Source organism: Rhinoraja longicauda, chromosome 10 (assembly GCF_053455715.1).
Source record: "Rhinoraja longicauda isolate Sanriku21f chromosome 10, sRhiLon1.1, whole genome shotgun sequence".
NCBI lineage: Eukaryota > Metazoa > Chordata > Chondrichthyes > Rajiformes > Arhynchobatidae > Rhinoraja > Rhinoraja longicauda.
Window position 1 is genome coordinate 37,886,351 of NC_135962.1, and position 144,179 is coordinate 38,030,529.

The 144,179-nt window shown below is 43.6% G+C and overlaps 1 protein-coding gene across 3 annotated transcripts; it reads left to right on the top strand.

Annotated features, from left to right (window-relative positions):
• The first annotated feature begins 9,391 nt into the window (after positions 1 to 9,391).
• On the top strand, positions 9,392 to 96,594 carry txndc16 (thioredoxin domain containing 16). Of its 3 annotated transcripts, XM_078406689.1 has the most exons (21): positions 9,392 to 9,441; positions 17,784 to 17,870; positions 18,325 to 18,570; positions 21,446 to 21,528; positions 22,811 to 22,884; positions 24,372 to 24,446; positions 27,999 to 28,120; positions 33,273 to 33,363; positions 35,761 to 35,917; positions 36,166 to 36,332; positions 37,196 to 37,256; positions 39,031 to 39,160; positions 42,120 to 42,266; positions 47,252 to 47,311; positions 55,113 to 55,281; positions 62,021 to 62,157; positions 63,997 to 64,081; positions 75,751 to 75,886; positions 78,269 to 78,432; positions 85,147 to 85,337; positions 91,237 to 96,594. In XM_078406689.1, the coding sequence occupies exons 3-21, from the start codon at positions 18,414 to 18,416 to the stop codon at positions 91,521 to 91,523; spliced, it is 2,493 nt and encodes an 830-aa protein (XP_078262815.1). In that variant the 5' UTR covers positions 9,392 to 9,441; positions 17,784 to 17,870; positions 18,325 to 18,413; the 3' UTR covers positions 91,524 to 96,594. The 3 variants fall into 3 exon arrangements, with proteins under 3 accessions (XP_078262815.1, XP_078262816.1, XP_078262817.1); XM_078406690.1 differs by lacking the exons at positions 75,751 to 75,886; positions 78,269 to 78,432; XM_078406691.1 differs by lacking the exons at positions 9,392 to 9,441; positions 17,784 to 17,870; positions 18,325 to 18,570; ... (1 more) ...; positions 22,811 to 22,884; positions 24,372 to 24,446 and adding an exon at positions 27,583 to 27,654.
• The last annotated feature ends 47,585 nt before the right edge of the window (positions 96,595 to 144,179 follow it).

The window sequence follows — 144,179 nt, forward strand, 5'->3', positions numbered from 1 at the left end:
TAATCTGCCTTCTTATTCTTACTACCAAAGTGGATAACCTCACACTTATCCACATTAAACTGTATCTGCCATGCATCCACCCACTCACACAACCTCATAGCATCTTCCTCACAGCTCACACTACCACCCAGTATCATCTGCAAATTTGCTAATGGTACTTTTAATCCCTTCATACCGCAGGGGTGTAAGCTACCCAAGCGAAATATAAGGTGCTGTTCATCCAATTTGCGCTGGGCCTCACTCTGACAATGGAGGAGGCCCAGGACAGGTCGTATTGGGTAGGAAAAAAAACTGCAGATGCTGGTTTAAATCGAAGGCAGACACAAAATGCTGGAGTAACTCAGCGGGTCAGGCAGCATCTCGGGCGAGAATGGGTGATGTTTTGGGTCGAGACCCTTCTTCAGTCTGAAGAAGGGTCTCGACCCGAAAAGTCACCCATTCCTTTCTTCCGAGATGCTGCCTGACCAGCTGAATAACTCCAGCATTTTGTGTCTAAGGTCAGATTGGGAATGGGAGGGGGAGTTGAAGTGCTGAGTAACCGGGAGTTCAGGTAGGTTAAAACGAACTGAGCGGAGGTGTTCAACGAAATAATCGCCAAACCTGCGCTTGATCTCGCCGATGTAGAGAAGTTGACTGCTGGAACAGCAGATACAGTAGATGACGTTGGAGGAGGTGCAAGTGAACCTCTGCCTCACCTGAAAAGGTAAAGGGACAGGTGTTGCATCTCCTGCGGTTGCAGGGGAAAGTACCTGGGCAGGGGGTGGTTTTAATATAATATAATATAATATAATTAATTTAATTTGTCATATGTAGGTTGGCACAGGGTCAATGGTACAATAAAATGTATTTGACAAGACAACGGGTCACCTCAGCAGTAATATTCCAAGGATAAATAAGATTAAAAAATGACATTAGTAAGGTAAAAAGACAATATTAAAATAGTTAAAAAGACAATATTAAAAAATAATCAACATATATGATTTGAAATGTGTTTATGAGTTCAGAAGCCTGATGGCCTGATGGTAGAAACTGTTCTTAAGTCTGGTGGTACGCGCAGCCATACTCCTGTATCGTCTGCCTGACGGTAACAAGGAGAACAGCCTGCGTGCTGGGTGGCTGTGGTCCTTGGTGATGCTGCGTGCCTTCCGCAGGCACCACCGGGAGAAAATGTCCTGAATGGCCGGGAGACAGTTGCCAGTGATGTGCTGTGCCGTCTTCACCACTCTCTGTAGTGATTTGTGGCTGTGGGCAGAACAGTTCCCGTACCAGACTGTAATGCAGCCTGTCAGCAGGCTCTCGATGGTGCATCTGTAGAAGTTTGTGAAGATGCTGGTGTTCATGCCAAACTTCCTCAGTCTTCTCAGGAAAAAGAGCCGCTGGTGGGCCTTCTTTGTTATTGTGTCCGTGTGCAGTGTCCAGGAAAGGTCATCAGTGATGTGCACACCGAGGAACTTAAAGCTGCTGACCCTTTCAACCTCAGCATCACCGATGTAGATGGGGAGGTGTCCACTCCCCCGCTGTCTCCTGTAGTCCACGATCATCTCTTTAGTTTTACTGACATTGAGAGAGAGGTTATTTTCCTGGCACCAGCTGTTTAGTGCCTTTACCTCCTCTCTGTAGGCTGTCTCATTGTTGTCTGTGATGAGGCCCAAGATGATCGTGTCGTCAGCAAACTTTAGGATGCTGTTTGAGCTGTGCTTAGCAGTACAGTCGTGTGTGAACAGGAAGTAGAGGAGAAGACTGAGCACACAGCCCTGTGGTGTGCCTGTGTTGAGGATCAGTGAGGAAGAGGTGTGGCTGCCAATTCTCACCACCTGGGGCCTGCCCGTCAGGAAATCTAATATCCATCCGTAGATGGAGATCTCCAGTCCAAGAACAAGGAGCTTGGGGACGAGTTTTGAGGGAATAATAGTGTTGAATGGCGAGCTGTAGTCAATAAAGAGCATTCTCACATATGTATTTCCTTTGTCCAGGTGGGTGAGCGCAGTATGTATTGCCATGGCGATGGCATCGTCCGTGGCCCTGTTTGGCCTATATGCAAATTGAAGAGTGTCCAAGGTGTCAGGAAGAGAGGAGCAGATGTGAGTTTTGACTAGTCGCTCGAAGCACTTCATGATGACTGATGTCAGTGCGACAGGATGGTCGTCATTGATACAGGAGGTTACTGGTTTCTTTGGAACAGGAATGATGATGGATGCTTTGAAGGAGGTGGGAACAACAGACTCACTCAGAGAGAGGTTGAAGATGTTGGTGAACACCTCTGCCAGTTGATCAGCACACGCTTGGGTGGGAAGGGACGAGTTAACCAGGGAGTTGCGGAAGGAACGGTCTCTGCGGAAAGCAGAAAGGGGTGGTGATTGGAAGATATGGCCAAAAACCCCGACTGTCTTTTCAAGTGAGGCAGACGTTCATTTGCACCTCTTCCAACCTCATCTACTATATTCGCTGTTCCAGGTGTCAACTTCTGGACATCAGCGAGACCAAGTGCTGGCTCAGCGATCATTTAGCTGAACACCTCCTCTCAGTCGGCCTTAACCTACCTGATCTCCCGGTTGCTCGGCACTTTCTTTCTGTTTCTGTTTTCTACTGCACAACCGCCAACAGCTGGGGTATCTCGTGCAGGTTTCGCTCGCGTGGGTACTGGTTGGAAAAAGGTTATTTAGATTTTTATGTCGGCAAGTTTGGTGAAATGATCCATGTCCAAGTTGTCGAGCTGTGATTGGAAGAGTGACGAGGTTGGTGCACATCTGGTGGTGTCGGGAAGGATGTTCCACTCTGGGATAGTCCATGGATATACTTTAACTCCCCCTCCCACAAGGACACAAACAGTCTTTCCAGGTGATACAGAGGTTCACCTGCACCTCCTCCAACCTCATCTATTGCATTCGCTGCTCCAGATGTCAACTTATTTACATCGGCGAAACCAAACGCAGGCTCGGCGATCGCTTTGCTCAACACCTGCGCTTAGTCTGCATTAACCAATCTGAACTCCCGGTGGCTGAGCACTTCAACTCCCCCTCCCATTCCCAGTCTGACCTTTCTGTCATGGGCCTCCTCCAGTGCCATAGTGAGTCCCACCGGAAATTGGAGGAACAGCACCTCATATTTCGCCTGGGCAGCTTGCAGCCCAGTGGTATGAACATTGACTTCTCCAACTTTAGATAGATCCTCTGTCCCTCTCTTCCCCTCCCCCTTCCCAGATCTCCCTCTATCTTCCTGTCTCCACCTTTTCCCGCCACAGGGGCCACAGTTTAAGAATAAGGGGGTATGCCATTTAGAACAGAGATGAGGAAAAACTTTTTTAGTCAGAGTTGTGAATCTGTGGAATTCTCTGCCTCAGAGGGCAGTGGAGACCAATTCTCTGAATACATTCAAGAGAGAGCTAGATAGAGCTCTTAAGGATAGGGGAGTCAGGGGGTATGGGGAGAAGGCAGGAACGGGGTACTGATTGAGAATGATCAGCCATGATCACATTGAATGGCGGTGCTGGCTCGAAGGGCCGAATGGCCTTCTCCTGCACCTATTGCCTATTGTCCCCTGACATCAGTCTGAAGAAGGGTCTCGACCTGAAACGTCGCCCATTCCTTTTCTCCTGAGATGCTGCCTGACCTGCTGGGTTACTCCAGCATTTTGTGAATAAATACCTTCGATTTGTACCAGTATCTGCAGTTATTTTCTTACATTACCCTATCTGACCTTTCTGTCCTGTACCTCCAACATTGTCAGAGTGAGGCCCAGCGCAAATTGGAGGAACAGTACCTTATGGCGAGTCCGAAACTTGTAGTTGTAGATGTAGTTTATTGCAACCGCAATACACGAATACAGAATCAAAACAACAAGTCGCAGGACAACCAATATAAACTTACTGTCTTCCTTGAAGACTTAGACGAACTAACTAAATCGGGCGCCAAACGCACCCATGACATCGCTGGCCAATCAGCGATGTCCTTCCCTGGACCAATCCCCATGGTCGCGTTCCCACGTGACCTCGCTGGCCAATCCGAGGGTTCGACGACCTAGACCATTCTCCATGGTCGCTACATGACCCCCCCCCAGAACCCGAGGTGCGGAACCTAGCTGGGAGCCTGATTTCGCGACCACAACGAGTACGGAGAGGGACAGCCTGAACCACAGGAGCCGGAGGTTCCGGACTTGGTGGAACAGCCGGAACGAGAGGTTCTGGAGGAACTACCGGCACGGGGGGCTCTGGAGGAACTGCCGAAACGGGAGGTCCTGAAGGAACTGTCGGAACGGGGGTTTCTGGACTGGGCGGAACTAACGGAGGTCGGCCTCTCCGAGGGGTTTGACCGACCAAAACTGGTTGATCCGGGTCCAAATGGGCAGGTTTAAGCTGGGACACCGAGACCAGTTCGCTCTTGCCGCCCATGTCTAAGGTGAAAGTAGCCGTTCCCTTACGTAACACCCGGAACGGCCCTTGATAGACCCTCTGCAATGGGGCGCGATGGGCATCCTTACGCAGAAAAACAAACTCACAGTCTTTCAGGGCAGCCGGTTCATGTACCATGGAACACCCATGGCGTGAAGTCGGCACTGGAGCCAGGGAGCCCACCCGTTCCCGGAGAGATGCTAACGCTGATGGGACCGAAGGGAGCAGGGCTGAAGGGTCCGAAAAAAGGTCTCCGGGTACTCGAAGTGTCGAGCCATATACTAGCTCTGCAGACGACGCACCGAGATCTGGCTTAGGAGCAGTCCGGATGCCCAAAAGAACCCAAGGGAGTTGGTCCACCCAGTCCGGGCCTTCAAGCCTTGCACTGAGGGACGCCTTAAGTTGGCGGTGGAACCTTTCTACGAGTCCATTTGCCTGGGGGTGATATGCAGTTGTGGGTTGTAACTTGGACCCGTACAGTTCTGCCAGCGCGGCCCAGAGGGACGAAGTGAACTGTGGCCCTCTGTCAGTGGTAATAACTGCCGGGACCCCAAAACGAGCTACCCAATGGAGGGCCAAAGTCCTAGCACAAGACGCTGACGAGATATCAAACAATGGGAAAGCCTCTGGCCACCGGGTGAACCGATCCACCACCGTGAGGAGGTGGGTGTAGCCCCGGGAGGAAGGCAAAGGTCCGACCAAATCCACGTGGATGTGAAAAAAACGAAAGGCCGGGACCTCGAAATCCTGTACTGGGGGCTGGACGTGGCGCTGGACTTTAGCGGTCTGACAGGGCACGCAGGAACGTGCCCACCCCGCTACCTGTTTTCTCAGGCCATGCCAGACAAACCTCGCTGCTACCAAGGCAGAGGTGGAGCGGATGGACGGGTGCGCCAACCCATGAATGGCATCGAAAACTCGGCGCTGAAGGGAAGGCGGCACTACCGGCCTGGGACGAGGAAGAGAAATATCGCACCAGACTTTCGTGCCCTCCGACCCACAAGCCACCTGGGCCAACTTTAATCCCGAAGTGGTGGACCGGTAAGCCGAAACGGTATCCGCCAGAAGCTGCGCCTCCGCGAGCTCCTGGGGATCCACCTCGCAGTCCACCGCCGAAATAGGGGGAAAAGCAGGTCTAGACAGGGCGTCAGCAACGGCATTAAGCTTACCCGCGATATGACGGACATCTGTTGTAAATTCGGAGATAGCAGTCAGGTGCCGCTGCTGGCGGGCCGACCATGGGTCAGACAATTTCAAAAACGCAAATGTTAATGGCTTGTGGTCCGTAAATGCCACAAATGGGCGGCCCTCGAGGAAATACCTAAAATGACGGACAGCTAAATAGAGAGCTAGAAGCTCTCGGTCAAATGCACTATATTTCAGCTCGGCCGAATTTAGTTGCCGGCTGAAAAAGGCTAAAGGCTGCCAATGGCCACCAACCTGCTGCTCCAGAACCCCACCCACCGCCACGTCAGAGGCGTCAACCGTCAGGGCCGTGGGGGCGGAGGGGCTCGGATGGACCAACATGGTGGCGTCTGCCAGGGCTGCCTTAGCTGCCGTAAAAGCCGACTCTGCGGCCGGGGACCACAACAACTCTACCGGGTTCCCTGCAAGGCATTGGAAAAGCGGGCGCAGGACTCGCGCCGCTGCCGGAACGAATCTATGGTAGAAATTAACCATACCGACGAACTCCTGCAGCCCTTTTACAGTGGTGGGCCTGGGAAAGGCCCGAATGGCTTCCACCTTCTCGGGTAAAGGGGCGGCACCGGCAGGAGTAATTCTGTGCCCTAGAAAATCAAGGGCAGGCAGGCCGAATTGACATTTGGAGGGTTGGATAATGAGCCCGTGGTCTTGGAGCCGCTGGAACACGGTCCTCAAATGGGCCTGGTGTTCCAGCACGGAGGGGCTGGCTACCAGGATGTCGTCTAGATAGATAAACAAAAAGGGTAAACCCCGGCCCACGCGGTCCATCAGTCGCTGGAAAGCCTGTGCCGCGTTCTTTAAACCGAAAGGCATACGCAACCATTCAAACAACCCGAACGGAGTTATAGTTGCAGTTTTTTGTATGTCCTCCGGTCGCACCGGAATCTGATGATATCCTCGCACCAAATCGATTTTGGAAAACACTACCGCACCTTCCAGCCCAGATGAAAAGTCCTGTAGGTGCGGTATGGGGTAGCGATCAGCCGTGGTGACAGCATTGAGACGCCGATAATCGCCACATGGCCTCCACCCCCCAGATGCCTTGGAGACCATGTGTAACGGCGAGGCCCACGGGCTGTCAGACTGACGGACAATTCCCATTTCCTCCATCTTCCTGAACTCCTCCTTTGCCACCACCAGTTTGTCTGGCGGTAGTCTCCTGGCCCGAGCGAAAACGGGAGGGCCTTCGGTGCGGATGTGATGGACCACACCGTGTTTAGCCGAAGGTGCGTCGAAACGTTGAACGAGCAGCTCTGGGAACTCGGCCAGAATCGCAGCATACGAGTCGGGGGCCGCGACGACGGCCTGGACAGTAGGGCTGAGCGAGGAGGCGATTGTCGGAGCGACGTGCTCGTCTTCGGCGGAAGGTCGGAGGTCGTTACCGCGGACATCAGGAACCAGTGAAAAAGCCCAGAGAAAATCTGCGCCCAGGATCGCTTGTTTGACGTCGGCTATGATGAATGGCCATTCGTACGTGCGGAGGCCTAAACCCAGGGACATCTTCCGTGTACCGAAAGTGCGAATTGGGCTGCCGTTCACCGCGATGAGGGTGGGACCTGTCTTACCCGATCTGGTTTCGAGGTCGGTCGGCGGCACTATGCTGACGATGGCTCCCGTGTCTACCAAAAATTCTGTGTCCGTGAATCGATCATGGACATAGAGGCGCCGGTTCTGGCCAATCGTAACTGCCCCTATGTACGATCGGCCGAGGCATTTCCCGCGAAGGTACAAGGCAAACGGCAGTTGCGGGATTCGTTACCCCATCGTAGGTGATAATAGCACCAGCCGCGCTTGTGCGGATCTTTTTGGCGGGCTTTCGGAGAATTGGCGGGAGACGTGGCGCCATCTTGCCGTCGCTGTGGCGTGGTCACCGATGTCGAGACTTTGTTGATGGAATCCCCTGCCTTGTTTTTTCCCGCTATGAGCGCGTCCGCTTTCGCTGCATATGCTTCGGGGTCCTTAAAAGAACAATCCGTAAGCAGCAATCGGACATCCTCGGGGAGTTTTTCGCGGAATGCCTGCTCAAACATCGGGCAATCCGTATGCTCACCGGCTAGCACCATCATTTCGGCCATGAGGACGGAAGGCAGTTTGTCTCCAAGCTCCGGTAGGTGCAGAAGTTTTGCCGCACCACCATGCTTTTTTAACCCGAAGGTCTGCAGTAATACCTTCTTCATGGTTTCATACTTGTCTTCCGCAGGTGAATTTATTATGAACCGCATCACGCGCTTGGTTGTGTCCGGCGATAGCGCGCTGACGAGGTAGAAGTACTTCGTGGAATCATCCGACACCTTCTTTATATGGAATTGGGCCTTGGCGTGGATAAACCAAGCTTGCGGTGCGTACGTCCAAAATAACGGAAGATGAACGTCCGCCGCGCTTGACTCCGGTGTGCCCTGCTCAGTCATCGTCAACGAGGCGTCGGGTTTTTCTCAGTCGGTGATCGTCCAGATCACGTTCGGGGTCACCAATATGGCGAGTCCGAAACTTGTAGTTGTAGATGTAGTTTATTGCAACCGCAATACACGAATACAGAATCAAAACAACAAGTCGCAGGACAACCAATATAAACTTACTGTCTTCCTTGAAGACTTAGACGAACTAACTAAATCGGGTGCCAAACGCACCCATGACATCGCTGGCCAATCAGCGATGTCCTTCCCTGGACCAATCCCCATGGTCGCGTTCCCACGTGACCTCGCTGGCCAATCCGAGGGTTCGACGACCTAGACCATTCTCCATGGTCGCTACAACCTCATATTTCGCTTGGGTAGCTTACACCCCAGCGGTATGAACATGACTTCTCTAACTTCATGTAGCCCTTGTTTACCATCTCTCCATCCCCTCCCCCTTCCCTGTGCTCCCACCAGTTTCTGACTACATTCTATCTCTGTCCCACCCACTCCCCTGACATCAGTCTGAAGAAGGGTCTCGACCGGAAAGTCACCCATTCTTTCTCTCCAGAGGGGCTGCGTATCCCACTGAGTTACTCCAGCATTTTGTGTCTACCTTTGGTTGAATACAGCATCTGCAGTTATTTCCTAAACAACCTGCCATCCCGCACCCTACAGAATATTGGCCTCTGATTGGTGAATCCTGCAGTCAATCAGCTGTCAGTCCCGCCCTCTGTACGTTGGAGCGTCTGATTGACGCATCGGGCAGCCAATCCCAATGGCAAGGCGGACTGTTGCAACCAAAGATAATAGAGCAACGAAGTCTGAAGAAGGGTCTCGACCCGAAACGTCACCCATTCCTTCCCTCCAGATCCGCTGAGTTACTCCAGCACTTCGTGATACCTTAGAGCAACAAAGTGATCGTCGCCCCGCGCCCTACCCACACTGGCCTGTGATTGGTGGAATCAGCGGTCAATCATCTATGCACCCGCCCCTAGCAGCACTGGGCTGTGATAGGTGCAACTCCCGGTCAATCATCTATGAACCCGCCCCACTCGCACTGGTCTGTGATTGGTGGAACCGGCGGTTAATCATCTATGCACCCGCCCCCTAGCAGCACTGGGTTGTGATTGGTGCAACCATCGGTCAAACATCTTTGCACCCGCCCTCTGCCCGCACTGGCCTTTGATTGATGAGGCCCGCGGTCAATCATCTATTCACCCGCCCCCGACCAGCTCTGGACTGTGATTGGTGATTCCCGCGGTCAATCTGATACGAGGGCGGGGCTTTGTGATTGTCGTTCTGGTCACACAGGTCCAATGATGGAAGGATTGACAGCGGGAGAAGCCAATCGACGATTAAGGATGCCGACAGGGGACGTCAGACCTACCAATGAGTGGGCAGCAGAGGCGGGCGTTCGGCGGGTTCGGGAGCTGCTAGGCGCTGCCATGGTCTCAGGTAGGGCAGCGCAGACTGTGCCTTCCCGCACAGTCCCCGGGCCGTTTGCGTGCTGAATGAGCTTTGTCATGTTGCATTTATTCACAAAATGTTGGAGTAACTCAGCAGGTCAGGCAGCATCTCAGGAGAGAAGGAATGGGCGACGTTTCGGGTCGAGACCCATGTTGCATGTGGGGTTGGAATGTAAGAGGCATTTTGTGCTATGGGGATGGAAATATAACAAATCTGTAGTTGTTTGTCGCATGCACCGATAACTGAACAAATGAAACCCTTACTTGCAGCAACTTAACGGCCCTTTAAACACAAATGCACAGAAATATACAATCAACAAAAAAAATCAATAAGTTAGTAACTCCTAATACCAATGTAAAAGCATCTCGAACAACCCGTCCATCGAACCTGTGTAGGAAGGAACTACAGATGCTGGTTTAAACCGAAGATGGGCACAAAACGCTGGAGTAACTCAGCGGGACAGGCAGCATCTCTGTAGAGAAGGAATGGGTGACTGAAGTTTCCGGTCGAGACCCTTCTTCAGACTCAGTGCCCTCCATAATGTTCGGGACAAACACCCACCATTTATTTATTTGCCTCTGTATTCCACAATTTGAAATTTGTAATAGAAAAAAAATCACGTGTGGTTAAAGTGTACATTGTCAGATTTTATTAAAGGGTATTTTTATACATTTTAATTTCACCATGTAGAAATTACAGCTGTGTTTATACATAGTCCTGTGGCGGCTCCCGAGGGTCGGGCCATACCACTCACGACCCCTCGGCACGGGAATGGGTTGAGCCAAGGAGGCGGACTTCGGCCGGGAGTATAAAGGTCAAGGACCGCATGACTCTCATCCCCTTTTTGGAGTTCCAGAGATACAGTAAACACGCCTTCGTTAACCTTGCCTACTTGTCGTTATTTTGGCCTACTTGGCCCACTACATTGGTGACCCCGACGTGATCTGAACACGCAGCCTTCTGGGCATTTCAGGGCACCATAATGTTTGGGACACATGGCTTCACAGGTGTTTGTAATTGCTCAGGTGTGTTTGCTCAGGTGTGTTTGCCTCCTTAATGCAGGTACAAGAGAGCTTTCAGCACCTAGTCTTTTCTTCAGTCTTTCCATCACCTTTGGAAACTTTTATTACTGTTTACCAACATGAGGACCAAAGTTGTGCCAATGAATGTCAAAGAAGCCATTATGAGACTGAGAAACAGGAATAAAACTGTTAAGAAACATCAGTCTAACCTTAGGCTCACCAAAATCAACTGTTTGGAACATCATTAAGAAGGAAGAGAGCACTGGTGAGCTTACTAATCACAAAGGGACTGGCAGGCCAAGGAAGACCTCCGCAGCTGATAGAAGAATTCTCTCGAAAATAAAGAAAATTCCCCAAACACCTGTCTGAGTGATCAGAAACACTCTTCAGGAGTCAGGTGTGAATTTGTCCATGACCACTGTACGCAGAAGACTTCATGAACAGAAATACAGAGGTTACACTGCAAGATGCAAACCGCTGGTTAGTTACACAAATAGGATGGCCAGGTTACAGTTTGCTAAGAAGTACTTCCACAGTTCTGGAAAATGGTCTTGTGAACAGTTGAGACGATGATTAACTAATATGAGAGTGATGGCAAGAGCAAGGTATGGAGGAGAGAACGAACTGCCCAAGATCCAAAGCATACCATCTCATCTGTGAAACACGTTGGTGGGGGTGTTATTAATTGGCCGGTGTTTCATTCTACAGTAATACAATGATCCCAAATATACTGCTAAAGCAACAAAGGAGTTTTTTAAAGACAAAAAAATGGTCAATTCTTGAGTTGCCAAGTCAATCACCCAATCTGAACCCAATTGAGCATGCCTTTTATATGCTGAAGAGAAAACTGAAGGGAACTAGCCCCCCCAAAAAGCATAAGCTGAAGATGGCTGCAATACAGGCCCGGCAGAGCACCACCAGAGAAGACACCCAGCAACTGGTGATGTCCATGAATCACAGACGTCAAGCAGTCATTGCATGCAAAGGATATGTAACAAAATACTAAACATGACTACTTTCATTTGCATGACATTGCTGTGTCCCAAACATTATGGTGCCCTGAAATGGGGGGATTATGTATAAACACTGCTGTAATTTCTGCATGATGAAACCAAAATGGATAAAAAAAATGGCCTTTATTAAAATCTGAATGTGCACTTTAACCACATGTGATTTTTTTCTATTACAAATCTCAAATTTGTGGAGTACAGTGGCAAATAAATAAATGATGGGTCTTTGACCCAAACATTATGGAGGGCACTGTATGTACTGCCTGTCAATGGAACTGGTGCACTGCAAGACTGAGCTATTTGCTGCAGTCTGTATCTCCCACTTTGCTCTTCCTATTGTAATTGTGTTATTATAGCTGTGTTACCAACTACATAAAGTTCTGTGTGGACAACTTTGTCCCTGAGGAGACTGCACTGTTTCCCCAACAACAAGCCCTGGGTCATTAGTGACATAAAGGCCCTTCTCAACCAGAAGAAGAGGGCCTTCAGGAATGGTGACAGGGAGGATGCGAAACAGGTGCAGAAAGACCTGTAGGCGAGACTAAGACAGGACAAGGACGACTGCAGGAAGAAGCTGGAGCTGAAACTTCAGCAGACCAACATGAGGGATGTGTGGAGCGGTATGGAGCATTGCAGGCTACAAGGAGTCCAGTGGCCTGGGGAGGGGAAGCAATCAGGACTGGCCCAACGTGCTAAACCCAATTTGATGGTAGGGCCTCTGCCCACCCTCCCCCCTGCTCCCCGACCGGCCCTTCAATCCCCCTGGTCCACTTCCTCTGCCCTTTCTTTGTTGCACCTGACCATCAAGGCTGAGCAGGTGAGGAAGGAGCTGAGCAGACTGCCCAGGCAAAGCCAGGGGTCCAGATGGTGTCAGCCCTAGGGTACCCAAGGCATGTGCCAGCCAGTTGTGTGGAGTGCTACAGTATATCTTTAACCTGAGCTTGAGCCTGGAGAGGGTTCCTGTGATGTGGAAGACATCCTGCCTGGTTCCTGTATTAAAGAGGATGTGCCCCAGCTCCTCCAATGACTACAGACTGGTGGCGCTGACTTCACACATCATGAAGTCCCTGGAGAGGCTTGTGCTCACTCACCTACGACCCCTGGTTAAACCCTCTGTTGTTCGCTTACCAAACAAACTGAGGATTGAGGATGCCATCTTCCACCCGCTCCATCGTTCCTATGCTCACCTGGATAATTCGGGAAGCATTGTGAGAGTCATATTTTTATACTTCTCCAGTGCTTTCAACACCTTTTGGCCTGCACTGCCAGGTAGCAAACTGACAAAGATGCGGATGGATGCTCCATTAATGTCCTGGATCACCAACTACCTGACTGGACGACTACAATATGTCAGGCTGCAGAATGGTAGTGAGCAACACTGTTCACCATCTACACCTCGGACTTCAGATATAACTCAGTCTCCTACCACCTGCAGAAGTTTTCAGATGACTGCAATTGTGGGCCGCATCATTGAAGGGAGGGAAGCTGAATCCAGAGGTATAGTCAATGACTTTGTTGAGTGGTGTGGGCTGAATTGCCTGAAGCTCAACACTGACAAGACTAAGGAGTTAATGGTGGACTTTAGGAGGAGTGGAACACACCTGTCCCCTTTCTCCATCAATGGTGTGGATGTGCAGTTTACCAGAGAGTACAAATATCTTGGAGTGTCCCTGGACAGTAAACTGGACTGGTCCAGGAATACTGAGGCCCTGTACAAGAAGGGACAGAGCCGGCTGTACTTTTTGAGAAGACCCTGCTCCTTCAAAGTTTGCAGTAAGATGCTGCAGATGTTCTGCCAATCGGTGGTAGCCAATGCCATCTTCTTCACTGCCCTGTGCTGGGGCAGCAGGGCGAAGGCCACGGACGCCAATAGGATCAACAAACTCTTCTGGAAGGCTGGCTCTGGCCTGGGGACGGAGTTGGATTCATGGGAGGTGGTCTTGGAGGGGAGGATGCTCTTCAAACTGCAGAGCATCCTGGACAATACAGCTCACCCCCTCCATGACACACTGGTCAACCTGAGGAATACCTTCAGCAACAGACTGGATCCACCAAGATGCAGGATAGAATGCCACAAGAGATCCTTCGTCCCTGTGGTTATGAAACTGTACAACTCCTCTCCCTTCTGACATGGGGTAGACTGAGACTGACTCCCCCCACCCCCCCCCCCCCCCCTCCAATCTTTGTGCATCTCCAATCCTTTCCACTTGTCACGTTAATTTCATTTTAAATTTCATGTTTCATGTATTTTGTGTTTTTTTTACTGTTGGCAGATCAATTTCCCACCTGGGATAAATAAAGTTCTATCGTATAGTATTGAGTTTGACTTGATTGTATTGATGTATAGTATTATCTGATTGGATAGCATGCAATGCAAAGCTTTTCACTGTACCTCGGTGCACATGAGAATAATAAACCTAAACCTAGGTCCTTAGTGCAACCAAAGATAGTTCATAGCTGAGATTGATGTTGCGTAGTGTTCAAGAGCCTAATATTTGATGTGAAGAAGCTGTTCTTGAACCCGGAGGTCACGGTTTTCAGGCTCCTATACCTTCCCGATGCTGGTTGCTAGATCAGAGCATGGGTGGTGTGTCTTTGATGATTTTAGTTGCCCTTTTGAGGCAGAGCCTCCAATTGATCCCTTCGATGGTGGCGAGGTCAGTACCTGTGATGGACTGGGCAGTGTGTACTACCTCTGTAATCTCCTTCATTCCTGGGTGTTCGAGTTGCTGAACCAGACTGTGATGCAGCCAGCCCGTTTGCTCTTTACCATGCATCTGTAGAAATTCAAGAGAGTATTAATCAACATACTGAATCTCCTCAATCTTCCAAGCAAGTCGAGGCATTGATGAAATAAAATCAGAAATCCCCCAAAAAACAGCTGGAATCTCCGGAGAGAGAAACTTAACTAATGTTTTAGGTCAATCACCAACCAGCAGAAGGTCATCGACCTGGAATGCTAATGTTGGTCCTCTTCACTGATGCTACTTGACATGCTGAGTATTCTCAGCAATTATATGCGAACAGCAGTTGTTTGATCAAAACAGCACAAAAGGAATCAATTGAGCTCATCTAGTTATGAATGGCCATACAAGGTCAAAAGGGACTAGGTTGGATGGGGCATCTTGGTCAGCATAGATGAGGGGCCAAATGGCCTGTTTCCATGCTTTATGATTCTATAAATCTAAGTCTGTGCTGCCTCCCAGCAGTGCAGTTTCATCAGTACCATCTCGACAATCTCCCTCCTACTGTTCCCCCTTGTTAAATCGTACTCTAAACTATTAAATACCTATCCACGTTTTTGAAGGCACTGTCTTTGCTTCCAACACTCTTACAGACAGCATATTCCAAATCACAATTGCACAAATATCTTTACATCCTTGTTATATCATTTGCCATAATCTTATGTGTGTGTCCCACTGAACTATCTGCTAATGGGAAAAAAATTCAACCTAAATAATAGACAATAGACAATAGGTGCAGGAGTAGGCCATTCAGCCCTTCGAACCAGCACCGCCATTCAATGCGATCATGGCTGATCACTCTCAATCAGTACCCCGTTCCTGCCTTCTCCCCATATCCCCTCACTCCGCTATCCTTAAGAGCTCTATCCAGCTCTCTCTTGAAAGCATCCAACGAACTGGCCTCCACTGCCTTCTGAGGCAGAGAATTCCACACCTTCACCACTCTCTGACTGAAAAAGTTCTTCCTCATCTCCGTTCTAAATGGCCTACCCCTTATTCTTAAACTGTGGCCCCTTGTTCTGGACTCCCCCAACATTGGGAACATGTTTCCTGCCTCTAATGTGTCCAATCCCCTAATTATCTTATATGTTTCAATAAGATCCCCCCTCATCCTTCTAAATTCCAGTGTATACAAGCCCAATCGCTCCAGCCTTTCAACATACGACAGTCCCGCCATTCCGGGAATTAACCTAGTGAACCTACGCTGCACGCCCTCCATAGCAAGAATATCCTTCCTCAAATTTCGAGACCAAAACTGCACACGGTACTCCAGGTGCGGTCTCACCAGGGCCCGGTACAACTGTAGAAGGACCTCTTTGCTCCTATACTCAACTCCTCTTGTTACGAAGGCCAACATTCCATTGGCTTTCTTCACTGCCTGCTGTACCTGCATGCTTCCTTTCATTGACTGATGCACTAGGACACCCAGATCTCGTTGAACTCCCCCTCCTCCTAACTTGACACCATTCAGATAATAATCTGCCTTTCTATTCTTACTTCCAAAGTGAATAACCTCACACTTATCTACATTAAACTGCATCTGCCATGTATCCGCCCACTCACACAACCTGTCCAAGTCACCCTGCAGCCTTATGGCATCTTCCTCACAATTCACACTACCCCCCAGCTTAGTATCATCTGCAAATTTGCTAATGGTACTTTTAATCCCTTCGTCTAAGTCATTAATGTATATCGTAAATAGCTGGGGTCCCAGCACCGAACCTTGCGGTACCCCACTGGTCACTGCCTGCCATTCCGAAAGGGACCCATTTATCCCCACTCTTTGCTTTCTGTCTGTCAACCAATTTTCTATCCATGTCAGTACCCTACCCCCAATACCATGTGCCCTAATTTTGCCCACTAATCTCCTATGTGGGACCTTGTCGAAGGCTTTCTGAAAGTCGAGGTACACCACATCCACTGACTCTCCCCTGTCAATTTTCCTAGTTACATCCTCAAAAAATTCCAGTAGATTTGTCGAGCATGATTTCCCCTTCGTAAATCCATGCTGACTCGGAATGATCCCGTTACTGCTATCCAAATGCTCAGCAATTTCGTCTTTTATAATTGACTCCAGCATCTTCCCCACCACTGATGTCAGACTAACTGGTCTTTTAGCATCTATAAAATTTCCTCTCAGCTTTCTTTTTATCCAAGGAGAACAGACCCCGCTATTCGAACATAAGCTTGTGCTAAACTCCCTTGACTTTGAAACCAATCTAGTATTGTTTACTTCAGAAAATGCTGGAATAATTATTACTCTGAAGTGTTGATGGAGAGAGAGAGAGAGAAAAGTCAACATTTAAGGTAAATTCAAGATGAAAACAAAAACAGATTTTATACAAGTAGGGGCATGGAAAATTAGGGAGGAAAGACACAACAAAGGGAAACAGGTTTAAATGAATTTTGGTGCAAGTTAAAATGGAGTAGTAATGGGACAAGTAAAACAGAAGTTGTTATGAGGAAAGTGCAAATGGCATGAGCAGAATTATCACCAATAGATAATATCTGAAAAATTGAGGGCACTAGTAATTTGAAATGATTGAACCAGTGGAAAGGTTATCAGCTTTAAACATTAACACATTTTCTTTCTCTCCAGATGGTCACTGAGCAACTGAGCATTTTCATCATTTCTATTTTATTCCAACCGTGTGTTAGGTCTGGAGGCTATAAAGTTCCGATTTGAGAAATGGAGTGCTGTATCTTAAGCTAATGTCGATCTTAAATGGAAAGGTACAGTAAGTCAGGGAAGCTGGGGATGTCAAAGCAGGATAATGTGGAAAACTAAATTAACAGCTCATCGGCCATCTAAGAAGAGAAGAGACAAGTTCTTCTGAATTTCCTTTGTCTGGCCACATCATGAGCAGATCTCCTGACCTGGGCCCTGTGATTGAACTCGTGTCCAAGGATAGAGTTTTCGATGCAAATCCGTGTTTGCTTTGTCTCTTGAGTTGGTTATACTAAATTAAACACTCTGTAACCTTAAGCATTCCGTCTTATCCCTTTGCATGCTCAGTTGCTCAATGCAGTAGGTTTTTTAAATTCTCCCTTTATCTTTTTTACGATCCTTCTTTAAATCTGTTAGATATTTTAATTTTTGTTTAGCTGTTTTATCACAAAGAAAATTATCTTCAGTTTATCAAATCTTGATGGAAGCTGAGCTCAGCTCAGCTCTGTTGATTGCCAGCTACACACAGTGGCACAGCTGGCAGAGATGCTGCCTCACAGCCCCACAGACCTGGGTTTGATCCTGACCTCCGGGTGTTGTCTGTGTGTAGTTTGCATGTTCTCCATGTGACCGTGTGGGTTTCCTTCGGGAGCTCCGGTTTCCTTCCATAATATCACAGCTGAAAAGGTTGGTAGATTAATTGCAAATTGCCCCTGGTATGTTGAGAGTGGATGTGAAAATGGGATAACGTAGAACTAGTGTGAATGGGTAATCGATAGTTGGCACGGACTTGGTGGGCTAAAGAGCAGGTTTCCATGCTGTATCTTTCAATGATTATAATTCTGAAGTGCACAAATCAAAATGTTCATATTTTCTTCTGTTACAGACTTCAAGTCTTTTTCATTTCTCCTAACGGTGACAACATGGATATTGGACAAGGAATAGGAGGTCTATGAGGAAGCAGAAAAGCCCAGTGAGTTGGTGGATTCACTTGTGCATTTTGATACTTATTGACCTTTTCTTTAGCTTGGCTTTTCCGTAGAAAGGGGTCTGCCTGCAAAAATTCTAGTAAAAGTTAAAGACTTTAAAAATACTGTTCATTATATAAATGTTGATTTTAATTTCCGTCTGAAAACATTATGATCAGCATACCTGTGCCAGGTTTGAAATAGAAGGTTGATGTTCTAAATAAAATCTTTCAATGCACTTGTTCATGTATGTATTCCATTAAATGGGTTACTTACAGATGGTTCTTAATTTGTCATATTTTACAATAGGTAAACTCTTTTTCCGCCGAACAAATGTGTCCCGATGTTACACCTCATACATTGTGTAGCACTAAATTTAAAGATATGTGGTAGTCATCTTCATGATCAGTTATACATGGTTTGTGGAATAGGTCTTACTATTAATATCTTTTTTTCCAGATTGAAATGAAGAATAAGATGGTTGAGGATTTCATTTGTATTTTTTAAACAATTCCAGAAATCATTGTTGCCTTTAACTATCTACTAAAATGGCTCAATGGCATTACCATCTTTACTTAATTTTGTTGTGCACTGGTCAGTTCAGTGTTATTGATGGTACAAAGCTACTTCCCAGTGCAAATCAGCAACACTTTGCAAATATTCTGCAGTCTGGAAAACCTTCTTTGATATACTTCAAAAGAATAAGTAAGTATTAGCTTGAAAGGATTAAATACATCAAACAGAGTTCTGCATTAAAATAAAATCCTCATGTTATTTCTGTTTATCATATATATATATTCAATATATTGGCCTGTTAGAACATAGCACAATACAGCACAGGAACTGACCCTTCGACCCTTAATTTTCACAACAAACAAGATGTCAAGTTAAATTAAATCTTCTGCCTGCATATGATCCATATCCCCGCATATCCATGTGCCTGTACAAAGTATTCCACGTGTGTCTTCACCAACACACTGTACAAATGTAACAAATCTTCCCTTTTTATAAACTATGACCCTCTTGCAATAAAGGCCATTTGTCCTCAAAGGGAAACAGGTTTAAATGGATGTTGGTGCAAGTTAAAATGGAGTAGTAATGGAACAAGTAAAACAGAAGTTGTAATGGGGAAAGTGCAAATGGCAAGAGCAGAATCATCACCAAATCGTTAACTATTTCATCATATCTGCTTGCTAACTTTCTGTGATTCATGCACAAGAGGGCCATTTTGCATCTAAGTTGCAATGTTGAGTGCTTGATACGAGTCATTGAGTCATACAGCATCAGGCATGTGAATTTTCCGCGGATTTCCGCGTTTTTAAAATCCATTTTCCGCGCTTTTTGCATGGTTTCCGCTTTTTTCACTGCCAAATAAACAGAGAAATCGGATTGAAAAAAATAAAGAAAAAAAATAAACGATGTATAGACTTGTAAAGAACACTAGGGTTCCGCTAGTCGCTAGGGGTTCCGTGAGAAATCCCCCCGCGTGCCCTGGAAGTCAACCCGAAAATGTGGAACATAGGCTGGGCAAGAAAGCCAATCTCGACCTCATCGGGACTTCCACGGCCGATCGGTGGGTTGAATTTGCAACCTGTGGCCGGGGCTCTGGAACTCCAGCCCAGCTGGAGCCAGCAAATCTATCCCCTTAGCTGTTTTCCTTGGCCTGCAGGATAAACCAGCAAAGCTCTGGAACCAAGAGTGCCAGTGGTGGTACTGTAATGAGTAAATATTAAATTTAAGTGCAAGATTATATAACTAAATTAATTAAGACAGGGTTAAAATATAAAACACAGCAGAAAAGCAAATTACCACCTTTTTGAGTTGATTATCAATTAATGTGCGAATTTACTTCAAAATGTTATTAGTGTACAGTCATATATTCGCATTATTTTGTAATGTCTGTTTTTACTTTGAAATGCTGTAAAAGAGGCTTGAAACGGGTAATTTTGTGTGTAAATATCCCAAAATGTTCCCATTTTTTTACCTCCGTTCTACGCCTCACGCAAGCGGTCGGCTCTTTTCTTTTTTTTACCTCACTCACATGCCTGCAGCATGGAAACATTCACCTGTGTTTGGCCCATTATCTTTCTAAATCTTTCTATCCGTGTACCTATTGAAGTGCCTCTAAAAGCTTTAGAATACTGGCCTCAATTACCTCCATTGGCAGCTTCTTCCATATACCCACCACCCTGTGAGTGAAAAAGAAATGCCCCTCAGGTTCCTATTAAATCTTGCCATTCTCACCGTGAACCTGTGCTCTCCGGATTTGATTTTCCTACCCTGAGTAAAAAGACGATGCTTTCACCCTATCTATTCCCATTAAGATTATACACACCTCTATAAGATCACCTCTCAGCCTCCTCCACACCAAGGAATAAAGTCCAGCCTGCCCAACCTCTCTTTAGCTCAGGCCCTCTAGGATTCAAGGACACTCAAATGTTAAATAGCAGAGAACTGATCACTTAACCTTGAAGAGCACAGCTCCAAAAATAACTAAAATTATTATAATTGGTTTTAAATTGAATTTCAACTCCTGGGGAAAATTGTGCACAAATGTTTCGATCTTTGACTGGTCTGTGGTATTCACGTGAAAAGAATCAATGTAGATTCCATATTTTAGTTTCCTTTCAGAAATTGTCTAATTCTTCAAATTAGTTTGAATTTCATTTTAATGATAATTGAATGCTGTACACTAGAACGCTGAACGCTGTACACTTGAAATCTATATCTTCAAATATAGCGTAGGTTTACTAGGTTAATTTCCGGAATGGCGGGACTGTCATATGTTGAAAGACTGGAGCGACTAGGCTTGTATACACTGGAATTTAGAAGGATGAGAGGAGATCTTATCGAAACGCATAAGATTATTAAGGGGTTGGACACGTTAGAGGCAGGAAACATGTTCCCAATGTTGGGGGAGTCCAGAACAAGGGGCCACAGTTTAAGAATAAGGGGTAGGCCATTTAGAACTGAGATGAGGAAAAACTTTTTCAGTCAGAGAGTTGTGAATCTGTGGAATTCTCTGCCTCAGAAGGCAGTGGAGGCCAATTCTCTGAATGCATTCAAGAGAGAGCTAGATAGAGCTCTTAAGGATAGCGGAGCCAGGGGGTATGGGGAGAAGGCAGGAACGGGGTACTGATTGAGAATGATCAGCCATGATCACATTGAATGGCGGTGCCTCCATTCCTCCTTTCCATCTTTATTCAATTATAATAATTAGATTGTTGTACAAGTCATGTATATGTATATGGGCCAAGCGCAGGCAACCAAGACTAGCTTATGTGCGGCATCTTGTTCAGCATGGACGAGTTGCACGGAAAGGCCTGTTTCCGTGCTGTATAGTTGGCAGATATATATATATATATATATATATAAAGTAAAGAGTCTGAAAAAGGGCCCTGACCCAAAACATCATGTATCGATGCTCTCCAGACCTGGCCTGCTGAGTTACTCCAACATTTTGTGTCTTTCTTCACCTGTACATAATGTAGGCTGGCATTTCAGTGCAGTACCACTTGCTATTTATTATGGAAGAAATATTGTTTAAAGCACTAACACATCATTTTCTTCCGTGTTTCAGCAAACCCATCAGTCAGCCTTTTCCTTCAACAGTTAGAACTGTCATCAGAATCACTTGAAGAGTATGGCATTACAGTGGCTCAGGTGAATTAAAATGACTTGGTTAAAACAATTTATTTTAAGTCCAATTTATTATTAAGAATAGGAGGCTACATTTATAAGTATGGGTGCGATGTGCGTCTAGAAAATGTATTCTTGATTTTAATGAGAAAAACCTGTTTGGCTATTAAACTCAATTACAATATAAAACAAAGTGAATGTAAATTTAACTGTCCAGCTAGTACAGTGATGACCATATTGTAATAACAATAGTTGTTTTGCAAAGTGGGTAGGATACTGCTTCAATTTTTTTACATTGTCTACTACTGAGGTCAGCCTTGGCTATCTCAATATTTGGAGGAATAAACATAAGTGCTGGAGGAGCTCAGCAGCATCCATGGAGGGAATAAACAGATGACATTTCCTTCTAAAGGACTGCTACATGACCTGCTGTGTTCATCTGGCACTTTGTGTTTTGCTCAAGATTCGAGCGTCTAAATTTGTGCCTTGATATTTGAAGTTATTGGTTAGTGGTGTCAGTAGAAAGGGAAAAAAATCATGGTGTTATTACAGGTGTTATAGAGTCATACAGCTTGGAAACGGGCCTGTCAACCCAATTTATCTATGATGCCCCATCTAAGCTGGTCCCATTTGCCTGCTTTAGGCCCATATTCCTCTAAACCTTTCCTATCCATGTATTTGTCCAAGGGTCTTTTAAATGCTGTTATAGTACCTGCAACAACTACCTCCTCTGGCAGCTCGTTCTATATACCCATCGCCCTCTGAGTGAACAAGTTGCCCCTTGGGTTCCCATTCATTCTTTCCCCTCTCAGTTTAAACCTTTGCCCTGATGTTCTAAATTTCCCTAATCTGGGAAAAGGACTCTGTGCATTCACTCTGTCAATTCCCCAAATGATTTTATACACCTCCATAAGGTCACCGCTTGGCCTTCTGCGATCCAAGGAATAAAGTGCGAGCCTGCCTAACCTCTCCCTATAGCTCGGTCCCTCGAGTCCTGGTGGCATTCTCATGAATCTTCTCCACACTCTTTCCAGCTTATCGACTTTGCTAATAATGACTCATGACAGGGACTGCAGCCATTTAAGAATTAAGTTCTCTACCTCCCCAAGCACAACCATGAGAGATACAAAATAATATAAAAGAAGCCAGTATCGGAGCATTTGTACTTAGAGGAATGGAGGAGAAGATTGGTGGAACGTTTTGGTGGAAAAAAGAATGTTAAGTGCTAGAAAGCTAGGTTTGTTGCATGATAAGCAATTTTATCCATTTACATTATCGTGTTAAAATATTATGGAACTATTTGTAGGTCGACTGCACCACAGAAAACGTGCCAAAATATTGTGAAAATAACCATGTACTGAAGGAAGCCTACCTTTTCCGGTAAATTAACATATATTTGTAATACCGTTGTGGAATGTTTAAAACAATTTCAATTTGAGGTGAATCTTCTCAATTCCGAAAGGTGTGGTCGCTCAGCCAATATTTTTATGCTGTTAGATTTTCAACCCAACTCTGCTTCTTGATTCCCTTACCCTGGGTAAAATACGGTGCATTAATTCTTTCTGTTCCCCTCATGATCTCATACACCTCTATAAAATCCCCCTCCCTCTCTCTCCCCTCCCCCCTCCAATCCTACTATACTCAAAGGAACACCTCCTCTATAAGATCATCCATAGACATGAACCGATCAATTTCTGTTTTAAAAATACCCAATGACTTGGCTTCCATCGCCATCTGTGGCAATTAATTCCACAGTTTTACCACCCATGGACTAAATAAATTTATCCTCATCTCCATTTTAAAGGTATGTCTTTTTATTCTGAGGCTGTGGCCTAGACTCACCTACTACTGGAAACATCCTCTCCATAGCCACTCTATCTAGGCCTTTCATTATTCAATGGGATCCCCTCTTAGCCTTCTGAACTCCAGTGAGTAGAGGCTCAGAGCTATTAAACACTCCTCATACGTTAATCCAATTATCTTTGGGAACTGCTCGTAAACCTCCTCTGGACCCTCTCAAACCTCAGCATATCCTTCCTCAGATATGGGGCCAAAACTGCTCACAATATTCCAAATGTGGCGTGACCAGCGACTTATAAAGCTTCAGCCCTCAACCTCCTGTGCTAGTATTGGGCAATGTTCAAGAGCCTGATGCTGCTGTGTAGAAGTTGTTTTTGAACCTGCTGGTTGTGGTTTTTAGGTTCTTGTACCTTCTTCCCAAAGGTACTCACAAAATGAATGCATGGCCCGGGTGCTGCGGGTCTTTGACGATATTGACCGCCTTTTTGAGGCAGCACCTCCTGCAGATTCCTTCAGTTGTTGGGAGGTCAGTACCGGTCATGGATCGGGCAGTGTCTTCCACTTCCTTCAGCCTCCTACATTACTGGTTGTTCAACTTACAGATCCAGGTCTTGCACCAATGTCTTGCAGTATTGTAGAAAATATTGAGTGATAAATGGGAATGATAGTGAAAAACAAAACCAGAAAGAGAAACCAAGGTTGTAATGAAACAAAGGATGAGTTTGTTGGTGGCAAAAACAATGTTTAGCAACTTTTTTTACCAATATTTTCAGTTTGAAAGTATGAACGCAGTTTGCAGTCTGAATTTGTGGAACATAGTGGTAATTCAAAGGCTATAAGGAGTCTAATTAGGGATAAGGTGTTTTTTTTCTCCAATTTTCTACTGTGCTTCACATGCAACTAGAATTAAGTTCTAAAATTGGTTACGTTCAGTTTGTTGAAAATATTTCACTGATATCTTTCAACTGTCACTGATGGAGTATATTTCAACTTGTGGCCAATACTGGAAAGCTGTATGTAATGAAAATTGTTAACTGATGCTTAAAATTATGTTTTATTTTTACTAGGGGTAATATAATGCTTAGGAGCTTTGCAGTTGATGTGTTATTTGATGTGGATGCAATTGTTGCAAACGTTCTATTGTAAGTATGTCAAATATTTTTTTCTATATTGAACTTGGTTATAGTGAAATGAACAAAAGCAAATAGTTACAAAATTTAAATAAAACGTCTATGTTTTTTAATAGAAAATTAATGTCCAATGTTACTTCATCAAACGTCTACATGCAAGATTATTTTATAACCTTAAAAACAGTACAGAGAACAGTGCAGCACATAAACAGGCCCTTCGGCACACAATGTCCATGCCAAACATGATGCCAAATCAAACTAATCTTCTCTGCCCGCACGTGATCCATATCTCACCATTTCCTGCATATCCATATGCATATCCGACAGCCTCAAATAACGCTATTGTATTTACCTCCACCGCCAACGCTGGCAGCGCATTCCAGCGACTCTGTAAAAGAAAACACGCCTCGTGCATCTCCTTTACATGTTTGTTCCTCTCACCTTAAAGCTATTTCCTTTGATCCTTGACATTTCCACCCTGGGAAAAAAGGTTCCGACTGCCTTTCCTATCTGTGCCTCTCATAAATTTATATACTTCCTTCCATCAGCTCTCCCTTCAGCCTCCAATATTCCAAGTCTATCCAACCTCTCCATTTCGCTAATACCCAGGCAGCATTCTTGTAGACCTCTTCTGCATCTTCTCAAAAGCCTCCACATGCTTTTTGTAATAGGAAACCAGAAAAGATTTAAAAACTATATTTATTACTTTGATTCAAAAACCTGATATCCACTAGCCTTACATCCAATTGTCATATTTCAGCACGTTTCTTTCCAGTATCTCAGTAAGGGAAAGGGTAGAATCTAGACCAACAATTTATTTGCTATGAAACTGCGTTATATCATGGACAACATTCGTGTTCTTATCACCCTCGAAATTTATTGTGTCCAATCACTTTCTCTTTTTTGATTGAAAGATGCAGCATGGAAACAGTCCCATTGAGTCCAGGCTAACCATTTATCGTCCGTTCACGCTGGTTCTATGTTATCCTACTTTTGCATCCCCCCCCCTACATATACCAGGGGCAATTTACAGAGGCCAATTAACCTACAAACCTGCATGTCCTTGGTACGTGGTAGGAACCAGACTACCCGGAGGAACCCACACGGTCACAGGGAGAACGTACAAACCACACACAGACAGCACCCAAGGTCGTGGTTGAACCCATGTTTTGGGCACCGTGAAGCAGCAGCTCTAGCATCTGTGTCACTGTGGCACCCTGAGAGCTTACCAATTACTGAATTGTTGAAAGTAATACAACATCTGGTTAACTGAGTGGAGAGAGTCAGTAGTAATTTCCCTTCCACTAGGAGTAGTTGCTCTAGGGAACATTATTATTTTGATCTTAGATTCATAGTGTGATACAGTGTGGAAACAAACCCTTCAGCCCAACTTGCCCACACCAGCCAACATATCCCAGCTACACGAGTCCCGCCTGCCCTTGTTTGGTCCATGTCCCTCCAAACCTGTCCTATCCATGAACCAGTCTAACTATTTCTTAAATGTTGGGATCATCCCTGCCTCAACTATCTCCTCTGGCACCTTGTTCCATGCACCTACCTCCCTTTGTGTGAAAAGGTTACCCCTCAGCTTCCTATTAAATCTTTTCCCCTTCACCTTAAATCTATGTCCTCTGGTCCTCGATTCACCTACTCAGGGCAAGTGACTCTGTGCATCTACCCGATTTATTCCTCTCATGATTTTATACACCTCCATAAGATCACCCTTCATCTTCATCACGGCTTACTGTTCACTCACCTTCACTTCTTGTGGTTCACTGATATCCTCTAACGCTGCAGCATCCATTCTTGCTATAGATGGATATCCAGGGAATGGATATGGATCACATGGAGGCAGAGGAGATTAACTTGGTGTCGTGTTCTGCATGGACATAGTGGGCAGAATGACCTGTTCCTGTTCAGTTTAATTTCTCCATCTCCATCTCACATACCAAATCTATAATAAAGAATATATGAAAAAAATCTAACAAATTATTCAAAACTAATTAATAATGACAAACCGCACAAGACAAGTCCAATGTAAGCCATTCATTAGGTTTACCCGAGGGCATGAGTGATGAATATCCATTTTCTGACAAGATAGTACCATTTATTTACAATGTTTGCAGCAATACTGTACAAAATCTATTGCATCAACCAGCCATTGCGATATAAATGGAAGTTAGTTAATGTACTATTCCATTAAATCACATGAAGCAGTAAAAAAATTATTGTACCTCGTGAGTTTGTTTTCAATGCTCATCTTTGCTTAAAACTGCAGTTTAAAGGCCACATAATGCATCAGGCCAAATCCAATTCACCTTCAAAGTAATACAAGATTGATTTATTGAGTGTGAAAAGGATACCAATGTAAAATGTCATATATTCATTCCTCCCGATGCTGGCTGACCCTCTGAATTCAAGCACTTTGTGTTTTTCAAGATTTCAGAATCTTGTGTCTCTGTGATTTCTTGTTCTCAGCTGGTCCATGTTTCTATGGCTTGTTTTTGTATTTGTATCCATTCTTTGGCAATGGATGTAAGACGCATTTAATCATTTTTATAGTTCTTTAACTCTGTCACACTGTTCCACCCCTGCCTGTGTTTTTATTGTTATATGTTATTTCTAAGCAGTAATTTTCTCTCAGATTTCTCCAAAATTGATCATCATCTCCACTTTGTAAACATTATCATGTGGACAATGAAGGATATGATGTCGGGGATTGAAATTTCCATTTAACAGTAGAATCACTATTACAAAGGAATGAGTTCTCATCTACCCTAATGGCAGCCTGCTGGAGTATTTTACTGCTATCCCCTGAGTACTTCCCTCTTATTTGTTTGCAAGCTGCATCCTCCTAGGAACATTAATTTTTCTGTTAATCTGTTGCATATTGATGATGTGTACTTTGCTTGACAACGGGCTCGGCGGCATCCAATGTGGCTGATTAAAATATTTTACTAAGGCCAAAATAGTGTAGATAAATGCTTCTTCCAAATTAGAATGTGTTCTAATAATCTTTTTTCTGGATTATAGTTCAGTGAGTTCCAGCCACCCCTGCATAATACTGGCCTGACCTTTCCGTGTGCATGTAGTGAGTGCCAGTGTTTGGCTGTGCGGACATGGCAGTGAAGACTTTTCCTCCACATACTTGACAATTAAGACTGGGAAAGCTTTCCTAGTTTGTGCCTAATCAATTTAATCTCCTCTTTTATCCCCTTAAGTAAGTAACACAGCCCTGTCATGAAACTGAACCTGGCGCTTTGTAACTTTAATTTAAATGAATGCACTAATAGGCTGTAATATTTGAAACAATTTATTTGATTTACGCATTTCTAATTTACCAAAGCAGTTTATGTATCAGAAGTCCTGCAGGGTAATAAATAGTAGAGGGCTGAGAGTAACAATTGGGTAAAGTTCATGATATTGTTTGAGTTTTAAAGCCATAGTAATTTCTCTTCAGTTTCAATCGGAACAGAATCTAAGCTATTTCTTTCATTGAGTTCAAGCTTTTTATTTTATGGAGAGCTCCTTGGATGATTCCATACATGTACTGATTTGTTACAGTGTCTTGCTGTTCAATGAAATAAAGTATGTATCCTCATCGGTGGAGCTCCATGACATTGAAAATGAAATGAAAGGGCGAGGCGATGTCATAGTTACATTTGTACGAGCAATAGGCGTTCCAGGTACTGTTAAAATAATTTTGCATTGAATTTTAGTTAACTGGTTTCTTAGAACTTTGCAATATTCTGCTGCAACCTTGATCACCATTGTTAATATTGACCGTGACAGTTGTTTGTAATTTTTCATTATAAACCACATTTACTTTGGGAAAATTGTGCTGTTATCACACACCATTGATTCAGCTTCCCGGAGCTTCCTCTCCACACTGCCTCAGCATAGTCACTATATTTGTCACCAACAATGCTTTCTGCGACTGTGACCCATTTTCCATCTTATATTTCTCCATGATGTTCAATATAATCAGCACCTCCTCCATCATTTATTTGCAGCAGGAAAGCTGTATCTGGTTCTAACCTGTATATCCAGTAGAATCCGCCTAACAAAAGAATGAGTTGCCATCTACCCTAACGGCAGCCTGCTGGAGTATTTTACAGCTATCCCCTGCGTATTCTCCTCTTATTTGTTTGCATGCTGCATCCTAGGAACATTAATTTTTGACACTGCTTGTTCTTTGTTGCATATTGATGATGTGTACTTTGTTTGACCTTGCCACCACAATCTTCATATTGCAGCTGGATTTTATGAACTCATTATCTAACCCCATTTTCAATGCTTTGTTTCATTATAAATTGGACATTGATCGTGTTTGGGAATGCAATTAGCGTACTTACAGTTCCCTGCCTAACTTACAATTGTTAACAGAGTGCTCACCAAAAATAAGCTGCTCTGTTTGCCGATTCGTTCACTTTATCAGGTTGTCAAAACCTTAGTGATGCAATCGGGGCAGTGTAATTGCAGTTTGACCATTGCATTGTGACCTCTCCTTGTGAACCTTTCAATCAGCCATGTGTGGGAAGGAAGAGTTTGTGTACTGGTGGTATGATTCAGACTGATGAAGTATACTGACAGAAAGAGAAGTACTGGCAGTGTGAGTGTGAGAGGGGAAAGAGGGTGTTCTGGTAGAATGCTAGAGGCAGAGTATGGGAAAGTGAAGTTGAGTAAAGCGTGTGTATGTGATTGAGTCGTTTTATGTGACAGATTAAAGCAGTGAGTTTAGTTCATTATTATTATTGTCAAGTGCACCGAGGTACAGTGAAAAGCTTTGTGTTGCGTGCAATTAAGTCAGTGAGAGGAAGCATGTATTGATATAAAACGGGAGAAAAGAACATAAGTCGTTTGTGTGTGAAAGATATGATCATGGCACTCAAGAGGCTTTTAGTCAGGCATATGGAAATGTAAGGAATAGAGGGATATGGATTACATGCAGGCAGAGGAGATTAGTTTATCTTGGCATCATGTTCAAAACAGGCAGAGTGAACTGAAGTGCCTGTTCCTGTGCTGTACTGTCCAGTGGCCTATGAAAGAGGACATGTATGGGCAATGTGATATAGAAAATCACCATTGGTAGTGAGAACATAAGAACAGAAAATGGGAACAAATGATGGTCACTCAGCTCCTCAGGCCTACACAGCCATTCATTATGATCATGGTTGTCAGCCAGACATCTCATCTCCTCTTCAGAGCCAGTTCCCCAGAGCCCACAGTTCCCCGATCTTTCCAAAGTATTTGGTAAGTTTCAATGTGATCCCCCCTCATCCTTCTAAACTGCAGCGAGTACAGGTCCAGAGCCGTCATATACTCATCATACCCACTCATCCCCGGGATTATTCGCATAAACCTCCTCCCAAACGTCAGCACATCCCTCCTCAGATATGGGGCCCAAAACAGCACACAATAGTCCAAATGCAGTCTGACCAGCTTCTTATAAAGCCTCAGCATTATATCCCTGCTTTTATATTCTAGTTCTCGAAAAGAATGCTAACATTGCAATTGCCTTCCTTACTACCGATTCAACCTGCAAATTAACCTTTTGGGAATCCTGCACCAACATTTCTAAGTCCCTTTGCACCACCGATTTCTGAATCTTCTCCTACGCCTTTATTCCTACTACTAAAATGCATGACCAAGCAGTTTGCTATAGTGTATCTTGCTACCCATTTGGCCCATTTAGTTCATGCAGGTCCCCTTCAGTCTAATTTTCCCAATTTACTCCATGGAATAGATTCCTTCCATATGCCCATCAACTCCACCCCGGCCATGTACCCACACGGCATAATTAACCTACCGGTAGGTCTTTGCAATAAGGGAAAAGGCTGGAGCACCCACGCAATATGGCTTTGGGGAGTACAGGCAGACTACACACACACAACATGCAAAGTCTGGACTGAACCTGGATTATTGGAGTTAGGCAACAGTAAGTAATACAAGAGACTGCAGATGTTGGACTTTTGAGCAAAACACAAAATTCTGAATGAACTCAGCAGGTCAGGCAGTGTCCGTAGAGGGAACGGACAAATGATGTTTCTGGTCCAGATCCATCTCCAGATTGGTCACACTGAAAAAGAGTCCCTGCCTGAAATGTCATCTGTTCAACCTCTCCACAGATGCTGCCTGACCCACTGAGCTCCTCCAGCACTTTGTTTTTAGTACCAAACAAGGGTTGCTCAGCAATTTAGTGTTACCCATGAAAGCAACAGCTGTTTTATTACACAGCTGTGGAAGATGGATGAATACAGTGCATTTAAGCTGCTGGAATCTGGTGGTCCATACATCAATTTATGTGAATCAATATTATTACAGAAGTTTTAAGACCTTCTAATAAAAAGCAATTAAAATTTTAAATGAATATTTCTATATTATATCTGGTGCGTGAGAATCTTTTCATTACTATTAAATGACCATATGAGAAATGGGTAACACCTGAATTAATCATGAAAGCGAAATGCAAGAGATGAAATCTCAACTGTACAAAATGCATGTAACCTCGAGCTATCTCTGTCACATTTACATTTACTTATTCAACTGTCCTCCTCCTAACCTCGCCAACGTCAATCATTCATTAAGTGCAGTTACTTCCAATGAAATGTGAATGTTTCACTGAGGAACCATGATAGCCACCAGATGGTGCACTAATACGGATTGTCAAGGAGTCAAGGAAACAGACCCTTCACCCCAATGTCAATGCTGAGCAAGATGCCCCACCTAAGTTAGTCCCATTTGCCCCCATTTAGCCCATATCCCTCTAAACCCTTCCTATCCCTGTACCTGTCCAAATGTCTTTAAAATGTTGTTATTGTGTCTGCCTCAACTACTTCTTCCGACAGCTCATTCCATATACCCACCTCCATAAGAACAAGTGGCCCCTTCGACTCCTCTCTCATCTTTCCCCTCACATCTTAAACTTATGCCTTCTAGTTCTTGATGTCCCTACTCTTGGAAAAAGAATATGATTTACCTATGAGGGGAGATCTATTCCCCTCATGATTTTATGCACCTCTATAAGATCGCTCCTCAGCCTTCTGCATCAAAGGAAAAAAAGTCCTAGCTTGCCCAACCTCTCCCTCAGTTCAGCCCCTCAAGACCTAACAATATCCTTGTAAATCCTCTGCACTTTTCAGCTCAATTGCATCCTTTATGTGCAGGGTATCTCAAAATGGCTTCACCAATGTATTGTACAACTATAGCATAACGTCCCAATTCCTGTACTCAATTCCCTGACTGGTGAAGACCAACATGACAAAAGCTTTCTTCGCCACCCTATGCATATACAATGTTTATGTTCAGAGAACTATGCACTTGTACTCCTAGATTCCGTGTAAAATGGCAATGGGTAACCTGAATTTATTTTGATGCAAACCACCAAGTGGCGCTGTAATGCCTTCCTACAAATCACTTAATTTTTAAAATATTTATTCCATTTTATTAAATGGAAATTTTAGTACCTCCTGCACTGTCAAAGAAAATTAAGTTCCTATAGTGCACAATAATTTGATGGCCCATCTTTCGATTGAATTGTGTTCTTAGTGCATAATGTAAGGATTTCACTGGAAAGTTCTGGTCAACTCCAAATGAATGGCCATGGATATCTTCAACTGAGCACTGACCCTGTTAACTTCAGCCAGAAGATAATTAAATATATCTGGAAATTAAATTGCTTAATGCCATGTTTTTGTATGATGTGCCTTCCAATTAATAATGACTAATAAAAAGAAAATTAATGCCTGGAACTTGCAACTCAGGCTGCAAAGACCATGATACCAATTTTTAGTTTCTTTATAAATTTGCCAGCTAATGCATGGACAATTGTGAATATGTGGATATGTGCAGTGGCATCCCTTAAAATACAGTGCATGTCTAGCTGTGAATTCCATGATTCAGCTTGGAGTGGCACTTATACAGAGGAAGTCTTTCACAGCATCAGTGAGATTTAAAGGGGTCCTACCTAAGCATGAATATGTGGCACAGTGGCCCCACAGTGCCAGATACCCAGTTCAATCCTGACCTCGGGTACGGTCCCTTTAAAATGTGCAAGTTCTCCATGTGATTGCGTGAGTTTCCTCAGGTGCTCCAGTTTCCTCCCACATCCCAAAGACGTGTGGGTTTGGAGGTTAATTGGCCTCTGTAAATTGCCCCTGGTGTATAGGGAGTGGATACGAAAGTGGGAGAACATAGAACTAGAGTGAATGGGTGATCGTTGTGGACTAGGTGGGCCGGAGGGCGTGTTTCCATGTTGTATATTTCAGTCAATCATATCCCAGCCTGTCTGGGGTCGAGAAACCAGCTCAGCTGTTTCCTTTTTGTATTTTAATCTGGTTTCTCAACAGCCATACAGACAGTTCCGCTCCCCCCACACAAATTGACCTGCGACTGGTCATTTGACATTCCTATCTCTCCGGCCTGCCCCCAAAAAGCCATGTAACCCTCTGATGCACTGACCCAGTGCACAGAACACACCATAACCATCCCTGATAACCATCACTTATTGCTGGTGGCTTCTCTCCACAATCCTCCACCCATGTCCCTGGCCCTGGACTCAAATCATTTTATTTCCAGACTCTGCACTGGTGCAGTGCATAAAGAAAGGTCTTAGTAGTGCCTGATATCCTGAGCCTTACTGAATTTCCCGGAGACAGGTCTAGAGTGAAATTGGTTATGAATGTTAGGTGCTGACAACATCCAAAAATGGACATCAGCAGCTGTTACCTAGCCAAAATAATTCAGTATATCTTGCTTTTTCACAGACTATATTTGGTTGTTTCTTACTTTGCCTCACATTTGATGCCTCAATAGTAGTGTGTTTATGCTTCATCATAGAGCATAGAGCCATAATGGAAACTGCTTTTGTTTACGGTGCCAAGTATCAGTTCGTATTAACCACAGAACAAAGTGTTTTGGAGGACCTAGAGTAAGTATGGACTTAATTGGAAAAGTAATGAATATCAACTTATTATTCTGAATTTTACATTTCAATTTAGTGTGGATTAATTAAAATATTAACAGTTCTGTTAAGATATCGGCCAGAAAATCAATTTGTGGGCACAAAAATGTTGCATGGACATACAAAGAGCTTATTTGCTATTGGCAGTAAAACCGAAAAAAAACTATTATTAGTTAACTAGAGTCATAGAGCTGTACAGTATGAAAACTAGCGTATCGGCCCACTTTGTTCATGCTGTCTAAGTGGGCATACTGGGCTAGTCCTATTTGCTTGTAATTGGTCTGTGGACCTCTAAACCTTTCCTATCCATATATTTGTCGAAATCTCATTTAAAAGCCATAATTGTATCTGCAGCTGTAGCTTCCTCTGGGAACTCTTTCCAGATAAGGACTATCCTGTGAGTGAAAACATTGCCCCTGAAGTCTCTGTTAAATCTTTGTCCTCTCATGTTAAGCCTCTTTCCTCTAGTCCAACTGGAAGGAAAAAAATGGTGGACTGTTAAAAATGGTGACCTTTCTTGATCCGTGATCTCTTCCACTGAGAACGGCAAGGTGTGACTTTGATGGGCAGAAAGGATGGAATTTCTTCCCTAATATCACTGTTGCTGCACCATTACAGAATGACTGCAGTGATTCACGGAGGCTAATTGATATCTTGAGCGAAACAAAATGCTGGAGGAACTCAGCAGGCCAGACAGCATATGTGGAGGGAATGGACAGGTGACGTTTCAGGTCGGAACCCTTGATCCGGAGTAGGTGGGAGAAAGTTAGAAAGAAAATAAGTTGGGGTGGGACAAAGTCTGGCAAGTGATAGGTGGATACAAGTGATGGGGGTGATTGGCAGATGGGTGGAGTGGGAGACAAAGGCTATAGGGGAGGGTATCCCATTTTGAGAGAAGAGGAGTGAAATGTAAAGCCAGAGTGTGGGATATGGCTGGAAGGGGACAGAGGGTGGGGAGGGAAAAGAGGAGATGAAAGAAAATATGGACGTCGGGGATGGATGAGGACTGTATGGAGGGGTGGGAAGGAACAGGGTGACTGAGATGGTGGGAGAGATCTGTGCAAACTCAAGTGAGGGGAGGAGCCGGGTAAAGTGAAGGAGGTATGGGGGCGTGTTATTGAATTTGAATTCAATGTTCAAACCGTGGGCTTGTAAGCTACCCAAGTGGAATATGAATTGCTGTTCTTGCAGTTTGTATGCGACCCCCTCTGGCAATGGAAGAACCTCAGATAGAAATAAATATCTTCTTGGGTCTTTTGCAGAGAAATATGACATTGCAAGCTCTGTCTGTGTTCCAAGAACATTTATGCAAAGTGAATCAAATAAATAAACATTGTTTGTATTTTATGCATTACATAAATCTCCCATGGGAAATAGAGCAAATAATAAATGACATTAAGAACACTCTAGCTCAAAGTGACTTAGCTTTGTTGTTGATACATTGTGCATTTTTCTTTAAAATATGGATGTTTTCAGTTTCCAATGCCGATTCTCTATTTTGAAAGGATTTGGGACTGTTTACAGTAGAGTGATCCTTGTACTCCTCCTTGGCTAATGAAATGCTCTGCACTGCATTTTATGTTTCATAGTAGAATATCCTAATCCGAAGAGATTATATAAGTGCATCAAATGAGAGAGAGTAAATAGGGCCTCTCAGAAACAAAAGTGGTCATCTCTATGTGGGGCCTCACAAGATGGGCAAAGTCCTCAATGAGTATTTCTCCTGTTTTCACCATGTCGAAAGACATGAAGACTGGAGAACCTGGGACAGTTAATGGAGATGTTCTGAGGACAGTCCGTATTACCGTCGAGGTGGTGCTGGACGTCCCAAGGTGTATGACGGTAGATAAATCTCTCGGGCCGGATCAGATATATCCGAGGACACTATAGGGAGCCAGAGAAGAAATTGCAGGACCCTTGGGTGAGATATGTGAATCATCATTAGACATGGGAGAGGTTCCAGAAGACTGGAGGCTGGCTAATGTTGTGCTTTCTATTTAAGAAAGACTGCAAGGAAAATTATGGCCACTATAGACCGGTGTGCAAAACATCTGTGGTAATCAAGTTACTTGAGAGCATTGTGAAGGATAAGATGTATATGCATATAATTTTGTAAACTTCTATCAGGTCCCTCCACAACCGCCAATGCTCCAAGGAAAGTAAATAGTGTGTCGGGTACACTCCAGATTTACAGCTCTTTTGCCATTCTTGTTAACTTGCACAGTAATGGAAGGACATGAACCTGTGTTTATTCTTGTGTTTCTGTAAATTTCTATGTGTCTATGAATTGCTGAAAATACACATTTCTTATCATATTCGTATGCCTGAATTCTGATGATTCATTTATGATTTTTTTATATGCAGGTTGGAAGACTCAGATAGACTTTCAGCAAGACTTTGGTTCTGTCATTGCAAGATGGTCTTAGGCAGAACTCAGCCCTGCAAGAGGTCCTTGTTTGAACAGCCGCTAACTACAGTTAATATACATTCCTACCTGAAAGTGCTGGAGGCTCCGCTTGTGGTGAGCTATGTATTGAAACTTTACTCAATTACGGGGAATTCTGATAACTTTTAAACCTCGTATGGATACCTTTAAAACCAACAGTTTGTTTGATTAGCTTTACTAATTTTGATTGTCTGAAAGAAAACTAGGAAAGTGTAGTGCAGAATCCTGGATCAGAAGCACAAAGATTTCAATAAGAAACAGTCTTTGTACGTAATAAATGTATCCCACATATTTGAGAGTGCCGCCTGTCTCTAATTCTGCAGATGGAATTATCCGTGGGACCAGAAGAAGTTTCTACAGTTCATATGCAGTTAAAAATGCCAGTTGTATTCCTGTTTACACAAAGAGAGACATATGAACATGACCGGCAAACTGCGGAATCCGTAGCCTGGCAGCTACTCGGAAAAGCAGGAGTTGTTTTAGTACCAAGGTAAGTTTGCTTGAAAAAGCGTTACATTTAGAATAAAACAAATCATTGTACAAAAGGAAGTGGAAAGGATATCTGCATTCCTTTAAACCATTCAAAACGTTTATCCATATTTTGCACCTTAAATTTAGAAATCTGACTTATTCAATCCATGTTTTACCTTGAGCAAAATACAAATGCTAGAGGAACTCAGCAGGTCAGGCAGCATCTGTAGAAGCAGAGTTCAGGTGACGTTTCAGGTCGGGACCTTCTTCAGACTCAATGGTCAGACGTTTGTGGTTAGGATCAACAGACTGAAAAAGTGATTTATTCACAAAATGCTGGAGTAACTCAGCAGGTCAGGCAGCATCTCGGGAGAGAAGGAATGGGTGACGTTTCGGGTCGAGACCCTTCTTCAGACTGAAAAAGTGTCCCGATCTGAAACGTCATCTGTCAATTCTCCCCACAGATGCCGCCTGACATGCTGAGTTCCACCAGACTTTGTGCTTTGCTCAAGATTACAGCATTTACAGTTCCTTGTGTCTACATATTTGACCTTGGATGATTTGACCTCTGAAGTGCACTATTCTCAGTTCCAATGCATTTCACATCTTGAATGTTCAGAAGGATTGCTGCACCACTGGATGTGCCAAAGCTGTGGAAATGAATTCAGCCCTGTTTCCCTGCATCACTTTGATTTCTGTGGCACCATTTAAAAAATATATTATCTTAGTACAGTATTTAACAAAGGTTTAAAAAAAAATCTATACTCAATCCATCAGAATAAAGATTTTAAATGAAAGTGTTAAACTCTATTGATACTAATTTTATGTAAATAATTTTACTGTTCTTTTAAAAGTGATATTGTTTGTTTTTACCTCCAACAGGGCCCAGCTGCAGTCTAGTGTGGCCAACGATGTTACTGTGGGCTTCAGACCTGCTGGAGGAGTATGACACTTGTAGTAATCATTTCAAACTTGGTTGTTTGCAAGTTGCTTTGCACATTGTTCATGCATCACTTTCCACTTGTTTGCTAATCTTCATCATCTGCTACTGACCATCGACATGTTTCTCCCCTTTTCCAAAGCTATATTTTCAGTATATGTTTCCTTTGGCCTTGTTGCATTCTGTCTACGATACCTCTGATATCCAGAGGCTTTTTTTCAGAACCAGGTGGGTATTTGGCACATTGGTTTACAAAAAATGACATAAAGAGCTGGAGTAACTCAGCGGGTCAGGCAGCATCTCTGGAGAACATGGAGAGATGATGCTTCAGGTCACACCCTGCTTGTGGTGGGGGTTTGGTTGAGGGGAGCTGGAAGAGAACTGGGGGCTGGACAAAACCTGGCAAGTAATAGGTGGATACAGGTGAGGGGGGAGGGGGGGGGGGGGGGGGGGGGAGGTTGTTTGATCGGAAGATGGTTGGACAATAGCCAGAGATGAAAAGACAAAAAGTTTGAGACAAGGGTAGAATATGTGCAAATTGTTAAACCAGAGGAAGGAATATTGGTGGAAGAAGACAGGGGGAGAGTGAAGGGGAGAAATGGGCGCTTCAGATCTTGCTAATTTTTCTAATTAGTAACAAGAAATGCACTAAGCTAGTTTTATGAATATGTATAAGTCCCCACGCATTGCTCCTGCTGTTTGGGAGCCTCAGTCGGAAACAATTCATTAATGTTGCTTTGCAAAGAAATGCTGCTGGATCCTGACTTCTGGATGTGTTAAACAGCAAGCTGACATGTTTCTTACAACCCCTGCCGGTGTCTCACACAGAGATCAACTGCACTGTTTCAATCATTTCAGATCAATGGTACATTGTCTGATTTACATAACATGATATCCCTGCTCAATAAAAGTTATCAATCTCAATCTTGAAGCCAGTTTATCTGTGAGGCTGTGAAGTGAGGAGAGAGAGCAGCACCAAGAAGGTAACACACAGCTGGAGGGGCTGCTCAGAACCAGCAAAGGAAAAGAAGGCTGAAGAACTCGCTATCCTACCTGAACCAGGCGAACAGGCATTGTGTCAGCTCCCCCACTTCAGCAGGCAGGCAGTAATTGAGTACAGTAACCATAAGACATAGGAGTAGAATTAGGCCATTTAGCCTAGTCCACCATTCAATCATGGCTGATCTATTTTTCCCTCTCAACCCCATTCTCCGGCCTTCCCCCGGTAACCTTTGATGCCTTTCCTTATCAAGACCAGAAGTTAGATGGTGTATCTGCAATCTACGATTGACATAGTCTATCTGATTCATCCTTCTCTCATAGGGGAAACTTGCAGGCTAACCTTACCAGGGTCAGTTACAGTGTAAAAAAACCCCACAAAGTTTTGTCAGTGAGTCAGACAGCATCTCTGGAAGATATGGATTGATGACATTTCGGGTTGGTACTCTTTCTCGACTAGACCCGCTTGTTTGTTTTTTAGGTGGGTGTGTTAACAATCAGGTCTTCTTCAGTTACCAGCTTAGTTTTGACTTCAGAGTATGGTCTTGTGTGGGAGAAGCAGATTGCAAACGATTGATGGAATTATCTTTATAAAATTGCACTCTCATGGTCACAAAACAACAATTATGGATATAAAAAATTAAACCTCTTCAGTCATGTACTTACTTTTCATTTTCCTGACTAATGAAACTGTACAAAATGAATTCCCCCCAAAATTATTTATGAAAGGTAAAATCTAAATTGTTTTTAATATTTCTGTTTTTTGATTGTTATTCAGGATTCAACCATCAGCTATTTAGTTATAACATCTGTCGAAGAAATTATTGATCTCATCAAAAGTGAGGGAACAGAAGTACCAACCACACAGAACGACGATGAAGACGAAAGTGAAGAACTGGATTTCCGAGGTATTGTGCACTCAAATCGGTTCACAAATTAGTTAAATCCAATGACAAAATCATTCACGGTGGATGACAAATTATCATAATTTGTATTACAGTTTTAAAACATTCTTTAAACATTCAATTGGGCCGAAGGGCCTGTTTCCGTGCAGTATGACTCCATGGCTATCAGGGAGGCGGAATCAAAAACTGAAGTGCATAAGTTTAACGTGAGATGGGAAACGATTGAATAGGAATCTGAGGGACAAGTTTTCCACATGGGATGGTGGGTATATGGAATGAACTGCTAAAGAAGGTAGTTGAGGCAGGTACAACACCATTTAAAATATATTTAAATAGGTTAATGGATAGGAAAGGTTTAGAAGGGTATGGGCCAAACATGGGCAAATGGAACCAACTTAGATGGGGCACCTTGGTTGTCGGCATGGGTGAGGTCGGCTGAAGGGCCTGCTTCCATATTATATGACTCTATTTATAAAGGGGAGTAATTTCCTGCCTTTATGCATCACAAAAGGTGAAACATTTCCAGCTACCACTTCAGTGGCTGATTGTTAGTCAAATACTGCATTTAATTCTTTATTTCACATTATAATAAGATTGTGTATGTAGTTTTCTTTGGTACTGAATACTGTAAGTTTCTTATTTTCGCTTGAGTTAATAGTCTGAGAAACATCTCCTGGCCAGCTTGCAGCTTTCCGGAGAGTTTCATGTTGTTCAAACCAAGATTGGAAAAAATTGTGGAAATCATAGAGTTAGGGTTAAGATTGATAGTTGCCGAGACTAGATATGGACAAGTACCTTGTGGAACATAGTGGCTCCTAACTGGAAGAATGGATGTGCTATTCCATGTATGGCAATTGATCATAGTTGAACAATTTAGATTCTAATATTTGATACAATACAAAAGCATAGAATATCTCTTTTGGGAAAAAGAAAAATGTCTTGTATCATCATTAATTTAGTTAGCCAATACTCCAAAAGATTAATGTGCACCTATATTTATGAGAGGAACAGGTTTGATGGCCTGAGGCTGTTTTTAAAAATCTTTTCCTGATGTTTTATTCTGCATTTGAAGAGCAAAATCACGAAACATTAATAGACAATAGACAATAGGTGCAGGAGTAGGCCATTCGGCCCTTCGAGCCAGCACCACGATTCAATGTGTTCATGGCTGATCATTCTCAATCAGTACCCCGTTCCTGCCTTCTCCCCATACCCCCTGACTCCGCTATTCTTAAGAGCTCTAGTTCTTTCTTGAATGCATTCAGAGAATTGGCCTCCACTGCCTTCTGAGGCAGAGAATTCCACAGAATCACAACTCTCTGACTGAAAATATTCTTCCTCATCTCAGTTCTAAATGGCCTACCCCTTATTCTTAAACTGTGGCCCCTTGTTCTGGACTCCCCCAACATTGGGAACATGTTTCCTGCCTCTAACGTGTCCAACCCCTTAATAATCTTATGTTTCAATAAGATCCCCTCTCATCCTTCTAAATTCCAGTGTATACAAGCCTAGCCACTCCAATCTTTCAACATACGACAGACCCGCCATTCCGGGAATTAACCTAGTAAACCTACGCTGCACGCCCTCAATAGCAAGAAAATCCTTCCTCAAATTTGGAGACCAAGATTGCACACAGTACTCCAGGTGCGGTCTCACTAGGGCCCTATACAACTGCAGAAGGACCTCTTTGCTCCTATACTCAACTCCTCTTGTTATGAAGGCCAACATTCCATTGGCTTTCTTCACTGCCTGCTGTACGTGCATGCTTGCTTTCAATGACTGATGCACTAGGACACCAAGATCTCGTTGTACGTCCCCTTTTCCTAACTTGACACCATTCAGATAATAATCTGCCTTCTTATTCTTACCACCAAAGTGGATAACCTCACACTTATCCACATTAAACTGCATCTGCCATGCATCCGCTCACTTGCTTTAATTGCATCCACTTGCTTTTAATTGCAAAAGATGAAATATATAATGTCACTTAATTTAATCAAGCTGCATAAATTTCCAGTGATTAAACAAATCACAGTGGGATGGTGGAGGTTCCTCTTCATGAAGTAACTTTTGTGAACACAAGTTTGTACTGTTTTAAGTTGTAATATACCCATGATTTGTGATGATAATGGTGGAAAATTTATTGTGGGTGTTCTTGATATCAAGACTGACAGAGTCCTGGAGATGTACATCACAGAAACGGTTCCTTTGGCCCACCTTCTCCATGCCAACCAAGTTGACATGCTGCGCTAGTCCCATATGCCTGCATTAGGTCCATATCTCTCTAGACCCACACATGTATCTGTCCAGTTGTCTTTCAAAAGTCCTATTTGTATCCACTTCTATAGCTGCATCTGGCAGCTCTTTCCAGATATGGACTACTCTCCCAGTGAAAAAGTTATCCCTGAGGACCCTCTTAAATCTCTCCCCACTCACCTTAAGCCATTGCCTTCTAATTTTAGAATCCTCTTTCCTGGGAGAAATACTATTCACCTTATTCATAACCCTCGTGATCTTGTACAAAACCATACGGTCATTCCTCCAGCCTCTGAAACTCTAAAGAAAAAAGTCCCAGCATTACCAAGCTCTCCCTATAACTCAAGCCTGCAAGCCCTGGTAACATCCTGGTGAATATCTGCTGCACCATTTCCATCTAAGTTACGTCATCATATTCTTCTGGAATAATAATGTTTGGAGGGGGGTTAGGGGAAGGGGAAAGGAAATCATTTATGAATGTGTTTTACTGTAGGGTCAGCAAAGGGGACCAGTGTCACTGTTGTTTTTATAAATTGAGGACTCACGATGGACTGTGTATGACGGTTTTGCTGCTGGAGGCATCCAAGAATATTAAGTGGTGGCATTTAACAATGGATGTACGATGCTTCTGAGATATCATGGTGATGCATATTTAGGGAAAATGTTTGTCTCAACTGAATCTGATGATTATTTTTCCACTCGTCAGGAGTTCAGGATGATGAAGTAGCAGAAACCTTCCACCAAAACACATGGAGAGAACTTGACCTGGACTTAATTCCAGCACTAACAGACAAAAGTTTTCCTCAAAGTTTGCTGGCAACTTCCCATGTTGTGGTGCTCTTCTATACTGCTTGTAAGTAGTGGGAACTTTTATAGATATATGTTGGGAAACAGAATTCTAGTATGATGGGATGAATATTTCTCAGAAGGGGGTAGCAAGGATTGAATAAAGTCATTCAACTGGTAGATTAAGAAGGAAGGGGAGGAGCTGGGGCAGAGATAAAGAGAGGGAGAGAGAGCGATTGCTGGCTAAAAGGGAAGGGAAGGGAAGGAAAAGAGGTAGGTCTGAAAGCTTTAGTTGCGTTAGCAAATAGGTGAATATGTTTGAATTTTCTGTAAGTAAGCAATTTTCTTTCTCCACTGTCACTGGTTAAATCATTGCACATTTCCTGCTGTGACCTACACCACGGTTTTGCATGTCCCTTTGTTCTCTCCCCCTCTCCCCCTCTCCCCCTCTCCCCCTCTCCCCCTCTCTCCCCCTCTCCCCCTCTCCCCCTCATCCCCTCTCCCCCTCTCCCCCTCTCCCCCTCTCCCCCTCTCCCCCCTCTCCCCCTCTCCCCCTCTCCCTCTCCCTCTCTCCCTCCCTCCTCCTTATTAATCTATCAGTTTAATGGTTTCATTAACTGCAGACCACCGTTGCAATCTGGCTCCACCATATCATAAATATCTATCATAGCTCCAAATTTTTCTCAGTTCCCTGTGTCTCCATGATCAAGAATGAGTTTATGGTGTTGTGTCAAACACCTGACCTTGTTTATTCAAGCTTATTTGAAAATCTGGCTATTTTCAAGGAGTTTTGTTGTAGAAACATGCCTGTCACTCCCTATCTGAGTACAATTTTGTTTACTCTTTCCCTTCCTGTTCCTTTCTCTTACTTCTGGCTATGATCACATCCTAATTATTCCATCTTTAGCTGTACTAATCCATAGGAATCCACATTTCATAACATCTTAATCCCTTCCTGTCTCAGGCCACATTTTCCACTCTCCAGCCCATGGAGGGAACAGAAAATGCAGTTATTTAGGATCAATGATGCACGGATTGTAATATTATCCTTAGCTTAATTCCCAAAGATAAACAACATGTAAAACGCTGAACAGAATTTTATCTTTGAACAACTCTTTTACAAACTCATTGTTCATCTCTTAAATCTCATAGCTGAATCCAGTATCCAGAGGCTCTGCTAAACGGTCTGTTTAGAATAATGAACATTAGAAGACTGTTTGCTTGCTCGCCCCATTAGTCGCTAACTATTATCTAGTTTAGTTTAGTTTTGTTGTCACGTGTACCAAGGTACAGTGAAAAGGTTTTTGTTGCGTGCTAACCAGTCAGTGGAAAGACTACACATGATTGCAATCGAGCCGTCCACAGTATACAGAGCAAGGGAATAATGTTTAGTGCAAGGTAAAGTCCAATTAAAGATTATCCAAGGGTCTCCAATGAGGTAGATAGCAGCTCAGGACTGCTCTCTAGTTGGTGATAGGATGGTTCAGTTGCCTGTTAACAGGTGGGAAGAAACTGTGCCTGAATCTAGGGTGTGCGTTTTCACACTTCTGTACCTCTTGCCTGATGAGAGAGAGAAGAGGGAGTGGCTGGGGTGAGATTCATTCTTGATTATGCTGGTGGCCTTACCGAAACAGCGTGGTGTAAATCGAGTTAACGCATGGGAGGTTGGTTGGCTTGATGGCCTGGGCTACATCCACAATTCTTTGCAATTTCCTGTGGTCTTTGATGGAGTTGTCCCCAAACCATGCTGTGATCCATCCTGATAAAATGCCTTCTATGGTGCATGTGTAGAAGTTGGTGAAAGTTGTTGGGGTCATGCCGAACTTCCTCGGCCTTCCAAGGAAGTGACATTGGTGTGCTTTCTCGGCTATTGCTTTGATATGGCTAGTCCAGGACAAGTTGCTGGCGATATTTAATCCTAGGAACCTGTGCTAGTGATACTCCTAGGAATTTGTAGTTCTAGTGTCAATACTGGGTACCAATTAAAAGAGGAATAACATCATTCCTTCCTCCCCACAGTGATTTTCATCTCAGTCCAGAGCAGTGCGTCGGATTGTAGTGCTACATGTAATATAGCTGCACTCATATTTGCAGATCTCTACCTTTACCCCTTACAACCATGAGGAAAGCATCACAAATACATTTAAGTATCTCACGACAAGATACATTTTCCTCCTTGAGTATTTAAGACTGATATACATTAAACCACTGAACCAAGAGGCCACCTGTTTTGTATGAATATTGCCATTTGCACCGATCAGCCAAAACATTATAACCACTGACAGGTGGTGAATAACATTGATTATCTTGTTACAATGGCACCTGTCAAGCGGTGGGATATATTAGGCAGCAAGTGAACAGTCAGTTCTTGAAGTTGATGTGTTGGATGCAGGAGAAATAGGCAGGAGTAAAGACCTGAGCGACTTTGACAAGGGCCAAATTGTGATGGCCAGATGACTGGGTCAGAGCATCTCTGAAACGGCAAGGCTTGTGGGGTGCTCCCGGTCAGCAGTGAGTACCTACTGACAGTGGTCCGAGGAGGGACAAACCACAAACTGGCGACAGGGTGTTGGGCGCCCAAGGCTAATCGATGCGGGTGTGCAATGAAGGCTATCCCGTCTGGTCTGAACCGACTATGGGAAGACGACAAGCCAGTGGAGGGAGGGTGATGCTCTGGGCAATGTTCTGCTGGGAAACCATGCTTTCGGCCATGCATGTGGATGTCAATTTGACACGTGTCACCTACCTAACCATCCTTGCAGACCAGATACACCCCTACATGGCCATGGTATTCCCTGAAGGCAGTGGTCTCTTTCAGCAGGATAATGCGCCCTGCCACACTGCACACATTGTTCTGGAATGGTTTTAGGAACATGAAGAAGTGTTCACGGTGTAGCCCAGGCCTCCAAATTCTCCAGATCTCAATCCAATTGAGCATATGCGGGATGTGCTGGATCGACAAGTCCCATCCACTGCGGCTCCACCTCGCAACTTACAGGACTTGAAGGATCTGCTGCTAATGTTTTGGTGCCAGATACCACAGGACACCTTCAGGGGTCTTGTAGAGTCCATGCCTCGGCGGGTCGGCGCTGTTTTGGCGGCACACGGAGGACCAACAGCATGTTAGGCAGATGGTCATAATGTTTTGGCTGATTGGTGTATATACTCACGTACATCTGGTGGGGACCTGCTATTTATAGGATGTTACAATAAGGCCCAACATTGGAAACAGAAACCCAGTAAGGCGTGCAAAATTTGCAAACCATTGTGAAAGTACATTAAATACACCAGATGCATGCTAATGCCTCCACTGTGGTCCATTGAACCATGAATTGGGGAACTGTACAAGACTTTTATGGTCCATGAGTAAGCTATCCAAGCAAAGATTGAATTATTTTTCATTTCTGTACCCATTTTGGACTTGATTATCGTTTTTGCATCGGTTGACCCTGTTGGGTTAGTGTTAGCAAAATATAACTGCTGTGTAGGTTTAGCTTTATTATTGTCATGTGTACTGAGGTACATTGAAAAGCTTTGTATTACATGCTATCCAATTAAGTCAGAAGATACTATGCATGAATACAATCAAGCCAAACTCAAGTAAAATAGGTAGAATGAAGGTAATGATACAGAGTGCGGAATATAGTTCTCAGCATTCTAGCGCAACAGTTCCAGAAACAAAGTCCAATGTCCGCAATGGGATCGATGTGAATCGGATAATACCCTAGCTTATAGGAGGACCGTTCAAAAGCTTGATAACTGATGGTTGAAGCTGTTCCCCTTCTTCTTCTCAGTGTCAGGTGCTGCATTACAAATATTCACATGATTACTATGGTTATTAAGCTTGCAGTGGGGGCCAAGCTAATACACTCCAGCAACTGTTGCCTGACAGTACTTCAGTTCGCTATTGCCTGGGGTATGTAGGATCTGGTGAGAAACATACAAAGTGTTCGCGGTGTTGCCCCGGCCTCCAAATGTTTTGGTGCCAGATACCACAGGACACCTTCAGGGGTCTTGTAGAGTCCATGCCTCGGCGGGTCGGCGCTGTTTTGGCGGCACACGGAGGACCAGGGTTTCCCAGCAAAAAAGAAGAATCCCGATTTCCAACTTTTAAGGCAAGGCAGATTCGGAAGAATTTTCCATGAATTTGCCTTGCCTTAAAAGTTGGAAATCGGGATTCTTCTTTTTTTGTTTTTTAAATATTTTTTTTTGGGAGAGAACGCCCTGCAGGCACACAATTGCATTCTTTAAAACCAATTAAAAGTTTTGTCTGTAGACTGTTCGTCCACGAGATCTGACCAGATTCTAGTTTAAATTGAGCAGAGTTGTGGTCAATGTCAACTGTGACCTTTTGTGCCAGGCATCCTTTAACTTGCAATGCAATCAGTTCTCTTCTTGGCATAGTATTTTAGTAATAGATATTCCCAGAATAACAGGAATTTTTCTCAAGTGGGCCAAATTGCTAAAAGCTGGAATGATCTCAATGCCTCAAATTTTCTGGAGACACAAGGAACTGCAGCTGCTCGAATCTCGAGCAAAGTACAAAGTGCTGGAGTGACACAGTGGATCAGGCAGCAGCTGTGGAGGGACTGGATAGGTGACATTTCCGACTCGTCTGAAGGGTCCCAAACCGAAACATTGGCTATCCTTCCACAGATGCTTCCGGACCCACAGTTTGTGGTTTGCCTTAAAATCTCTGCTGCACTTCCACGTGATCTTGGTGCTGGAGGTGTGGAGTAATCTCTGCCTGCACGACATTGCCATTGCTGTTGTGCAAGGGCTGAAGGAGGCTGATGTGAGGGTTGTGTGTGGGGAGGGTGGGGGAGCAGCCTGTGTGTTGGTAGAGTGAGAGAAGGAGATGGGGATGAGCACCAGTGTTTCCTCTCGGGCTGGCAAAACAATCAGTACAAGAGTCATTGTGAGAATAACAACCATTTCTCATACATTGACCCCACCACTGAATGAGAGTCTAAACCAAAACTTGACTATGGATAATATTGTAACATACAGAACATTTTGCATTAATATTGTCAATGTATATTGTTATTGTAGGGGATGCTGTATCGATGGTATTTTTGCGATCCTATGTGGAGGTTTCTACCAGACTTGCAGGTAACCAGTTAAAATTATTTTTATTATAATTCATTTTGTTTCCAGTAAGCAGTCTGCTGTGTACTCTCTTGGAATCATTACTGTGTATCATTGCCACTAAATTGTACAGTGTTGAGAGTACCAAGGTTTGTCTTTGTTGATTTTGTCATCAATAGTACAACTATTCAGTCAGAGAGTGGTGAAGGTGTGGAATTCTCTGCCTCAGAAGGCAGTGGAGGCCAGTTCGTTGGATGCTTTCAAGAGAGAGCTGGATAGAGCTCTTAAGGATAGCGGAGTGAGGGGGTATGGGGGGAAGGCAGGAACGGGGTACTGATTGAGAGTGATCAGCCATGATCGCATTGAATGGCGGTGCTGGCTCGAAGGGCTGAATGGCCTCCTCCTGCACCTATTGTCTATTGTCTATTGTCTATTATTTCTTTGTGCTCTTCTGTGCCAATGTGGTGCTTTGAAGCTCAAATGAAAATTTTGCTTGCTACAGCATCACTGGCCAGTAGACTTGGACAAGACACAAAACATTAATTACACATTAATACTACAAGACCGTGAAAAGAAACAGACTATGTAAAAAAACAAACAAGATATTAGAACAGACACACAATTAGAAAGCGTCCATAGTAGTGCAAGAAGTGGGCCATAGTGTTCCATTGCTAAGATAGATTAGGGTTCTGCACGGTGTTTCAATAACTGTCAGTTCTAGGAAATTGGCTATTTGCTGAACCTAATGGTGTTGGACTTCAGTTTTCTGCACCTCATGCCTAATGGTAGCAGTAAGAGGGCACAGCCGTTATGGTGGGGATCATTGATGAAAGATGTTGCCTTCATGAGACAGCGTCTCATGTACATAGAACAGATAGACTAGAGAACAGTACAGCACAGGACCAGCCCCTTTGGCCCACAATTTCCTTGCCACTTCTTCCAGAAGGAGTGTTTGATGTTGGACAGTGGACAAGGATGTAAAGTGGCAGATAGTCCATCTCCTGTGGGAAAGGGTCACCTGAACATTGGTGCAGTTGGACCAATGTCCAGGTGGTATGGTCCCTTGGGAATGTTGGAAGGGGCAGAGAGGCAAGTTGTGCCTGGTAGTTACATCTGGAGGTGCTAGAAATTATGGCGGATGATGCACTGAGGATGGAGGCTATTGAGGGGGAAAGTGGGTTCAATGGAACCCTGTCTGTATTCTGGGTGAGGGTGAGGGACTGGGTGGTTTTTTGAGCGGTCAATGTCTGTCACTTTCTCAGCTGAAGCCCTGATTTCAGACTCTCTGTGCTTTGATCCAATGAGGACAATGCATGAGAAACATCCCATCTAGTGAGTGACTCTGAGATGTATTCTTGACAACTGAACTTTTAAAGCCCACAGGGTCAAAAAGTCCCTTTGTATTCTTTGCAGACACCAGTGGAAGCTTTTTGTAATGTTGCTGAAGAAGTGGGCCAGGTCAGAGAAGCACAATACGTAATTCTGCTGGCAGCAGCAGACTGATTAAACTGTGCCTTGCTCATCAATTTCCAAACCCTGATTGGGGTCACTTATTTTCACAGGTTTCCAAGGTTTTTGGCAGCTGGTCAGTTAGTTAGGGGACAGACACCATGTAATGAGTGAAATGTCACAGAAGGAATAGGCCTGCATTTGAAATAACAGAAAACAAGGCAGGTTCATCCCTTCAGAGGAAGCAAGGTGAATGTACAGAGTCTTTATCCCAGGGTAGGGGAATGAAGAGCTAGAGGGCATAGGTTTACGGTGAGAGGGGAAAGAATTAATAGGAACTGAGGGGCAAAAAGTAAAAACTAAAAGTGGTGGGAATTGGGAATGAGCTGCCAGAGGAAATAGTTGAGGCAGCTGCAATAACAATATTTAAAAGACTTTCAGACAGGTATATGGATGAGCAAGATTTAAAGGGATATGGATCAAATTGTGCAATTCAACCAAAGCCAGAGGACCTTATTTAAACAAAGTTGACCTGACAAATATTTTAGAACTGCAAACTCTTCAGTTAACTTCTACGTATGTTCAATCTTTGTGGCCTCTATTAGGATTTTAAAGAAATTGACAAGGTGTTTAGGTTTAAGTTTATTATCGGTACATGTACTGAGGTACAGTGAAAAGCCGTTTTGCATGCTATTCAATCAGTTCCGATAATACTAAACAGAAATAAAATCAAGTCAAACACAAGTACAAAAGATAGAGCAAATTGCAAGAAACAGAGTGCAGAATATAGTTCTCAGCGTTGTCGCGCACCAGTTCTATAGACAAAGTCCAATGACCACAATGGGGTAGAGGTAAATCGGACAGTAACCTAACTTATGGTAATAAAGCATCCAATAAGAATTGACTGTAGGTTAAGTGTGGTAATTTTGATCATTGTAAAATCTCTGCTAACTTTTCCAAAGATTGCAATGGATTATTTAAATGATTTTACTGGGTATTACAGTGAACTCTTTGCAAAGGTTGTTGATGGTTCAGAGTAGTAAATCAATCTTTAGAACTGTTTGAATTGTTACCAAAAATCACATTACCATATACTTACAAGCCAACTTTTGATCCTCCCCAAATCCGTTAAAAAAAATGTTTATTAAAAGCTTTCAAATAGTCAGGAAATATATTCAGTGTAAAGAGGAATAATGTCCATGTTTATCAAAATATTCCATCTTTTTGACACAACACGTAGTGTTGCCCTTCTCTAAGGCCCCCTCGGTCATGGCTGACCATGGGTGATGCATCCTAGTTGTTGGCTGCTTGCTCCACACCTCGGCTAGAGCAGTGTCACTTGTGGCTGAAGAGACCAATGCGGGAGTGACTGTCTCTGTCGCAAAGGTCACATTTGTGTGTGGTCTCTGGTTTGTTGAAGTTGCTGCGCTCCTTTCTGCGTTCCCGCTTGGCTGCCACTGCGTTCATCAGTTTCTCTTCCCCGTTTTGAGATGTTGGTTCGGGGTACCTCTCCACCACGTACGGTCAGCTGCAAGGCTCTCCCAGGACTCCACATTGATGTTGAGTGCTACCCACATAATATTAAGTGACTGGTTCTCTACCAGCAAATAGTTCTGAAAGTTAACTCCATAATCAGTGAACAAATCCCTGAACATTTCACTTAGGTGTTAAGCAGCTGCCTTTTAAATTTGGCTAATGACAGCAGTGAGATTTACTAACCTCATTGGGTAGCTTTTTTACTGATATCAACATCTCAGTGAGTTGCTTACATTCCGAATAAGATAAATGGACACATCTGCCTCACATTTGTGAAATATTTAATGTAGGACCAATTACCAATGAGTCGTTTCTAATTTTCCGATTGCAAAGAGTGTACATTTGGTGACATGCACTGCAAATATTTTTATGGATATAACAGTAATATAAAAATAGTTTGTTCACTTCCCGTCAGCTGTCATTTCATGTACGTATCTTCTTATAGATTGATTTCTGCATTTCTCTTAGCCTAAATTCTCTATGTCTTTGTTGGTTAATAAAAACAGGAGTGTGGTCCAATAAAGATGCTACACCAGCAGATGTTTATATAAATACCCCAGTTATTTACAATATATATTAATGATTTGGACGAGGGAATTGAATGCAATATCTCTAAGTTTGCGGATGACACGAAGCTGGGTGGCAGTGTTAGCTGCGAGGAGGATGCTAAGAGGCTGCAGAGTGACTTGGATAGATTAGGAGAGTGGGCAAATGCATGCCAGATGCAATATAATGTGTATAAATGTGAGGTTATCCTGTTTGGCGGCAAGAACAGGAAAGCAGAGTATTACCTGAATGGTGGCCAATTAGGAAAAGGGGAGATGCAACGTGACCTGGGTGTCATGGTGCACCAGTCATTGAAAGCAAGCGTGCAGGTGCAGCAGGCAGTGAAGAAAGCGAATGGTATGTTAGCATTCATAGCAAGAGGATTTGAGTATAGGAGCAGGGAGGTTCTGCTGCAGTTGTACAGGGCCTTGGTGAGACCGCACCTGGAGTATTGTGTACAGTTTTGGTCTCCTAATCTGAGGAAAGACATTCTAGCCTTAGAGGGAGTACAAAGAAGGTTCACCAGATTGATCCCTGGGATGGCAGGACTTTCTTATGAAGAAAGACTGGATAGACTAGGCTTATACTCGCTGGAATTTAGAAGACTGAGGGGGGATCTTATTGAAACATATAAAATTCTTAAGGGGTTGGAGAGGCTAGATGCGGGAAGATTGTTCCTGATGTTGGGGAAATCCAGAACCAGGGGTCACAGCTTAAGGATAAGGGGGAAGTCTTTTAGGACCGAGATGAGAAAACATTTCTTCACACAGAGAGTGGTGAGTCTGTGGAATTCTCTGCCACAGAAGGTAGTTGAGGCCAGTTCATTGGCTATATTTAAGAGGGAGTTAGATGTGGCCCTTGTGGCTAAAGGGATCAGGGGGTATGGAGAGAAGGCAGGTACAGGTTACTGAGCTGGATGATCAGCCATGATCATATTGAATGGCGGTGCAGGCTCGAAGAGCCGAATGGCCTACTCCTGCACCTATTTTCTATGTTTCTATGGTGCTGCAGTGCATTCTGAAGCCAAAATTAAACACTAGGTTTCAACAAAGTATGGAAAATTGATGAAAAATCCAAATAAGGCACACAATTTAACATCACTGGGAAATAGAATATAGTACGGAAACAGGCTTTTCAGTCCACCTTGTCCGTCCTGATCAAGTTGGCATACTGGGCAAGTCCCATTTGTCTGCATTTGACCCATATCCCTCCAATCCTTCCTATCCATATATCTGTCCAAGTGTCTTTTAAAAGTCATAATTGCTTTTGCTTCTACATATATCTTCCTCAGGCAGCTCGTTTCAGATACATACAACCCTCTGAGTGAAAAAAATTGTCCCTGAGGTCCCTCTTAAATCTTTCCCCTCTTACCTTAAGCCTATGCCCTCTAGTCCTATAATCCTTTAGGTTGGGGAAAAAGACTGAGCATTCACTTCATCCATGCCCTCTAGTCAATAGTCAATAGTCGTTTATTTGTCACATACACATAAATGTGTAGTGAAATGAAACATTACCCGCAGTTAAACAATAAGACCAATAAGAATAATCAATAAAAATGCAATAACACATACAATCACAACTAACACCAAACAAAAAGAAACATCCATCACAGTGAGTCTCCTCCAGTCCCTCCTCACTGTGATGGAAGGCCAAAAATGTCTTTTTCTCTTCCCTGCCGTCTTCTCCCGCGGTCGGGCTGTTGGAGTTGCCACGGCAGGGCGGTCGGGGCTCCCAATATTGAAGCCCCCGCTGGATGGTGAAAGGTCCACGGCCTATTCCAGGCTGCGCCAGACGGTGAAAGGTCCGCGGCGGGCCGACCCAAGCCCCGCGATACGGGGCGGGCGAAGACGCTGTCGCTGCCGCTGCCGGTGCTCCCGATGTCGGCCCCCACCCAGGGGCCTGCGGGCTTCGGACGTCCACGCGGCCCGGCCGGAGCCTCCGGAGACCAGTCACAGCCGCTCCCGCAGCATCCGCAGGCAGCCAGCGCCGCAGGTGGTGAGTCCGCGCCGCGGGCTCTGCGAACCAGAGCCCCAGGTGGTCCCAGGTGCATGGCCGGTGGTAGGCCGCAACAGGAACGGAGACACGACACAGAAGCAAGGTCGCGTCTCCGTTCGGGAGAGAGAATTTTACAGTTCCCGTTCCCTCCCACCCCCTCCCCCCCACATAACATACAAACACTACACCATATTAAAACTACAATTCAGACAAAAACAACAAAAAACACAAAAGACAGACGGACTGCAGGCAAGCCGCAGCTGCGACGGCAGCGCTGGCTCCTCCCCGTAAAAACTATGTAAAAACTATGATTTTATACATATCAATAACGTCACACATCAGCCTCCTACGCATCCAAGAAAAATATCCAGGCCTATCCAACCTCTCCCTGTAACTCAAGGCACAAACTCAAATAACATCCTGATGAATCTCCTTTCTACCCTTTTCAGCCTATATAATAAGTGACTTATGTGATCTCCTCTACATAGACATTAGACACATTAATTTGTCATTATAGTGGGTCTAGTAAACAAATGCAATTATATTTGTCCAGCTGTTTTGTGAGATATTGATTAAAATTTTAATTCATCAAGTAAATGTGTAACTAGCTGACTGAGGGTCCAAAACAAAATTAGTGACTAATGTGGCCTTTATTTAAGAAGATCCAAACATGGAAAACATTCCAAAATGGTAAGATGCATCTAAAGATACAGGGAACTTTCTTAAGGTCTCATTGCAGAAAAGCTATGCCCCAATACACACATTGGCAATGTTAAACCCGAGAAATTGTACAGCCAGTTCCGAAATTGTGATAACTCATGAAATCCCTTACAGCTGCACTTGGATAATTGATCCACAAGTGAACGGCTGAGAATGTTGTTGGAAGCTCTGTAAAATCTGTGAGAATTGCCTCCTTAAGAAAATCATGCTGTCATGTCTTTTTGAGATTGCCAAGGTGGATTTATGCAGAATCAAACAGCTGCAGATCCCATGCTTTTCTTTAAAGTGTATTCTCTCTTTAGCCACTCCCTGTTATCTTCCTGGACCTTTCAAAAATAAAATGTCAGGATAAATGGCTGCATTAGTCCATTTGATTGAGGGAACATTCCAAAAGAAAGTTCTGTTTTATGAATCTTGTTATATTTATGTATGCTTCTGAACAATTAACTTTACTTCCATTTGGCATTCAAACCTATCCTTGGCTTTTGAACACTATAAAAAATCTTAACTACTTTCACAGCAACTATGATCTATGTGGACTTCGATTTTGGTTGTACATAGACTTTGGTTTTGGACAATTATGGTTATTACAGATTATTAATTTATTGTTTTATTGATTATTATGTATTTATTTGTGTGTTATTGCATCAACCAGCCTGTTAAGCTGCAGCAAATAAAGCATCTCTTTGTTCCATTGCCGGCACTTACGGCAATTAAAACTTTTGACTCTTGGAGGATCATCATGGTTTCCAAAGTGATGCTGGTTTTAGTGCTTTCATTTTGCACTCCTTATCTCATCATCTTGTACTGCTGAACACTATCACCCCTTTAGATCTGTAACTTTAAAAAAAACAAGTCTGGGCACTGTCTACAAAATCTGCTGTTAAATCACATGGTTGTAAATTGCTATTACCAAAGGGATTTCTCCCATGTAAACTTATCATATCATATCATATATATACAGCCGGAAACAGGCCTTTTCGGCCCACCAAGTCCGCGCCGCCCAGCGATCCCCGTACATTAACACTATCCTACACCCACTAGGGACAATTTTTACCTTTACCCAGCCAATTAACCTACATACCTGTACGTCTTTGGAGTGTGGGAGGAAACCGAAGATCTCGAAGAAAACCCACGCAGGTCACGGGGAGAACGTACAAACTCCTTACAGTGCAGCACCCGTAGTCAGGATCGAACCTGAGTCTCCGGCGCTGCATTCGCTGTAAAGCAGCAACTCTACCGCTGCGCTACCGTGCCGCATCAGATTAACTTGCCACATGAGATTGGCAGCACATTAGATATCTTGATAACAAATTATTTGTATCAGTGCGGCAGGGTGAGTTATATTGCTGCAGGCTATATACATGCTAAAACTGCAGTTCAAATGTGAAGGCTCTCCGATTACGAACCTATGTTTAAATGTAATAAATTTGGGAGTTATCACAATAATGGGAATTTTGTAGAGTTACAAGCATGTGGGTACTTCCAGGATAATAACTCCAGCGTCCAAATGTCCATTTATTAAGGGATATCCTTTTAAATTGATTATTAAAGTCGTTGTGACAATGTTGTTGCACAGATCTTAAGGACCTTTTGCTGGCTCGTGTTAATTGTGGAGATTGGCCACATGTGTGCTCGACTGAGAATGCCACACAGTTGCCTGCAGTAAAACTTTACAGTCTGGGAAAGTACCCTTTATTCTACACTGGAATGTTGGGAGCACAAAGTCTGCTGGAGTTCATTATGCTGTGAGTAAACTGTGCTAAAACGGCTTATTTTCATATAGTTTTCTACTTGTTCTAAATGTGTGAGTGACACTGAGAAAACATTAAATTTTGCCAAATTATTAAACTTTCAACAGTGCAATAGTTCCTTTATTGATATACACCGATCAGCCAAAATATTATGACCACTGACAGTCAAAGTGAATAACATTGATTATCTTGTTACAATGGCACCTCTCAAGGGATGGGATATATTAGGCAGCAAGTGAACAGTCAGTTCTTGAAGTTGATGTGTTGGATGCAGGAGAAATGGGCAGGAGTAAAGACTTGAGCGACTTTGACAAGGGTCAAATCGTTATGGCCAGGCGACTGGGTCAGAGCATCTCTGACACGGCAAGGCTTGTGAAGTGCTCCCGGTCAGCATTGGTCCGAGGAGGGACAAACCACAAACCGGCCACAGGGTGTTGGGCGCCCAAGGTTCATCGATGCGCGAGGACAACGAAGGCTATGCCGTCTGGTCCGAACCGACAGAAGGTCTACTGTGACACACGTCACAGAAAATTTTAATGGTGGTCACGGGAGGAATGTGTCACAATACACAGTGCATCACACCCTGCTGCGTATGGGGCTGCACACGGAGGACCAACAGCATATTAGGCAGGTGGTCATAATGTTTTGGATCATCAGGTCATAATGTCTTGGCCCAAAAGGTCTGTTGTCCTGGGTCGGTAATGTGGGGGTTGGCCTGGTCTGGTGGTGCTGTTAGAATCCTTCACCGCCCGCTATGTGCCACTGTAGGCTGTGTCCCGTTTGTGCGCTCGTCCAACCTCTGCAAGGCTTCCAGCAACGACAGATCCTCATTATCCCCAGGCTGCTGCAAGGAAACTAGCAGTCCGCTCCACCAGTACTCGACCTGCTAGCACTGCAAAATTGGGGTCTTCTTGCCTCCAGCAGCCACCGCTCCACTTCCGTTTGCTGAGGTGGTTCCCGCAGCTGACCTCAAAACATTTCCGAGGGTGGAGGAGGTGAGCTCACAGGCTGCCAACAGGCACCGATCTCCCCTCAGTCTGCCGCCGCATCTTGAAAGTTATAATGTTTTGGTGGGCTTGCTTGCCAACTATGAAGGGAGGGAGGTTGAATCCTGAGGGGCATTTGTGACTCAGTTGTGGTTTTATGATCATGATAACCACCTGCCAGTTACCAACCTTTTTATTATCACAATTCGCCATGGTTGGATTTGAATTTGCTACCTCCACCTGGATAATTTAATACTTAAACCACTAGATGAATACTTCACTTCAACATACTCGTACTGGGTTAAATAATAGCATAAAAAAAATAGAAGCAGGAGTAGGCCATTCAGGCTTTCACATCTGCTCTATCATTAAGTAAGACCTTGTATGTCAGCCCCACTTCCATCCACTATAGTATCCATTGGTTTAGGTTTATTATTGTTATGTCTATTGAGGTACAGTGAAAAGCTTTATTTTGCATGCTACCAATCACCTCAGATTATACGTGTAGGAAAAAACTGCAGATGCTGGTTTAAATCGAAGGTAGACACAAAATGCTGGAGTAAATCGGCAGGACAAGCAGCATCTCTGGAGAGAAGGAATGGGTAACGTTTCAGGTCTGAAGAAGGGTCTCGACCCGAAACATCACCCATTCCTTCTCTCCAGAGATGCTGCTTGTCCCACTGAGTTACTCCAGCATTTTGGTGTCTACTTCAGGTAATACTATACATACAGGAAAGATAGAGAGTGCAGACTATAGTTCTCAGTATTGTAGCACAATTGTTCCATAGACAAAGTCCAACAAGTGCAATTAGGTAGTGGAGAATCAGACTGTACCCTAGCTAATAGAAGAACCATGCAGAAGCCTGATAACAGAGGGGAAGAAGCTGTTCCTGAATCTGGTGGTGTGGACTTTCAAGCTTCTCTATCTTTTGCCTGATGGGAATGGGGAGAAGAAGGAATGGTTGGCGTGACAAAGTACTTTGATTATGTTGGCTGCTTTCCTGAGGCTGTGTGAAATGTAGATGGAGTCAATGGTGGGCAGTCTGGTCTGTGTGATGGACTGAGCGACATCTACAACTCCTGCAATTTCTTGAAGTCTTGGGTAGAGCTGTTCCCAAATCAAAGTATTTCAAATACTGTTGACTCCTACCTCAAATAGACTGAATGACGGAGCCTCCATCATCCTCTTGTAGAGAATTCAAAAGATTCTCTTCTCTGTCTTGAATGGCCAATCCTTTGTTTTGAGACTGTGGCTCTAGCAAGGGCAACATTAACTCTGCATTTATCCTGTCATGCCCCGAGGAAATTTTGCACGTTTCAGTGAGATCATTTATCACTCTTCTAAGATCAAGACAATTTTAGCAAATCTCTTTAGTCTCTTCCACGTAAATTAATACTCCCATCCCAGGAATCAATCTGTTGAACCTTTGTTGTACTCCCTCTTCCTTCGACTGAAAGGCCAGAGCTCTGCACAATATTCCAAAAGCAATTTCACCAATACTATAATTGGAGCAAGATGTTTCTACCCACATCCTTTTGCAATAAAGTCCAACAAACCAATTTCTTTAGCTGCTTGCTGAACCTGAACTCACTTGTTTACATGATACCCAAGTCTCCCTGATCACACACACCTTACACTCTTACTATTTAGAAATTATTTCCTTTTTAACAAAGTGCGTAACCTACAATTTTTCATTTGCCAATTCACTTAACCTGTCTGTCATAAAGCTAAAGCACTCTACACCCCTGCATATTTATCCACTCTATACCATTGCTCCTTAATACCACTGCTACTATACCACTGCATACTTAAGCACTCAATACCACTGCTACTTATCTTTCCATTATCAGCACAATCATCAATATTTCATTGATATTGATTGTAAACAGTTACAGCCCCAGCAGGGATGCTTGCAACACTTCACCAATCAAAGCATCTTAACCTGAAAATAACTAATGTATTCCTATTTTCTGTCTTCTGTCCATTAACCAATCCTCCATCCATGCCAATATGTTACCCCAATATTGTAGCTCCAATTTAGTTCAATAATTGCCTGTGGCAGGCCTTCTGAAAATGCATCACATCCACATTTTCACCCTTACTAATTATGCTAATTACAACTCGAGAAGGCTGCGTATTAACATGGATCGTGTTTCGTAACTTCGCTGCAGAACTTTCTGCTCAGAAGACAATCTTCCAGAAACTCATCTTTGGAATTATAAAACCACTCACCAATTCAAAAAAGACAATGAACTGAGTGCTCATCATTTGTGAAGCACTTAGCGGTCACTCTGATTTATATTAAATAATGATTGAATGTGATGTCTTTTGATGTGCCTTTTCATGGCTTAATAATAATAATAATAATAATAATCCATTTATTTTATATAGCGCCTTATCACATGCTCAAAGCGCTTTACAAAAACAATTAACATAGAAACAAACAGACAAACTATCCTGACGGAAAAGCGGCGAATACACAACGCCAGCGTCCTCTCACGTCAGGGTCCGGCAGTAGACATTAAAAAGCACAAGACACACAGATATAATTTTTTCACACAAAACAGCCATCACAGTGATTGCTCTAGGCATACCCTCACTGTGATGGAAGGCAAAGTCTTATCTCCTCCTCATTCTTCTCCCGTGAATAATTAATGAATAATTAATGAATAATTTAATGACATCAATTTATATTTAAAGTCATTTTTGACGAACTAAAACATTCCATGATCCTCTATAAGAGTATTATCAAATTGATTCCAAGCCGTATATTCGATTTAAAGCTTGACCACAAAGTTAGGTTAATAAGGTTAATCTTAATCAACAGTCAAGAATGTTTAATGGACACATGTACTGGCAACAGAACGATGAAATTCTTACGTTGCAGCTTAATAGGCCATGGATGCAATAACAGTTATAAATGTAATAATCAAGAATACAATAAATTAATAGCAATAATACCAGGTAAGCATAATGGTTTGTTGTTTATTATGGGTTTTTGCAGAATAATATATTTACATATCTGTTGTACTGCTGCTGTTGCAGGTAACAATTTCATTGTTCCATTTCAAGATGTATGACAATAAAAAACTCTTGACTCTTGAGTCTTGGTGCAAAAGAAGTCTGTAGTGTAGCCAGAGGCAAATCCATAGACGATCATAGTTGCTGACATTGGTGTTGTGCAGGTTTCAAGAGCCTGATGGTTCATTAAGAAGGCCGTGAAGAAAGAAAGACGAACGGGATTATGGAGGGAATTCCAGAGCTGAAGGAACAGTGTTGTATTAAAATGTCCCAGGGCACTTACTACAACATGACGAAGAAATCCTGTTCCTGAACCTGGATGTCACAGTTTTTCAGAATCCTATACCTTCTTCTCAATGGCAGGAGGGAAATAAGAGTGTTGGTAGTGTGGTGTGAGTCCTTGATGTTACTGCCTACTTTTTTAAGGTAGCGTCTTCGATAGATCCCTTCGATGGTGGGGAGGTAAGGACTCATGATGGACTAAGCAGTGTTCACCACTTTTGTAATCTCCTTCGTTCCTGGGCATTTGAGTTGCTGAACCAGACCGTGGTGCACCCAGTCAATGTGCTCTCTACTCTGCAGCCGTGAGGTTCAAAAGAGTATGCATCAACATACTGAATTTCCTTAACCTTCTAAGGAAGTAGAGGCATTGATGGGCTTTCTTTATGATTGCATTAATGTGCTGGATCCAGGACATATCTTCAGAGATATGCACGTCGAGGAGCTTGAAGTTGTTGACTCTCTCCACCACTGACCTGTCAATGAAGTCAGGTTTGTGGATCCTCGGCCTTCCACTCGTAAAGTCAACAATCACCTCTTGGTTTAACTGATGTTGAGAGCAAGGTTGTTGTTCTGGCACCTTTCAATCAGACGATCAATCTCCCTCCTTTACTCAGACTCATCATTATCCGTAATTCATCCAACAACACTAGTGTCGACGGCAAATTTTAAGATGGAGTTGGGACTGTGTCCGGCTACACAGTCGTGGGGATAGCGTGAGAAGAGCAGATTGCTGAATGCACAGCCTTGAGGAGCCCACAGCCTTGAGGCGAGAGCATGATCCTGATATCCAGCTGCTAAAATGCTGATGTATTTAAATTATCCCAGCCATTTAAACACTCTTGGGGATGTAATCACAGCAGAAAAATTGCAGATTTGCTTTGTGGATTTGAGATCATTTCAAGAACATTTGTAATTGCTTGAAAGTTTCATGTTCCAGGTCAAATGTGACTCCATCAAACAACTGTTCTTTGTTACTGCCCATTTTTTGCATTTATATCAATTTGCAACATTTTGGAAGCTAAAGTTGACAAATGCTTAGAACAAAACCGAGTTATAGAGTCATAGTGGTGTTCAGCCCAGAAATAGGCTCTTCTGCCCACCTTGTCCATTCCAATCCAGTTGGCACACTGGGGCCGTCCAAGTTTCCTTCAGAAAACAAAGCAATATACAGAATTTCCTTAACCTTCTAAGGAACCTAGTGGTCACATGACTCATGGAGAGGTTTCTCAACATGGTGAAGGAACTTCAAGGATAGTATTGAGAGTCTTGAATCATAGAGTCATAGATCTGTATAGCTTGGTAACAGGCCCTTCTGCTCTCCTTATCTAGGCCAATCACATTGGCATACTGGGTTAATCTCGCTTGCCTGCATTTGGCCAATATCCATCAAAACCCAATGCAAACTATTAGCTATACTAATCCCACTCTGGTCATTCTTTCACCGTGCTCCCATCAGACTCAGGAACAGCTTCTTTCCCTCTGTTATCAACCTCTGTTATCAACCTTCTGAACTGTCCTCCCAGAAGCGAGGTATAGTCTGATTCTCCTTCATTGCAGACATGGGACATTTTCTCTGGATCTGTTACGTTACAATACTGAGAACTATATTCTGCACTTTGGTAACTTTATCTTCACTTGATTGTGTTTATGTGTAGTATTAACTGACTTGATTGGATAGCGCACAACAAAATATTTCACTTTGCCTTGGTACACATGACAATAATAAACCTAAAACTTTAGTTGGTTAAATTATGAAAAACTGGTGAGTTTGGGGGAATGCCTTTCGTTATGGCACTCATTATTTTATTAGGGCGGCACAGTGGCACAGCAGTAGAGTTGCTGCCTTACAGCGCTTTCAGCTGCAGAGGCCCGGGTTCGATCCTGACTACAGGTGCTGTCTATATATTGAGTTTGTACGTTCTCCCCGTGACAGTGTGGGTTTTCTCCGATATCTTCGGTTTCCTCCCACAATCCAAAGATGTAGGTTGATTGGCTTTATATAAATGTAAATTGTCCCCAGGGTGTGTAAGATAGTGTTAAGAGGCCGGGATCGCTGGTTGGTGCCGACTCAATGGGCAGAAGCATCTGCTTCCATGCTGTATCCCTAAACTGACTCAGAAGATATTTCTCAATCACATTCCACCAGAATGTAGCTGGTTACGTTAATCATGGTCTTGTATTCGCAATGAAGCATGTTTTGAAAACTGAATATTGAATAAGACATACAAACTTGTTGCTCATGTAAAACATGGCTAGTGTCTTTCTTGAATAAGTTGAACTAGTGGTTGAGTGTCATTATTTCGTGTTGAGTGTCCATATAGTTTGTCATTATTCCGGCACCTAGGTGGAATGAAATTTTGAGAACACATTTATTTGTAATGTACAAGGTTTTGTGTGCACTGGGAGTTGTTGTTTGATGCTCATCATTTGCTCTTTATTTTAGGAGCAGAATAGTTAATCCTGTCCAGTTAACAACACCAGAAGATGTTGAAGCCTTTCTAAATGGAGAATCGCAAGGTGATCTCAAACCCTATCAGCACCTTTCCGTTGTGGGATTGTTCAATCCAGACATGGAAAAAGGTAAAAAAGTTTTTAAAAATCAGTCTGGAATCAAGAGGGTATTCAAGGATGATGCAGGAAGTGAATTCTGCTTTCTTTTGTAAAACAGTAGAGCACAGGAACAGACCCTTCAGCACACTACGCCTGTGCTGAACATAATGCTATGTTTAACGGATCCTCTGCCTGCACAGAATCCATATATCTCCATTCCCTGCATATCTAGGTGCATGTCTAAAGGCCTCTTAAAACCCACCGTTGTATCTGCCTCAATCACCACTCCTGGCTGTGTGGCTTCTTTAAAATTTGCCCCTTTCACCTTTAAGCTATGTCTTCTAGTCATTGATATTTTCACATTTTCACCCTGGGAAAAGGTTTCTGCCTGTCCATGTCAGCATATGGAAATCGGATTCAACCTACAACTTCCATATAAAGCATGGTCCAAATTCTCTATGACTTCAGTTTAGGATCATATCCCATATGTATTTTGATGACATTAACTTAGTCATTGATCACCCACTGTAATTACATTGCAGTCGCTTTGCTGCCAGCTAAGATTCAGTGATTTTGTTCAGTCTTCAACACAGATGCTGCATTATTGATTGGGAATCCAACGTTGTCTTAGCTATTTGAACCAAATAGTATGTAAAAAAATACTCAAAGCGCTGAAGAAACTCAGCGAGTCAGGCAGCATCTGTGGAGGGAATGGACAGGTGATGTTTTGGGTCGGGACCCCTCTTCAGACCGATTATAGTGTGGGGGGGTTACAGTTCCGTTTAGTTTATTGTCATGTGTACCGAGGTACAGTGAAAAGCTTTTATTGTGTGCTAACCAGCCAGCAGAAAGACAATACATGATTACAATCAAGCCATTCACAGTGTATAGATGCATGATAAAGGAATAGTAGTTCAGGATTGCTTTCAGGTTGCGGTAGGATGGTTCAATTGCCTGATAACAGCTGGGAAGAAATTGTCCCAGAATCTGAAGATGTGCATTTTCACACTGCTCTACCTTTTACCCGATGGGAGAGGGAGTGGCCAGGGTGTGGCATCCTTGATTATGCTGCATCCTTGATTATGCTGCTGGCCTTGCTGAGGCTGCGTGAGGTATAAATGGAGTCAATGGAAGGGGGGTTGGTTTGTATGATGGTCTGGGCTGCGTTCACAATTTGCTGCAATTTCTTGCGGTCTTGGATGGAGCTGTTCCCAAACCAAGTTGTGATACATCCCGATAAAATGTGTTCTGCGGCACATCTCCAGAGGTTGGTGAGGGTTGTTGGGGACATGCCGAATTTCCTAAGCTTTCTTAGGAAGTTGAGGCATTGGTGGAAAAGGTATGAAAACTTTGTGTTCCGTTTGAATCTGAGCAAGGTTTAAAAATCCACATCTATTCTGAAATGATTACCAGCTCCGACTCTGCGGTATTTCCCATTTCCTTCCAACTTCAGACTGGAGGTGCGATAGTGGACCGTTCACAGCTACCGACTTGCCTCTTCAACTTCCACTGCTGCCAACGAGGAAGTCCATCTCTAGTTACTGGTGGGAATTCAGATAGCATTGATAGCCAACTTTTGACTTTGATCAAAAGGCCAGATGGGACCTGATCAAAGTGGGAAGGCAGATTATTCCTTTCACCTGACATAGATTGGCGGAGCCCCATTTATTGAATTGAAGTTTGCAGTGGTCTATTTAGGTTGGATTCCCAATCTGTAGGTTGGCAGCCTCAGCATAAATCATTATGACTAAATCTGAAATCTTTGGTTGTTCACTGGAATCATTTCAACGCCAAACCCAAATTTCCAATGAAAAAAAAATTGGCCACAGGGTAATTGCTATAATTTCCTTTATGCCTTTATTTTTTCAGAGATTGATGCCTTCACTAAAGCAGCTAATTCCCTGAGGGGCAGTGTGATCCCTGGAAGTTATGTCGGAAATGATAATCCATATCTGTAAGTTGTTATGTACCATTGTTTATTCCAGATAAATGAGGCTTGTGGCAATACCTAGATCTATCTATCTATCTATCTATCTATCTATCTATCTATCTATCTATCTATCTATCTATCTATCTATCTATCTATCTATCTATCTATCTATCTATCTTTTTTTTTTTCTTTCTTTCTTTCTTTCTTTCTTTCTTTCTTTCTTTCTTTCTTTCTTTCTTTCTTTCTTTCTTTCTTTCTTTCTTTCTTTCTTTCTTTCTTTCTTTCTTTCTTTCTTTCTTTCTTTCTTTCTTTCTTTCTTTCTTTCTTTCTTTCTTTCTCTCTTTCTCTCTTTCTCTCTTTCTCTCTTTCTCTCTTCTCTTTCTCTCTTTCTCTCTTTCTCTCTTTCTCTCTTTCTCTCTTTCTCTCTTTCTCTCTTTCTCTCTTTCTCTCTTTCTCTCTTTCTCTCTTTCTCTCTTTCTCTCTCTTTCTCTCTTTCTCTCTTTCTCTCTTTCTCCTCTTTTCTCTCTTTCTCTCTCTCTTCTCTCCTTCTCTCCTTCTCTCCTCTCTCTTTCTCTCTCTCTCTCTCTCTCTCTCTCTCTCTCTCTCTCTCTCCTCTCTCTCTCTCTCTCTCTCTCTCTCTCTCTCTCTCTCTCTCTCTCTCTCTCTCTCTTCTCTCTCTCTCTCTCTCTCTCTCTCTTTTTCTCTCTCTCTCTCTTTCTTTTTCTCTCTCTCTCTCTTTCTTTTTCTCTCTCTCTCTCTTTCTTTTTCTCTCTCTCTCTCTTTCTTTTTCTCTCTCTCTCTCTTTCTTTTTCTCTCTCTCTCTCTCTTTCTTTTTCTCTCTCTCTCTCTTTCTTTTTCTCTCTCTCTCTCTTTCTTTTTCTCTCTCTCTCTCTTTCTTTTTCTCTCTCTCTCTCTTTCTTTTTCTCTCTCTCTCTCTTTCTTTTTCTCTCTCTCTCTCTTTCTTTTTCTCTCTCTCTCTCTTTCTTTTTCTCTCTCTCTCTCTTTCTTTTTCTCTCTCTCTCTCTTTCTTTTTCTCTCTCTCTCTCTTTCTTTTTCTCTCTCTCTCTCTTTCTTTTTCTCTCTCTCTCTCTTTCTTTTTCTCTCTCTCTCTCTTTCTTTTTCTCTCTCTCTCTCTTTCTTTTTCTCTCTCTCTCTCTTTCTTTTTCTCTCTCTCTCTCTTTCTTTTTCTCTCTCTCTCTCTTTATCTTTATCTTTATCTTTATCTTTTTTGGGTTTGACCTGAATATACCGTATATCAAGTCAAGTCAAATTTATTTGTCACGTACACATACTCGATGTGCAGTGAAATGAAAGTGGCAATGCCTGCGGGTTATACGTAACAGCGATTGCAGCAAAACGGCCGACCGTGGCACGACGGTTTTCGAAAAGCTTCCAGAAAAGCACTGATTGTTTTGTTATTGCAAGTCAAGTCAAGTCAAGTCAATTATATTTGTATAGCACATTTAAAAACAACCCATGTTGACCAAAGTGCTGCACATCTGATTAGGAAAAAAAAAAAAAAAGAAGGTTATAGTGGTCACTTGACATACACAGATCAGGAGGACGGGCCCAACGGGCACACTTGGAGAGTAAGAGTGGGGCTGGGGGAGGAGAGAATGGGGGGTGTGGGGACGGGCCCAACGGGCCCGCTTTGAACGGGCACACTTGTTCTAGTATACTATTAAAACTCAGATCTTGTTTATATATTTTTTTTGGGTTTGACCTGAATATACAGTATATTTATACGTAACAGCGATTGCAGCAAAACGGCCGACCGTAGCACGACGGTTTTCGCACCGCCTCAATCGCCAATCTCGCGCTCGCTCGGCCGTGATATTTTCATTTAATTTGGTCGCGTGTTTTTTAAGTTACAGAGGTTTTAAAGCGCTGCCCCCCCCCCCTTTTTCAGGGGGGCGCTGCGGTGCAGATTTAGTTTTCAGCTTGTGGCTTGTGACGGCTACATTTGTTTCGAAAGTTTCCAGAAAAGGATTTAGTTTTCAGCTTGTGACGGCTACATTGTTTCGAAAAGCTTCCAAGTAGTCTTTTTTGTTATTGCAAGTCAAGTCAAGTCAGTTTTATTTGTATAGCACATTTAAAAACAACCCACGTTGACCAAAGTGCTGCACATCTGATTAGGAAAAAAAAAAAAAAGAAGGCTATAGTCGTCACTTGACATACACAGATCAGGAGGACGGGCCCAACGGGCACACTTGGAGAGTAAGAGTGGGGCTGGGGGAGGAGAGAATGGGGGGTGTGGGGACGGGCCCAACGGGCCCTCTTTTCTACTATAATACTAAAACTCAGATCTTGTGAATATATATATATATATTTTTTGGGTTTGACATGAATATATCGTATATTTATACGTAACAGCGATTGCAGCAAAACGGCGGACCGTAGCACGACGGTTTTCGCACCGCCTCAATCGCCAATCTCGCGCTCGCTCGGCCGTGATATTTTCATTTAATTTGGTCGCGTGTTTTTTAAGTTACAGAGGTTTTAAAGCGCTGCCCCCCCCCTTTTTCAGGGGGGCGCTGCGGTGCAGATTTAGTTTTCAGCTTGTGGCTTGTGACGGCTACATTTGTTTCGAAAAGTTTCCAGAAAAGGATTTAGTTTTCAGCTTGTGGCTTGTGACGGCTACATTGTTTCGAAAAGCTTCCAGAAAAGCACTGATTGTTTTGTTATTGCAAGTCAAGTCAAGTCAAGTCAATTATATTTGTATAGCACATTTAAAAACAACCCATGTTGACCAAAGTGCTGCACATCTGATTAGGAAAAAAAAAAAAAAAGAAGGTTATAGTGGTCACTTGACATACACAGATCAGGAGGACGGGCCCAACGGGCACACTTGGAGAGTAAGAGTGGGGCTGGGGGAGGAGAGAATGGGGGGTGTGGGGACGGGCCCAACGGGCCCGCTTTGAACGGGCACACTTGTTCTAGTATACTATTAAAACTCAGATCTTGTTTATATATTTTTTTTGGGTTTGACCTGAATATACCGTATATTTATACGTAACAGCGATTGCAGCAAAACGGCCGACCGTAGCACGACGGTTTTCGCACCGCCTCAATCGCCAATCTCGCGCTCGCTCGGCCGTGATATTTTCATTTAATTTGGTCGCGTGTTTTTTAAGTTACAGAGGTTTTAAAGCGCTGCCCCCCCCCTTTTTCAGGGGGGCGCTGCGGTGCAGATTTAGTTTTCAGCTTGTGGCTTGTGACGGCTACATTTGTTTCGAAAGTTTCCAGAAAAGGATTTAGTTTTCAGCTTGTGACGGCTACATTGTTTCGAAAAGCTTCCAAGTAGTCTTTTTTGTTATTGCAAGTCAAGTCAAGTCAGTTTTATTTGTATAGCACATTTAAAAACAACCCACGTTGACCAAAGTGCTGCACATCTGATTAGGAAAAAAAAAAAAAAGAAGGCTATAGTGGTCACTTGACATACACAGATCAGGAGGACGGGCCCAACGGGCACACTTGGAGAGTAAGAGTGGGGCTGGGGGAGGAGAGAATGGGGGGTGTGGGGACGGGCCCAACGGGCCCTCTTTTCTAGTATAATACTAAAACTCAGATCTTGTGTATATTTTTTTTTGTGGTTTGGCCTGATATATTCGTAACAGCGATTGCAGCAAAACGGCGGACCCTAGCACGACGGTTTTCGCACCGCCTCAATCACCAATCTCGCGCTCGCTCGGCCGTGATATTTTCATTTAATTTGGTCGCGTGTTTTTTAAGTTACAGAGGTTTTAAAGCGCTGCCCCCCCCCCCCCCCTTTTTCAGGGGGGCGCTGCGGTGCAGATTTAGTTTTCAGCTTGTGACGGCTACATTGTTTCGAAAAGTTTCCAGAAAAGGATTTAGTTTTCAGCTTGTGGCTTGTGACGGCTACATTGTTTCGAAAAGCTTCCAGAAAAGCACTGATTGTTTTGTTATTGCAAGTCAAGTCAAGTCAAGTCAATTATATTTGTATAGCACATTTAAAAACAACCCATGTTGACCAAAGTGCTGCACATCTGATTAGGAAAAAAAAAAAAAAAGAGGGTTATAGTGGTCACTTGACATACACAGATCAGGAGGACGGGCCCAACGGGCACACTTGGAGAGTAAGAGTGGGGCTGGGGGAGGAGAGAATGGGGGGTGTGGGGACGGGCCCAACGGGCCCGCTTTGAACGGGCACACTTGTTCTAGTATAATACTAAAACTCAGATCTTGTGTACATTTTTTTTTGTGGTTTGGCCTGATATATTCGTAACAGCGATTGCAGCAAAACAGCGGACCCTAGCGCGACGGTTTACGCACCGCCTCAATCGCCAATCTCGCGCTCGCTCGGCCGTGATATTTTCATTTAATTTGGTCGCGTGTTTTTTAAGTTACAGAGGTTTTAAAGCGCTGCCCCCCCCTTTTTCAGGGGGGCGCTGCGGTGCAGATTTAGTTTTCAGCTTGTGGCTTGTGACGGCTACATTGTTTCGAAAAGTTTCCAGAAAAGCACTGATTGTTTTGTTATTGCAAGTCAAGTCAAGTCAAGTCAATTATATTTGTATAGCACATTTAAAAACAACCCATGTTGACCAACGTGCTGCACATCTGATTAGGAAAAAAAATACACAGATCAGGAGGACGGGCCCAACGGGCACACTTGGAGAGTAAGAGTGGGGCTGGGGGAGGAGAGAATGGGGGGTGTGGGGACGGGCCCAACGGGCCCGCTTTGCTAGTTTAAGATATATCTCTGATCAGCCACACCTAACATTTTAATTTGTGTTCAAATTTTGTAATCAATTGTGTTCTGAGAAATGGGCTAATGTTTTGTAACCATTTAAAATGTCAAATGTTCCTGGGTGTATGCATTAAGGTATCTGGCTTATTAAACCCAACAGTTTGCCATTCTACAACACATTTTATTTTGCAAAATCTCTCAGGAAACATGAATATATGTGAGAAATTGTTAATTTTATGTATATAAGAGCCGAGGTTCGTGTAACCTTGCAAGTTGCATGCAGGTGCTGCTGTGTTTCTTCTCCACAGTTGCCAACCAGTGCAGTGGTTGAGAAGAAAGGCTTTATATTGTATGGTTTATTAATGATGGCATTTCATCGTTTTTGGGAGCAACGTTTGCTCCTTGTTCTTTTTTTTGATGTTTGATCTAGATCAGGATTGGCCAAGAAAGTGATGCAGAACTTTCCTCTCAGTTCTGTTTCAGCCAAGGAATTGATGGTTTAGTCAAATGAGACGTGGAAGCCCATGAGGTTTTACAATGACAGGACAAGCTGGGGTGGCACAGTGGCTCAGCGATAGAACTCGGTGGGCCAGAGGGCCTGTTTCTCTGCAGCGTCTATAATTAAAAGGGGACCTTGTGTAATATATCATGTTTGCAGATGATACAAAGTAGGACGTCAATATGGCTTGTGAGGAAGATGGCAGAGAGATTTCAGGAGAATATAGACAGGCTAAGTAAATGAGCAAAAACATGACAGGTGGACAATGTGGAGAAATGTGAAAACATCTACATGGGTTAAAAAAAAGAAAGACAGAGTGCTTTATTAATGATGAGGGAATGAAAGGCATTGAGGTTCAGAGGAACTTAGAGTAACCTTGTACACGAATAACAGAACATGAACACAAGAGCACAGCAATCATCGGTACAGGTAAATGGTTGTGTTCTTTGCTGTAAGTGGGTTTGAATTAAAAAACAAAGATGAAAATGACAACACAAGTACATGGAGTGGTAAAGAAGATATTATTGCCAACTTGCTTTCGACTGTTGGAGTATTAAGTATAAACGTTGGTAAGCCACATTGCAGGTGTATGAAACTTTGCTTAAACCACATTTGAAGTATTGTGTTCTGGCTATCACATTACAGGAATGACTTGAAGGCTTTGGAGAGGGTGCAAAATTTTCAATGTTCATTGAGTACAAAAGAAGGGTGTATCACTCTTAACTGGACAATTAAATAAAATCTGGAGGAGCTTTATTTAAACATTTCTAGCTACCCATGAAGTAGCTGTAGACCATTCACGTCCTCTTCCATCATTCACTCAAATGATGGCTGATCATTATCTCAATTCTCTTGTGCCTTTGTACTTTGTTCAGTGTTATATTTATTGATACTTTTCTTGCATATACGTGCATGGGTCTGGGCAAAATAGTGGGGTTAAGACTAAGAGAGGAAATCAGTGAAAGGACTTACTGGGGTTTGGTTGGTCATAGGAAGATTAGTATGAAGTACTAAACCCTGCCTCACTGGACTCGCATCAATTTGCATACAGGGCAAACAGATCCACAGAGGACGCCATCTCTCTGGCTCTTCACACAGTCCTGACTCACCTGGAGAGACAGGGCACGTGCGCGAGGATGCTATTCATAGCCTAAAGCTCTGCCTTCAACACGGTCATCCCCACCAAGCTCAACACCAAACTCCACCAGCTAGGCCTCAGCTCGTCGTTGTGCGACTGGATCCTGAATTTCCTGACGGAGCGACCGCAGGCAGTGAGACTGGGCCCGCACCTGTCCTCCACTATCACCCTGAGTACCGGCACACTACAGGGCTGTGTATTGTGCCCCATGCTCTACTTCCTCTTCACACACGACTGTGTTCCTGCATTCACCACCAACACCATTGTTAAGTTTGCAGTCGACACAACGGTGATCGGGCTGATCACCATCGGTGATGAAACACACTACAGAGCGGAGGTGCAGAACCTGGCGGACTGGTGCTCAGATAACAACCTGTCCCTAAACACCTCTAAGACCAAGGAGCTGATCATCAACTTCAGGAGGTCACATAATGGGGAATACACCCCGATCTTTATCAACGAGGATAGTGTGGAGAAAGTGACCAGCTTCAGGTTTCTGGGCACACACATTTCGGAGGACCTCACATGGTCCACAAACACCACTGCGCTGGTCAAGAAGGCACAGCAACGACTATTTTTCCTGAGAACACTGAAAAAGTCTGGTCTGCCCCAACAGCTGCTGACGACCTTCTACCGCTGCACCACAGAGAGCATCCTAACGCATGGCATCTCTGTGTGGTATCTCAGCTGCACGGGAGGCGAAGAGGAGAGCTCTTCAGCGGGTAGTCTACAGAGCTCAGAAGGTTATCGGGATGCAGCTTCCAGCCTTGGAGGGCATCTATAATACACGATGCCTCAGCAAAGCCACCAGCATTCATAAAGACTCCTCACACCATTGCAATAGTCTGTTCGAACTTCTACCATCCGGAAGACGTTACAAGGCCTTCTACGCCTGCACCTCCAGACTTAGGAACAGCTTCATCCCCAGGGCTATAGCTGCTCTGAACCGGTCCGGCTGAGTGCGCTTCCCATGAACTGTCTCCTTCAGATGGTCATGTCACACATCGACCCGGCACAGACCTATTTGCACTTTATACTGTTTTAACTGTTCCAAATTTTGTTTCTCTGGGCTGTCTAAATTCCTGTTGATTAGCTAATTAATTTATTGCATCAAATGGAAGTCGCATTCCCAATCTCGTTGTACCCCTGTACAATGACAATAAAGATATATTGTATTGTATTGTAAGTGTGTCAGCAATTGTTGTTGTTCGTCCTTCGGGTTCGAAGATGACCATGACTTCACTTTCAGTTGGAGGATTGGTGACTGTGGGTCCGGAAGTGACTGGTGAGGCCAATCCGAGCCCGGAAGGCACGCTCACACGTAGGACACAAGTAGATGGGTGCTGCAGTGGAAGTGGAGGTAGCCCGGGCCTTGCGCGCGGTGCGTTTCCTCTGGGCCTCTGCAGTGCGTCTGTTCTCTGCTGCACGGGCTCCTGTGGTGAGCTTGCTACGCCAGGTTGGACGGTCCAGAGCAAGAAACTCCCAAGTGCTGAGGTTGATGTCCAAGTCTGTGAGGGACACTTTGAGGCAGTCCTTAAACCGTTTCTTCTGTCCTACTGAGCGCTTGCCCTGACACAGTTCTCCATACAGAAGCTGTTTTGGCAGTCGACTCTCGGGCATTCTGATGACATGGCCTGCCCATCTGGCTTGGGCTTTCCGTAGGAGGGTGTGGACGCTGGGGATTCCGGCCCGTTCCAAGACCTCTGTGTCGGGAATTTTGTCCTGCCACCTGATGTGAAGGAGTCTGTGTAGGCAGCTCAAGTGAAAGTGGTTGAGCTGTTTGGCATGTCTGCTGTAGACAGCCCAGGTCTCACTGGCATAGAGAAGAGTGGTGAGTACCACTGCACGGCAGACCTTCAGCTTGGTGGTAAGGCTGAGTCCTCTCCACTCCCAAACATTCTCATGGAGTCGCCCAAGGACAGCGCTGGCCTTGGCAATCCTGTTGTTGACCTCAGCGTCAATATTCACCACTCACGAGAGTGTACTGCCCAGATAGGTAAAGCTGTCGACTGTCTGATATATTGTATTGTATTGTAAGTGTGTCAGCAATTAGGGGTGGGGTCATTGGGAGGAAAGGGTTACGTTAGGATGAGCAACGTGAAGGGTTCCAGCAGTCAAAATAGTGGATTTGGTCAATGATCAGGGAAGGGCTGGGGGTTCAAGTGTGGGGCCTTTGTTGGAGGATAGGAACATCAGGTCATGTGATAGGAGCAGAATTAGGCCATTCGGCCCATCAAGTCTACTCCGCCATTCATTCAGTCATCTCCCTTCTAACCCCAGGATCAGGATCTGGGAGTCTGACTAGTCGGGAGTGTGAGGTTTCTGGATGGGAGGTGGGGTAATGGAAGGAAGGACAGAAGGTATGTATGAAACTTAGTGTGGTCCCAGTCTGGTGCTGAACAGCAAAAGGTCAATTGTACTGGGATGTGATGTGGTCATTTGATGCATTCGGATGCTGAAATTGAATCTGATTCATAAACTGAAGGGAACAGAACATTTCCAAAATGACCTGGGAATGATCTTTATCATATTTCATTATTTACAAATTGTATTTTCAATTGATCAGCATTGAAAAAAACTGCTGTTTAATTGGATTTCCAGGCTAAAAAAATGTGCAAATATATAGTCCAAGGTAATGTGCAAAACAAAATATGTTTTTTCATGAAATTTCTGTTCAATGAACCCTGGTCTGACTTCAAGTGGTGACACCACAATGGCGCAGCTGGTTGAGTTGCTGCTTCACAGCTCCAAAGACCCGGATTCGATCCTGACCTTGGGTGCTGATAGTGTGGAGTTGGCACTTTCTCCCTGTGACCACGTGGGTTTCCACTGGGCGCTCCGGTTTCCTTCCACATCCGAAGAACGTGCGGGTTTGTAATTGGCCTCTGTAAATTGCCCCTAGTATTTAGGGAGTGGATGGAAAAGCGGGATAATGTGGAAATAGTGTGAACGGGTGATCGATGGTCACTGTGGACCTGGTGGGTTGAAGGGCCTGTTTCCATGCCGTCTCCGTCCATCCCTCTCCTCCACAGCTGCAGAAACCCTCATCCACGCCTTCATCACCTCCCGTCTGGACTACTGCAACAGCCTCCTCTATGGCGCACCCTCAAAAATCATCAGTAAACTTCAATACATTCAAAACTCCGCTGCCCGTCTACTCACCCACACCCCGATCCGTGACCATATCACCCCCGTCCTTTACAAACTCCACTGGCTCCCCATCCCCCAGAGAATCCAGTACAAAATCCTCCTCATAACCTACAAAGCCCTCCATAACCTGGCCCCATCCTACCTGACCGACCTCCTCCACAGGCACACTCCCACCTGCACCCTCCGCTCTGCTGCTGCAAATCTACTATCCCCCCACATTCGGACCAAACTCAGATCCTGGGGGGACAGGGCTTTCTCCATCGCTGCTCCCACCCTATGGAACTCACTACCCCAAACCGTTAGAGACTCCTCCACACTCACCACATTCAAAACATCGCTGAAGTCTCACCCGTTCAGTACTGCCTTCAACCACTGAAGGTCACCTCACCTTCTGTCTCCTTTCTCTGTTCGTTTACTTATTTACTTATTTATCTATTCATTTCCCTATGTTCTCTAAATCTCTGTAAAGCGTCTTTGAGTATATGAAAAGCGCTATATAAATAAAATGCATTATTATTATTATTATTAAAAGTGTGGTTGTTACATGCTTTGAATTGTGTTTTCTCGATCAATTATCACATGCCAAGGCCACGTTTTTACCCTCTGACCCAAGGATTGGGCTGTTTTAATATAAATTTGAATAAAAATTGATAAAGGATGAAAGCAATCAAAAATTAATTATTGAAAATCAGGACATCAGTATCTGGGAGGCAATGGACCAGTTCAGCTGCCATATTCCGATCCCCTAATCTCTGAGGAGTAATAGATAAAGGGTCAAAGCAAACAAAATATCCTAGAGTATATTTTGTATTTGCCATTATAGGTTGGTATTTTGTTAACTTATCTGCGTAATGAAACTATAAACTTTGAAGATAGAACAACGGAAACTGTTCCCTTCAAGTTGTCTATCACTGAAAAATCAGTAACAAAGATGTCTTTTAAAACTCATTTTTCTCACACACCTTGACCCATGAATTGTTAGTATTTGGTACCCAGCCTGAAAAAATAGACAAAACAGTTATTGTTGAAGATGTAACTACCTGATGTGTGCCTTAAGATTACTTTGTGTGGTTTTAAATGTATTCACTGAAATTGAACTAGATTGAATAGCGTTGAAGTAATATTTTGTATTTATTTCATTTGATTACTTTCACATATCTTGCCTTTTACTAATCCCTGGCCTTAGTCTTACCTTGGCGCAGAAGTCCTGGGAGGCAGCACTCAGGGGATTAGATAGTGTCAAAATCTATCTGGAATCGGTTTGTTATTCCATAGCTGGTATTTTTGGCAGACAGAGAAAGTGATGCGGTAACATTCGGGGCAGGATGTGGCCAAGGAAAGCACAGTGTAGTTCACAGCAGAGATGCCGGGTTAGAGCTCTGTGTTATTTTTGCCTGGCAGTAATGGGACATTGGAATGCAATCTAGCTCTTGTTCCAGTGAACCCATGTTGTGTTTGCTCCCTGGCCAAGCCGATCAGAACCATGTTAAATTGTGCTATAGCCTGTACATTATTGTATGTCCTGCATGTATTAAAATCAATATTTCTAAAATCAGTATACAAGGCTATCTGTTTTTACTAACACTTATCTGAAACATAGTGCACCCAAGACACACATCTTCTATGGACTGTGTCTTTGGTTGCACTATGCACTTCAGTTTTGCTCTATTATGACCACCTAGTATCAAGGTTATTATTTGTTGCATTAGTATATTTTTTTATCTTTGTGTTATTGCATGTATGAGCCTGTAAAGTTGCAGTAAGTAAGAATTCACATTGTTCCATTGCTGATGCAGTTTGCAATTAAACGCTCTTAACTCTTGAAATTGTGGCCAATAATTTGCCTGCAGCATATGGCATATTTCACAAAGAATGATTTTAAAGATTCTCTTCCAACTAAGTCAAATAACATATTTATGTTCATTAGCTAACAATTCATTGTGTTATGCGTCTGAATGAGTTTTGTAAAATATAGTGATCAAAATGGGATGAAATGTGCAAATTATATATATGAATAAATCTGTAGGCAGATTATTACATTAATGCACCTTTATTGCAAATATAAAATGCAACATGAAATCTTCCAGAAAACAAAATGGTGGTTCTAGTTTAAAAAATAGTCCTTTCAAAAACTGCATTTGTTCACTAAATGGTACATTATCTTAATTCTTGACTTTAATTGTTGGATTTTCATCCAGCTCCCAGCGGTTTGGTGTGGCACCACCAGCTCTTGTGTTTGCCAAGCAAGAAAAGTCTCACCTAGGTGTTCCGCTTGAGGAATCTAACACTGACGTTATTGTATCTGCAATCAGAAGTTCCATGTTGGAAGCGTTTGTAAGTATTGGTGAAAGTTAACATTTGAACAGGTTAATATATATTCCGGTATTTTCCTTATTCTCAGTGTGACACATATTTGTGAACTGAGTTCTTGGTAAGCACTATGATAGTCACTATTCAACTGATTATATAGTTTAGTTTGAAATGTAATTTAATACATCCGTTTGGTTCCGTTGGTAAATCTTACATTTTGCAGCAAAACAATAAACTGCATTTATGTTTTTCCTATTTACATCCTCGACATGTCTCCAAATGTTTTACAAGATGGCTGTGGAGACCAAGTCAATGGATATTTTTAAGGCAGAGATTGATAGATTTGTCACCCATTCCTTCTCGACCGAGATGCTGCCTGACCCGTTGAGTTACTCCAGCATTTTGTATCTACCTGTGATAGATTCTTGAATAATACGGGTGTCGGGGGTTATGGGGAGAAGGCAGGAGAATGGGATTGAGAAGGAAAGTAGCGCAGCGGTAGAGTTGCTGCTTTACAGCGAATGCAGCGCCGGAGACTCAGGTTCGATCCTGACTACGGGTGCTGCACTGTAAGGAGTTTGTACGTTCTCCCCGTGACCTGCGTGGGTTTTCTCCGAGATCTTCGGTTTCCTCCCACACTCCAAAGACGTACAGGTATGTAGGTTAATTGGCGGGTAAAATGTAAAAAAAATAAAAATTGTCCCTAGTGGGTGTAGGATAGTGTTAGTGTGCGGGGATCACTGGGCGGCACGGACTTGGAGGGCCGAAAAGGCCTGTTTCCGGCTGTATGTATATGATATGATATGATATGAAAGGTAGATCAGCTATGATTGAATGGCAGAGTAGACTTGACGGGCTGAATGGCCTAATTATGCTCCTAACACTTGTGAACTGATGACCAAGTGCTGAGTTGTGCTGTCATTGTTATGTAGTGAAGCATCCAGTTGGCACATTATGTTCCCACATTAGCAATGAATGGATAATCAGACAAACTATTTTGGTGATATTAAACAAAATTCAAGGTTTAAGATGAATACAGTGGGTCAGACAGCATCTGGGGATTGAATAGACAGATGATCTTTGAGGAGCCTTCTTCGCACGTCTGAATCTGCAAAAGAGTCCTGACCCCAAACGTCGCCTGTCCATTCCGTCTGCAAACGCTGCCTGAACCACTGACGTCTTCCAGCACTTTGTGTTTTTGCTCAAAATTTCAACAGCTGGAGTACCTTGTGTCTCTGTTTTTGTCATATTGTCTGATTAAGGAATTCTTGCCAAAAGACAAGGAAAGTGTTTACCTTTGCAGTAATAAGGCAAAGAAAGATGCTTAATTTAACAAATGTTTCTTTATTTACCAAACAATTTCTTTATTTCTCATTGTAATTTATTTTCTGTTCTACTGATTATATGCTCATATATGCACTTGTAAAATGCTTTAATTCTTGAGTTTGCTCGCACTCTAGTGCCAGTAATCTACATATGTCAATCCCAGTGAATTTGGCAGTCAAATTACAGTTGACTTAAAACCCTACCTCCTCTAATTAACTGTTATGGAGTCATACAGTACAGAAACAACCCTTTGACCCTACTTGCCCATGCCGACCAAGATGCCCCATCTATGCTAGTCCCACCTGCCCACATTTGGTTCATATCCCACTAAACCTTTCCTGTCCACCGTTGAACAGAGGGAATTGAAATCTACAGTAAGCCCTTGTTATTATGGACCTGTTTGTAATGGATTTCAATTATAATGGACCGACCTTCAGCGACAGGCCTGCCTGCCGACGCCACCCACGGCCGCACCACCACTTAATGACTACGTAAAGACTCTACTAATCCTCGCCTCTCCTCCAGCCACCAGTAGATGGGGCTGTAAACTCTCCTTGATTCCAAGCCCCGTTCCAGACCGTGAGCCTGAAGAAGGGTCTTGACCCAAAACATCACTTATCCATGTTCAGCAGAGATGCTGCCTGACCTGTTGAGTTATTGCAGCACTTTGTGTCTTTTTGTGTATTAACCAGCATCTGCAATTGTTTATTTCTACCACTTATACAATGATACTCTATTACTCGATAATCTCTTACTTGGTTATCGCAGACGATTGACAATAATGGATACCATCCCCCCCCCCCCCCCCGCCCACCCATGTTCCATTATAATGAGGATTTATTGTAATCTATTGAATGATTAATAAACGTATATGTTCAATGGGCTACTTATTTGTGCTCTGATAATATATATTTAAGTGTATAAAGCATATTTGCCATCGACATTGGGAAACGGAAAAGTAATGGTATATTACATTATTATTAATGGTATAATGCATGATGCTTTGTTTTATGACTGTTCTTACCGATACTGATTCTTTGCAACTTGATAATCTAAAGGCTGCTATTCTTTTAATATTAGCCTGAACTCACAGTGGAAAATCTCCCCTTCTACTTCCAACCACTGAAACCATTGCTCATTCTATTTGTCGATAATGATGACGGCATAACTATGAAAACCAAAGAGGAACTTGCAGAGTTTACCAAATTAAGTATGCAGATTTATATCACGTGCTGGATTGATCTGTGAGTTATTATTTATTTTGTGGTAAATTGACAAGATTGGCACCGGCATTGATTCCTGCTAAGTTTTTTAATAAATTGAGAGAAAAATCAATCATGGTTCTTTTGACAGTGATACTAGAATATAGGATCTGTTTTTGTTTAGTTATGGAACTGTTTTCTCTTCATTGCAAAATGTATTAACAGTTGCAATTGCTGTAATTTTGCCTGTAAGCCGAAGGTTTAATTCAGTTGTGCTCGAACAACAACGATAGCTTCATAAAAGACAAATTTCACGTGAAGTTATTTTGTTCTAATATAGAGAGACACTGAACGGAAACAGGCCTTTGGGCCTCCCGAGTCAACTCTGACCATCAAGCACCCATTTATTCACAAAATGCTGGAGTAACTCAGCAGGTCAGGCAGCATCTCGGAAGAGAAGGAATGGGTGACGTTTCGGGTCGAGACCCTTCTTCAGACTGATGTCGGGGGTGGGACAAAGGAAGGATATAGGTGGAGACAGGAAGATAGAGGGAGATCTGGGAAGGAGGAGGGGAAGGGAGGGACAGAGGAGCTATCTGAAGTTGGAGAAGTTGAAGCACCCATTTATATTGATCTAATATAACTTTATTCTCTCCATATTCTCATCAACTTCCCCTAGATTCTACTCCTCATCTCAATGCCACAGTCCCAGGTTTGATCCCAGGGTGCTGTCTGTGTGGAGTTTACATGTTCCCCCTATGACCACATGAACTTTCCTTGACTGCTCCGGTTTCCTCCTTCATCCCAAAGACATGCGGGTTTAAATCACCGCTGTAAATTGCCCCTTGTGTGCAGGTTTAGTTTAGTATTGTCACATCTACAAAAGCTTTTCACTGTACCACGCTACACGTGACAATAATAAACTAAACTAAACCTGCACATAAGGAGCAATTTACAGCGACTAATTAACCTACAAACCCGCATGTCTTTGGCATGAAGGAGGAAGCTAGAGCACCCAGGGGAACTCCACGCGGTCACAGGGAGAACATGCAAACTCCACACCGACAGCACCCAAGGTCAAGATTGAACCTGGATCTCTGGCGCTGAGCTCTACTAGTCGCACCACTGTGCCTCCTCCATGCTACCGTGAGCTCCCAAAATGTGGCGTATCCCAGCAGGGTATGGATGCAAGCACTGAATTTTCAGGTTCTTTTACAACTTTAGTCACCCTCTGACCTGGTTTCCTTTCCATTGCTTTCAATCTTGATTTCAGGTCATTACAGCTTACCTTATTTGATGAACCAACACAACACCTTCACAAAACCCAGTCATTCAATGCTTTATTTATTCTATGGAAGGAACTCCCAACCCTATCCACTGTTGTTATCATGTTCCACGGAGCAGATGTCAAAACAATTTTATAAACCTTCTTGGAGCAAGTCTTTATCCATCTCACGCCAAACATGGACTTGGAATTGGAATGATTATTGTTCTAAATGATAGTTGTGAAAATGAGCAAAGGGGAACTATGCCACAGAGTGAACAATGAAAATCTTGTATTTCATATTTATATCCCCTTTATTGTTAATTAATTCAATGAGTAAAGACAGAAGGATATCAGCTTCTTAATTTAGGGAGTTTGGGCAGAGCTAATATATTTATTTTATCTTCAATAAGACTACCTTCACCTTCATTGTTATTTTCTTCAATCAAATGAAGCACAAACATCCACAAATGGAAATGCAATCAATGCCAGATTGCGATCATAAATCAACAATGTGTTCCCATTGATTTTTAATGTTTTACTAGAAAAGAGGGCCCGTTGGGCCCGTCCCCACACCCCCCATTCTCACTCCCCCAGCCCCACTCTTACTCTCCAAGTGTGCCCGTTGGGCCCGGAAAAGAGGGCCCGTTGGGCCCGTCCCCACACCCCCCATTCTCTCCTCCCCCAGCCCCACTCTTACTCTCCAAGTGTGCCCGTTGGGCCCGTCCTCCTGATCTGTGTATGTCAAGTGACCACTATAGCCTTCATTCTTTTTTTTTTTCCCTAATCAGATGTTTGTTTGTTTTTTCCTATTCAGATGTGCAGTACTTTGGTCAACGTGGGTTGTTTTTAAATGTGCTATACAAATAAAACTGACTTGACTTGACTTGACTTGACTTGACTTGACTTGCAATAACAAAAAAGACTTCTTGGAAGCTTTTCGAAACAATGTAGCCGTCACAAGCTGAAAACTAAATCCTTGCTGAAAACTAAATCCTTTTCTGGAAACTTTTGGAAACAAATGTAGCCCCTTGAAGAAAAGGGTTAGAAATGAAAAATTTAAACTTTAATATCTCTCTAGCTTTAAAAAGGTAGCTTCAATTTGAACGAAAGTACTTACAATAGTTGCCCAGGTTAATGGTGAATACGGCGGTACAAAAATCGTAGCGCTTTGGTGTACCGTCTAGGAGGAGTAGGGTTTGTAAGTAATCTTCCGTACATACACATATACATACATACATACGGAATGTTGGACCGCAGAGTTTTAGTATTATACTAGAAAAGAGGGCCCGTTGGGCCCGTCCCCACACCCCCCATTCTCACTCCCCCAGCCCCACTCTTACTCTCCAAGTGTGCCCGTTGGGCCCGGAAAAGAGGGCCCGTTGGGCCCGTCCCCACACCCCCCATTCTCTCCTCCCCCAGCCCCACTCTTACTCTCCAAGTGTGCCCGTTGGGCCCGTCCTCCTGATCTGTGTATGTCAAGTGACCACTATAGCCTTCATTCTTTTTTTTTTTCCCTAATCAGATGTTTGTTTGTTTTTTCCTAATCAGATGTGCAGTACTTTGGTCAACGTGGGTTGTTTTTAAATGTGCTATACAAATAAAACTGACTTGACTTGACTTGACTTGCAATAACAAAAAAGACTTCTTGGAAGCTTTTCGAAACAATGTAGCCGTCACAAGCTGAAAACTAAATCCTTGCTGAAAACTAAATCCTTTTCTGGAAACTTTTGGAAACAAATGTAGCCCCTTGAAGAAAAGGGTTAGAAATGAAAAATTTAAACTTTAATATCTCTCTAGCTTTAAAAAGGTAGCTTCAATTTGAACGAAAGTACTTACAATAGTTGCCCAGGTTAATGGTGAATACGGCGGTACAAAAATCGTAGCGCTTTGGTGTACCGTCTAGGAGGAGTAGGGTTTGTAAGTAATCTTCCGTACATACACATATACATACATACATACGGAATGTTGGACCGCAGAGTTTTAGTATTATATAGATAGATAGATATAGATAGATAGATAGATAGAAGATATTATTGAATTGCCATCTTGTATGATAATTGTTTTTAAACAGCCAATTCATACATTATGTTTGTTATTTAAATTGTTCAATTAAATTTTAATGTACATGTTCGATAATTAAATCAGTCATTCAGAGTGAAAAAAGGGTAATAAATAACAGTGTCAGGGTAAATATAAATATTGGTTTGAACTGCTCTGTTCGTTCAGTTTTCTTATTTGTTAATCAAAGGTTTGAAGTGGTGCATTTAATTTAAATGTTGTGTGACTTGTCCGGGGCATCTGCAGTCAGGTAGATCTCATTGCAACACTTCCTCTTATTTCATAAATAATAATTTAAAAAATCATTTAATCTGTGTTGTTTTCAAGTATATAACCTGTATCGTTCCTCATTAAATCCAATATTTTCATAGAACATGCAGTGCCCTCCATAATGTTTGGGATCAAGACCCATCATTTATTTATCTGCCTCACAATTTGAGATTTGTAATAGAAAAAAATCACGTGTGGCTAAAGTGCACATGGTCAGATTTTAATAAAGTCCATTTTTTATACATTTTGGTTTCACCATGTAGAAATTACAGCAGTGTTTACACAAAGTCCCCCCATTTCAGGGCACCATAATGTTTGGGACATAGCAATGTCATGTAAATGAAAGTAGTCATGTTTATTATTTTGTTGCATATCCTTTGCATGCAATGTCTGCTTGAAGTCTGCGATTCATGGACATCGCCAGTTCCTGGGTGTCTTCTCTAGTGATGCTCTGCCAGGCCTGTATTGCAGCCATCTTTAGCTTTTACTTGTTTTGGGGGCTAGTCCCCTTCAGTTTTAGACAATAGACAATAGGTGCAGGAGGAGGCCATTCGGTCCTTCGAGCCATTCAATGTGATCATGGCTGATCATTCTCAATCAGTATCCCGTTCCTGCCTTCTCCCCATACCCCCTGACTCAGCTATCCTTAAGAGCTCTATCTAGCTCTCTCTTGAATGCATTCAGAGAATTGGCCTCCACTGCCTTCTGAGGCAGAGAATTCCACAGATTCACAACTCTCTGACTGAAAAAGTTTTTCCTCATCTCCATTCTAAATGGTCTACCCCTTATTCTTAAACTGTGGCCCCTTGTTCTGGACTCCCCCAACATTGGGAACATGTTTCCTGCCTCTAACGTGTCCAACCCCTTAATAATCTTATACGTTTCGATAAGATCTCCTCTCATCCTTCTAAATTCCAGTGTATACAAGCCTAGTCGCTCCAGTCTTTCAACATATGACAGTCCCGCCATTCCTGGAATTAACCTAGTAAACCTACGCTGCACACCCTCAATAGCAAGAATATCCTTCCTCAAATTTGGAGACCAAAACTGCACACAGTACTCCAGGTGCAGTCTCATTAAGGCCCTGTACAACTGCAGAAGGACCTCTTTGCTCCTATACTCAACTCCTCTTGTTTTGAAGGCCAACATTCCATTGGCTTTCTTGCAGTGACTGCTGCACTAGGACACCCAGATCTCATTGTACGTCCCATGTTCCTAACTTGACACCATTCAGATAATACTCTGCCTTCCTATTCTTACCACCAGTGGATAACCTCACACTTATCCACATTAAACTGCATCTGCCATGCATCCGCCCACTCACACAACCTGTCCAAGTCACCCGGCAACCTCATAGCATCTTCCTCACAGTTCATACTACCACCCAGCTTTGTATCATCTGCAAATTTGCTAATGGTAATTTTCTCTTCAGCATATAAAAGGTATCCTCAATTGGGTTCAAATTGGGTGATTGACTTGGCCACTCAAGAATTGACCATTTTTTAGTTTTGAAAAACTTTTTTGTTGCTTTAGCAGAATGTTTGGGATCATTGCCTTGCTGTATAGTGAACAGCCAGCCAATGAGGATTGAGGCATTTGTTTGAACTTGAGCAGATAAGATGTGTAAACACTTCAGAATTCATAATGCTACTCCATCAGCAGATGTATCATCAATGAAGATAAGTGAGCCAGTACCTTCAGCAGCCATACATGCCCAAGTCATAACACCCCACCACCAGGTTTCACAGATGAGATGGCATGCTTTGAATCTTGGGCAGTTCCTTCTCTCCTCCATACTCTGCCCTTGCCATCACTCTGATATAAGTTAATCTTCGTCTCATTTGTCCACAAGACCTTTTTCCTGAACTGTGGTTGCTCTTTTAAGTACTTCTTGGCAAACTGTAACCCGGCCATCCTATTTTTGCAGCTAACCAGTGGTTTGCATCTTGCAGTGTAGCCTCTGTATTTCTGTTCATGAAGTCTTCTGTGGACAGTGGTCATTGACAAATCCACACCTGACTTCTGAAGAGTGTTTCTGATCTGTCAGACCAGACTGTCGGGGGGGTTTCTTTATTTTCAAGAGAATTCTTCTGTCATCAGCTGTGGAGATCTTCCTTGGCCTGCCAGTTGCTTTGCGATTAGTAAGCTCACCAGTGCTGGTGCACATCCTATCTGCTCAAGTTCAAACAAATGCCTCAAAACCCATTGGCTGGCTGTTCATTCTCTTTCTTCTTAATGATGTTCCAAACAGTTGATTTGGGTGAGCCTAAGGTTTGGCTGATGTCTATTAACAATTTTATTCTTGTTTCTCAGTCTCATAATGGCTTCTTTGACTTTCATTGGCACAACTTTGGTCCTCATGTTGATAAACAGCAATAAAAGTTTCCAAAGGTGATGGAAAGACTGGAGGAAAGACTAGGTGCTGAGTGCTCTCTTATACCTGCATTAAGGAGGCAATTATACACACCTGAGCAATAACAAATGCCTGTGAAGCCATGTGTCCCAAACATTATGGCGCCCTGCAATGGGGGGACTATTTATGAACACTGCTGTAATTTCTACATGGTGAAACCAAAATGTATAAAAATTATTAAAATCTGACAATTTACACTTGAACCACGTGTGAATTTTTTCCTGTTACAAATCTCAAATTGTGGAGTACAGAGGCAAATTAATAAATGATGGGTCTTTGTCCCAAACATTATGGAGGGCACTGTAGAATAGCGCAGCACAGGACATGGCCCATCAGCCCACTATGTTTATGCCAAACATGATGCCAAGAACATCTCTTATCTACCTGCACATAAACCATATTCCTTTATTCCCTGCATTTCCAAATACTAATACAAAATTCTCTTTAATGCCGCTATCATAGCTGCCTCCACCACCACCCTGGCAAAGAGGGGCAGGCATTCACGATCTTCTGAGCAAAAAAACTTGCCCCGCACATCTCCTTTAAACTTTGCCCCTTTCACTTTAAAGCTATGCCTTCTAGTATTTAATAGTACATTTGATTGCAGTTGAATACATTTCACTCTAGTAGTTGAGTATGTTTCACTATAGTGTACTTCATTGTGTTGTGGTCAAGTAATTTTATCCACAATATTTTTATATCTATAACAATTTTTATAACAATATTTCTATATTTTTATACCACCAAGGCGAAAGACACAAGTTGGAAAAGAGATCCTTCAAATATACTTGAACTACCTCCCTCAGCTACCAGCGCTTATCTTAGTGCAACTGAACTCTGGAAGCCGCGTGTTTGCATTTCCAGAAGATCAGGTTATTTCAAGAGTGAATGTGCTTTCCTGGTTAAAGAAGGTGCAGATGGGACTGGAGCAACCCAACAGTAAGTAAAATGGAGATTGTCAAAGAAATGAAGTTAACAGCAGTGTCTTTATCTTCCTTTACAATACATAATAGGTCCATGTGGATGCATATTTTCAGCTCTCCTGTTTGTTCCATGCGCAACTCTCACAGGGAGGTGAGAGAAGGCCAGGCACAAGGCCAAGACACCAACATTCTGGATGTTGCTATTTTTTGCCAGCTTCTGTTATGGTTCAATAGACATGGTATGAGGTCATGTGAAAGTAGAATTGGACCATTCCGGGCCATCAAGTCTACTGCGCCACTCAATCATGGCTGATCTATCTCTCCCTTTTAACCCCATTCTCCTGCCTCCTCCCCATAACCTCTGACACCTGTACTAATCAAAAATACCATCATTGGAGAGGGTATATGGCTGGTGAAGGATGGAGGAATAACAATTCTCACGGTCACTGAGACTAGCATGCTGGTCGACAGGTATGTAGGTTAATTGGCTGGGTAAATGTAAAAATTGTCCCTAGTGGGTGTAGGATAGTGTTAATGTACGGGGATCACTGGGCGGCACGGACTTGGTGGGCCGAATGGCCTGTTTCCGGCTGTATATATATGATGATGATGATGACAAGATGTACGACACTCCTCCAAGTCAGGCCAACTTTTGCAGCCTGTCCCATATAGAACATAAACATTTAAAAACTTTTATGAGCCCCTTTTTTCTTCAAAAAGGATGCTATGAAATAATTATAGAATATTTCCCTCAACTCTGTGCCAAAAGAATTCCTGGGAAAATAGAAATAGAAGTAGGCAATGTTTTCTGTCATTAATTGAAACTGATCTACAACCTACATAAAGTTATGCATTTTTACCATAAGACCTTGAAATGAGATTTCTCAAGTTTTGATTTTAATTTCAACAATTGACCTAGCAACATTTGGGATTCACAGAAGTGAGTTGCAAATTTAGAACATAAAACAGTACAGCAAAGGAACAGCTCCTTTGGCCCACGATATCTGTCCCGGACCATAATACCAAAATAAACTAATCTCATCTGCCTTCACATGATCCATATCCCTCCATTTTTGCATATCCATGTGGCTACCTAAAAGCCTTATAAATGCCTCTATCGTATCTTTCTCCACCACAACCTCTGGCAGCTCGTTCCAAGCACTCACCACCCTCTGTATATATATATTAAAAAAACACTTGCCCTAGACATCTCCTTAATCTTAGCCCCTCTCACCTTGACACTATATTCTCTAGTATTTTTCAATGTTTTTGATTGTTATGAAAGCCTTGAAAACCCAGTGTATATTGATGATATTCAATTGCATCTCACGGACTCTTCCACTAGACTCTAAGAGGACTGCTTGCTTGATAGAACGCAAACATGAAAAGTACTGACCAAGGACAGGCCGCAAGACCCACAATATCTATGTCAAACATAATGCCAAGATAAACTGACCCTTAATGCCCACACATGATCCAGATCCATCCATTCCCTGCATATCCATGTGTCTATCTAAAACCAACTTAAATGCCACTATCATATCTTCCTCCACCACCACTGCTGGTGGCAAGTTACTGGTGCTCATCACGCTCTTTGTTAAAAAACTTACTCCGTTCATCTCCTTTAAACTTTGCCCCTCTCACCTCAAGTTTGCATTAGTATACGCAATTCAATTCCAGCACAGTCCACCCCTTGACATTGGCCTCAACCCCCATTTTAGCATTTATTTGAGTCATGTTGTTTGTAGCTTTAGTGTCACACCTGATTCTGAGATGCCCTTCAGACCACATTACTGGGAAGTCCCTTTCCCCCAGAACAGACGCACTTTGCTTGGCCTTTGTTATCTCCACTATGATTGGTTCCACACACTCCTGGTTGACGTCTCCTACTCATTACCTCACAAGATATTTGTTTACGGTTATCAGATCTCCTTACCGCCTCCTACATTTAATTAAATTATATTCACTCTTGACCCCAGTTTCCGCATTAGCTTCCGGTTAAGAAGCAGCTTTAATATTCTGATCCTTATTTCAAATCCTATTTTAACCTTGCCCCTCCTTATCTTTGAAATGTCTTCCACCCGGACCTTCTGAAATATCGGCACTCTTCCTACTCTGACCTCTTGATGAACCTCACTTTTAATCAAGCCACCTTTGGCAGGTGTCTCTGGATGCCAATGCCTTAAGCTCATTCCTCTTTTCAGAAATGTATTAAAACCCTCTCTCTTTACCCTACCTTTTGATTATCTGTCATTACGTATCCTTAAATAGCTTGGTGTTAAATGCTGTTTAATACCACTCATGTGATGTGCAATTGTGACGCTGAAGGCATTGTTTTGTAGTGTTTGAAGGTAATCCCACACTTGCATTGATGTTTATCTCTGTCTCCTATAACACTTCTGATGCGAAACTTTATTTTGAGGCTTTTATAAAGTGGTAACCATGGAAAGTCCCAAAGTTCAGTGAAATTGCATCATAGGTTTTGCAATTGAATGGTAAATATATGCTGACATTTGAAGAAAAACTGAGCAAGAACAGCTTAGATTTGCTTCACTTCCCAAAATGCCTAACAAGCTGTAAAATACTTTTCTAAACTTCCAAACGGTGATTTAGTACTTTCTACAGAAAGGAAATAAATACTCTGTCCTTTTACAAGGAAGGCTGGAATAAAAATGTTAACAGTAGGCTGGAGGTGGGGAATTAACGAGTCCTTAAAATAACTGGAATTTCACATTGACAACTGAGGCATAGACATTCTTTCCCACACTCGCTTGTGTGTTATTTAAACCACTGTCAAATACTGGAATAGTTATAACGCTGAGTTTATGTAAGTGCAAATTGTTTTGATTTTGTGTCTCTGCTATTTTTTAAATTGTAATTTAAGAGCATGAGATGATACAAGGAGTTGCAGGACATTCTAATGTCATGAGTTTATTGGTTCATTCTTGTGATCTGTATAATTTATAATCTCAATAGGTTTGAATAAATCCATCAAACAAACCTCCCTGCCATTTAAGATTAGCAACTAATTCATCTGAACAATTTCATTTCATTCTCATTGTACTTCCATGACTCACAATGATGTATATCTGCTAAATGCTGCCATAGAGTCTCAACACAGAAACATCCCCTTGGCGCAACTCGTCCATGCCGACCAAGATGCCCCATCCAGGCTTGTCCCATTTGCCTACGTTTGGCCCACATCTTACTGAAAGTTTCCAATCCATTTACCTGTCCAAACGTCTTATAAACGTCATTACTGTACAATCCTCAACTACTTCCTCTGGCAGCTCGTTCCATATACCCACCATCCTGTGTGAAAAAGAAATTAAGCCTCGGGTTTGGATAAATCTTTCTATGAGCCGGACAAGGGACTAGCTTGGATTGGGTATCCTGGTTGGCTTGGGAGAGTTGAGCCGAAGGGCTAGTTTCATGCTGCATGGCTCTTAAATCTTCTGCTTTAATGTATCGAAAATTAATGAAGACTTGAATGTCACAGAAACCAATTTTATAAATGAGTTTGTAGGTAAAATAAAACCAGAAGATAAGATCATTTTTCACTTGTGTTAATGGTGCTTAATGTGTCTGACTGCTGTTTCTTGCACAATAGGCTGATGAAGGACTATTTATAATGCCTGCTACAGCACATTCTCATCGCTGATTGTGTTTGGCAGGTCTCAAAAACATTCACTTGCAATAAACAGCGTATGTTTACTAGGTTAATTCCCGGAATGGCGGGACTGTCATATGTTGAAAGACTGGAGCGACTAGGCTTGTATACACTGGAATTTAGAAGGATGAGAGGGGATCTTATCGAAACATATAAGATTATTAATCTTATATGTTGGACACGTTAGAGGCAGGAAACATGTTCCCAATGTTGGGGGAGTCCAGAACAAGGGGCCACAGTTTAAGAATAAGGGGTAGGCCATTTAGAATGGAGATGAGGAAAAACCTTTACAGTCAGAGAGTTGTGAATCTGTGGAATTCTCTGCCTCAGAAGGCAGTGGAGGCCAATTCTCTGAATGCATTCAAGAGAGAGCTAGATAGAGCTCATAAGGATAGCGGAGTCAGGGGGTACGGGGAGAAGGCAGGAACGGGGTACTGATTGAGAATGATCAGCCATGATCACATTGAATGGTGCTGGCTCGAAGGGCTGGCTCGAAGGGCTGAATGGCCTACTCCTGCACCTATTGTCTATTGTCTAAACAGCTGTTGTGTAATAGATTTGCTTGTGGAGAAATAACCTGATATCAAGAATTATATTTCACAATGGATATTTTCGTCAAATGTTAATGCTAATAAATGATCCCCCTCCCTCCCCTCTCCCCCCTCTCCCCTCTCTCCCCCCTCTCTCCCCCCTCTCTCCCCCCTCTCTCCCCCCTCTCTCCCCCCTCTCTCCCCCCTCTCTCCCCCCTCTCTCCCCCCTCTCTTCCCCCTCTCTTCCCCCCTCTCTCCCCCCCTCTCTCCCCCCTCTCTCCCCCCTCTCTCCCCCCTCTCTCCCCCCTCTCTCCCCCCTCTCTCCCCCCCTCTCTCCCCCCCCTCTCTCCCCCCACATTTAATCATACTTTCATAAATGTTATCTTTGTCCTCGTTCTTAGCTTTGTTCATTTCTAGAGGATAAAGTAAACGTGTCACCAGACCTTTGCCAGGTTTCTTAAAGTGATCAATTAAATCTGGCAGGCATTTGAAGGGTTTTGTTTTCACTCCATATCCAGCCTGTACAAAGAAAGTGGAAATGCAAACATTTAAAAAACACTGCAATTATTCATTTTCACTGTATAGTCAATCTTGGATAACTAAATATATTTATAGTTATTCATTCTGCAGAACAGTAGTATCTACCTCTCTTAACTTAGTTGATTGCAATAAGTCCACGTAATAGGATATAAGTCCGGACTGTCAAAGCCGCCACAGCCAAACATAAAAACAGCTTTTTTTCCACGAGCAGTAGCTCTACTCAACATCCAAAAGTATGTAGCCTCCTTTTGCTCTGGTATTTTATTTCATTCTTCACATGTTTAAACTATAATGTTTTATTCTTAATGTTTTAATGTTTTATGTTTTATTCTTAATTGTTTACTGTATGTCGTGTTGTTACTTGTGAGCAAAGCACCAAGGCAAATTCCTTGTATGTGTACATACTTGGCTAATAAAATTTATTCAATTCAATACGCGCAGCGTTAGAGTTGCTGATTTACAGCGAATGCAGCGTCGGAGACCCGGGTTCGATCCCGACTATGGGTGCTGTCTGTACGGAGTTTGTACGTTCTCCCCGTGACCTGCGTGGGTTTTCTCTGAGATCTTCGGTTTCCTCCCACACTCCAAAGACGTGCAGGTTTGTAGGTTAATTGGCTTGGTAAATGTAAAAATTGACCCTAGTGGATGTATAGGATGGTGTTAGTGTGGGGATCGCTGGTCGGCGTGGGCCGAAGGGCCTGTTTCTGCGCTCTCTCCCCCCTCTCTCCCCCCCTCTCTCCCCCCCTCTCTCCCCCCCTCTCTCCCCCCCTCTCTCCCCCCCTCTCTCCCCCCCTCTCTCCCCCCCTCTCTCCCCCCCTCTCTCCCCCCCTCTCTCCCCCCCTCTCTCCCCCCCTCTCTCCCCCCCTCTCTCCCCCCCTCTCTCCCCCCCTCTCTCTCTCCCCCCCCTCCCCTTCCTGCGTACTTGATCCTTCTGAATAGAGACGTTACATTTGGGCTGTGGGTGGCTTCCCAGCCAGAACAACCCAAGTTTTGAATTATTGATTTCATTGAAATTCCTCAACCATTCCTCACACACCATTCCCTTTTCTGTTGAAAGATCACTTTGCAGGCTCAGTAAAAATGTAAAAGAACTATGACCAGGAAAGTCCAAGCTGAGCTATGTGATTATTATCAGGAACCAGTTTGAAGGTGTTTTTATGAATTTGCCTTTTCAGATGTGCTGCAGGATAAGAAGTGGACACCCCCACAAACTGCTTATGACTTCCTGGCCATGATGGATGTTGTAAGTCCTGGATTTGCAAAGCAGAGGACACCCAACTCTGCAAAGCGGGATGCTGCCAGTGAGGGGGAAGACGAAGCAGAGGTGACGAGCGATGTCGACGAGGCGAAGGATCGCATAGAATCTGCTGCTGAGCCTGAAAGAGAGACTTTGCCTGAGATGCTGAACAGACCTACAGCTCAGGACAGCAAGACGCAGCAGAAGGTTCACAGTGAACTCTGATAAGAAAGAAGACTTTACCTCGTATCTCAGGGCATTATCCAGCATCATTGTTCTTCCTGTCTGACAGATAATATAACATGGCAAAGCATGTAGATCGCTACAAGAAGACATTGCATGATAAACTTGAGTTAAACCTGCAAAACGGTTTAGTATAAACCATGCAGAGAAACTCCGGTCATTTCCATTCAGGATAATGTTATTTCCTTAATGTTAAACAATTCAGATATCCTTTTGCAGCATATGTGCGTGTATTGGAAGACAAATAATACTGCAGGTGTTGGAATCTGAAACAGACACAGAAATGCTGGAAGAACTCAGGCAGTTAAATAGCATCTGCAGAAAGAGAACTAGTCAACATTTTGGGTCAGTGACCTTCGTGAACTGGAAGGGAAAGTGGAGAGTGTACAGTTTAGAGTCAGAGCAAGGTGCAAGACAAAAGACCATATGGTGGTAGGTTAAAGCAGGTCAGGTGATAAGTGTGAGTATTGACACAAGCGTTTCATTGTTATATGCACAGGGAACAGAATAATGCAATTCTTAACTGTTTCAATTTTACAGCCCATTGAAGCAAAAACACACAGATAAATGTACAAGAATCTATATTACAGTAAATTAATAATAAATAATCCAAGTAATGCCTCACAGAGGAGAGACCTGGGTTCAATCCTGACCTCGGGTGCTGTGTTTGTGTGGAGTTTGCAAGTTCTCCCCGTGACCTCGTGAATTTCCTCTGGGTGCTCCGTTCTCCTCCCAAATGCCTAAGAAATGCAGATTGGCAGGTTAATTGCCCTCTGTAAATTGTCCAGAGTGTGCAGGGACTGGTTGCAAAAGTGGGATAACATAGAACTAGTGAGAATGGGTGATCGAAGGCCAGCATGGACTCAGTGGCCCGTTGGGCCTGTTTCCCTGCTGTATCTCCAAACTAAACTAAACTGAGACATGAAAGGAAATACCTCTTCAAGTAATCAGACCATAGTTGTGCAAAAAACCAAAGTCCATACGGCAAATAAAACAAGTCAATAGTAGATTGTTGCGGAGGTTGGGCTGTGCCTAAGTGTTGTGCCATGTTCAAGAGCTTTGGGAAGAAGTTAGAGTTCATGGTTCTCAGGCTCCTGACACTCTGACGACACTTAAAAATGTCTTGCCATTACCTGATTTGCCCTAATCCATTTCCATATAGCCTTTGTGTGTACATGCACCAGTCAAATTCAATGGTGCCAAACTGGAGATGGTTAACAGTGTCAGTTCCTAGGCATAAATATCCCCAACAATTTATTCTGAACCAACCACATTGAAGCCGCAGCCATGAAAATACATGAACGCCTCCACTTCCTCAGAAGAATAAGGAAGTTCCACATGGGATATAAGAAGAGGGAATGACCAGGGTGAAAAAGATCCTTGATTATGTTGGCTGCTTTCCTGAGGCAGCATAAAGTGTTGATAAAATCAATGGTAGAGGTGGGGTGTGGGAAGCCTGGTCTGTGTGATGGACTGGGGTACATCCACAACTCTGCAATTTCTCGCTGTCTTGTGCTCAGCGGTTTCAAAACCAAGCTCTATGGTGCATCTGTAGAAGTTTGTTAAGAGTTCTTGGGCAAAAGTTTACTATTGCTTGAAAACACATACGACTAGATTTAGGAATAGCTTCCTCCATGCTGTTATCAAACTCCTGCACTGTTGTTCCATGCACTAGCTTGTTGTCCCAATCTTTCTACTTACCTCGTTGTGGACCTTGCACTTTAAAAAATCTGCACTTTCACTGTAATGCTATTACATTATAACATTATGTTGTGCCCTCTGGTATTTTTCCCCTTGCATTACCTGTTGTACTTGCATATGGCTTGATTGTACTCATGTACAATATGATTTGACAGGATAGCACACAAACAAATACTTGTATCTCGGACCCCACCACCGGCCATATCTTCCCATCCCCTCCCCTCTCTGCGTTCCGCAGTGACCGTTCCAATAGACAATAGACAATAGGTGCAGGAGTAGGCCATTCAGCCCTTCGAGCCAGCACCGCCATTCAATGCGATCATGGCTGATCACTCTCAATCAGTACCCCGTTCCTGCATTCTCCCCATACCCCCTCACTGCGCTATCCTTAAGAGCTCTATCCAGCTCTCTCTTGAAAGCATCCAACGAACTGGCCTCCACTGCCTTCTGAGGCAGAGAATTCCACACCTCCGTAACTCCCTGGTCCACTCGTCCCTTCCTACCCAAACCACCCCATCCCCGGGTACTTTCCCCTGCAACCGCACGAGATCCCATTCCCAGTCTGACCTTTCTGTCATGGGCCTCCTCCAGTGCCCACCGGAAATTGGAGGAACAGCACCTCATAATTTCGCCTGGGCAGCTTCCAGCCCAGTGGTATGAACATCGACTTCTCCAACTTTAGATAGTTCTTCTGTCCCTCTCTTCCCCTCCTCCTTCCCAGATCTCCCTCTATCTTCCTGTCTCCACCTATATCCTTCCTTTGTCCCGCCCCCTGACATCAGTCTGAAGAAGGGTCTCGACCTGAAACGTCACCCATTCCTTCTCTCCTGAGATGCTGCCTGACCTGCTGAGTTACTCCAGCATTTTGTGAATTAATAAACTAATATCAATACATCCCACTCCCCCCCCCCACCCATGTCTTTTTAAAGGGTGAACTCTCCACTATGTGAGGAAGGGTTGCTGACTCAGAACGTTTGTTTTTTCTTTCTATATATATAGCTCATGTAGCTGCTTTTATTCCTCCAGCATTTCAGTTTATTTACACTGTTTGCTGATTTAACATTAGGAAATACTGTGCAAAATTAGTATAAAGAGAGAGATCAAATAGCATTCAAAATAAACCTTGCACTTCCAAGGTTGCAGAGATTTAATTAAAGTATAAACTTTCTTGCTCTCATCTCCTGATTGGTTTGAATTTTAATAGGCTATGCTTATTATTTCACCCCCTCATTTCCCAGCAGCTGTGCTCAAGTTTGTTTACTGTGTATTGTGAAACTTAAAATTATATTTCTGTCGAATTAGAGTTCAGCTGTGAATGAAAACTTGGAGCTCAGTTCAAATATGCAGTACGTTGGCAAAATGGGATTAATGACATTCTCACCAATTCTAAGTCACAGCAAATGAAATCACATTGAACCATTTACAAAACGTTGCAATTTTACCCTTTAGTACACCAGTCATATTTATTAATAATTTAAATTTTTATGCTTGCAACTGACTAATAGTACTTTTTGTGTGTGGACAATTATTTGTTAAACGCTGAAGTAAAAAATGATCGTATTGATATCTGCATTTCTATTTCATATTAATAATTACAGACTTCAAAGGCACCATAGAGTCATACAGCATTGAAACAGCCCTTTGGCCCAACACATATCGGCTGACCAAAGTGCCCCGTCAAAGCTAGTCCCTTTTGCCCGTGTATGGCCCATATCCCTCTAAACCTTTCCTATCCATGTACCTGTCCAAATGTCTTCTAAATGTTGTTATTGTACCTACCTCAACTACTTCCGCTGGCAGCTCATTCCATATATCCACCACCCTCTGTGTGAAAAAGTTGCCCCTCATGTTCCAATTAAATCTTTCCCTCTCACCTTAACCTATGTCCCCTGATCCTTGATTTTCCTTACTCTGAGTAAAAGACTCTGCATTTACCCTATCATCCATCATCCTCCTGCACTCTAAGGAATAGAGTCCTAAACTGCCCAACCTCTTCCTATAGCTCGGGTTCTTGAGTCCTGGCAACATCTTGGTAAATCCTCTCTACACTCTTTCGAGCTTACTGACAAATTTCCTTTAGCAGTGTGACCAAAACTGAACACAATACTCCAACTCCACTGTAAAGAAAACATAGAAACAAAATGGTGGAAATACTCAGCAGGTTGGACTACATTTTTTGGATGAACAGTCAATAGCATTAACTCGGTTTCTCATTGCCTGGTCTGCTGAGTATTTCCAGCATTTGCTGTTTTTGTCTCCGGTTCCATACATCTACAGTTTTTTCTATGCTTGTCATGTGTTGCAACACAAAATCAATTTTTTTTCTAAACAATTCATAAAACTCTGAGGAATAAAACAATGAAACGTGGTACTAGTTCATATGCTCTTGGATTCAAAATAAATTCCACAATTGGTTGCAAGGCTATGAATGACTGAATGTGACACTGATGATAAGATCCAGTTAGAAGTTATATTGAAAACAAGGATTTGCATTACTTCGAAAAGTATCCTGCCCGATATAACATATTATCATGATGTAAGGGTGCTTAATTGTCATATGTACTGACAACGGAATAATGAAATTCTTGCTTATTGCAGTTTAACAAGTCGATTAATGCAATAACACACCGATAAATATATAATAATCAATAATGCAATAAATTGCTAACCATAATACTAGGTAAACATAATAGTGCCAAAAACCAAAGTCTGTAATGCACAAAGTGTCCATGGAACATTAGAGTTGCTGATTATAGAAGAAAGGAACTGCAAATGCTGATTATACCAAAGATAAACACAAAGTACTGGAGTAACTCAGCAGGTCAGGCAGTATGGTCGACCTTTCTCTTTTAGAAAGGTCCTGACCCGAAATGTCTTTTTCTCCAGAGATGCTGCCTGACCGACTGAGTTACTCCAGCCCTTTTCGTCTATCTTGCTGAGGTTAGTGCTGTGTCGTGTGCAAGAACCTGATGGTTGTTGGGAAGAAGCTATTCTTGCACCTCGTGGTCAAGGTTTTCAGGGTCCTGTACCTTCTTCCCAAAGATAGTAGTGAGATGAGAGCATGGCCGGAGTGGTGTGGGTCTTTGATGACATTGGCTGTCTTTTGAAACAGCCCCTCTTGTAGATCCCTTCGATGGTGAGGAAGTCAGTACCCGTGACACATTACTCTGCCGTTTCTGTTCATGGGGGTTTGAATTGCTGAACCAGGCTGTGATGCAACCAGTCAGTATTCTCTGAATCACGCACCTGTAGAAATTTGATAGTGTGTTTGTTGACATATGGTTACTGATGTTTATTTAATCATACTTTTTTTGGACTTGATGTATTGTGAATACAGTCTTCAAAATGAATAAAAGCATAACCAAATGGCTCCATGTAAAATTGATGTCATACTGTTCACCAGGTGATAAGAAATTTAATGTACACTATATTCTCTCTGTTTTAAAGGGAGATGCCAATGTTTCATAAATTAACAACGCACTGTAACAACGCAATGGAAATGTGTAGATATTTAAACATGTGATTTTATAAACAGATATGAACACAAGCAATTATTTGAGGCCCAGATAAATAATCATTTTACGAAATCATGAGACGAATAGATCGGGTAGATGCACAGAGTCTCTTGGCCAGAGGAAGGGAACTGAGAACCAGAGGACATAGGTTTAAGGTGAGACAAAGATTTAATAGGACCCTGAGGGGTAACATTTTTACACAAAGGGTGGTGGATATATGGAACATTCTGCCAGAGAAGATAGTTGAGGCAGGTACTATTGGAACGTTTAAGAACCATTTAGATAGGTACATGGATAGGACAGGTTTAGAAGGATATGAGTCAGGCAGGTGGGGCTAGTGTAGATGGGACTTGTTGGACGGTGTCGGCAAGTTGGGCCGAAGAGCCTGGTTCCACGCTGTATGACTCTATGAGTCTAATGCTTATCCAACAGTTGATTACTTTAGCCCAGTGAAGATTATGAATATTTCTTGCAAGGATAATGTAATTCCTTGCATGTAAATTTAATTTGTGTAAAAGAATAGTATATTGCAGAAAGACACTTTCGTGGGTCAAATCATGGTTTCTGTCCCTATCAGTTTTCTGCATAAAAGTAATGTACAAAATCACATAGGTCAGGATAGAAGGGTGATGATTCAAACTGACAGATGTGATGAGTAATGTTCCACAGAATTCTGTGTTGGAAGCAAAAATCACATTGAATTGCGCAAATGTAAATTACATCAACTGACGAAACCACGAGAGTAAAAGATGATTGTAATCATGTGCATCCTCACTTCCCAGCTCAGCATGTTCTTCTTTGGGGCATACAAGGAGGGACTCAGCCCGAACCTCAAATTTGAGAAATAACAGCATGTTCTGATTTAAAGAGTTTGCGCTGCTGTTGTGAAAGTTGAATAATGTAATGAACAAATATGATTAAAGTTGGCCTAGCAAAGAGAGAACATTTTCAGTCATGATGCTGATTACATTGTAACAGGTCCTTCAGCAGTATTGTCCATGCCGACTAAGCTGGCATATTGAGCCAGTCCCATTTTCCTTCATTGGGTCCATAGCCCTCCAAACCCTTCCTGTCCTCATATCTGTCCAAATGTCTTATAAAAGTCATATTTGTATCTGCTTCTGTGGGTTCCTCTGGCAGCTCATTCCAGATATGGACTGCACTGCAAGGGAAAACTGATAGGAAACTGCAAATAATAAATCTATGTTCTTTCTTTAGATGTGTGGGTAGCGTTAAGTGCCCATTTCATTGGCTCCTCCAGAAATAAGTCCTCTTACAGTTATTCATGGTTACTTAATCATACCTTGTTTGGACTGGGTGCTTCACACCGGTCATCACAAAGTGCTTCGAGAGACTGGTCCTGCAGCGCATCAAAGCCAGCCTCCCACCCACCTTTGACCCATACCAGTTTGCCTACAGAGCAAATAGGTTTACAGGGGATGCCATCGACACTGCTCTTCACACTGCACTGACCCACCTTGAACACCAGGGGAGCTATGTGAGGATGCTCTTCCTCGACTTCAGCTCTGCCTTTAACACGGTCATCCCGAGCAGACTGGTCACCAAACTTTCTGACCTTGGATTTTCCCAAACCATCTGCCAATGGATCAAGGACTTCCTGACCAACCGCCCCCAGACCGTCAAAATAGGCCCTCACCTCTCCTCCACCATTACACTGAGCACCGGCTCACCACAGGGCTGTGTGTTGAGCCCCATCCTTTACTCCCTCTACACTCACGACTGCGCCCCCACCCATCCCACCAACACCATCATCAAGTTCGTGGATGACACGACTGTGGTTGGACTTATCTCAGGAGGAGATGAGACAGCCTATAGGGATGAAATCCAAAGGCTGGCAGCATGGTGTTCAGTGAACAATCTTGTCCTGAACTCCTCCAAAACAAAGGAACTTATAATTGACTTCAGGAAAACCAGTGTAGAATACAACCCACTCTACATCAATGGGGTCTGTGTGGAAAGGGTACCCGCTTTCAGGTTCCTGGGTACGCACATCGCAGAGGATCTTACCTGGTCTACCAACACCATCACCACAGTAAAGAAGGCACAGCAGAGACTCCACTTCCTGAGGATCCTCAGGAAAACCAACCTGCAGGAGAAGCTCATGATGTCCTTCTATCGCTGCTCCATCGAGAGTGTGCTGGCATACTGTATAACCACATGGTATGCCAGCTGCTCAGAAAAGGACAGGAAGGCCCTTCAGAGGGTCATCACAACGGCCCAGAAGATCATCGGCTGCTCACTGCCCTCCCTGGAGCACCTGTTCAGCCTACGCTGCCTCAGTAGAGCAGGCAAAATAATAAAAGATCCATCCCACCCCGGCCACCGTCTGTTCATCTGCCCTCTGGTCGACGTTTCAGGTCGATCAAATCCCGAACAAACAGACTTAAGAACAGTTTTTACCCCAGGGCCATACATTACCTTCTGCACTAGGCAACACCGTTAAAAAATCTTTGTACTTAATATAATTGTATTTATTTGTTTTTGCATTTATTGCATATATGTTTGTACGCACCGTCAGGATTGGCTATTTTTTAATTTCGTTGTACTCGTTGCAATGACAATAAATGAATATTATTATTATTATTATTTGTGAATGCAGTCTTCAAAATGAATAAAAGCCTTGCTAAATTGTCTCGTGCCTCTTTCAACAGCTTCTTCTCCATTCTAATCAGATTATTGGATGGTCCTCCTATAAATTGAGGTGTAGTCCCGATTATCCAACCTACCTCATTGTACTTTCTCCTCTGCAATTGTAATGGTACAATGCTGTAAAATATATTCTGCAATCAGGTATCTAGTGCATGGTTTAATTGTACTCGTATATAGTATGAAGTGACTGGATAGCACGCAAACAAAGCTTTTCACTGTATCTCGGTACACGTGGCAATAAAACCCAATACCAATAACGATAAAGAAATGTAGGTGCAGTGAGCATGATGTGCAGAGGCAAAGTTATTGAATAGTAATCCAAAAAACTAGATAATGGCAATCCAGATAATGGCATTAAGTTCAAATAAACATGTGGGATTGAGAATTTAATTCAGTTGTTTAAAATTTAAAGTGTGAAAATAAAAAGAGTCCTGATAAAATCCTGACTATAAGCATTTAAAGCAAAAACTGATCCACTAGTGTCCCGTCCTTTCTATGGTTTGGCCTTACCATGACTTCAGAATAATGGGGCAACTCTTAATTCTTATAACACCATTCAGTGTACAAAATGATCACAAAGAATGACATAATTTAAAAAGGAAAAGCATGACTTATTTCTCAGGACGATTGGGAATGGGGAAATAAATTTCAGTCTTGCCACTGATGACCACAGAACTTTTAAATAAACAGATTACGCTTGTACTGAACTTAGACATTTGATTTGGATCTTTTTTTTGGCTGCAGGATACAAGCTGCTTGTTGATGCACATACTAATGATTTAATACAACTACATTATTAATAAGTTATACAACCCAGCAATTAAAGTCCATTACTTTGTAAACTATTAGTCAGTACACAATTAGTTATTTTTCCTCTCTCTTTCACGTACTCATTTAAAAAAATGGAACAATAAACTTTATTCTGAATTTTAAAATTAATACATAATGGAGTGACGCAGCTGGTAGAGCTGCTGCTTCACGGCACCAGAGACCTGGGTTCAATCCTGACCTCGGCTGCTATTCTCCCTGTGTGTTCTCCCTGTGACCGTGTGAGTTTCCTCTGGGTGCTGCAGTTTCCTCCCACATCCCAAAGAAATGTGGGTTGTTGGATTAATTGGCCTCTGTAAATTGTTCCTAATTTATAGGGAGTAGATAAGAAAGTGGGATAATACAGAACCAGTGTGAACAGGGGATCAATGGTCGGCGTGGACTCGGTGGGCTGAAGGTCCTGTTTCCATGCTGCGTCTCTAGAAACGCATTCTCAGTGTCTATGCATTCAATACACACACGTGCAGTGTGTGGGCTCAGGCACAGAAGCCTTGCTCACTGCCTTCCGTATAGTTGCGGCATGGTGGCGCAGCGGTAGAGTTGCTGCCTTACAGCGAATGCAGCGCCGGAGACTCAGGTTCGATCCTGACTACAGGCGCCGTCTGTACGGAGTTTGTACGTTCTCCCCGTGACCTGCGTGGGTTTTCTCCGAGATCTTCGGTGTCCTCCCACACTCCACAGACGTACAGGTTTGTAGGTTAATTGGCTGGGCAAATGTAAAAATTGTCCCTAGTGGGTGTAGGTTAGTGTTAATGTGCGGGGATCGCTGGACGGCGCGGACCCGGTGGGCCGAAGGGCCTGTTTCCGCGCTGTATCACTAAATCTAAATCTAAAATCCTGTCGTTTCACCCACCCTCCAGCCCAAGAACCAGAGAATCCACAAAACTGGAGTGAAAACAAATCTTGCTCAGTCCCAAGAGGAAAAGGAGTCAGCTGAGTGCGACAGGCTGACTCTGCCACCCTGTGTGAAATTTGGCATGCATTGGCAGGCAGGGAAAACCATGTAAATAGCGTTTGATCAGGCTGAGGATATCAGTTTTAAAATCCAATCCCTACAAAAACATGTTTTCATCTTACCCAAAGCCTTTGAGTAAAGATTGTCATTCCCCTGCTTCAGTAATAATATTTGAAAGGGATTCAATCAACAAAATGAATTGTCATTAAAGTGACAACAATCCATTGCAAATAATGACCACACCTAAAACAAATGAAACGATCCTTACCAATTCACTTTATCATGTGTCAAGAGTCAAGAGTGTATTATTGTCATATGTCCCAGATAGAACAATGAAATTCTTACTTGCTGCAGCACCACAGAATATGTAAACATAGTACACTGTAAACAATATGATAAACGAAAGAGAAAAGAAAGTTCAGTGTGTATATATACACATACAAGTACACATACATGCATATATATATATCCCTTCGATGGTGGGGAGGTCAGAGCCGGTGATACACACACACATATATATATATATATATATACACATATTTATATATTTATGTTTAATAGCCTGATGCTGGCTGCCTTTGTGAGGCAGCAACTCCGATATATCCCTTCGATGGTGGGGAGGTCAGAGCCGGTGATACACATACGTACACGTATAGGTACACACACATATATATATATATGTGTGTGTACGTACGTGTATGTACATATATACATATATATATATATATATGTGTGTGTATCACCGGCTCTGACCTCCCCACCATCGAAGGGATATATCGGAGTTGCTGCCTCACAAAGGCAGCCAGCATCATCAGAGATCCACACCATCCTGGCCACACACTCATTTCACCCTTGCCATCGGGAAGAAGGTACAGGAGCCTGAAAACTGGAATGTCCAGGTTCAGGAACAGCTTTTTCCCTGCAGCCATCAGGCTATTAAACACTACAACCTCAAATAAGCTCTGAACTACAATAGACTACTGGGGAACTATGAGATTGGAGGCACTGAGGGGTAGATCGCCGGAGGTGATGAGGTCGGTGATGGTGCTGCTGATAAAGGTCTGGTGTTTATCGGTGGGGTCATGGTCCAGGGATAGGTAGGAAGAGGTGTCTGATAGTTGTCGTCTGGCCTCGGTGCGGTAGAGGTCAGCATGCCAGACTACCACAGCCCCTCCCTTGTCAGCGGGTTTAATTATCAAGTAGGAAGAGGTGTCTGATAGTTGTCGTCTGGCCTCGGTGCGGTAGAGGTCAGCACGCCACCGGTGAGCCGCATTCATTCATTCATTCATTATATATATATATATATACATGCATATATATGTGTGGGTGTACTTGTGTGTATGTATATATATACACACTGAACATTTTTGATTATCTTGTTTATCACATTGTTTTACAGTGTACTGTAGCGACCATGGAGAATGGTCTAGGTCGTCGAACCCTCGGATTGGCCAGCGAGGTCACGTGGGAACGCGACCATGGGGATTGGTCCAGGGAAGGACATCGCTGATTGGTCAGCGATGTCATGTGTGCGTTTGGCGCCCGATTTAGTTAGTTCGTCTGAGTCTTCAAGGAAGACAGTAAGTTTATATTGGTTGTCCTGCGACTTGTTGTTTTGATTCTGTATTCGTGTATTGCGGTTGCAATAAACTTCATCTACAACTACAAGTCTCGGACTCGCCATATTGGTGACCCCGAACGTGATCTGGACGATCACCGACTGAGAAAAACCCGACGCCTCGTTGACGATGACTGAGCAGGGCACACCGGAGTCAAGCGCGGCGGACGTTCATCTTCCGTTATTTTGGACGTACGCACCGCAAGCTTGGTTTATCCACGCCGAGGCCCAATTCCATATAAAGAAGGTGTCGGATGATTCCACGAAGTATTTCTACCTCGTCAGCGCACTATCGCCGGACACAACCAAGCGCGTGATGCGGTTCATAATAAATTCACCTGCGGAAGACAAGTATGAAACCATGAAGAAGGTATTACTGCGGACCTTCGGGTTAAAAAAGCATGGTGGTGCGGCAAAACTTCTGCACCTACCGGAGCTTGGAGACAAACTGCCTTCCGTCCTCATGGCCGAAATGATGGTGCTAGCCGGTGAGCATACGGATTGCCCGATGTTTGAGCAGGCATTCCGCGAAAAACTCCCCGAGGATGTCCGATTGCTGCTTACGGATTGTTCTTTTAAGGACCCCGAAGCATATGCAGCGAAAGCGGACGCGCTCATAGCAGGAAAAAACAAGGCAGGGGATTCCATCAACAAAGTCTCGACATCGGTGACTACGCCACAGCGACGACAAGATGGCGCCACGTCTCCCGCCAATTCTCCGAAAGCCCGCCAAAAAGATCCGCACAAGCGCGGCTGGTGCTATTATCACCTACGATGGGGTAACGAATCCCGCAACTGCCGCTTGCCTTGTACCTTCGCGGGAAATGCCTCGGCCGATCGTACATAGGGGCAGTTACGATTGGCCAGAACCGGCGCCTCTATGTCCATGATCGATTCACGGACACAGAATTTTTGGTGGACACCGGAGCCATTGTCAGCATAGTGCCGCCGACCGACCTCGAAACCAGATCGGGTAAGACAGGTCCCACCCTCATCGCGGTTAATGGCAGCCCAATTCGCACTTTCGGCACACGGAAGATGTCCCTTGCGTTAGGCCTACGCACGTACGAATGGCCATTCATCATAGCCGACGTCAAACAAGCGATCCTGGGCGCAGATTTTCTCTGGGCTTTTTCACTGGTTCCTGATGTCCGCGGTAACGACCTCCGACCCGCTGCTGAAGACGAGCACGTCGCTCCGGCAATCGCCTCCTCGCCCAGCCCTACTGTCCAGGCCGTCGTCGCGGCCCCCGACTCGTATGCTGCGATTCTGGCAGAGTTCCCAGAGCTGCTCGTCCAACGTTTCGACGCGCCTTCAGCTAAGCACGGTGTGGTCCATCACATCCGCACCGAATGCCCTCCCGTTTTCGCTCGGGCCAGGAGACTACCGCCAGACAAACTGGTGGTGGCACGGGCGGAGTTCAGGAAGATGGAGGAAATGGGAATTGTTCGTCAGTCTGACAGCCCGTGGGCCTCGCCGTTACACATGGTCTCCAAGGCATCTGGGGGGTGGAGACCATGTGGCGATTATCGGCGTCTCAATGCTGTCACCACGGCTGATCGCTACCCCATACCGCACCTACAGGACTTTTCATCTGGACTGGAAGGAGCGGTAGTGTTTTCCAAAATCGATTTGGTGCGAGGATACCACCAGATTCCGGTGCGACCGGAGGACATACAAAAAACTGCAACTATTACTCCGTTCGGGTTGTTTGAATGGTTGCGTATGCCTTTCGGTTTAAAGAACGCGGCACAGGCTTTCCAGCGACTGATGGACCGCGTGGGCAGGGGTTTACCCTTTGTGTTTATTTATTTAGACGACATCCTGGTAGCTAGCCCCTCAGTGCAAGAACACCAGGCCCATTTGCGGACCGTGTTCCAGCGGCTCCAAGACCACGGGCTCATTATTCAACCCTCCAAATGTCAATTCGGCCTCCCTGCTCTCGATTTTCTAGGGCATAGAATTACCCCTGCCGGCGCTGCCCCTTTGCCAGAGAAGGTGGAGGCTATTCGGGCTTTCCCCAGGCCCACCACAGTAAAAGGGCTGCAGGAGTTCGTTGGCATGGTTAATTTCTACCATAGATTCGTTCCGGCAGCGGCGCGAGTCCTGCGCCCGCTTTTCCAATGCCTTGCAGGTAATCCAGTAGAATTGTTGTGGTCCCCGGCCGCAGAGTCGGCTTTTACGGCAGCTAAGGCAGCCTTGGCAGACGCCACCATGTTGGTCCATCCGAGCCCCTCAGCCCCCACGGCCCTGACGGTCGACGCCTCTGACGTGGCGGTGGGTGGAGTTCTGGAGCAGCAGGTTGGTGGCCGTTGGCAGCCTTTAGCGTTTTTCAGCCGGCAACTAAATTCGGCCGAGCTGAAATATAGCGCATTTGACCGAGAGCTTCTAGCTCTCCATTTAGCTGTCCGTCATTTCAGGTATTTCCTCGAGGGCCGCCCATTTGTGGCATTTACGGACCACAAGCCATTAACATTCGCTTTTTTGAAATTGTCTGACCCATGGTCGGCCCGCCAGCAGCGGCACCTCACTGCTATCTCAGAATTTACCACAGATGTCCGTCATATCGCGGGTAAGCTGAATGCCGTTGCTGACGCCCTGTCTAGACCTGCTTTTCCCCCTATTTCGGCGGTGGACTGCGAAGTGGATCCCCAGGAGCTTGCGGAGGCACAGCTCCTGGCGGATACCGTTTCGACGTACCAGTCCACCACTTCGGGATTGAAGTTGGCCCAGGTAGCTTGTGGTTCGGAGGGCACGAAAGTCTGGTGCGATGTTTCTCTTCCTCGCCCCAGGCCGGTAGTACCGCCCTCCCTTCAGCGCCGGGTTTTCGATGCCATTCATGGGCTGGCGCACCCGTCCATCCGCTCCACCTCTGCTTTGGTAGTAGCTCGGTTTGTCTGGCATGGCCTACGGAAACAGGTAGCGGGTTGGGCACGTTCCTGCGTTCCCTGTCAGACCGCTAAAGTCCAGCGCCATGTCCAGCCCCCCGTACAGGATTTCGAAGTCCCGGCTTTTCGTTTTTTTCACATCCACGTGGATTTGGTCGGGCCTTTGCCTTCCTCCCAGGGCTACACCCACCTCCTCACGGTGGTGGATCGGTTCACCCGGTGGCCAGAGGCTTTCCCATTGTCTGACATCTCGTCAGCGTCTTGTGCTAGGACTTTGGCCCTTCATTGGGTAGCCCGTTTCGGGGTCCCGGCAGTTATTACAACTGACAGAGGACCACAGTTCACTTCGTCCCTCTGGGCCGCGCTGGCGGAACTGTACGGGTCCAAATTACAGCACACAACTGCATATCACCCCCAGGCAAATGGTCTCGTGGAGAGGTTCCACCGCCAACTTAAGGCGTCCCTCAGTGCAAGGCTTGAAGGCCCGGACTGGGTAGACCAACTCCCTTGGGTTCTTTTGGGCATCCGGACGGCTCCAAAGCCAGATCTCGGTGCGTCGTCCGCAGAGCTGGTATATGGCTCGACCCTTCGAGTACCTGGAGATCTGTTTCCGGACACTTCAGCACTGCTCCCTACAGTCCCAGCAGCGTTAGCAGCTCTCCGGGAACGGGTGGGCTCCCTGGCTCCAGTGCCGACTTCACGTCATGGGTGTCCCATGGTACATGAACCGTCTTCCCTGAAGGACTGTGAGTTCGTTTTTTTGCGTAAAGATGCCCATCGCGCCCCGTTGCAGAGGGTCTATCAAGGGCCGTTTCGGGTTTTACGTAAGGGAACGGCTACTTTCACCTTAGACATGGGCGGCAAGAGTGAGCTCGTCTCGGTGTCCCGGCTCAAACCTGCCCATTTGGACCCGGATCAACCAGTCCTGGTCGGTCAAACCCCTAGAAGAGGCCGACCTCCGTTAGTTCCGCCCAGTCCACAAACCCCCATTCCGACAGTTCCTCCGGGACCCCCAGTTTCGGCAGTCCCCCTAGGACCCCCCGTTCCGGCAGTTCCTCCAGGACCCCCCGTTCCGGCAGTTCCTCCAGGACCCCCCGTTCCGGTAGTTCCTCCAGAACCTCCCGTTCCGGCTGTCCCACCAAGTCCGGAACCTCCGGCTCCTGTGGTTCAGGCTGTCCCTCTCCGTACTCGTTATGGTCGCGAAATCAGGCTCCCAGCTAGGTTCCGCACCTCGGGTTCTGGGGGGGGTCATGTAGCGACCATGGAGAATGGTCTAGGTCGTCGAACCCTCGGATTGGCCAGCGAGGTCACGTGGGAACGCGACCATGGGGATTGGTCCAGGGAAGGACATCGCTGATTGGTCAGCGATGTCATGTGTGCGTTTGGCGCCCGATTTAGTTAGTTCGTCTGAGTCTTCAAGGAAGACAGTAAGTTTATATTGGTTGTCCTGCGACTTGTTGTTTTGATTCTGTATTCGTGTATTGCGGTTGCAATAAACTTCATCTACAACTACAAGTCTCGGACTCGCCATAGTACTATGTTTACATATTCTGTTGGATCCACGCCATGGCAAATAGAAATATTCTTAAAGAAAGCAAATGACCATTTTAATATATGGTGAATCACTGGACCTGCTTTTATTATTTTTTGTAAGCACTGCATTCCCTCGGGAGAAAAACAACATTTTATAGTTTATTTTGGTCTGAATCCAAGCTGCTGCGTGGTTTTTAAGGTTTTAAATTTGAATTCTACAACTATAAAATGGCCACATTGGAGACAAGGAACTGCAAATGCTGGAATCTTACACAAGGAACACAAAATGTTGGAGGAACTCAATGGGTCAGGCAGCATCCGTGGGGGCAATGAAAAGACAACATTTTGGATCAGGACCCTTCTTCAGACTACAGCCTGCTGGCAAGTACACAATTGTCTAGAGGAGGCCCTGTACCGAAATGTAATCTGTTCATTCCCTTCACAGATGTTGCCTGATCTGCTGAGTTCCTCCAGCACTTAGATTTTGCTGTAAATTGGCTAGCCTGATGCAGAGTTTTTTGCACTTCCACATCCCAAGAATGAGATGAATAGAAATTTTATTATTTCTCTGGTATTGATTAGGATGTTGAGAACATGTCACCTCTCTGAAAAAAATAAACACCAAAGGATCATTTTCCTCTGTGTCGGAAGGAACTACAGATGCTGGTTTATACTGAAGACAGACACAAAATGCAGGTCAGGCAGCATCTCTGGAGAAAAGGACCAGGTGATGCTTCGGGTTGGAACGTCTGAAGAAGGGTTCTGACCCGAAACGTCACCAAATATTTTTCCTCTACTTGAATTACAGCAATGTTACTTTCAAACAGCATATTTAACATATTAAAACATTAATAGGCACTCTGCAGGATTGTTACCAAATAATATTTGACACCAAGGCAAAAGGGCAACACAGGAGCAGGGAACTAGGTTTAAGGAGTGTTTAAGGTCATTGGATGGGGAGAGAGGCGTAGGGAGACACTTTGTGTGAGGAAGGCTTAGTAGCACAGTCACCAGTGATAAACTGGGAATCACATGCTGACTGAAGTAGAAAAGTGCAATATTCCCTATCTTGTGTAAATGAAGGGAGTTACAGCAATAATGTCAAGAGCATTTAATTGTCATGTACCAGCAATAGAACAATGAAACCCTAACTTGCAGCTTCTTTACAGGCCCATAACCCAATAACACACAAATAAATATACAATAATCAGTAAAACAATAAATTAACAATCCGCGTAATGCAAGGTAACCATAATGGTGCAAAACTAGTCTATAAACGTCCACGTGGACACTAGGAACTGCAGATGCTGGCTTCAACCAAAAAAGACACATGTTCTGGAGTAACTCAGTGGGTCAAGCAGCATCTCTGGGAAATGTCACCTATCCATGTTCTCCTGAGATTTTGCTTGATCTGCGGCTTTACTCCAGCACTTTGTATATATTTTTTCATAGTTGTTGAGGTTGTGGTTAGTGTTGTGCAGTGTTCAAGAGCCTGACGGTCGCTGGGAAGAAGCTGTTCTTTAACCTGGAGGTTACGGTTTCTGAACCTAGTGGTACTCCTGTACCTTCTTTCTGATGGTTGTAGCACGATGAGAGTGGGGTAGGAGGATGTGGCTCTTGGAATATATTAGCTTCAATGTCTTAAGGAAAAGCCTCAGGAACACAGACGGCTGATGGGTTGGAAGGTAAGGACTAGGGGGACTCTGTCTCTGTTGTGACTGGGGGGAGGGGGAGCAAGGGCGGAGCTACGAGGTATCAAGGAGACACGAGTGAGGGCCTCATCTATGATGGATGAGGGGAACCCCTGTTCCCTAAAGAATGAGGACATCTCGGATATTCTAGTATGGAACACCTCATCTTGGGCGCAGATGCGGCGTAGATGGAGGAATTGGGATTAGGGGATAGAGTCTTTGCAGGAAGCAGGGTGGGAAGAAGTGTAGTTGAGATAGTTGTGGGAGACAGTGGATTTACAATAGACGTCAGTCAATAGTCTATTTCTTGTGATGGAGACTGTGAGATCTTTAAAGGGGAGGGGAGTGTCGGAGATGGTCCAAGTAAATTTGAGTGCAGGGTGAAAATTGGTGATGAAGTCCATGAGTTCTGCATGGGTGCAGGAGGTAGCAGCGATGCAGTCATCAATGTAACAGAGATAGAGTTCGGGGATAGGGCCAGTGTACGCCTGGAACAGGGATTGTTCAATGTATCCTACAAAGAGGCAGGCATAGCTGGGGTCCATGCGGGTGCCCATAGTTACGCCTTGGGCTTGGAAGAAGTGGGAGGAATCAAAGGAGTTGTTGAGGGTGAGGACCAGCTCCGCTAGGCGAGTAGAGTGTTAGTAGAGGGAAATTGGATGGTTCTGCAGTCGAGAAAGAAACAAAGGGCTTTAAGGTCTTCCTGGTGGGGGATGGAGGTGTAGAATGACTGAACGTCCATAGTAAAGATGAGGGAGTGAGGTCTCGGAAAGCGGAAGTCATTGAAGAGACGAAGGGCATGTGAGGTATCTTGGATATAGATCGGGAGAGATTGGACCAGGGGGGATAGGATGGAGTCCGGGTACGTGGAAGTCATTTCCGTGGGACAGGAGCAGGCAGAAACAATGGGTCTGCCAGGGCAGTTGTGTTTGTGGATTTTGGGGAGAAGGCAAAAACGAGCTGTGTGGGGCTGGGAAATGATAAGGTTGTAGGTGGTGGAAGGCAGACAGCCAGAAGTGATGAAATCAGTAATGGTGTTTGAGATTAAGGCCTGGTGCTCATCTGTGGGATCAAGGTCCAAGGATAAATAGGAGGAGGTGTCTGAGAGTTGTCACCTGGCCTCAGCCTGGTAGAGGTACAGAAGTTTGTAAATACATGCCTCCAGATTCAGGAACAGTTTCTTCCCAGCTGCAATCAGGCAACTGACCCATCCTCTCATCAGCTAGAGTGCGGTCCTGACCTCTCATCTACCTCTTTGGAGACTTTTGAACAATCTTTATTGGACTTTATCTTGCACTAAGTGTTGTACCCTTTCTCCTTTATCTGTGCATTGTGGATGGCTTGATTATAATCATGTATAATCTTTTCTATGATTGGGTAGCATGTAAAAAAAACCTCTTATCATTGTACTTCAGTACTCGTGACAATAAGAAATTGTACTGTTCTATATTATATACTCCTTTTATATACTCCTTACAAAGAGACATTTACTTAATCAAAGCATTTGATAACTTTCATAAAACATTTGATGAGGTTCACATGGTAGGCTGCTCTGGAAGGTTAGATCGCATGGGATCCAGGGAGAGCTAGCCGGCTGGATAGAGAATTGTTTCAAGGAAGGAAGCAGAGGGTGATGTTGGAAGGTTGTCTTTCGGACCTGAGACCTGTGATTAGTGGTGTGCCTCAGGGATCAGTGCTGGGCCCATTGCTATTTGTGGTTTACATCAACAATTTCGATGGGAATGTAGAAGGAATGATTAGTAAGTTTGCAGATAACACTAAAGTGAGTGATATCATAGATATCAAAGATGGGTAATAAAAATTACAACAGGATCTTGTTGTAAATAGGCAAATGGGCTGAGGAATGGTTAATGGAGTTTAATATACTCGCTGGAATTTAGAAGATTGAGGGGGGATTCTTAAGGTGTTGGACAGGCTAGATGCAGGAAGATTGTTCCCGAAGTTGGGGAAGTCCAGAACAAGGGGTCACAGTTTAAGGATAAGGGGGAAGTCTTTTAGGTGAGAAAGTTTTTTTTCACACAGAGAGTGGTGAATCTGTGGAATTCTCTGCCACAGAAGGTAGTTGAGGCCAGTTCATTGGCTATATGTTCAGCATCTGTTCAGCACTGCCTTCAATCACTGACCATTATCATCATCATATCATATATATACAGCATTACCTCACCTTCTTTTCCCTTTTCTCTTCGTTTACTCATTTATCTATTTATTTTCTTTTATGTTTTAGTAAACCCTGTAAAGCGTCTTTGAGTGTTAGAAAAGCGCTATATAAATGTAATGTATTATTATTATTATTATTATATTTAAGAGGGAGTTAGATGTGGCCCTTGTGGCTAAAGGGACCAGGGGGTATGGAGAGAAGGCAGGTACGGGATACTGAGTTGGATGATCAGCCATGATCATATTGAATGGCGGTGCAGGCTCGAAGGGCCGAATGGCCTACTCCTGCACCTATTTTCTATGTTTCTAATGTAGATAAGTGTGAGTTTTTGCATTTTGGGAAGTCAAACCAGGGCAGGACCTTCACAGCATATGGCAAGTTCCTTGAAAGTGGCATCACAAGCAGATAGAGTGGTTAAGAAGGCTTGCAGTACTGTGGCCTACATCAATCAGGTTATAGGGTATAGAATTTGGGATGTTATGTTAAAGTTGTACAAGCCATTGGTGAGCCTGCGTTTGTCGTGTTGTGTTCAGTTTTTGTCACCCTGCTATAGGAAAGATGTTGTTAAGGTGGAAAGAGTGCAGAGAAGATTTGCGAGGATGTTGCCAAGACTTGAAGGCCTGAGCTATATAGAAAAGTTGGGCAGGCTTGGACTTTATTCCTTGGAGCACAGGAGGAAGGGGTGCATACGATCAAGAGGGGAATAGATAGGGCAAATGCACACTTTTACTCAGAATAGGGGAATCAAGAACCAGGGGACATAGGTTTAAGGTGAAAGGGGAATGTTTTAATAAGAACCCGAGGGGCAACGTTTTCAAACAGAGGGTGTTTGGGTATATGGAACAATTTGCCTGGGGAGATAGTTGAGGCAGGTACTATAACAACACTTGAAAAGCATTTGGATAGGTACATGGATAGGAAAGGTTTCGAGGGCTATGGGCCAAATGCTGGCAGGTAGGACTAGTGTAGATGGGGCATCTTGGTATGGGCAAATTGGGCCGAAGGTCCTGTTTTCTTGCGGTGTAACTCTAAGACGAGAATTGCACATCGTACACCAAGTGTGGCTTCACCAACAATGTGTACAGCTGCAATATGACATCCCAACTTTTGTACTCAATCCTCTTCCCAACGAAGGCAAGCATGCCAAACACCTTCTTCACCACATTGTCCATCTGACTTGCCACCTTTAGGGAAACAGGTACCTGTACTCCTAAATGTGTCTGTTCTGCAACACTCTCCAGGTAAGTCCAACCCTGCTTTGACATACCAAAGTGCAACACCTTGCACTTGTCAGAGTTCAATTCCATTTGTTGGAATTACTTTTTTTCTAAACAATTTTCTATGCTTTCTTTTAAAACTGTTTCCCTGTTAATATCTGCACCTACCAGCATGAGTTCTCAGGCAATCAAAACAAGCCTGGAAAATGTGGCCTGTGCCAATCATCCCCTGGCTTAATCGTTTGTGCATAAAAGGATCTCAAGACTTTGCTCAAAAATAGATCTGGGAAACTGTCCCTTCATAAGCTCCTCTCTGACCCACAAACAAGACCCTGTATCTTGCTCAGGGACCCATGGATACACTCCAAACTCAATCAGCTTGGGAGCTGCTTGATTTCTCACTCTGCACGATCCCACACGTACATCCTTTCCTCCAAAGTGTTATTGACAATGGCTCTTTGCATGCGATGTGGCATGAAAAATCTGACATTATATTTATTTATTATTATATTAATGGCAAAGTTTAAAAGAGATGTATGAGGCAAGTTTTTTTTTACACAGATGGGTGTGTATTCCTGGAACACGCTGTCCGAAGTGGAGCTGAAACCAGATATGATAGTGGCATTTCAAGGTTCAAAGATATTTTAATGTCACCTGTATCAATTAATGTACAGTGAAACACGATTTACCATACAGTCATACTAGAAAAAGCAACAAGACACACAACTACGTAAAAGTTAACATAAACATCCACCACAGCAGATTCCCCACACTCCTCGCTGTGATGGAAGGCAATAAAGTCTAATCTTCTTCACTCTTTATTCTCCTTCTTCACTCTTTATTCTCCTGCGATCGGGGCAGTCGAACCATCCGCAGTCAGAGTGATCGAAGCTCCCGCAGCCGGCGGTCGAAGCCCCCATGTCAGGGTGGTCGGTGCTCCAGCGATCGGGGCGGTCGAAGCTTCTGGAGCTCCCGAAGTCGATCCCTAACCAAGGGACCGCGAGCTCCACGATGTTAAAGTCCGCAGGCTCCCACGGTTGGAGCTCCGAGGTCGATCCCCGACAGGGACCGCCAGCTTCATGATGTTAGGTCCGCAGGTTCCCGCGGCTGGAGCTCCCAAAGCCGGTCCCCAGCAAGAGGCCGCCAGCTCCTCAATGTTAGGCCACAGTGCGGACAGAGATACGATACGGGAAAAAATTGCATCTCTGTCGAGGTAAGAGATTTTAAAACGTTTCTCCCAACCCCTACCCCCCACCCCTCACATAAAACAAAGCAAAAGAACACTAAAACAGACATTTAACACATACTAAAAAACAACAAAGAAAGGAATGGACAAGACAGACTGTTGGCGAGGCAGCCATTGCAGCGCCACCTTTAAGAAGCTTTTGCAGGGAATGGAGGGATATGGATCACGTGTAGTCAAATGAGATTAGTTTATCCTGGCATCATATACGGCATGATCATTGTGGGCCGAAGGGCCTGTTTCTGTGTTGTACTGTTCCATTTTCTATCATGCATTGTGCACCAGAGGAGGGATACAAGCTCAATCCTTTAAAGCTCGAAAAGGTAAAGGTCTCCTGTTCAACTGGAATGTTTCGCTCGAGTGCCGCACCTCGTGTGACTTTGGAATTGTGTGGACAACTCAAGAGTCAAGAGTCAAGAGTGTTTTATTGTCACATGCCCCAGATAGAACAATGAAACTCTTATTTGCATCAGCACAACAGAATATGTAAAAACACAGTCCACCGTAAACAATATAATAAACGAGAGAGAAAAAAAAGTTCAGTGTGTGTATATATGCACATACTCACAAATACACATACACACACACATATATATATATATATATATATACATACACACAAAAAACAAACAATAAACTCAGTGGCCATTTGATTTATTCACAAAATGCTGGAGTAACTCAGCAGGTCAGGCAGCATCTCGGGAGAGAAGGAATAGGTGACGTTTCGGGTCGAGACCCTTCTTCAGTCTGAAGAAGGGTCTCAACCCGAAACGTCACCCATTCCTTCTCTCCCGAGATGCTGCCTGACCTGCTGAGTTACTCCAGCATTTTGTGAATAAATCGATTTGTACCAGCTTCTGCAGTTATTTTCTTATACAACTCAGTGGCCATGTCTGGAGCCAATATCTGCCTACACAGAGGAAGTGTGCTAATTAACTAAGAGATTTGAAGGTTCATTGGCTTTGGTAACGATTGTAAATTGTATCAAGAGTGTAGGATAGAGTCATAGATAGTGCAAGTGTGCAGGGTGATTGCTGGTCTGTGCGGACTCGGCTGGCTGAAGGACCTGTATCCATGCTCAACTAAACTAAACTAAACTAATCTCAAACTTTTGTATCATTTCTGCTGGGTAAGCTTAGGATCCATATTTCCATATTTCCATAAAATAAATAGATCACGTCAATTTTACTCAGCAATGGTTTGTTTTTACTTATGTAAACATTTTTAAAATAAATCTACTGGTACAGTGCAGCTTTAATCTCAGAGGCTCTCTGATGAAAGGTTATTGACCTGCATCACGAATCCAGTCTCCCTCATACAGATTGCTGAGAACTGATAGCGGGTTCTGTTTTTCCTCACTTTCACCTGTGTTAGTTTAACGAGATAATTTCTGGAATGGCTTTTGGTGGTCAAAATCACTTTGCACGAGAGTGAAAAGTCCCAGTGAAAATCTTCTGATGCTAATCTCCAGTATGAACTTACTCAGCTGAAATCCAAACCAAATCACAGCACATCTCCACTCCGGGCAGCACCCTGAACTGTCCCTGACATCTCGTGCTATAATTAGAGACGTTAAATGTGAATTGAAACTGAACTTAAGCATTGGAAAAGTTTAAAAAATATATATTTAACAACATATTAAATTGCAGTTAATTAAAAGCCTAAACATACAGTGAAATGAATAAAAACCTCGCCGAACATATTCTTTAAATTGATTTTTTTTTAATTGAATAATCCCATACAAGTAAACAAAGCTCCATACAATTACACCCCAGGTTACAACCACCTAATATATGGAAATTTGATCTTACGTAAAAAAATGTTGATCAGAAACCTACACAAAAGTGGGAACTGCTTGTAACCATGCAGTTAGATTCTGTGCGATAGTCTGTTGTGGTTGTGATGTGTGACAAGAGTTTGCTGAAGAGCCCCAAGCCGATGAATCTCCCAAGCTCATCCAAAAAAAATATCACAGTGGAAAATTTGGCCAAGGATCCGGCCACTTTGACACAGGGCTAAAAATTCCCTGAGAATATGGACACCATCCCACTAGCTTCCTGAAGTCCAGCAGGATTGCCCAATATAGTCTTGCTACAAAGCTATCTACAATGCAGAAAGCAAGATGAGATGTTGTTCCTCAAGTTTGTGTTAAACGTCATTGTAACAGTGCAGGAGACCATTGACAGAAAGAGTCACAAGAGTCTGCAGATGGTGGAATCCTGAGCAACACACAAAATACTGGAGGAACTCAGCGGGTCAGGCAGCATTTGTAGAGGGAATGAAACAGATGGAGACTGACGAAGGGGTCCCGATCCAAAATGCTGCCTATCCATTTCCCTCCACAGACAGAAGGATCAGAATGGGAGCAGAGTAATGAATTAAAGTGGCAGGCAACAAAAAGCTCAGTCCCCTGTGGACTGAACAAAGCAATCACCCAATCTGCTGTGTTTGGTTTGTCTCATATAGAGGTGGCCATATTATGAACACTGAGGGCAGTACACTACTGTTGAGGTTATTAATTTATTGATTTTGTGTTTATTGTATATTATCAATGTACACTGTGCTTACAAACTTACTCTGCTGCTGCAATAAGAATGTCATTGTTCTGTTGTCGATACATATGACGATTAAACTCTTGACTTTTGAAAGCAAATTACTGGAGTAACTTAACTGATCAGGCAGCATCCACAGACACCATGGATAAGTAACATTTCAGGTCGGGGCCCTTCTTCAGACTGATGAAGGATCAGTCCGAAGAAGGGTCCCGAACCAAAATGTCACCAATCCACCTTTTCCAGGGATGCTGCCTGACCGGCTGAGTTACTCCAGCACTTTGTGTCTTTTTTTTGTAAACCAGTAACTACAGATCCTTGTTTCTACTCTTGACTCCTGACTGAGTTATCACAGTAAAGTTGACGAGAGCTGTTCCAACAACAAAATGGCATTGGTTAACAAACTGCTGGAGTCCAGTTTGTGTTTCTTTAGCAATTAATCCTTTGAAGATAAGCTATAACCTGCCTTATGTTTATAAACTTGATTTATAGCCTTTCAGGTCGCGTAACTGAATTCCCCATTGCGCATTCTTTGCCTGAGATCTTGCGGAGCTTAATTGTTTCCTTGAAATTCTTTTTTTGAAATGAAACATGAAAATTATGTCCTTCTGTTTTCCATTTATAATGTTTTAACAAAGATAGTCAAGATATTTGGAAAAGTCTACCTTCAGGCTGTGGCTGATATTACTTGGTTTATTTAACTCAAGGGAATTTACTTTACTGACAGAACTGCTGCCTATCAGAGCATGGAAATAAAATCCACACGAGTGGCAAATGAATAGAGCAATGGGAAACCCTATTGAAAGGATCCACTAATACAATGGCCCACTTTACTGTGTGATATACAACAGGAGATCGCTGTCAATGCTCACTATTCTATATTTACTGAATACATTACCTTGGCCACTTTCCATTTCCTGTACATTCACCAGAATACCAAGTCTTTCCATTGTGAAGTATAATACAGAGTTTACACCTGTGACCTTGTTACTTCCCAATGAAGGCAAGCATGCCAAATTTGCATGCTAATATCCCATAACACACCATGAAAACGCCCTTTTTTTTTTACAAATGTCCTTCAAGAAATGAAGCCTGACACCACTAATTGTTCTGGCCTCCAGGCAACATAATATTCACATGTCCTAATTGATTCTCAATTGCCTCTAAAATTACACAGAAAATTACCCAGTTATAAATAACACTATAAAGTTCCAAGAATGATCTGCCCTGCGAAATTGCTTCCAACAAACGGAGAGCCTCATTATCAATTTTAATTGCCAGGTATAGTTTGGAGATAGCCTCAGCTTTCCAGGTGTTTGAATTAAGACTTTTACTCTGACATACTCCAGTGAAGGAATTGATGATGATCATGTGCTCATTTATCATCTGCATCCAGGAACTTGGTGACTGAGATTAGGATGGCCTTGGTACTGGAGTGTAAACGATAAAGGTTGCTGCTTTAAACAAAGCGATGGAGGAACTCAGCAGGTTTGGCAGAATTTTATGTCAGGGACCCTTCTTTTTAGTGATGCTTCAGACTGAAGGAGTTTGTTGTTTCATGTGCAGATTAACTCCACTCCAACAGAAAGCTTGTTGTACCACGTGTACATGGAGTGTGTGAGGTTGCAGCCCCTGTTCCAATATCTAAAGGGGCTGCTCCTTGCTTTTTGGCTGCATTTTTCACCCACCATCCTCATCTTTGGACACCCTGTGCGTAGGGGAGAGGGTAGGGCCGAAGATGTCCTTGTTGGGTTGCTCCTGGGCCTGGCCAAGCTGGCCATCCGCGACTCACGGCGCCAGGCGGAAGTGGGCACTGCCCGAGCCAGCTCCCCACCCCTTTTCCGGGGTTATGTCCGCGCCCGGGTGGTGTTGGAGAGGGACTACGCGCTGTCCACGGGCACCCTGGAGGATTTCCGGGACCGCTGGGCACTGCGGGGGATTGGATGTATCCTGGATGGGGATTGTAATATAATTGTATAATAGTTCCAAGTGGTATATTTGTCTGTATAATATTCTGGTGGTGGGTTCTGTTTTGGTTTTATTGTATTGTATATATTATTTTAATATTTGAATAAATATTTTTGATTTAAAAAAAAACAACAAAAAAAACCAGAAAGCTTGTGGGAGGTGAGGTGCAACGTTCAAGTGAGAAACATTGAGAAGATGTCAATAGACAATAGACAATAGACAATAGGCGCAGGAGTAGGCCATTCAGCCCTTCGAGCCAGCACCGCCATTCAATGCGACCATGGCTGATCACTCTCAATCAGTACCCCGTTCCTGCCTTCTCCCCATACCCCCTCACTCCGCTATCCTTAAGAGCTCTATCCAGCTCTCTCTTGAAAGCATCCAACGAACTGGCCTCCACTGCCTTCTGAGGCAGAGAATTCCACACCTTCACCACTCTCTGACTGAAAAAGTTCTTCCTCATCTCCGTTCTAAATGGCCTACCCCTTATTCTTAAACTGTGGCCCCTTGTTCTGGACTCCCCCAACATTGGGAACATGTTTCCTGCCTCTAATGTGTCCAGTCCCCTAATTATCTTATACGTTTCAATAAGATCCCCCCTCATCCTTCTAAATTCCAGTGTATACAAGCCTATTTGCTCCAGCCTTTCAACATACGACAGTCCCGCCATTCCGGGAATTAACCTAGTGAACCTACGCTGCACGCCCTCAATAGCAAGAATATCCTTCCTCAAATTTGGAGACCAAAACTGCACACAGTACTCCAGGTGCGGTCTCACCAGGGCCCGGTACAACTGTAGAAGGACCTCTTTGCTCCTATACTCAACTCCTCTTGTTACGAAGGCCAACATTCCATTGGCTTTCTTCACTGCCTGCTGTACCTGCATGCTTCCTTTCAGTGACTGATGCATTAGGACACCCAGATCTCGTTGAACATCCCCTCTTCCTAACTTGACACCATTCAGATAATAATCTGCCTTTCTATTCTTACCACCAAAGTCTACATTAAACTGCATCTGCCATGCATCCGCCCACTCACACAACCTGTCCAAGTCACCCTGCGGCCTTATTGCATCTTCCTCACAATTCACACTACCCCCCAGCTTAGTATCATCTGCAAATTTGCTAATGGTACTTTTAATCCCTTCATCTAAGTCATTAATGTATATCGTAAATAGCTGGGGTCCCAGCACCGAACCTTGCGGTACCCCACTGGTCACTGCCTGCCATTCCGAAAGGGACCCATTTATCCCCACTCTTTGCTTTCTGTCTGTCAACCAATTTTCTATCCATGTCAGTACCCTACCCCCAATACCATGTGCTCTAATTTTGCCCACTAATCTCCTATGTGGGACCTTGTCGAAGGCTTTCTGAAAGTCGAGGTACACCACATCCACTGACTCTCCCCTGTCAATTTTCCTAGTTACATCCTCAAAAAATTCCAGTAGATTTGTCAAGCATGATTTCCCCTTCGTAAATCCATGCTGACTCGGAATGATCCTGTTACTGCTATCCAACTGCTCAGCAATTTCGTCTTTTATAATTGACTCCAGCATCTTCCCCACCACTGATGTCAGACTAACTGGTCTATAATTACCCGTTTTCTCTCTCCCTCCTTTCTTAAAAAGTGGGATAACATTTGCTATCCTCCAATCCACAGGAACTGATCCTGAATCTATAGAACATTGAAAAATGATCTCCAATGCTTCCACTATTTCTAGAGCCACCTCCTTAAGTACCCTGGGATGCAGACCATCAGGCCCTGGGGAGTTATCAGCCTTCAGTCCCATCAGTCTACCCAAAACCATTTCCTGCCTAATGTCTGGAGTGATGACGTTGTTCTGGCTAATCACAGTGTGCACACTGATTGACCTTGCGGTAGGCCCATTGATTATGATCACGCCGTGCATGTCAGCCTGTGGTAAACATAGTACGGTAATCAATTTCTGAGCAGTGCCAAATATGAGAAGAATTTTCCATAATCCCTCTTGATTACTGGAGTTGGAGAGCTGTGAGGTTGTGAATGCTCATGCACAACGGCAATGCTGCTCTCTGCACTTTCCTACATTTGGTTTGCGATGAGTATCATGTCTGTTGTATCTCTTCATGGGAGACACCCACAGTGCAGTTGTGGGAGGAACTCTTTAGCTACAAGGGGTACTCAGCTGAGGATAGTCCTTGAGTTGATTTTTCCCTGCAGGAGACAATCGACATTGTGATCACTTTGAAGGATGATCCCAACCACAATCACTGTGATTCCCCACGGTATTTCTGGCTTCTCAAGCCGAGTTACAGAGCCATACAGCTTGGAAACAGGTCCTTTTGGCCCAACTCATCCATGCCAACCAAGATGCTCCATGGAAGCTAGTCCCATGTGCCTGTGTTTCGCTCACAGACCTATCAACCTTTCCTATCTTCTTACCATAGTGGAAGAGTCTAGGGCCACAGGTCACAGCCTCAGAATTAAAGGACATTCCTTTAGGACGGAGATGAGGAGGAATTTCTTTATTCAGAGGGTGGTGAAATATGGAATTCTTTGCCACAGAAGCCTGTGGAGGCCAGGTCAATGGATATTTTTAAGGCAGAGATTGATAGATTCTTGATTAGTACGGGTGTCAAGGGTTATGGGGACAAGGCAGGAGAATTGGGTTAGGAAGGAGAGATAGATCAGCCATGATTGAATGACGGAGCAAATAGCCTAATTCTGCTCCTTTCACATGACTTTATGACCTTATGACCATAATCCATCCGGGCCATGCCTCTCTTCTCACCGCTAACTTCAGGCAGGTGGTCCAAAGGCCTTATGTCTCCCGCCAGCAGGTTCAGGAACAGTTATTTGCTGGCAACTATCAGGTCCTTGAAACAAACTACACAACCCTAACCTTATTCCGACAATGGAACACTGCGGCCCACTTCTTGCACCACTCATGGCGTGTTTTTTCTTTTCCTTTTTTTTGGAACTAATATCTTGTTTTTTTGCACAGTCTTTTTTTAAAAGAGCTTTATGTGTAATTTATGTATAATTTGTTTCTCTATGATGTCTGAGTCTATGTACCTGTGCTGTAGATGATACTTGTACTTCACCGTACACATACATATGACAATAAACTTGAAACTTGAATACTGACCATCTTTGCTTTCTGCATGATCGTTTAAGTTGGTGCATTAATTTGTCTGTTCTCTGTTCACAAAAGCTGTGGCTGTGTTTTTGCCCTAACAGTTGTACACCTCTATAATGCACCGGACACACCATGTGATGAGATGACGCGTCTAAAGGTTGTTTGCAATCATACTTTTGCATTAGTTTCTCCCCAGCTACGGTCTTCTTATGTTACTGTATGGCCAAACTAGAGACACATTATACCTAACATTAATCCAGTGAGAAATTGTCTATAAATAATTATTTAACTGACAAAATTGCTCAGCACGTCAAAGAACCAAACCAAACTACTGATAATTCTTTCCTGTCAGAGAAAATGTAACGAATATTACAGTTCTGGAGTGATTAGATAACTTCTTGGAAAAATGCAACCATAGAATGAAAGGGAAGCACAAAGCCAAGTTCAAAAGTTAACCCAATGGTACATTTAAAGATAATTTTTACAGCTTTTGACAATGGATCCCTTTGTGTCTATTCAGAGGGTGAATCATTGTTGAGTTTTGATGTAATTCCCAGCAGTATAAGCGCAGTAATGGTTGTTGTCCAATAAGTTGTTCTCATATCATAGCACTCCCTTTTGGAAAAACAGATTAAATCCTTTCTGTTTATTTAGTTGCTAATAAAAAAACATAAAACTGCACATTACATTTGGTCCTACATGCTGGCTCACTGAAAGTTAGTCCCTCACTTTGCTTTCTTTCCATAGACTAGTAATTTTATCCTCTAAGTATTCATTGATAGATAGGGTAGACAGTCAGAACGTTTTATCCCCAGGGTTGAATTACCAAAGATCAGAAGGCATAGCTTTAAGGGCAGAAGGGGAAAGTTTAAAGAAGATGTGCAGGGCAAGTTTATCCTCACACAGAGAGTGGTAGGTGCTGGGATCGTGCTGGCAGAGGTGGTAGTGGAAGAAGATACGACCGTGGCATTTAAGAGGCTTGTAGTTTGGGATATGATTATACAGGGAATGGAGGGATATGGATCACATGCAGACAGAGGAGATTAGTTTAATTTAGCATTATGTTCGTCACATACATTGCGGGTCAAAGGGCCTGTTCCTGTGCTGTACTGTTCTATGTTCTATGTTGATCCAATTGCCGTTTGAAAGCTACTATGCAGTACACCAGAAAGCTAGTATCAGCAGTACTCCAGTACTCAAGTATTCCAGAAAGCTACTATCAGCAGTATTCCAGAAAGCCGCTTTGAGCGGTCTCAACACATTGTGGAGTTTATTTTTCTGTCTCTTCTTGTTCTGTGTTTCCTGGACATCGGCAGGTTCCTCTGTACACTTGTGGTGGCCAGTTCTGAAACCCATGCTGTGGCTTTTGAGATGGCACAGGGTCCTGGGGTCAGGCAGGAGTTATACTGATCTGAAGAAGGTGAAAGCAGGTCCTTGTGGACCTGTAGGAGGGTAATAACATTTGGCCACTATTAAGTCAAATGAAGCTGACTCTTTGAGAGCTGGGTTGTGTGAGGTAACTGCGTTAGAACAGGGAACACCTTGGAACAACTTTTGACGGCATAAACAATAGGAATTTCCATGGAGAGACATGGAACTGCAGAGGCTGATTCACAACTAAAAACACAATGTGCTGGAGTAACTCAGTGGGTCATGCAACATCTGTGGAGGGAATGGATAGGTGCTGTTTCGTTCCAAATATCGGACATGGAAGGTAATTGACGAGCTGTATGAAATAGCAATGAATGAAACAGCATGCTGACACTAGACAATGGAACAGACACAAGCTTAGAAGTACTGTCATTGATTGTTCGATTGAAAGATAGAAACAGGCACATTGGCCCACCGAGTCCAAGCCGATCATTATTCACTCATTCACACTAGTTCTATTTTATCCCACTTTCACATCCACTCCCTGCACACTGGGGGCAATTTACAGAAGCCAATTATCCTCCAAACCCGCACATCTTTGGAATGGGGAGGAAACTGCAAACCAATGTGGTTACCGGGAAAATGTGCAAACTTCACCCAGACAGCACCTGAGGTCAGGATCGAACCCATGTCTCTGGCACTGTGAGGCAGCAGCTCTACCAGTGTGCCATGGTGCCAATCTGCCTAGTGTCATCTGGTCCACTTTACAGCAAGAAAGTGGAAAATGCAGAAACATTCAACAGGCCAGGCAACATTCATGGATAGGGAGAGATGCAGAGTTAAAGTTTCAAGCCAAAGACTGTTCGCCTGAGCTGGAAATGTGCTTTTAGTTGCAGAGACGGGGGAGCTGGAGAGGACAAGGGAATATCTGTGATAGGTAGGGGACCAAGGGCTGGTCCCAACTGGGACTGATGAAGGCGTTATCTGCAGTGTATATTTCTGGAGGAGATGTCAACAGGAATGAATGTAAACAGGGATGTGGAGAGGATGTTTCCATTCGTGGGAGAGTCTAGGACTAGAGGTCGGAGCCTCAGAATTAAAGGACGTTCCTTTAGGAAGGAGATGCCAAGTAATTTCTTCAGTCAGAGGGTGGTGAATCTGTGGAATTCTTTGCCACAGAAGGCTGTGGAAGCCAAATCAGCAGATACTTTTAATGCAGAGATAGATAGATTCTTGATTAGTATGGGTGTCAGTGATTATGGGGAGAAGGCAGGAGAATGGGTTAGGAGGGAGAGATAGATCAGCCGAGGGCGGCACGGTAGCGCAGCGGTAGAGTTGCTGCTTTACAGCGAATGCAGCGCCGGAGACACAGGTTCGATCCTGACTACGGGTGCTGCACTGTAAGGAGTTTGTACGTTCTCCCCGTGACCTGCGTGGGTTTTCTCCGAGATCTTCGGTTTCCTCCCACACTCCAAAGACGTACAGGTATGTAGGTTAATTGGCTGGGTAAATGTAAAAATTGTCCCTAGTGGGTGTAGGATAGTATTAATGTACGGGGATCACTGGGCGGCACGGACTTGGAGGGCCGAAAAGGCCTGTTTCCGGCTGTATATATATGATATGATATGATATGATTGAATGGCAGAGTAGACTTGATGGGCCGAATGGTCTAATTCTGCTCCTATCACTTATGACCTTATGACTTAAGAGATGGTTTTCTGGTTTGTTCTTTCTTTAGGCCCGTGTTGAATATGCCATTTTAACTGAAATACCAGCAATGCAGTTAAGTCAGTCAAGATGTTGAAATTAGTCAGCGAATATAATGAAAATTTCAGCCTCGCATTGCAACAGAATTTTCTGAATATCAAAATATCTACTTATCAAAAAAAAGCAGATGTAAATGCTTGGAGCTGCAACAATTCTTGGAGTTTAAATATTTGATGGCAATGTTATCCTTGCTGGATAATGAAACAAGTGAGAAAATGGCCTGTTAAACAGTAATGTCCGCCCTGCATCCAGACCCATTAATCAGTGCGTGCTGAATGACTGAACCATTGCTCTTAGGTCCAGCTGGGAAATGAATGTTCCTGCCTTTGTACAAGTCATTGTTAAGTCATTCCACATACTGCATAATTTTTTAACAGAACATGATAAGTAACTCATAACGACCAGATGATTATTTCTACCGGAATTTATGTGTCCAGATCACTAGAATGCTGGATTGGCACCCATTTCTCCCTTTCCCCTCCCCCTGTCACCTTCCACCAACGATCTTTCCTCTGGATTTACAATTCACACTGTTCTGTCCTTATGTCATTATCTCGCACTCTTTGTCCTTTTATCCCTCGCCTTGGTCCAATCATCTGCCCTCACCTGTATCCACCTATCACTTGCCGTGCTTTATCCTTCCCACCCCCCCCCCCCCCCCCCCACCACAATCAGACTAAAGAAGGGTTCCAACCTGATACATCACTTATCCATGTTCTCCAGAGATGCTGCCTGTGATCCACGGAGTTACTCCAGCACTTTGTGTCTTATTTTGTGAACCAGCATCTGCAGTTCCTCGTGTCTCTAGATAATAAACGGTATCGGATAAGTTAGATCCTGCAAGGAGACTCTGCAAAGCAACATCACCAACAGTTTTCAGTTAATCCAAACTTTATATATCTCCTCTGCAGATTCCATCTCAATCACCATGTTGGGAAAGTGACTTGCTAACATTTTAATTGAATCTGACTTTCATTTGTTCAGCGTAGCTCGGTTTAAGTTGAATTAATTATCTGAATCTGTACAGGCCCGTACTTGTAGATTAAATAAGATTTTTCAGCACTACAAGTCTTGTACTGGTTGCGGTAGGACCCAAGCTACATGCCAAGGGGGCCGGTCCCAATGGAGTACGGGTGCGGAGGCAGCATACATTTGACCAGGGGTCGTTAGGGAGCACAGTTAATATGAGTTGTGTTGATTATTCGTTTATCTTTAAATCTTGGGAACCATGACATGGAAGAGAGCCAGTGCAACCTGTACATATTTTACTAGAGGTCATTTGGCTCTGCATTGATGTGTAAGTAAGACAACAAAAACACTGAAGTTGTATTCTTGCCTAATTTGAACTCTTTTCCCTCTCTCTGATTCAGAACCAGAAGTGACTAGAGGAGAATAATTTTTACATAGCAAGTTGTTTGTCCCTGGAGTACTTTCACAAGCAGTTAGACTGGGGCAAATGTGATATTCAAAGGGTAATGGAAGGTAAATTTCTGAAGGATCAACTATGAACCTCTACGGACTCTCTTTGGTTGCTCGAAGGACTATGGGATTTAGAAAATAATCTCTGAACAATTCCTTAAAAAATTACAGTCTTGTAACATTGATGAATTGATTAACAATACACATGGAAACAGGCCATTCCACTTACCACATTCACACTGACCATCGTTCACCTGTACACACAAATTCTATGTTATCCCACTTTCTTATCCATTCCCTGGACACTCAGGGCAGTTGACAGAGGCCAATTAATCATACAATCCCGCATGTCTTTGGGTTGTGGAAGGAAACCAGAGCACCCGGAGGAAACCCATGTGGTCACAGGTAGAACGTGCAAACTCCACACAGACTGCACCTGAGATCAGGATTGAAAATGCGTCTCTGGTGCTGTGAGGCTGCAGCTCTGCCAAAGTTTAGAGATCTAAAGGCATATGTGCTTGTTTTATTGAAAGTGGTTGGGCAGGTTGGGAAAGTGGTTTTAAAAAAGAGCAGGTGAGGGGGAGGGGGGAGGTGACTGGGAAAAGAGGAGAAATCAATATTCAATGTACCCATGTGGAATACGAGGTGCCTGAACATGAGGGGAAGCTGGCGTTGGAACAGGGCATCTGATAGAAATATTTAACATCATGAAGAGCCTATACAAGGTAGATAGAGTGAAACTGTTACCATTGGTGGAAGGTTCAAGAATTAGAGGGCTAGAACAGATTCCTTTTCGCCAGAGATGCTGCCTGACCCGCTGAGCTGCTGCGGCATTTTGTGTCTATCTTCGGGATAGAACAAAGGTGAATGAAGAAAGAATGAGGGACCCCTGCCACCCCAGTAACGGACTGTTCCAGATGCTACGGTCAGGCAAACGCCTCCGCTGTCACGCTGTGAAAACCGAGAGGATGAGACGGAGTTTCTTCCCACAGGCCATCAGGACTGCCAACTTTTATAACTCCAGAGACTACATTTTTGTCTACACTATAGTAACTTATTAACTTTATTTATATGCTGTAACTGTAATTCTTTTTTGTGCACAATCCGCAGGCATTGCCACTTTCATTTCACTGCACAACGTGTATGTGTATGTGACAAATAAACTTGACTTGACTTGAAACAGAATTGACGAGAGGGGAATCATTTTTATATCGCAAATAGATTGGTTGTGGAGTACTCTCACAGGTAGTTGGACTATGGCATCTGTACTATTCAAAGTGGGATAGGGTAAATTTCTGAAGGATCAACTATGAACTCTTATAGACTGTTTTTGTTTGCCATAAGGACCACAATTTTTTTTTTGCATGATTATTGTTGTTAATAATTTATCAATATTTTTTGTTTATTATATGTCATCTATGTATATTCTGTTTACGGGCCTGTTAAGCTACTGCAGGTAAGAATTTCATTGTTCTGTTGTCAGTACCTATGACAATTAAACACCCGTAACAAATTCAGACCATTCGAAGTTGTGACTGAAGGTTTGAAAATGTAATCCCATTATGTGTAGTATCATTCTGCAGTTTCAGAGACATGTTCTCGGAATCAGCCGTCCTTTACTGAGTCTGAAGTTTTTAACTTCAGGGACTCTTCAGGAAAGGAAATGCAATGCATAACCACATGACTCCATATTGTGATTGGAACGTGAAGGTTACTTTTCATTAGTTAATTAGCAATTTCCTGAAAGGGAGATTAATGAATATTTAATGCATGAAAAAAGATTAATGGACTTTATTCCTCGGAGTGCAGGGGGCTGAGGGGTATTGTTAAAGAGATGTTAACATCTCTGCCCGTTTACTCAACCACTCCCCGACCCGTGACCATATCACCCCTGTCCTTTACAAGCTCCACTGGCTCCCCATCCCCCAGAGAATCCAGTACAAAATCCTCCTCATGACATACAATGCCCTCCATAACCTGGCCCCATCCTACCTAACTGACCTCCTCCACAGACACACTCCCACCCGTACCCTCCGCTCTGCTGCTGCTAACCTCCTGTCCCCCCCCATCCGGACCAAACTCAGATCCTGGGGGGACAGGGCTTTCTCCATCGCTGCTCCCACCCTCTGGAACTCACTACCTCAAACCATCAGAGACTCCTCCTCACTCACCACATTCAAAACATCACTGAAGTCTCACCTGTTCAACACTGCCTTCAACCACTGACCTCACCTTATTTTTCTTATTCTGTTCGTTTACTTTTTTTTCTATGTTCTAGGGGAAAAGGCAGGAACGGGGTACTGATTGAGAGTGATCAGCCATGATCGCATTGAATGGCGGTGCTGGCTCGAAGGGCTGAATGGCCTACTCCTGCACCTATTGTCTATTGCCTATTGTCTATTGTCTATAAACCCTGTAAAGCGTCTTTGAGTGTTTAGAAAAGCGCTATATAAATGTAATGCATTATTATTATTATTATTACAAAATTGTGAGGGGACTAGATAGTGTGAATACATAGACTACTTTACCCAGAGTTGGGGAATCTAGAACCAGAGGATATAGGCTTCAGGTGAGAGGGGAAAGATTTAATAGCAAACCTGAGGGGCAACTTTTTCACGGAGGGTGATGGGCATACATTATGAAACAAGCTGCCAGAGAAAGTAGTTGAGGCAGGTACAATAACAACTTTAAAAATACCTATGGGGATGTACGTGGATCGGAAAGGTTTTGAGGGATATGGGGCAAACATAGACAAATGGGACTAGCTTTGACAGGGCATCTTGTTTGGCATGAAGGGCGTGTTTCTGTGCTGTATCACTCTGACCAAATGAATGGACCTTTCTGAGAGCTAGCACAGACATGATGGGCCAAGTGCGTTCTGTATTTTTTTTCTGATTGTGTTGATTCATTTAAAATTACCAATGAGAAAGATTTAATTACTAAAACTCAATATAAGTATTTTAATAGAATAGAATGTTTCAAGTATGTATCAATCCAAGAACCTTTCAATTTAGTTTTGGCCACATTATTTGGTAGTTACTACAGCAGTACATCATATCAAATTAAAACATGCTTCCTCTGTTTTATTATTGTAATAGATATCAAGAATTTACCAGCTGTTGGGTGTGTAATGAACCACAATTCTAATTGTGTTTCTATTTCCTGTGAGCTGCTTGGTTGAAATGTAATTTCTCATGTTTACTCCTCCGCTGTTAACTTTTCCCAAGTATCCACTGAGCTGAATAATTAAGCTGTTCGGGGAAGTAGAGAGCTGAACATGTTCTCCAGCATTGACTCGAGAATATTTCACATCAAAGGCTGCAGCGTAGGTTAAAAAACATTGACTGGTGATGGAAACGTGTAAAATAGCATCTATATTCTGACAGAAGAGGCCTCCTGAAGGGGAGAAAGAGAGAAAAAGAGAGGGACTATAGAGAGAAAGAAAGACTGTATCTGCAGTGAAATGATGAAAGCACAAGAAAACCTCCAGGGCTTTTTCCCACAACTAATACACATTGGTCACAGCGGGATATCACAAGATTTGTACAGGATCCAACAACAAGCATGGGTGCAGAATTTATATTTCAGTCCAATCTTTTTGAGACTTTTTGTTACTTGCTTCCTCACAGATAGCACAGAAGTGTCTGTTAATCATTTTGTCTTGGTCTGTCATCCTTTATGTAGACTTAAACGAGAGAGATTGTTTCCAAGTGTAATAGTGTAATTTCATAGGTGTGGGGAAATTTGCCTTAGTTTAGTTTAGAGATAGATACAGTGCAGAAACAGGACCTTCGGCATGCCGGGTCCGCAGCGACCATCGATTCTGGTATACTAGCACTATCTACACACTAGGGACAATTTACAATCTTTACCCATGCCAATTAACCTACAACCTGTACGTCTTCGAACTACACGCAGACCACACCTTAGGTCAGATTGAACCTGGGTCTCCTGTGCAGTGATAGTAGCTCCGCCAGCTGTTCCACTGTAGCACCCACCCCCCTAGTTACCCCGGCCAGCCTGCCATCGTCTGTTCCTGCTTGCCAGCTGGAGATTGTATCCCTCATTATTGCAGGCATCAGTCAAGGTTTTGATGCCCAGTATCCTATTCTTTAGAGGGTGGTGAATCAGTGGATTTTTTTGCCACAGAAGGCTGTGGAGGCCAAGTCAATGGATATTTTTAAGGCAGAGATAGATAGATTTTTGATTGGTACAGATATCAGAGGTTATGGGGAGGCAGGAGAATGGGGTTAGGAGGGAGAGATAGATTAGCCATGATTGAATGGCGGAGTAGACGTGATGGGGCGAATGGCCTAATTCTACTCCTATCACTTCTGACCTTATAACCTTATAACCTTATCCATGGGTTGTCCATCTTCCCCAGACCTGTGTGCACTGCGCCTGCACCTTCTTTCAGGAAAACTCTAACCTCGTTGTCATGATTTGCACATGACTACCAGTGACTTGGTCAAAGGCGCCTACAGAATTGTGCCTTGATGAGGAAGATACATCAGTAAGTTGGAAAGGGCACAGAAGAATGTAACCTGGGCTTGTGGACCTGAGTTATAGAGAGCGAATGGATCGGCTGGGACTTGTTTTCTTTGGAGCAAAGGAGGCTGAGAGGTGACCTTATTGAGGTGCACAAGATCATGAGGGGCATGGAGAAGGTAAATGCTCACAGTGTTTTTCCCAGAGTAGAGTGGAGCAGAGGCTTCCCAGAGTAGTGGATTCTAAAACTCAAGGACATAGGCTTTAGATGAGAGGGGAGAGATTTAAGAGGGACCACACATTTCCATTAAACTTTCCCCCTCTCACCTGAAAGCTATGGCCTTTAGTGTTGGACAGTCCCACCCTGGGGAAAAGGTTCTAACTGCCTACCCTATCTATTCTTTCTATCAAGTCTCCCCTCAACCTCTGACATTCCGGAGAAATAAATTCAGGTCAATCCAAGGTAGCCACAAAATGCTGGAGTAACTCAGCGGGACAGGCAGCATCTCTGGAGAGAAGGAATGGGTGATGTTTCGGGTCAAGACCCCAAACCTCCCCCTGTAGCTGAAACCCTCGAACCCAGGCAGCATTCTGGTAAACCTCCTCTGCACCCTCTCCAAAGCCTCCACATCTTCCCAGCAATGGGCAACCAGAACTGCAGCAATACTCCGAATGCGACCTAATCAAAGTCCTAAAGAGCAGCATTATGATTTCCTGACTCTTATATTGAATGCCCCTAGCAATGAAGGCAAGTATACCATTTGCCTTCTTTACCACCCTCTCTTCTTGTGCTGCTTGCTACCTTATCGAATTATGACTTAAAAGACATTTGGACACATATATGGATAGGAAGGGTTTCGAGGGCTTAGGGCCAAACATAGGTATATGAGACTAGCCCAGTATGCTAATGTTTGGAATAAACAAGTTAGGCTGAAGGGCCTGTTTCCGAGCTTTACAGGTCTGTGACTATGACTCTGTGATACGACCTTCACATGAGGAGGGTGGAATTCTACCAACACTACCCTTCAACCCACTGTAACATTTTTACACTGGAGTGCTGCCTGCATCCATTCCTCTTTCCATGTTTCTCTGGGGAAATCAAAAATAATATTCCCCTAAAATGCTTTCCTACATGATTGTCTCACTAACACTCCAGGACTTCCATGGAGAATCATGCTTTCACAATCTAAGTGAGAACTGCAACATTGTGAAACATAAGTTTATAACACAGCAGCAGAATTAGTCCAGTCGGCTCATTGAGGCTGCTCCGCCATTTAATTATGGCTGCTCGATCTTTTCCTTTCAACCCCATTTTTCTGCCTTCTCTCTGTAACCTTTGACACCCGTACTTATCAAGAGCCTACAGCAGTCTGTGGCAATAAATTCCACAGATTCACCACCCTCTGGCCAAAGAAATTCCTCCTCATCTTCTTTCTGAAGTTCTTTTATTCTGAGGATGTGCCCTCTGGTCCTAAACACTCCCACTAATGCAAACATCCTCCCCTCATTTCATTACTCAGTAAGCATAGAGGGCTGCCTTACTCAATCATTCACCATGGAGTTTGACTCATGAACTTGTCCCGTTTAATATTTCATTATCCCTCCTGTCACCAACCCCTCTGCTCTCTGACAGTTTCTTTTGGGTCCCCGATCACTGATGCCTTGACTCTGTTCTCCTTCTTCTCTCCTTTGCTCTACAAAGGCTTCCAGTGACGCAACAGAAGGGTCTCGACCCGAAACATCACCCACTCCTTCTCTCCAGAGATGCTGCCTGTCCCGCTGAGTTACTCCAGCATTTTGCGTCTATCTTAAGTGGAGGAAAGACTTCTGTGTGCATATAGGTATGCAGGACCATTCTATTGCACATTGTGCCTTGAACCTCATGCTTTTTGGAACATTACAATGGAGAATCCATCTGCAAAGCATATATCACGGGCATTGCACAATCCTTCAAGCTTGATTGCTTCTCGAAACCTTAATATACTTGACAGGTTTAATTGACTTCAATAATAAATCTGAATGCGTTGACATGCCCTCAGGCTGTTTAGTGATTATTTTTGTGTTTCCACTGGAGTTTCTGTTCTGACAACAAACCTTTTATCTTTGCTATGTGGCTTAAAGGCAAATGTGTTGAAAGGTTAAAGCCTTATTTGTTGTTCGTGGTTTGAAGTTAAGCTTCTGGCAGCTTATAGTTTTGCAATGAACCAACTGTCAGACCGTAACAGCTTGCAAACTGTATACAAAACAAAGCTCAGAGGATTATAAAGATACCAATCTGTGGTGCAGCTGTTAGAGCGGCTGCCTCACAGTGCGAGAGATCCAGCTTCGATCGGATTATGTCTTGTAGAGTCCGCATGTTCTCCCTGTGGGTTTCCTCCCGTTTCCTCCCGCATCCGAATGACATGCGGCTCTGTGGGTCCATCTCCTGTGTAATTGGCCCGAGTGTGCAGCGTGTAGGGATGTGAAAGTGGGATAACTAAGAGCTGGTGTGAAAGGGTGATCAATATTTGCTGTGGATACGATGGGATGAAGGGCCTTTTCCATACTGAATCTCTAAACTACACAATTTATGTATTTTCAGCCAATGGAATGGCTGAAGTTTCTGCTGCTGTCGTACTGTCGATGATTTCTAAATATAATCCTAAATTCTTTCCCAAGCCTTCTACATTTTGTTCCTCCGTGATAATTTTCTCCTGAAACATGCGGCATTAGTTTCAGTCATTTCTGTGCCGAGCATTGCTCATTACACCCATAAATCACACTCCACTTTTCACCTTGATACAGCTGTAAAGTGATGACTCCTGATTTTTGACCAGAAGACATGGTCTTTCCTAAACCTAGTGGAAATAATCCTGATATATCTTACTTTTCTTCAGAGCTAATAGCTTCCAGTATTATATTGACTCAGTGCCAATTGTTCCACAATTTCTGATTCTATATATTGCTTTACAAAATCAAGTTAGAAGTAAGAATGTTTCCAAATATATTTTGTGGGAAAAAATAATTCCTGCGTCTTATTTTCTTTGTTCTTAATTTTTTTATAGAACCTTATTCTTTGATGCGTTCATTACAATTTCAGTATGTAATGTGCTCATTTTATTTCATCTTTGTTTTGTAGGAGGACACTCTTATTGGTACTTTTACATAATCATTGACATTTACACACAGATAGATGGAGCTAGATATCTCACCAAATTTCCCTTTATCCATTACTCATTTTGTATCTTGACTAATTGCTAACCTTCATCACTCTTGCACAGAACCACTTTGTTCTGGCTGCTATTTTCAAATTATTTACCTCCTCCTCAGGTTAGGTGCTTGCCTATCCATTCCCTTTACAGTCACTGCCTGACCGACTGTGTTGCTCAAAATTTCAACATCTGCAGTTCCCTGTGTCTCCCCCCTCACCTGCATCCATCTACCACTTGGCCGGGCTTTGTCCCACTCCCCACCTGTCTTCCAGCTCCCCCACACTTCACCCCCCTTGTGGTGAGAGAGTGGAGGTGGTGGAAAAGAGACACAATTAGTCTGAAGAAGTCCTGGCCCGAAACATCACCTATTCATTCCCTCTACAGATGCTGCCTGACTTCCTGAATTACTCCTGCACTTTGTATTTTGCTCTGTATTTAAACCAAATCTAAATTGATTAGTGCTTCTTTTAATGGACCACAAATGCAAATGCAGGGAGTGAGGGAATGCAAGGAACATAATGCTGGAAATTAACGGCTGGGAAACACAGATGGAGAGGGGGATAGGGAGAGGGACAGGGAGAGACATTGGGTAACAAAATACAAGCAGATTCAATGGAAAAATGCTGTTTTCTTTTTCCACACAGAGACCAGTTTCCATGTAATTTACTTGAACAAGGTAATAATGTCCTGTCACCTGTCACCATCGTATGGTCAGTGCAGTGCTGGAATCACAGGTAAATGATTGCCTGGGCTTGCCTGAGGATCTAGGCCTTTCTGTACTCCAACATGGGATTCTGCGTGTAATTCAGCAGATTCATGAATTCCCCAGCCATTACACTGGGGAGACTGCCAACGGAGCATTTCTGGGAACTATTAAGCCTTTTCACTAGGGACACAAGAAACTGCAGATGCTGGAATGTTGGGCACAAAACGAAGTGCTGGAGGAACTCAGAGACTCGTCCAGCATCATGACACTGCCTGACATGCTGACTCCCTCCAGCCTGAAATGCATTGCTCAAGCATCTAGACACACAGAGAGTTGTTCAACACACAAACAGGCGCCTCCAAGCTAAATACTAGATGTTTTGGGGGGAAATATTAAGATAATTTATTTTTTTGAATTGTTTGCTTTAATGTATAGAAACATAGAAACATAGCAAATAGGTGCAGGAGTAGGCCATTCGGCCCTTCGAGCCTGCACTGCCATTCAATATGATCATGGCTGATCATCCAACTCAGTATCCTGTACCTGCCTTCTCTCCATACCCCCTGATCCCTTTAGCCACAAGGGCCACATCTAACTCCCTCTTAAATATATCCAATGAACTGGCCTCAACTACCTTCTGTGGCAGAGAATTCCACAGATTTACCACTCTCTGTGTGAAAAAAAACTTTCTCATCTCGGTCCTAAAAGACTTCCCCCCTATCCTTAAATGTGCTCAATTAGAAGTATTTTTAAGGGTTTGTTTTTAAAATTGCTTTTCAATAGTTTTAAATGCTCGGAATTCAAAGGATGTGACTTTGCCAGCTGCAACGTTTGGTCAACCTGCCTGTGGGCAGAGTTTGTTCTGGCCTGTCCATTGTATCATTTTACACCACCTGTGAATCGATACCAAGGCATCTCCAAAACTAAGTCTGTAGCTTTTCTTTAGATCACTGGTGAACATGGGCAGCTTAACAACAGTAGCAGTTTCTGGCATGCTACATTTCTAAGTTATCAGAGAGATGTCTCTTCCATGAAAGTTCACCAAAGTTAAATCGCTCCATGTACAAATAACTGAGGCATCGAACCAAACATAGGACACACAAATAGTTCAGGGTGTAAAGTAAATATCATTCGCTGATCTGACCTTCAGCATCTGTTGACATTGGGATGAATTTTAACTGTGGAATGAATAACATAACTAAACGAGAAAGCGAATGGATGTAATTTTCTTTGTGCAGTGAGAGCAAGAGGCAAGGGCTCCCAGGAAAGAATGGTGCGTTCAAAGCATTTTATTCTCTTTGGGGTCTACTTTCAGATCCCCTTTATTTTTTATTTTTTTATTTTTTTATTTATAGTATTTTCAATAGGCATACAAAAATACATAAGTGGATAAATATAAGGGAATACATAAGCATAAGCAATGGCAATGTATAACATAAATATCCCCAGGTTGTGTAAAACAAATTGTTATCTATACCTAGAAGATATGTCGGTATATATATGAAAAAGATAAGGATAAAAGAAAAACGAAAAGAGAGAGAAAAAGAAGAAGAAAAAAAAAAAGAGAGGAAAAAAAAAAACAACAAACAGAAAAAAAACAACAAAAAAACAACAAAAAAAAACAACAAAAAAAACAGACTGTACCAGGTGGTTAACGAAAACATAGTAGTGTCGCCCGCTCCAATCCCCTCTACCTGCATAAAGCAATATCAAGAAGAACGAAAAAGGTTGGAATAAGGTCACATTACATGATATGAAAATATTGAATAAATGGCCTCCAAGTCTGCTCAAATTTGATCGAAGGTTCGTAAACAGTACTTCTAATCTTTTCCAAATTTAAACATGAAATAGTTTGAGAAAACCAATGAAATGAAGTAGGAGGATTGATTTCTTTCCAATTCAACAAAATAGATCTTCTGGCCATTAATGTAAGAATTGGGATGAATTTTAACTGTGGAATGAATAACATAACTAAACGAGAAAGCGAATGGATGTAATTTTCTTTGTGCAGCGAGAGCAAGAGGCAAGGGCTCCCAGGAAAGAACGGTGCGTTCAAAGCATTTTATTCTCTTTGGGGTCTACTTTCAGATCCCCTTTCTATCTTTGATATGAATATGTTTATGAAATATATCCTTACACTACTCAGAATCTTTCAATATGATCGGACCTATCCAAAGGATATCCCGATGCTCCTTTACATTTAGATCTCCATTAGCTGCAGCTACTTTACAGCCATGACCATTTCGGACATTGTTTCAAGCAAAGTGGAGGCACAAGGAATTGCTAATACCTGAGCAAAGCACAAAGTACCGGAGGAACTCAGACGAGCAGGCAGCAGGGAATGGAGTGTGGAGGGAATGGGTAGATGACATTTCGGGTTGGGACCCTTCTTCATACTCATGAGTGGGGGAGGGGGGGGGGGGGAGAAAGCTGGAAAAGAGAGCTGGGAGCAGAACAAAGCCCAGCAACTGATAGGTGGATAGAGGTGGGATGCGGGGTGGAGTAAGTGGCAAAGGTTAGAGGTGAAAAGGCGACAGAAGAATGTCAGATAAGGAGAGAAGAGGAGTGAAGTGTAATGCTGGAGGGAGGGATAAGGGTGGAAAGGGGGAGGGGAAAGGGGGGGAGGTAAACAGGAAGTATTGCAGATGAGCGAAGGGGAAAGAAGAGGAGAGGAGAGGAACAGATAGACAGGTACGGAGATGGTGGGAGAAATGTATGTGTTCCGGGGTTGACAAAGTGACAAAGGCAAGAGGTGAAAAGGAGACAAAAGTGTGTCAGTTAAGGCAAGAAGAGAAAGAGTGAAATGGAAAGAGGAGGGTTGGATATAGATGGAAACGGACAGGAGAGAGGGGAAAACGGAGGAATAAATGGAAAAATGGGGGACTCAGGGATGGGAGGTGAGTATATGATGGAAAGGAAAGGAGCAGGGTGACTGGTGGTGGTGGGAGAGTTGTGCATCCATTGGGTAGATTTTTATTTCCCATACGGAGAGATACACCTCACTCCAAAAAAAATGATTGTTTGGAGTGGTATTGAAGATTACAATGCAAGAAGTCAGGAACAGAAACATACCTGCTTCAAACACAGTCACTTTCTGTTATAATGGCAGTGGAACAAAGTGCAGCCACATCTTTTCAATAGTCAATAGTCAATAGTCAATAGTTGTTTATTTGTCACATACACATAAATGTGTAGTAAAATGAAACATTACCCGCAGTTGAACAATAAGACCAATAAGATTAATCAATAAAAATGCAATAACACATACAATCACAACTAACACCAAACAAAAAGAAACATCCATCACAGTGAGTCTCCTCCAGTCCCTCCTCACTGTGATGGATGGCCACAATGTCTTTTTCTCCTCCCTGCCGTCTTGTCCCGCGGTCAGGCTGTTGGAGTTGCCACGTCGGGGCGGTCGGGGCTCCCGATATTGAAGCCGCCGCTGGACGGTGAAAAGTCCATGGCCTATTTCAGGCCGCGCCGGACGGTGAAAGGTCCGTGACGGGCCGACCCAAGCCCCGCGATTCGGGGCGAGCGAACACGCTGCCGCTGCCGGAGCTCCCGATGTCGGCCCCCATCCAGGGGCCTGCGGGCTTCCGACGTCCACGCGGCCCGCGCCGGAGCCTCCGGAGACGAGTTGCAGCCGCTCCCGCAGCATCCGCAGGCAGCCAGCGCCGCAGGTGGTGAGTCCGGGCCGTGGGCTCTGCGAACCAGAGCCCCAGGTGGTCCCAGGTGCATGGCCGATGGTGGTAGGCCGCAACGGGAACGGAGACACGACACAGAACAAAGGTCGCGTCTCCGTTCGGGAGAGAGAATGTTACAGTTACAGTTCCCGTTCCCCCCCCCCCCCCCCCAAAACATAACATAACATACAACATTACATCAATTTAAACTACAATTCAGACAAAAACAACAAAAAACACAAAAGACAGACGGACTGCAGGCAAGCCGCAGCTGCATCACATGGGAAATGGTTGCTCATTGTAAATTCTGTGCCTGAATGCATTGTAATGGTCTTTGTGTAAGAAGGAACTGCAGATGCTGGTGTACACTGAAGATAGACATAAAAAGCTGGAGTAACTCAGCGGGTCAGGCAAACATCTCTGGAGAAAAGAAATAGGTAACGTTTTGGGTTGAGACCCATCTTCAGACTGGTCTTTGTAATTGGAGCCACATTTCCCAACCTAGCTTTTGAAGAGAGACAGGATCTAACATGTTAGGCCCACCAGCCCCACCAGTCTCCCCGTTCCAATTATCACCAATGCCCCACCATCTTCACTGGACCCTACAATTACCAAGAGAGCCCTGAGCAATCTGGATGACCCTACCACGAGTGAAAACACCGTGATTTGGAGTTTTCCACATACTGGGGCAAAACAGAGCACAATGATTTTGCCACGTATCAAATGTAATCCAATCCAATGGAGCTTTTGTACAAAGTATCAAGGAACGTGGGGAGACCAGATGCAGTTTGGGAACCTGCATTTCCGAATTCTTCTGTTCATTCTGCAGGTATGGGCCATGTTTTCAGTTTCCTCTTTCTTTAACTTTCTGTCCCAATCAAGTTCCACATTCTCTGTGCTCACCCTTCCAAAGAAACTCAGCATAAGGTTGAGGAGCAGCCAGTCATCTTTCAATTTCACATGTGACAGCTTTGCAAACTCAACAGTATTCAAGTATGATCCTGCTTCTTACCTTCATACCATTGCAAGATGAGTCTTGTTTCCCAATATGTTGTACTACCCACTTCCATCACTATTACTGTCAAAACTCCATGTTGGAGTTACTCGGCAGGTCAAGCAGCATCTCTGGAGAACATGGACCCAAAACATTGCCTATGTTCTAGAAGATAGAGACTTAAGTCTTTTCAGTGAATATTCTTTACATGCTAGATTTTTCCATTGAAACTAGCACTTATCAATGTAACTTGTCAGATGACCTCATACATGGCAACTCTCACCCTATTGGGAACCTGGATAAAGTCCCAGGAAAAGGTACAAACTCCGGCAAACTGTCCCAGTCCCCTGTTATCATGCTGATCTCTCCCAAAACCTACTGCAGGACTTGGATCATTTCAGATATTGCTCCTTCAGAAGGTTGACTGTTGATGATTAAATGACTTCACTTGTAAATGATTAAAAGACAGCATTTTACTTCTACCCAGTACAATTATAAAACATTTTATTTATCATCTGCATCTACTTTACCATCTAATAATTAGCATCCATTAAAACATAATTTCTATCTCAAGAGTGTTTAATTGTCATATGAACCAGCAATGGAACAATAAAATTCTTACTTGCTGCTGCTTAATAGGTTAGTTCATGCAATAACATATAGTAAATCAAGTTTCACTGTACTTTAATTGGTACACGTGACAATAAAAAATCCCTTTGAACCCTTTGAACCCTTTGAGATAAATATATTTAATAAAACAATAATAGTGCTCGGTAATTATAATAATGCAAAACTAAAATCCGTAGTGCACCACTGAATGCTGAGAACTATATTTTGCACTCTGTATCTTCCCTTTGCTATTTTGCACTTAGGTTTGATTGAATTGTATTCATATACTAGACCAAGTGGACCCGTTGGGCCCAAACCTCGCATGCATTGGTGCAGCACCCTCTCCTCCCCCCCTCCCCCTCTCCTCTCACCCCCCCTCCACCTGCTCCCCCTCCCCTCTCGCCCCCTCCCCTCTCTCCTCTCCCTTCCTCCCTCCCCCCTCCCCTTCCCCCCTTCGCTCCACCTCCCCCTCCCTCCACCCCCTCCCCCTCCACCTCCCCCTTACCCTCCCCCATTTCCCTCCCCCCCTTCCCCTCCCCCCACTCCATCCCCCTCAACCCCCCTAATCCTCCCTCCTCCCCCTCCCTCCCTCCCTCCCCCCCCTCCCGCCACCCCCTTCCTCCCTCCCCCCTCCACCTGCCTCACCAGGAGATAGATTTAAACTTTAAAATGTGAATAACTAAAAATATAACCGATTTCAATGAAACTTCTTCCATGAGCACCAAAGGGACGATGGTGAGTAAGGTGGGCCTAAAACTGTCACGCTATCGTGCACCGTTTTGGCTGTAGTTCAGGAACAAACAAACAAACAAACAAACGAGAGTTTTAATATATAGATGGTGTATCTGATCTGCTTGGATAGCATGCAAAACAAAGCTTTTCACTGTACCTCGCGACACATGACAATAATAAACCTATACCTAAACCCAAACCTAAATCTGAATCAAAGACACAGTCCATAGAAGATCATAGTTGCTGAGGGTGGTGTTATGCAGTGTTCAAGAGCCTGAGAGTTGCTGGGAAGAAGCACTACTTGGACCAATAGTTACTGAACAAAAGGCTTGGTTATTAATTAACCGAACTCTGAAATATGCAGAAATAGAACAAATCTAGAATGTAGTTTATGAGTAACATGTGTGAAAGATCTGTATGATAATTTACGCAATGAATGAAAGGAAATACAGAACAGTGAAGTCCACTGCCGCTTGTAAGATGCAATAGAGATTGGAATGGCAAGATATATAGTCTAGAAACAGCTATAAACTAATGAAGATCACGTCCAAGTGGTTAAAACTTTCCCAACTGCAACGAATAGCCTTGATCACACTGAGCAAAATATTTATAAGCCACATCTTCCGCTCATTAAGAATTATTTGACTAATTTTGATTCTTATTAATGTTTATTTTTTTAATTTTTAATTTAATTGATTACAGTGCATATAACAACAACAGTAAACCCCATCCCTCCCCTTCCCTACATAATCATGAAAACAAACAAACAAAAACAAACAAATAAATAAATAAAAACAAATTAAAAAAAACCATAACTACAATGTGACAAAAAGGACAAAAGCACAAAAACATGAGGCAAGGTAATTTTCACAAGTCAAATATTTCAGTATTTTCACTGCTTGGATTCAAAGAAGGTACAAAAGCATGTGGCATTGAGGGGATAGTTTTACTTGTCCTTAATATGATGCAGCACTGGGTTCCATATGTTAATTTTGATTCTTAGGAAAGGTTTGTCCATGGTCATCTATCAAATTTCCATCTTGTGACTCTGGGTGCCGACGGCAGCTGGCCAGGGAAATAGTTGTATAACATATGTGTTGACAGTTGAAGGGTCACAGTCAAGAATTAAAAGGTCCATTTTTGCAGATTAAAGCAATTAGAGAGATGTGTGACTGAAATATAGCACAGATTTCTATGCCTCATTTCTAGACCCAACCCAGAGTAATGATTTATTGGCTTTGCAGAAAGATTCATTCATCTTCATTTGGCTCACAAAAGACAAACCAAAAGCAAAACAACTGAAATCTCCCCCAAATTATAGATCCAGCCTGGATATTCGGATGCCCATGTGTCGGAAAGGATTGCTACAATTTGGTATCCCTTTGCTTCCATTGGCTAAGATTAGAGATGTCAGCGTCGGAATGAGATTTTTTTTCCACTTGTAAATCTATTAGCATTTCTAGTGTAGAACACAAAGTGCTGGGGTAATTCAGCGGGCCAGGCAGCATCTCTGGAGAACAAGGATACGTGATGTTTCATGTCGGGACTCTTCTGCACACTGTGTTCTACACAGGATTCCAGCATCTCCAGTTCCTGGTGTCTTCATATCAATATTTCTAGCTGTACTGATAATATTCTCTTTAATTCCAACCTATCTTATTGCAGACATTGGACTCTTTCTCTGGAACCTTTACACTAGAGAAACTGAGTTTCTAACTAGAGTTACGTGAGAAACTAGAATCAGCATCTGGTATCTTTCTCTTCGCTCCATCTGTACTTAAATTTGTTTTTCATTGTATTCATGTGTGGTGTCAAAGAATTCGACTGGATAGCATGCAAAGAAAAAGCTTTCCACTGTATCTCTGTACATATGGCAATAATAAACCTAAACCTAAACCTGAAGTTACAGGGGTCACCGTGGCAGGCTGAAGGGAGATATTCTGCATCCAATGACCATCTCATGCATGTGCATCAAGTGCAATGCATATTGGAAGATGTGCTGCTTCACCCAGAAGAATTGTTTGGGTCCCTAAGTGTTAGGAGGACGAGGTAAAAGGGCTCCCAAGCCTTTGTCCCCCTATCTCAGGCCACACTAACGATGATCTATTCTACATTTTCCTTGATCTGCATTCTCCTTGTCCTATTTTCACACCTTACATTTCCTTATCTATGTATCTCCCTCTCCCCTGACATCAGTCTGGAGAAGGATCTCAACCCAAAATGTCACCCATTCCTTCTCTATGGTGATGCTGCCTGTCCCGCTGAGTTACTCCAGTATTTTGTGTCTATCGGTTTAAACCAGCATCTGCAGTTCTTTCCTACACAGTGATATGCATTTCTCTGGATTCCTCTCTATAACAGACATCCCCTTTGATCTCTGCACTCCTCCCAGCATAATGACATATAACATCTAAGTTTTTTCCAGTTTCTCAATGCTTTAACTCTGTTTCTTTCTGCTGAGTATTTCCAACATTTCCTGGGTATTTTGACATTGCTAATGTTCAATTCTCTATTCTCATCAGTCCTCTGATATTGGAAGACGTTTTGCCTGCAAAGCATTGAATGGATTTTCATATACCTTGCTGCATCAACTCCACTAATAGCCTCAATCATTGATCAATCAATGCACATCATTCATCGACCAATAATTTCTCTGTATGGTTCATATGATTTGCGGCTTTCCCATAACTTATTTGCACAGTGAAGCATGCCGTGCAAACAGAGTGCCACATTCACTATTTGTTTAGAAGGGAAAAATGGTGCAAAATTGCAAAAAGAACAGGAGAAAATCTACAAGGGGTAAGGGGTAGCTACTGTCAAGGTTCTCTCTATAAATGGATTTCGTTCCCCCTCAGAAAAGATAATGGGGTCCGAACACCTAAACCTCCTTCCTCATATCTCCCCTCAGCTGATAATTACAAGCACCAGAATGTGCATGCGTGCACCCCTTATTCTTTACCCACCAGCCACGCTCCCAACCCAACAGTCACAACCCTTCTCACCTCAACTCTACCTCTTTTCAATAGCCAAGAACTGCAAGTAAAGAACAAAGGGCTAGCTATGAAACAAGGGTATCCTTCAACGGGTGCAGTGACTAAAACTGACCACGAGTGGTCTTGAAGCTCTGCAAAACTTTTACTTTGTTCGAGAGAGTTACAGCATGGAAACAGACCCTTCGGCCCACCAAGCCCATGCCCACCATCGACCAATTGTTTATGCTCATCCACCTCCTACACTCCAGGGCACTTTATAGAGGCCAATCAAGCCTACATATCTTTGGGGTGTGGGATGAAACTGGAGCACCAGGAGGAAGCCCACAGGGAGAACGTGGACACTGTGCACAAAACAGCACCTGAAATCAGGATTGAACCTGGTCTCTGCCACTGTGAGGCAGACTTCTTTGCTTTTGTATTCCACTCCCCAATAATAAATGTCAACATAGCTTTTGCCTATTTAAGTGGCTGCCATAACCACACACCAGGTACCTTGCCTGAGCAATAGACAATAGACAATAGACAATAGGTGCAGGAGGAGGCCATTCGGCCCTTCGAGCCAGCACCACCATTCAATGTGATCATGGCTGATCATTTTCAATCAGTGCCCCGTTCCTGCCTTCTCCCCATACCCCCTGACTCACTTGTACTGTTAAAGGCCCGAATAGGTACCGTCAGGAAAAAATCATCCTGAAGAGGCAAAAATGAGAGTGACCATTCTAAATCCCTTTGGTTTCTCACCTTGACCGACATGTGATAGTAACAAATGAGGAAAATAACATGGTTACAGAAGAAATTGGACTCATAGTACAATGTTCACATGGAGCAAAGGGCAGAGCATATCATATGTGTATTTAGTCCTGTAAAAAGTGTGATTCATTTTCCCAAGCCACCATCCATTTAAGAGGAAAGAAATATTTAATACAATACAATACAATACAATATAATACAATATATCTTTATTGTCATTGTACCCAGGGGTACAACGAGATTGGGAATGCGCCTC

What these genes read in the sequence shown, in the direction of transcription:
- txndc16 (XM_078406689.1), top strand. Translation starts at nt 18,414, where the DNA reads ATGGCTCAATGGCATTACCATCTTTACTTAATTTTGTTGTGCACTGGT. An exon ending in TGAAGAACTGGATTTCCGAG is followed by an intron (nt 39,161 to 42,119) that starts GTATTGTGCACT and finishes TCCACTCGTCAG; the next exon opens with GAGTTCAGGATGATGAAGTA. An exon ending in GGAAATGATAATCCATATCT is followed by an intron (nt 64,082 to 75,750) that starts GTAAGTTGTTAT and finishes ATTTTCATCCAG; the next exon opens with CTCCCAGCGGTTTGGTGTGG.